The sequence below is a fragment of the Podarcis vaucheri genome, assembly GCF_965113315.1.
Source record: "Podarcis vaucheri genome assembly, chromosome: 7".
NCBI classification, from domain to species: domain Eukaryota; kingdom Metazoa; phylum Chordata; class Lepidosauria; order Squamata; family Lacertidae; genus Podarcis; species Podarcis vaucheri.
In genome coordinates, this window is record NC_138765.1 from 36,676,395 (window position 1) to 36,784,680 (window position 108,286).

At 46.0% G+C, this 108,286-nt stretch overlaps 6 protein-coding genes across 17 annotated transcripts; 3 read left to right on the forward strand and 3 right to left on the reverse strand.

The window, feature by feature from the left end:
* Nucleotides 1-580: 580 nt before the first annotated feature.
* ZBTB8A (zinc finger and BTB domain containing 8A) lies at nucleotides 581-6,063 on the reverse strand (the record flags this gene model as incomplete). The annotated part of the gene is made up of 3 exons (XM_082229520.1): nucleotides 581-1,301; nucleotides 3,381-3,550; nucleotides 5,124-6,063. The coding sequence occupies 3 exons, from the start codon at nucleotides 6,061-6,063 to the stop codon at nucleotides 969-971; spliced, it is 1,443 nt and encodes a 480-aa protein (XP_082085646.1). The 3' UTR covers nucleotides 581-968.
* Nucleotides 5,984-25,394, reverse strand: ZBTB8B (zinc finger and BTB domain containing 8B). 4 transcript variants are annotated; one of them, XM_082229524.1, is made up of 5 exons: nucleotides 25,159-25,353; nucleotides 19,764-20,740; nucleotides 18,372-18,550; nucleotides 16,691-17,012; nucleotides 5,984-6,085 (listed from the first exon to the last, which is right to left on the reverse strand). In XM_082229524.1, the coding sequence occupies exons 2-4, from the start codon at nucleotides 20,707-20,709 to the stop codon at nucleotides 16,704-16,706; spliced, it is 1,434 nt and encodes a 477-aa protein (XP_082085650.1). In that variant the 5' UTR covers nucleotides 20,710-20,740; nucleotides 25,159-25,353; the 3' UTR covers nucleotides 5,984-6,085; nucleotides 16,691-16,703. The 4 variants fall into 4 exon arrangements, with proteins under 4 accessions (XP_082085650.1, XP_082085649.1, XP_082085648.1 ...); XM_082229523.1 differs by lacking the exon at nucleotides 5,984-6,085 and adding an exon at nucleotides 11,347-12,750 and having other exon boundaries at nucleotides 25,159-25,352; XM_082229522.1 differs by lacking the exon at nucleotides 5,984-6,085 and having other exon boundaries at nucleotides 11,347-17,012; nucleotides 25,278-25,394.
* Nucleotides 25,395-27,247: 1,853 nt separating this feature from the next.
* On the forward strand, nucleotides 27,248-49,514 carry BSDC1 (BSD domain containing 1). 7 transcript variants are annotated; one of them, XM_082229514.1, is made up of 12 exons: nucleotides 34,871-34,896; nucleotides 35,406-35,465; nucleotides 36,716-36,776; nucleotides 37,577-37,693; nucleotides 37,937-38,104; nucleotides 38,196-38,250; nucleotides 41,715-41,830; nucleotides 42,353-42,421; nucleotides 43,475-43,556; nucleotides 44,863-45,402; nucleotides 45,679-45,782; nucleotides 46,594-49,514. In XM_082229514.1, exons 1-12 carry the CDS (start codon nucleotides 34,886-34,888, stop codon nucleotides 46,624-46,626), a joined length of 1,416 nt encoding a protein of 471 aa, XP_082085640.1. In that variant the 5' UTR covers nucleotides 34,871-34,885; the 3' UTR covers nucleotides 46,627-49,514. The 7 variants fall into 7 exon arrangements, with proteins under 7 accessions (XP_082085638.1, XP_082085644.1, XP_082085643.1 ...); XM_082229513.1 differs by lacking the exon at nucleotides 34,871-34,896 and adding an exon at nucleotides 35,079-35,208; XM_082229512.1 differs by lacking the exons at nucleotides 34,871-34,896; nucleotides 35,406-35,465 and adding an exon at nucleotides 27,248-27,405.
* Nucleotides 49,515-50,887: 1,373 nt separating this feature from the next.
* Nucleotides 50,888-53,976, reverse strand: TSSK3 (testis specific serine kinase 3). The gene is made up of 2 exons (XM_082232440.1): nucleotides 53,632-53,976; nucleotides 50,888-51,616 (listed from the first exon to the last, which is right to left on the reverse strand). The coding sequence occupies exons 1-2, from the start codon at nucleotides 53,801-53,803 to the stop codon at nucleotides 50,955-50,957; spliced, it is 834 nt and encodes a 277-aa protein (XP_082088566.1). The 5' UTR covers nucleotides 53,804-53,976; the 3' UTR covers nucleotides 50,888-50,954.
* A 3,013-nt stretch (nucleotides 53,977-56,989) lies between these two features.
* Nucleotides 56,990-59,933, forward strand: FAM229A (family with sequence similarity 229 member A). Its single transcript, XM_082232447.1, has 3 exons — nucleotides 56,990-57,168; nucleotides 57,791-57,928; nucleotides 59,696-59,933. Exons 1-3 carry the CDS (start codon nucleotides 57,005-57,007, stop codon nucleotides 59,796-59,798), a joined length of 405 nt encoding a protein of 134 aa, XP_082088573.1. The 5' UTR covers nucleotides 56,990-57,004; the 3' UTR covers nucleotides 59,799-59,933.
* Nucleotides 59,934-61,924: 1,991 nt separating this feature from the next.
* Nucleotides 61,925-107,921, forward strand: KPNA6 (karyopherin subunit alpha 6). 3 transcript variants are annotated; one of them, XM_082232437.1, is made up of 14 exons: nucleotides 61,925-62,123; nucleotides 77,286-77,422; nucleotides 92,987-93,082; nucleotides 93,410-93,509; nucleotides 95,691-95,785; nucleotides 96,873-97,004; nucleotides 97,928-98,016; nucleotides 99,726-99,825; nucleotides 100,444-100,607; nucleotides 101,225-101,303; nucleotides 101,630-101,755; nucleotides 103,324-103,451; nucleotides 105,140-105,318; nucleotides 106,002-107,921. In XM_082232437.1, exons 1-14 carry the CDS (start codon nucleotides 62,120-62,122, stop codon nucleotides 106,187-106,189), a joined length of 1,617 nt encoding a protein of 538 aa, XP_082088563.1. In that variant the 5' UTR covers nucleotides 61,925-62,119; the 3' UTR covers nucleotides 106,190-107,921. The 3 variants fall into 3 exon arrangements, with proteins under 3 accessions (XP_082088563.1, XP_082088564.1, XP_082088565.1); XM_082232438.1 differs by lacking the exon at nucleotides 61,925-62,123 and adding an exon at nucleotides 73,936-74,006; XM_082232439.1 differs by lacking the exon at nucleotides 61,925-62,123 and adding an exon at nucleotides 73,957-73,998.
* The last annotated feature ends 365 nt before the right edge of the window (nucleotides 107,922-108,286 follow it).

Sequence of the window (108,286 nt, forward strand, 5' to 3'; positions counted from 1 at the left end):
TGAGATGAACTGATAGAACATTGGTACCCGTTTCAAATTTAGTGATAGTGCAGGTTTAAAATATCCAGTTTGAAAAATGGGTGGGCAAAGATGGGTACGCACAAAGAACTTCAAAGAAACATTTGAATTGCCACGACATGTTTTGGTTCTGCATTTGAAAATAGTGACTGCTGCTTGCAAGACGTAAAAAAATTGGCTTTTCAAAGATGTTGAAATCAAGAGAGTTGGTTCTGAAAGGCTGAACTACCCTAATGTTTCTCAGTAAATAATCATCTCAAGGAAGTTGTGCATTTTGGGGAAGGATTGAGCATTGTTCTCCACTTAAATTTCCTTTGGAAGAATGGGGGATGGGAGTGATGTGCCAGGTTAGAGCAAGGCAACAACTCAAATAGCTGGGTGATCTAGCAACATTTGCAGTTCTTTGCATTCTGTGTACATTCACCTGGGAAAAGGCTCCATTGAACTTGCTTACTTCTGAGTAGACATGCATAGGATTGCAGTGTGTGTGACTGCGTATATTTAAATATAAATTATCATTGCACCTTTTTATGCTTGCGGTTTTTAAAAAACAAAACCCTCACGCTGTCAAAAGCTTTAATAGAGTAACTTACAATGAAGCTATTAACTTTATTTTGAAGTGCTCCCCAACATTGAAAAAGGTTTGAGAAGAGATCCATTTTATTCTATCAAAAGTTATCACTGTCGCACTTCAGCAGGTAATTGTTCATACATGGTACCATCTCAGGATGGATGCTTGCTTATGGAACAAAATATTGATACCCTTGAGTAACTAAATTCAATATAGACACAATGGCATGTCCATAAATGCATGCAGGTTTAGCCCAAGTCATAGAAAGCCTATATAATAGATTGTATGTTAACCACAGGCTGGTTGGGAGTCAGTGGTCAAAACAAAGGAATGACAACGTAAAGGGGGAACTTTTATTTAACATCCAGTCCATTCATAACTACCTAATGTTTGGTTTTATATCTTTTTCCTCAGCTTCATCATCGCTATCGTCCACTTGCTGGATGACCAAATCGGTAGACCCGTCCTCTACAATTTCCACATCGGATCTGTTGTCTTCACCGTAATTCCAGTTAGAATCCTTGTCCTCTTCTAGTGGGAACTCAGGTGGTGGCTCAGTGTCCAAATCAATGCGGATGCTGTCTATGCCAGCTTCGGAGAGGCACTCATTGCAAAGTCTGTAGCGCCTCGTCCCTTCTTGGACCACTTGCCCCGTCATCTCAGTCACGTGACGCTTGCATTTTCTGCAGATGGGCTTGCAAGCTTGATGGATCTGTGAAAATTGAAAGGGAGAATGCTGATCACTGCTCAAAAGGGAAATAGAAAAATGATTTGTTCCCCTTCCATACAGCAATGCTCTCAGTATCGAGAGGCTGCTGCTAAAATTTAACCCAGGCAGCCTATTGTGGTGAAAAGGAAGAATTCCAGGATATGAAAAATCCTTTCAGTTCAAGATATGGCTATTCAAAATTAATTAATGGTCCCCAAGGCACAGAAACTGTGAGCTAAGGTAACTTCCTGCCTTAACATCCACAGTGTGTAGTGGTAAAATCATTGTATCACTTCACATACTGTGCTCTCTTACAAATTACTCCCTTGTGTACCCATTTTTATTTATTTATTAAATTTGTGTATCGCCCTATACCCGTAAGTGAAGCTGTTCCCATAATTGTATTTCCATACTAGAAAATGTTTAACTTGCCTACCCCACAATTGTTAAAGGCAGAAGAACACTGAATTCTCCCAATGCCCACCCTACACCAAAGCCTAGGCTGCAATACTGTACCCGCTAACCAGTGGGTTTGCTCAGTTAAACACAAAGAGGCTTTCAGGAGACATGAACAGTGCTGTACTGCAAGTTACATTTTATTCTTAGTGAGTTCTTAAGTCTTCAGCTCTGCTGCCTATGCCTCGTTGCAAAGGCTTCACATCTTACATGTCATTTGGGGGCAGTGTTTAACATCCACACACAGTTATTGTATAGTAGTATTTATAGAAAATAACATCTAGGGAGTATCTGATCTCAGACAAGCCCACCACAGGAAATTGCTGGCTGCTAGGGAAAAAAGGAAAGAGCACTGGAATATAGGGGGGAAAACACTATAGCCTGGTGTCCCAACAACTAACTCATCAATTCCAGCTCTGACTTTACTCATTGAAAGTCAGGAGCAGCCAGACTGGAACATCTCACAGATATCACTTATAAGGATACCTGCACATTTTGCTTCAAAACATTTTTTCTAAAAGGGCTAGACACATACTTTTTTAATGAATGCTCTGGGGCTCCTGCTGACTATGGGGTCCAGTGCATTAGTACCCCCTGTGCCACCTATCAGCAGCCCTACATAATTATGTCTATTCACTCAAGTTTTTTTATTTATTATAATTTCAGTAATCCACAATAAGCATCTATTGCAACAGGAAGAAGAAAGGGGGAAGGTACTAAGTGATTAACTGAGCAATAAATTCCGTAGAAAATGTACTTGTGTATTTTGTATTTCTTTAAATCACTGAAAGTGAAAATTCCGGATGGTGGTGGAGAAATGGTTGCTTAGATTAAGGTAGGCAGAAAAGAAATGGTACAATGTTTTATATTGTGCAATTTTACTTATCATATCACATTCATGTTACAAGCACACATTTTTATCATCATGTTAGGATTTTCTGCCTTTAGCTCTCAAGACAGGACACTCTAGAAATTCAGTAGAAACAATATAGGGCATGATCCAGCTGAAGTTGACCACATAAGAAGAGCCTTGCTGCTGAATTAGGCTAGTGGCCCATCTAGTCCAGCATCCTGTTCTCAGTGGCCAACCAAATGCCTATGGGAAACCCATGAGAAGGACCAGAGCCCCAGAGCCCTCTGGCCTCCTATGGCTTCCAGGAATATTGCTGCCTCTGACTGTGGAGGCAGAGCATAAGCATCATGGCTAGTAGCTATCGAGAGCCCTCTCCTCCATGCATTTGTCTAATCCTCTTTTAAAGCCATCCAACTTGGTGGCCACCACTGCCTCCTGTGAGAGTGAGTTCCAGAGTTTAACTATCACTTTGCCATTCTATTGGCTTCAGTGGGAGACACCCAGCATATGGTGAACTCTACCACGGAAATTAAAGGGGATTCGAAGAGATTTACTGTGGCTGAATCACACCAATATTAAGATTTTTGGCCCCATTGGGATTAAGATTTGAGGTATACTGAGAAATAGGTCCTCCTAGGAAATTAGATATGTAGACAAGCCCGGCGTCAGAATAAAGCAAGTTTCCTAAAAACAGACAGATGCAAGTCAATGCATCTCTATATTAAGTAGTTACCGGGGTGTATAATCTCAAAATACAACATGTGCCAACGTACTGTTCGGAAATGGCTGCTCAGGTGATCCAGCCTGCTGAATCTCTTTCCACATGCTTCACACGGATACGGCCGTTCTCCCGTATGGCAGCGAAGGTGGCGCTTCAGGTCTGCTTTCCGCTTTACCACGTGAGTGCAGAAGGGGCATTTGAACCTCATCCTAGGCAGATCATCTGTGAGTACCAAGCAATGCTTTTAAAATGCTGCAAAAATTGTAACACGCCTAGCACAGTGACACTTTTGGTCAAAATAAAGTAACTGACTTCAAGACTGCAAACACTGTATTATTATTATTATTATTATTATTATTATTATTATTATTATTATTATTTTTAAGTTCTGCAATGGGTATAAATTATGCAATTTTACTTAATCTGCCTGTGTTTATTCTACCCAATCTTGCTGCTGCTAGTTATTAGAAGCTGTAGTGAACTCTGTCGGGTCCTGCCCCAACACCATGCAACCACAAGAGACCATGTCCAGCAACACTCTGGATTCTGAGACCCACACACTTTCACCTTTTTAGGATTTTCAGGATGCTGAATTTAGTACAAGAAGCTGCCTTATGTAGAATCAGACCAGTCAATCTAGCTCAGTATTGTCTACAGGCCAGCAGCTCTCCAGGGTTTCAGGTGGAAATCTTTCCCAGCTCTAAAGGGAGACAGCAAGGATCAAACCTGGGGCCTCATGCATGCAGGGCATGTGCTTTAAACCCACTGAGCTACAGCCCTTCTCTTTTGCACCAAATACGGCATTCTGCTCTTGCACATTGCAGTCACCGGAACACACAGAGCCCTCTTGAAGGGGCTTTATGAATCTCCTTGCCAGGGGCAGTTCCCCTGCTCCATCATGGCTGGCCTTACCATACATCAAAGGCTATACAATTTAGGGGAACAGATGGAACTGATATCTGAATGGTCAAGCAAAACTTTTAAAGCACTAGTGGTGGTGTTGGTGGGAGGCATTTGGTCATCTGATTCAGACAGCAATACTCCTTGGGGCTACACCAAGTCCTCTTTTCAGAATGGGAAAAGCCTTCCCCACTCTGCACTCTCTCTGCAAAAGTGGTGTAAGAGATGTATTTTTTTCCACCTCCCATAACAACCCCACTGAAAATTAAGCAAGACCCAGTCTTCCTTGCCACCAGTGCAGAAAGCACAAAGCAAAAGAGCTGAGTTGCAGATATGCTTTATTGAAAGAACACACACAATCCTAGGAAGCACTGCTAAGAAATTGTGATCTTACTGAGGAGGGTGGCACCACAACTGGCCCTGCCAGGCAGTGGGGAGAAGAAGCATCTTGCTACAGGTGGCATTACAATGGGGTAAGAGATGGAGGGAAGAACTGGTGCCTCAGTGGTGCAGCAAGACTTTTTAAAAAGTGCAGGCCCTTGGCTGCAGGGAGAGAGGGGAGGAAATCTGCTTCAGGTACCACAAGCCCAAACACAAAAATGAAGGATTTCAGCGGGTGCAAGAAGCAGTTTTATTTTTCATTTCGTCAAAACCGTATCCCACAAAACTTGACCTCTACCTTGAGTAAGCTGAACAGAAAAAGGAGACTGCTCAACACACAATGAGGTCATTGTTGCAATTATGATAGCTGGATCCATTTGAATCATTCTCCTTGCATGCAAAATTTAGTTCACCTCCAATAAATGACACTCATTTTAAAAAGGTAAAGTTTTAAACTTTTATGCAGCCAAGGGCCAAGAAGGCAATTGACTGTATGCTAAATGAATATCCTTACCATCCGCCCAGTTCCCCATCACACCCAGTACCGAGGGCATGCTAGGGTATGGCTCGTCCCCTTTGGAAGATTTTGACTTGCCAGCAGGGTGTGGAGAATCATGCTCTTGCTGTGACACAGCCGAGCCTCTGGGGACGGTGTCGGATCCCTGGCCGTACTGGTAGCTGGAATGGCCAGAGTCACCTTCTGAATCAATTTGGACGTCCTCTTCAGATGGAGAAGTGTGGCTTATAGGCTCTGAAACTCGCTCTTCAAGTTTACTTGCCTTATAGTGAGGAACATCAGAGGGTTGTGGCAGCCCTATATGTCTACTGGTTTTCTTCATGGGTTCTTGCCTTTGGTCATGCTTGGACAGCTGCTGGGCATTTCTCTGAGTGGCTGGGTAATAATTGAAATTGGTCCAAGAATTTCCACCCACTATACATGTCCCTTGATCTGGGCTTAAGTGCGAATGAGGGGGACTGCTCTCCGTTCTCCACCCAGTCCCATACAGGCATAAACGCTCCACGCCATTCGAGTTCACTTCCTTGTCCGAGAGACTAAAATAGCGATCTTTTTCCTTCTCGCTGATGTCCAAGGAGGATTTAATGAATGTCTTGCAAACACTAATAACGTCAGTCATTTGCAGATAGCTGGCAGCTGACATGACCTCAATCACATTCTGGCCAGTGAGGGAGAGTTTGCCTGAATACACAAAATCCAGGATCACGGAAAATGTTTCGGGAGAAAATGCCTGGAAAGTTGCGGTTGTTGGTTGACTGGTTTCCTTTGAGCACTGTGAAAGGAGCATTTTGAAGTAACCACTACTGGCAAACAGCACATTCCGGTGGGCTTTGAAGACCTTCCCCTCAACCAAAATGCTGCAATCACAAAATAAGTCTTGCCTGCGCTGTTCGTTTAATTGTTGTAGGAGATGAAACTGATGGGAAGAAATCTCCATTCTCAAACAGGGTTGTGTTGCTCTACAAAAAATAAAAAATAAACAAAAAATAAACAGGTCTCTTTGCTACATATAAACCGCAGCTGAAAGATTTTCAGAAATGGCTGCTACTTTCTAAGTCATTCACAGAGACATGGTGAAGCACAAGACGGTCAGTGACAGAATGCAATCTTCAAGGACCAAACTGGATGTGAGCATTGGGAAGGTGCCACTGGGAGGTCAGACCATTAGACAACTTAACTCAAGTCTTGTCTGCAATGAGTAGTGAATGGGAGCCTTTCCCAGCCCAACCTGGAGATGCCAAGGATTGAACCAGGGACTTTCTGTATGCAAAGCACATGCTCCACCACTGACCAGCACACTTCCAAGAACTGTCCACTACTGGCTGGCCTGTTTTTAGTGTCTTTAGTGGGGCGGGCAGGGAGAGCAACAGGCCAAATATGTCTGGGACAGCAGCAATTCCTATGGGCCATTTCCCCCGATCAAAATCTTCCTAACTACTTTTCTCCCTTTGGGGGGAAATATTTGTAGAACCTCTCTCTCTGCCCCACGGGTGGCAAAGCACCCTGGGGTAAAACTTTAATGAGAAAAATGGCCCATTTGGAAAGGGCTAATCTGCCCCAGGCTATGGTCTCAAACATAGTTACCAACATGGTGTACTGGTTGGAGTGCAGGGGTGCAGCTTGGGAGACCCAGGTTCAAAAATCCCCAATTGGTCATGAAGCTGACTGGGAGTTGGAGCTGGTCACTTTCTCTGTCAGCTAACCTCCCTCACAGGGTTGTTATGAGGATAAAATAGGGGTATGCTTGCTTGAGCTTTTTAGAACTAAGGGAGAAGATAAAACATTTAAATGTACAATAATACTGTACTGAGAGGCACTTCCCATCACACCTGGTCTGAACCAGAGTCCCCCTGAAACTCTTAAGTACTTCTGAGTGAGGTGTGGGGGATATGCAGCCCTTCAGATGTTGCTTGACTACAGTTCCCATCATCCCCGATGACTGGGGCTGATGGGATTTGGAGTCCATCAACATCCAGAGGGGCCAGGAAAGGGGTGCTCAGTACACAGCATTTTCTCTCGCACCTGTAGCAGCTTCCTAACTTGTGTATCCAGAGCCCAATAAATAGTTGCACCATAAGGGCACGGTTGTACACCAGCATCTTTGCCTTTGTGGAGCTGAGCATGATGGAAGGAGCCAGTGTCCTTCACCTCAGTTATGATGAGCTGGACATTTTGGCCACATATAAGAGACTGAATCTCTCTGGGTGATGACTGTGAGATGGATACTCCTCAAGCAGGCACATTTCAATTGCTTGTTTGAATTTTCTAGATAAAATACGGCATCAAAATGGCAGTCTGTATTCCTCCCACCCACTTTAATCTGGATTTACCCATTCTGGGGAAAATCCAATAAATTGGGGGGGGGGAGAGAAACCCTGCTGTCAACAACCAGTTTGCAAATTAAGCCACTGTCTGGAAGCCCCCAGACTCACAACATCTGCCTACATGAAACCCCAGAGCAGTAAGGTCAGTTGGTTTAAATGCCAACAGGTTTGCATCCCCTCACACAGCTTGTGAAACCGGAATCACATGCAAGGCCAGTTTGCCTAACATTGCAAGCTGTCATTATTGAGGTCCAGCAAGCTCAACCCACCATTCCTAAGCAATCACTACTTTCTTCCCATCGTCAGACTGTCACATGGAAGTTGTCCCTCACCCCGTTATGCCCTAATTGTATGTCCCGTTTTTGTCGTGGGGGAGGGAGGGGGCCGGCGCTTGCTTCTCAGTCCCGACAGTAGCCAGCTGGATCGCTATTCCCAAGGCAGCCGATCTGGGCTTAACCTGCAACGGGCACGCCAGTTGGGTTGGGCTGCTGCTTTCCAAGCCCGCAGCTAGCAGCGCGACGCCTTGTCACACCACTCAGCGCCCCAGCCCTTCGCACCTTCAGCAACTGGAGACTCCGCTCGCCAAATCTGGGCCCCCCGAGACAACAGGCGTCCTTCCAGCCTGGAGGCGAAAAGTGGGGAAACGGGACTTGCTGGCATGCCGAGTGTGTGGCGTGGAGGGGCCGGCGGGGGATCGAGGAGCCACTGCTCCCGCCGCCTCCCTCTCGTCCCAGCCCCGCACCCACCGGCAGGGCTGCCCCTCCGCTCGCCAGGTGCGCCGCGCTCGCCGCCAGAAAGGGCGCCCAGGCGGCGGCGCGGACGCTGCAATCAGAGGAGCTGCCTCCGAGCAGGCGGCCGAAACCGCGGCAGCGCCGGTCCTCCCCTAGCCCTGCCCGGCAGCACAAGGGGCGCCGGCGCCGCACATTGGCAGAGGGCGCCGTCAGTCTCTCGCCCGCCCACCCCGAACTGGAGGCTCGGCCATCGGGAGCCAGGGACGCCCGACGGCGCTGGAGGCGCGCCCGCCAAGTCACCAGGGACCGATCCCTGGCGTCGCCTCCAGAGGGGGACCGGTCCGCGCGCCCTGCCGAGAGGAGGACCACCACCACCACCCAACCCGCCCGCCCGCCTTTCCTGGGAAGGGCGCCGGGAGGCGATGCGGAATTCCCAGCCGTTGCTGCAGCTGGGCTGCCTAGCGTGGCCTTTCCCGCTGCTGCCGCCGCCGCCACTCGATGCCCGGGCGCGGAAGGTGCCCCTGCCCGGCTCGGAGCTCCGCACGCGCGGCAGGGAGGACTCCGTCGGTCCCTCGCCAGCCCTTTGTTGCGAGCCGAACGCCGCGCCCGGGGCGGCATCGGCAGCAAATGGCGCCCGCCTGACGGGGCTGGCCGGGCGCTGCCCGACTGGGGCGCCGCGCAGGATGAGAGAGAGGCAGCGCGGCCGGACATCCTCCGCTAGCCGGGGAAGCAGAGGCGCGCCCGGCTCACCCTAGAGCCGCCTCAGCCCGGAGGACGCCCTGCTCGGCCTGCTGGCGCTGCCGCGGAGGCGCCGCTGACTTACCGCTCGGCAGAGGCGCGGGCTGGGCGGCGGCGGCGGCGAGGCGGGCGTTCGAGGGGCGGCGGGGCTCTGCAAGCGGAGCTAGCTTGGGGTTCGACGGGTGAGGGCGCGAAACCTCGCCGGGCGCCGCCGCCCCAAAGCGCTGAGCAGCCCGGCCGGGAGAGAAACAAAAGGTAGTTGCTGACGTGGGCGTTGGAGAGAGACGCCCGAGGGCTGGGGACACAATTAAAGGGGCAACGCAGCGAGCGCGGCAGGGGCCAGGCGCGCACGCCGCTCTGCGCCTGCCGACGGCGCGGGCGCCTCCCCCTCCCCTCCGCCGCCGCCTCCTCCTCCGCCGCCTCGCCTTGCCAGCCCCAGCTGGGCGCCCGGCTGCCCCCCGCTTCTCCAGCGGGCGCAAGCGCGCTCGCCTCCCCGGGGTCTCCAGGGCGACTGCAGTAGGGCGAGCCTCTCGAAGCCCAAAGGAGCCGCGCGAAATGGGCACTTACTGGAGGAGCCCCTCGAGACGGGCCTCCCTCGCTGGGCTCTGCTCTGCTCAAAAGGTCAACGACCGCTGCTCTTGCAGCTCCGAACCGCCTTGGTTTTAATGGTGCGGCTCCTTTCTCGCCCTCAGAGCTGGAACGTGAGGGCTTAGCTGGAGAATAGGCAAGCCCCGAGGCGGAGCTGGGCCAAGACACGGTGTGCTGCGTGGATCTGGCTGGAAACCCAGCGAGCCATCCGGGGCTGCTGAACACGAAACACTTGGTCTCTGTGTACTGGAACTCTTGAATGGTTAAACGCCTTTGGTTAACGAATAAACTCTACCGACCTCCTGCCCTTTCACGGTGCTCTTAAATCTGTCCCCTCACTTAGCTGGAAGGGTAGAGGCAGTTCCTCCTGGATCAAGGGAAATGGTTTGGGGACCTAAAACAGACAAACCTCCCAGCAGGAAAAGAAATTGGGCATGCAAATGACTTTGAAAATTGTAACACTTCTTTTTTAAAAAGGGAACACTTTTAGGATTATTCATATCCACCACCTTTTGATCCATTTTGAGCTCAAGATGGGCTTTGAAGCAGCCACCAAGAGCTGACAGCATGTTTCTATGAAGGGATTTCCCCTAGAATAAAATAAATCCAGAAAAAGGGCTTGCACTGGTGACTGCATGGTACCCCTCCCCTTTTGGGTGAGTGTCCCACTGGTTTCTATTTATGGGTCAGGACAGCAGCTCATTAGCAGTGCATCTGCTTTGCATACAGGTCTTCGATTCAATCTCCAGCACCTCCTGGAACGTCACTACCAGACAATACTGAGCTAGATGGGTCAACGGTTTGACATGGTATAAGGCAGCTTCTCATTACAATCTCTCTAATCCAAGTTCTAGTTGTGCATAAAAGAAGCTGGTTTCCTTTTACTCGCCATTAGAAAAGACAACACATCCCTCCGAACTCACTAAAGACCTATTCAACCAATTCACTGAGACTGGATGAGCATCACAGTGCATATGACAGTTCATATCCAGAAGTGCATCCATATTGGCTGTGTGCATAAGAAAGGCTGCTTCAACCAGCAGATCCCCTTTATGTATGCGGTTGGGGTTTTTGCATTTACATCCTGCCAAGGGTAGGGCTGCCATACGACCAGAACTTCCTGGACATAGCTGGTATTTGGCCCTTGTAAACAGCGTCCAGGCGGAAATTGCTTTTTTAAAAAATGTCTGGGAAAATCTGGATGCATGGCAGATCTGAAGGGTGGATTTTGGTGGCAGGGAGAGGGGGAAAGTCAAACAACTTGTGTCCGGATTTTCACTTTTTGAAATATGGCTACCCTAGATGGTATAATTTATACACTTATATCCAAGCAACTCAAGGTAGCATATGAGACTTGCCCATTTTAGCCTACCTTGATGAGGCTAAGAGTTAGTGGTTGGGCTGACTGGCGATTTGAACCCTGGTCTCCCCGTTCCCAGGAAGGTTTGTCTGGCACCTTCATTATACATCTTCAGGTGTCATATGAATAATTTTCTCTTTGGCCTTTGGCTGATTAATATTCTACAGCCTTTAAAATTTGTTTGTGGAAGGGGGGTTATTTAGTTTAGTTCTTGTATAATCAATTAATTTTGTACTTTTATCTTGTACTTTTATCTTGAGAACTGCCCTGAGATCTTCGGGTGAAGGGAGGTATATAAATTTAATAATAATAATAATAATTCCTAGTCTGATACTCCAACCACAGGAGCACCAGGCAAATGCTCAGTTCCAAGTCTACATCTGAAGTGGGTGGGTTGGAAAACCACCCTACTATTTGTGCACCCCAAACCACCTTCTTACACAGCTGAGTACCTTACATACAAATAGAAGGCGGCACCATTATTTCAATGTTATTTTGATATTTATTTTTTCACATTTTCAGCTATAAAAGTACTGGACTACAGTTATATAAACATGTATAGTACATAAACAGTTTAAACATACAAGACTTGATAATGCACCACTGCAGAAACAAAATTACAAAAGCACTTCATATTTGTTTCTCCCGCCTCCCCGGGAAGAAAAAGACAAAATAAAAATAGCTGCTATAGTGGTGGTCTCTGCAGATTCTCAACTTTGGTTTATTTCTGATCTACCCTGACACAAGTCAAACATCAGAAAGGAGACACCAGAAATTAGGCAGGCAGTGATGGCACTTCAGTACTACTCTCCCTTTAGGGACCCACAGATAAACACGCAGTTCTGATTAGTCTCTTGAGCCCTGGTATGTTAAGAAAGCAATCAGATCAGGTCGTTTTCCTGCATACCACCAAGACCACTTTAATTCTTACACCTTTGGCCCCCTTACTATTTATTATTTATATAACCACTTATATGCCAAAATGGCTTCCAAGTCCAAGTTATAATTTACAGGTCAAATGGGCCATATCCCAGTCCAAAGCTCCACAGGCACATAGAACTCAAGTTTGGGGAATATGAGTCACTCCATTTCCTGTAATATCAGTTGCAGCTCCGTGCAGGCAGTGGAAATGTGTACACAGAGCTGTGCTGACTGCGTTAAACAGAAGACCCCCAGCACTTGGTGCACACACACATCAGAACTACATGTGCAAAAAACACCTGCTGCCAATGAAGCGCATATGACTTAAGTTATGTGCAAGCTCTTACCTGACCAACTAAGAATGTGGCATCTTTCTTTGAGATGTTCAGGGAAACTTTTTTAAAGAGCTTTGTACTCGAGCTGTAATTATGGCATTAGTCACTCCCTTATCTCTCCCTACCCTTGCTCTGTTCTATGTAGGATTTTGAAAGCTCGTTGGGAGCACAGAGCAGCTTTTACAAATATTTTCCTTACGAAGCTATATAAAGTAACCTGTAAACTGATGGTGTACTTCTTCCCACAGGACACAGTTAAAACTATAGTAATAGCCACAGGCATGGATGGTTTTAAAAGAGGATTAGACAAACTCATGCAGCCATGAATAGCTGTGTACCACCTTCCAGGACAGCTTGCCTCTGAATACCAATTGCTGGAAAGCACAAGTGGGGAGAGTTGCTCTTGCACTTGGCTCCTCTCTGTGGGATTTCCACAGGCATCTGGTTGACCACTGAGAGAACAGGATGTTGGATGCTGGATGGACTTTTGGCCTGATCCAGCAGGGCTCTTCTATGTTGCTGTGTCAGAACATCCACTTACAACAAATCCAAACTGATATGACTGCACTTTCAGAAATTCACACACAATCCATTGTTGCATTGGTCCAATTGATTTCAATAGGATGCCTGCAGAACAGAATCAAGTTAACACAGATGACAGGAAGAGTCATATCATATGCAGCATGTGAGAACATTGAGCTGTCTGCTTGAAATTCAGCCAATATCTTTTCTGTTTACTTACAGTAATTTGCTTTTTGCTTCCATTTAGCTTGCAGTCCTTGATTAAAACTTCATAAATTAAAGGAAGATTTCCCTAAAGAGTCATAATTTCTAATATATGTTTATATTCTTAGATTGGTCCTAATCACAACTTTCATTTGTAAAAAAAAAAAAAAATGTTTAAAAAGGGCTATGGCTATAAAGTTACCATTCACTGTTAACAAAATCAAGCATATAAATTTCTGAAAGGCAGACACCATAAATGCTTAAAAAGCAACTTCCACTGAAATCAATGGGATTTAATTCCAAGTATGAACATTTAGGACAGGAGTAAGATTGCAAGATGAAGAAGTTTACCTAGCAGTACAATGTGCCATTAATATACCAACTGCATATTTATTTAGGGGGAGGGGGAAACTAGGGAAAATACACTTGGGGGGGGGGAGGAAACTCCCTCTGCAAAATTAGTTATGGCAAGCTCAGGTGGCTTTCAATTTCTTCTTTAAGCACCATGAAATTGTCTCTTAGAACTGCAGTATCTCTTTTGCTTGCACACTTTTAATGGAGGGTTCCAAGGACACGTCATGGAACTGAGCTAGAATCACAGCATGTACTACACTTACAAAACACCTGCCACAGATGAGCAAGTCAAGTGCATCATTTTCAATTAAACACAAGATGACACACGAGATCCACTTGAAAACAATTAGAAATCTTATTTTGGCAGTCTCCTAACAGGAATGATTGGAATCTGTTCCACTCCAACTCCCATAACACAAAAATGTCAACAGATTCATTCTTTACTCACAAGGTACACAAGAAAACTTCTAACGATCAAAAGAAGCAGCCTAAAAGGAATCTGCATCTCTCAAATCTAGAAGAGTGGTCCATTTCCTCCTAGTTCTGCTTATGCACCTCCAGGACGCACTGTGTGAAAAGCCACTCATATCAGTTTTAGCATACAAGCCATTACAAATCTTGGGCATCAAAAGTCTTCAGTGGTTTCTAAAGAACTCAAAACAAAGTGATAAGCCGTCCGAATGAGGACAGAAAGGAGCAAGTATCCCAAATGCTCTGAGCTAATGGGTTAAGAATAGCCTTCACCAACTTGGGGCTCTCCAAGTGTTGCAATACAGCTAGCCTCAGCCAACACACGGTGCTGTACATGCTGAGTTGTAGTTCAACATCTGGAGGGCACCAGGTTGGCAAAGCCTGAGTTAGGAGCACAAATTGTGTCCCTAACCTGCATTCAATGAACAACTCCATTCGTTAGAGGTTCAAGAGCACCTTCAACTGCTTTGTAAACTCCAGGCTCCCTTGTGCTCAGCTTTGGGGAAAGCCATTGCTAATTTTCAGGGCTGAACCTTTCAAAATGTTTCTCAAGACCAATTTTCTGAAAGATCATCCCCCCCCCTCACTGTGTTTTCCAATAACTATGCAAGTCTCACCTATTCAGAAAGACACCTTACAAAAGTGGTCTCAGGACTTTGCACTTCAGAGCCTTGGTTCTTTTAAGGAAAAAGGGAGCCTATTGTAAATATTTTTTTTCTTTTGCTATACAGTTACAACTTTTTTTTAAAAAAAGAAAGATTATTGCTTCTTTCCTTGCCTTGTTTCATCCTGCACAATCTCATGATGATATAAAAATGCTACATTTATGACATCATAACCCCTTCTATAGTAGTGTTTTATGAACAAACAAGAAAATTTACACCTTCATTTCAAGAAGCAGGTGGAAGAAACCTGCATGTTAAAAGTTAATATAATCCATCAAGCATCACAAATTAGACAGAATGCTGTTTGCAAGACAGTCCATATCAGAGCTGCCCAACATAGAACAGGAACACCAGCCTCATTAAGGCAGACCTGTAAGACTGGTGGCCAACCTGAGTGTGCCATTGTCATTCAGGTAAGCAGGTTTAGGTATAATCCCAAATCTTTCAAATGACCAAGATGGCTAGGAACTGCCATGTACAGTTATGCACCTTGATTTTAACTGAATTGTTTTGGTATCTTCATTATCTTATGTCTACAGACATTTCACAGTTTTCCAGCCAGTTTAATAGCCTAGAGAAATTCAGCACTAGAAAAGTAAAACAAGTAACCTCACATCCTTCAAGAAGCCAAATTCCTGCCATTCAACAGGAAAGGGTGGAGCCCAAGATGAAATTTTTAACAAGGAATAGTACTCAAGAGCAATTCATGAGACAGTACAAATGTAGAAACCACAATGATCAACAAATACGACCAACTGACTGTACAAGTAGCAGGAACATATACAGGGGGTGGGTGGGGGGTTTGTAGGACAGCCAGAGCACAGGGGCTACACCAGAGAAGTCGTATAAGCAGAAGAGCGGCCAGCTACCTTGCTTATTCACATTTTTTACAATAATTGAATGAGTATAGTTATTTGAGAAGGGGGCCATTCACGCCATCTACAATGACCAGAACTCTGGTGTTCTTGTAGCCTTGAGTAGTTTGTTGCTTAAATGAGGGGGAGGAAACTGAGGTTCTTGCAATTCCAACAAGCTTCTGTATGGCCAGCTCTCAGGCGTTTCATGAGATCCTCTTCAGGATTTTATATTTATCCCTCTCACATTTCCCCTCATTGTGAGGGACTTCCTGCTGCTGCCATGTCTGCTCTCCTGGTGCTTAAGAGATATAAGCAGGTACGATTTTGCAAATCCATTAAAGGCACGCAGGCATGCTGGTTTTGTTTTGTTTTTTTCTTAAGGAAAAAAATGGGCCTGCGCAATGAGAAGAACATCTTCAGTAATTACCTAAATAAATGTTTAACAGATTGTGTGCTGGACCTGTCTCCAGACAGATCAGAAACAAAAATACTCTAATTCATAGAAGGTATGTCCACCCAGCCCATTATTTTCTATGCTGATTTGTGACAGCAGCAGCAGTTCCTCTCCAGGGTGGGGCCTCAGGCAGTGACTTCTTTTCCTATTGCCTGCTGCTACCTGATCCTTCTAGCTGGTGATGTTGCCAGGATCCTACCTGGGGCTTTCTGTACCACTGAGTTATGGTCCCACTTCAAAACTCGTCAAAAGTATGCGGCTAGTAGTAGATATATGGCCTAACCCTGAAAGGCCTTTTACGGTTCAAGCACTACAAAAAACGGTCAGTGCCTGGTTGAATGGCGCAGACCCTCAAGTAAGATGCCACAGAAATCTGCATACTGTTTATCTGCTGCCTGACTAGATACCTTCCTCACAAGTTTCTTGAGGATGAACAGAAGTGTCAGTATTTAGTTTTTATAAACATACAGTAAAAAATAAAATACTGTATAAAAAGAGCCATTTCTAGATTTATGTATACACAACTGTTCATTCTTGGATATGCTTTAATGGTGGTGGACTTTTAGCCTTGTTTGCATTGATTAAGTCCTCATCTACATTTCTAAGGTAGAATTAAAAGTCCAGGAAAGAGAGCAGAGAGCAGCAGCTCAGAATTAAGTTTGAAACCCAGATCCTGAGAGGAGAGGGAGAGGCAGAAACTGGGGGGGGGGGGGAGAGGCAAGATCACAGGAACATGGAAGATTACTGGCCATAAGGGGACAAAGCCTGGCCTCATATCCAAAGGGTGGAAGAAGGTCTGCAAGGGACATAGCCTCTGCTCAGCCTGGACACACAATTCCTTTCAAAGGTGTAGCGCACAGCACTAACAAGTTAAAAAGACATTTCAGAATTTTAAAAGTCCAGTTGTTCCTACCTGTTCTAGGAAATGGAATTTATTCATATAAAAAAACCCCACAAACTTCACAACTTGGGATAAATATGCAGTTTTCCGGCTGTCAAGATGACAAATCAAATAAGAAAAAGAATTTACATCTCCCCACCCTCTTTCTGCTGCTACATAAGTGCTTCTCGATGGAGATCCTGCTTGTCGTCAGGATCAGGGTCAGGATCATCATCTTCAGGGGGGTCGTTTTCATCACCAGATTCCACATAGATGGGCCAATCGTTGTCTGGGTCGCTCTTTTCTTGGCCTTCAGATGAAGGTTCCATCAGACTGAGGTTAATGGGCATCGAATCCTCGTGCGTAGTCGTGACACAAGTGCAGCTGTCGCACAATCCAAAGCGGCGCAAGCCTTGGGACAGGCTGCTTGTAAACGTTCTCCTGCAGCCCTTGCAGATGATTGGCTTGTTTGACCGATGGACCTGGAGCATCGTGACACAAAGCAGGAAGGGTCAGTGGCTGGCACAAGCATGACAGGCTGAACTAGATCTGGCCTTCTGGCCAGGCTCTGCACTCCCCACAGATCAATTTTGACAGGTCAGCAGCCCCAACCACCTATCAAGGTTCAGAAGGGATCTATTTAACTGCTGATCATGACAAAAGCCCATTTCCAGGGGTGGTTTGAATCCAAACCCCACCTGAAAATGGACAAAGTGGACGTCAAAATGGTCGCCACATACAATGCCAGGTGTGGAGCAGGTGGCTATCAGTTTTGGGAACATCATCTCCTGGACAAAAGTCAGCGCCATGCCAGGCCCAATTATACTGGGGGGTGGGGGCAGAGGTTCCTACAAGTGGTTTGAAGTCTGCTTTTTTAAATTTATTTTTTATTAAAGATTTCTTGGTTTACAAAAGTATGTGCAATGTCTCTATTTTCAAGTTACATTTTCTACAGATCAGTTTCATTTGTTGAGACATTAGTGTTACGTTAGGATGAAAAGGGGGAAAGAGGTGGAGGGGTGAGGGGTGAGTGGGGGTGGAGTCGGGTGACGATGTTTCTATTTTACTTAATGGATGTGTGAGGTTTTGTGTCAGCGTTGCCTGTGCGGGTTCTCTTTACTATTCACTTGTGTTCCTTTGGTAGTGAGAGAGGTTGGGGTTGGCCTAGGGTGTGGTTGTTTGTTTGTGATTGGCTGTGGTGAACTTTGTTTTCATGCGTGAGTTGGATGGGTGGGTGTTTTTGAATCAAGTTAGCCAAATTGATTCGTATGCTGTTGGTGGATTCTTGTCATTGTCTTGTTGGACTGTGTATGTGATAAAGAAGGCTTCTTCTATTTGTCCCCGTGTCAGTTTCAGTTTATTGGTTAGTTTTTCTAATAAGGCTGTTTCCCATACTATTTGGTACCATTGGTCCATGCTTACTCCTGACAGGTCTCTCCAGTGTCTGGCTATGATGTTTCTGGCTGCTCAGATTAGGTGCGTTATGAGCTCTTTATGATGTAGTGGGCATTATTATCTTGGAAGATGTTTAGTAGGGTGACTTCTGGGGTGACTTCTAATACTTGCTTAGTTATTTTGCATATTTCTTGTATGGTTGTTGTCCAGAATAGTTGGATTTTGGAACATTCCCACCACATGTGGAGGTATGTCCCTGTGAGGTGCATCCTCTCCAGCATTTTGGTGAGGTTCCTGGGCGTATTAGCACTAGTTGAAGTCTGCTTTTAAAAATCAACGGGTGTTAAGGATTCTGCTGTCAGAGTCCTGGGAATGACAGCAGCACCAGCCACCCCACAATTTAGCTTCCTCTTTAACTCGCCTCTTGTTGCACATCTCTGACTTACACTCAGAGCATGACTCCGGAGGTGCTCCTGCCGTGTGAAGCGCTTGCCGCATATCTCACATGGGTAGGGCCTCTCGCCCGTGTGCGAACGGATGTGCCGCTTCAGGATCCCTTTCTGTTTGGCCGTGTATGGGCAGAATGGGCACTTGTGCAGCTTGATCGGCACAACCAGCACATCACCTTTGGAAACAGAAGCATTTCAGAGGTGTCAGCTCGCTGTTCTTGAAGTGGGGTCAGAATTTAAAATGCTGGTAACTGAAGAAAAACACATTTTTTTTGGTTTAGAATATATGAAGGAGAAAGAGGTTGTTTTGCTGTGTATCACTAGCCATGTCACACACAAATTCCACACAGAAACATAGCAACTCGTCTTGGGAAAATGCATTTTCATGATTTTTTACTAGCCTGCCCAGCCTCAACATACTACTGCAAACCATTTTTCTGCACATCAACAGCAGAAAATAAATGCTACAAACTTTGCTTTTTATTCATAAGGATGTTTCTGCCTGCTCACCCACGGCTTGATATTTCAAGCTTGTTATAAACACTGTTTATTTCTACCAAAAGTCTGCAGTCCAGTAATTTCCTGCTGCAATTAATTCTATGGGACTTACTTTGGAGTAAACTCGAATAGGATTACTCTATTAACCTTCCAGGAGAGAAATCTTCAAACTGAAAGAAAAAAGGTATTTTACGACCTGAAGCTAGGACATTGGGGAGGGGGGCAGCAGGCTATATATGCCCTCCAACCATGAAGTGATGCCACCTAATTTGGCTTTGAATTACTGTTTAGTGTACCATCTAAAATTATTCTCCATATTTGCTAACAAAAAGACCACAATGGAATTCTTAACCTGCTTACAAAAGACCCCTGCATTCCATTTGGTGCTGGAGACAGACCCAGGGAACTGTTTGAGGCTTTTAAAATATATATAAAGGGACAAATAGTAATTGCTCCTTTTTCCCCAACAGCCCTCAGTACCACCTGAAATCTGTTTTGCACCAAGCAAAGTCTCAGCTAATTCAGTCTGGCTAACAGACTTCTGCTCTCGAGTTTAAGACTGTTACGTGCTGTAGATTTGTAGGCTTGCATATTGTACCCTCCTCCTTTTCTCTCCTGCAGCCCCTTGCCCACCCCACCCCTTTTTGCCCAATAGCCAGCCCGTTCTGAAAAACTTGCTCATGATTTTGTGACATTCTGGTTGGCCCTAATGAAAGTGAACTCTTGGTACTGTGCACTGCCAAGGCAATGTTAGAAGTCATCAAAACAGGGTGTATGTGTATTCTTTGCTGTCTCTCCCCTACTCCCCCTTGCAGGTATCTACAGTTTCATCCAGAAAGCTATCCACTGCAACAGAGGAATCTCATCCAGCCTCATGTGATCTGATCTCACCTGCATCCTCTCCATACCAGTCATTGTGAATGTCCACCATGGAACTCATGGGCACTCCTGCATCCTCTGGCCTACCCTCAAACCCGCGGACAAAATGATGGACCACATCGTCCTTCCTCTGGGCTGCACTGTTGCGCAGCAGAGCTTCTAAAAACTGCTTCATGTGATAGTTGTTGCATGCCAGGTCCATGGCCTGGCCACTATGGAGCCCCTCCTCTATCTGCTCAATCGTCAGCGGTGTTGGGTACTGCTGTAGTCGCTCGCCAACTTCTACTTCCACTTCGTCTGCATCAAACTCTACTTTGGGTTCTACCACTTTGGGCAGTGAAGAATTTGTGTCATCTGGAGAGTCACTGCTTACAGGGTCCCGCACTACAAGCTGAATGGGGTGGCAGCTGCAACATTCCCCGCAGGGAGGGTCTCGCTGGCAATCTGGAACCCTCTCTTTCTCCTGCAGAGATGAAACTGACGCTGAGCACTGGCTCTTTGCCCCATACGACGTGCCCTCTCGAGCAGAACTAGAGCTCCCACTGTCAGCCTGATAAAAGGCAGCTTCTCTCTCTATTTTCCTGCATATGTCCAGTGACGACCTGATGTATGTCTTGCAGAAGTTGACAACATCAGTCATCTGCAGGTAACTGGCTGCAGACATAACTTCAATCACGTTTTCCCCACAAAGATCCAACTTCCCTGAATAAAGGAAGTCCAGGATAATTGAGAAGGCCTCTGATGTAACAATGTCCAGGGAAGCAGTGCTGTGTCGGCCACTGTCTTGGATGTAGTGGATCAGCAAAGCTCTGAAGTAACCACTGTTGGCAAACAGAATGTTTTTGTGGGCTTTGAAAATCCTCCCCTCCACAATGATGCTACAGTCACAAAAGAAGTCCCTCTTCCGCTGCTCATTGAGCTCTCCCAAGAGTTTGGTGTAGTAAGATTGCATCTCCATTGCTCCTACAGCAAAGAACTACCTCTTGACTCTGAAAGAAAATGCAGGAACAGAACATTAGCACAGAAATGCCTTTCCTTTCATGCACAGAGATCAAGTCCCTCCCCATCGTAGCATATCTCCCCACCCCTCCAAGGCACACAGAACTGAATCTGGAAAACTTGAGGACCAGAGAAAAATTCCAGCCAGAACAGCTGATGCATATGCTGGCAATAAACCTTTAAAAACCCAGTAATCTGAATACTCCATCTACATTGACCTATATTGAACACATCACCTCAACCAGAAGCTGAGCACACTAGAACGCTTTCAGACTACTGCTATTTTCAGATGAGATTCAATCAAATATTGGCAAATTCAGGAAGTGCATTTGAAGTTGCTCTGGAGCTCTTGAACAACAAACCCACTTTGAACTTTTTGTGTGAAGTGATGAGGAAATCGTGTGAGATAACATTTGCTTGATGCAACATCGTCTAATCTCCCCACAGACAAATCAGCATGAGATTGTCTGAAAATGGCTTGACTTAGGAGAATTGTATCCACTCAGGGGTTTGCCAGCATTCATTGCCAATTTACACATTATGCTAAAAGTTGCTTTCAATGATCTATCGATGTATGGAACTGCCCAATTACAAGTTGGACAACTGGTTCATCTCTAGCTCACTACTGTCTGGTCCAAAAGATGCTCTCCACAGTTGCAGGCAGAAAAATACATTTCCCAGTCTGGCTATCAACTCCTTCACCATTTAACATATTTTAGGAGCCCTTAAAAAGGTAAAAGTAAAGGGACCCTTGACCATTAGGTCCAGTCGTGGCCGACTCTGGGGTTGCGGCGCTCATCTCGCTTTATTGGCCGAGGGAGCAGGCATACAGCTTCTGGGTCATGTGGCCAGCATGACTAAGCTGCTTCTGGCGAACCAGAGCAGCACACAGAAACGCCGTTTACCTTCCCGCCGGAGCGGTACCTATTTATCTACTTGCACTGTGACGTGCTTTCAAACTGCTAGGTTGGCAGGAGCAGGGACCGAGCAATGGGAGCTCACCCTGTCGCGGGGATTCGAACCGCTGACCTTCTGATCAGCAAGTCCTAGGTTCTGTGGTTTAACCCACAGTGCCTGCCACAAAAGGCAGATAGGCCTGAATCCGAACATCAAATTCATCGGGGGGGGGGGTTAAGCAGCCAGCTGGTGTACCAGGATTATAGGACTTATTTGTCCATATATGAGTTCTTAAAATGCACAAGTGGAATGGAGAAGTAAAGAGAAAAACCTGTGCTTTTTAATGGGATATCTAATCACTGTGCCTGAAGGAGCGGAGAAAGTGGGAACAGGAATGCAGCTTCTCTCGCTACATTCCTCTTGCGAAAGTCCAAAACTATGCAAGGTCACCCTTCTACAGAGAGGGCATTAGGACCCAAGCAGACTCTTCTTCCTCCTCAACCATGTGGCTTGTGTAGCATAACCCTCCAGGGGAAGCCAGTCAGTCCTAGGAACAAAGAATTTTCAGCACAGCCAGCAAGGAAAACACACACTAAAAACTGGAGCATCGGGGAGATCACTCAGCCTTTTCACCCCTGAAATACTTGCATGCTTTTGTCAGTTCTGAGCTACCACATCTCCTTCAGCCGCCCTCACCTCCACTTCTCCAGTCTAACTCTCCTTAATAATCTTCTCCAGAAATCTCACTTTCCACATTTTTTTTGCCATAACTATTCCAAACCTATTTTCCTTCACAAATTGGCTGCAGACAGAAGAAAACGCTCCTCACTACAGAGGTTAAGAATAAATGGCAGGGGGGGGGGAATCACATTTATTGTGTTACTGACACATGGTAGCCTTCTTTCTTTGCTATTACTAGAATAAAAATGAGAGAAACACAGTTGGGATAAGGCACCCATTTTGCAGGCAAGAGAATCAAGGCATGCAACTATAAATTCCTTTTGAGATTATAGATGAGTTTCATCCCTGAAACCACCACATTAGTGTTGCTGCAGTCAGTACAGTGGTACCTTGGTTGTCCAATGGCTTGGCTCCCAAACAAATCGGCTCCCAAACACCACAAACCTGGAAGTAACTGTTCTGGTTTGTGAACATTTTTTGGAAGCCAAACATCCAATGCGGCTTCCGATTGAGCGCAGGAAGCTCCTGCAGACAATCAGAAACCGCACCTTGGTTTTCGAACAGTTCCAGGAGTCCAATGGACTCCCAGAATGGATTAAGTTTGACAACCAAGGTACCACTGTACAGGGGTGTATGGGATATTAGGGGTGGGGCAATACCTCAGCTTGGGGACACATCATGCTTTTCTAGGGTGGTTTGTCCCTACCCTGAACTCAGCTCTCAGCTATGGCTCCTAGAAACTGTCAGCATGTGACAACAGCCACTACCTGGGAACAGCTTCCACTGGCCAACTAAACCAGGTGATGGTAGCTGATGGGCCTCAAACCCTCCATGAGATAGGGACTTCCCTGCATGTGAAGACAGGCTTTGGAGGATTGAGCAAACAAGACCAATACTGGGTCCAACAGTCAAGAAGGTGGTTTCTGCATAAGCTGTAGAGGGAAGCCAGGGAAAGATGGGAGAAGGAAATTCTGATCCTAAACTTCCACTGCCTTGCAGGATATTTTTGGGAGAAGGACTAAACCCTACACAAATCCAGAGATCAGTCCCTAAGTTGGATGGCACCTTATATGCCTCCTTCTGGCAAGTCCTGCAATCAAGCTGGTGCCAATTGTTTTCCTCTGGACATCAGTTAGGCTCAGAGGTGGAGGGGTTATTGTTGTCTGCCCAGGTCCTCCATACACATTGCCCAGGCTTGCGCCCCAGGGAGGTCACTTAAGTACTGCTAAAACAGTGGTTTGACTTCACCCCCAGAGGAGCACTCCTTCGTCCCTTGAGACAAATGGATGCCAACGAAGTCAGTACATAGAATAAGATCTCATTTTCTTCTAAATTTGAGAGCATGCAAGTATAAGTGGGGACTGCAACATGTGTTGGCAAGAAGGTAGCCTTGACAATCCAGGGGACCAAACTTATCACACTATCCCAGGCATAGGCAAACTCGGCCCTAAAGATGTTTTGAGCCTACAATTCCTATAATCCCTGACCACGGGTCCTGTTAGCTAGGGATGGTGGGAGTTGTAGTCCCAAAACATCTGGAGGGCCAAGTTTGCCTATGCCTACACTATCCTCTGTCCCACCCTCACTGTGTGCAAACAGTGAGGGGATGGAATGGGACCCTTTTACGAAAAATGCCAATACAGCCACAGACCAAACCAAAATGATGAATACAGAACACACTTTTGGAAATGCAAGGACTTAAAAGAAGTAAAATAAAGAGCCCCAAAGCATGTACAGTGGTACCTCGGGTTACATACGCTTCAGGTTACAAACTTTGCTTCAGGATGAGAACAGAAATCGTGCTCTGGCAGCGTGGCGGTGGCAGGAGGCCCCATTAACTAAAGTGGTGCTTCAGGTTAAGAACAGTTTCAGGTTAAGAACAGACCTCTGGAACGAATTAAGTACTTAACCTGAGGTACCACTGTACAGAGTGCATTCCCCTTACCATCAGGGTACCCACAAGCTGCCCACACATATTTGTTCCTAGAAATTTAGCACTAGAGAATTCCCTTCATAGGCAACACAAGATCACAGCTCTGTAAAGCTCAGAGACACCAAGACCAGCACTTTGAGGCTGGATCTTTCAACCTGCAAAATAAGTGCCATCCAGCTCCCACTTCAAATGTCTCAAATTGGTCCAGTGCCACTAAGCAATAGGGACAGTGCCTCTGAGCTTGTACAGATTGCCCTTCCCTACTGAGCACCCAGAATCTGCCTACAGTGGAAAATTCCAGGTCACCGCACACATGCTTGCCACAGAGTCTCAGCCCCAGCGGGTCTCCTTTTAAGTAGCAAGTCCCAAAGACACACATGAAAGCACACTCTTCAGCGTCATTCAAGACTCAGCCCTGGCAACTGTTTTCGATATAAGATCTCAACCTTGGAGCATAGGACGTAAGAGCAGTCAGGGTACCGGGTGCTTCCACTACCTCTCCCAGAACTACAAGGACAAGGAGGAAATGTGCAATTCTCATACAAAGCTGGCTCCAACGTCTTTCTAGCACTGCCAACTTTCCCCACCCCTTTTTTGCTCCGTTACCCCAGCAAACAGCACCTTTGCCTGGAGACACACACACACACGCTCACAGGTGACAAAAAGGTTTCTCTCTCTGCTATTACAGCCTTCACCTCCTACTGATTTCTACAGAAGATGAAATATCACAGGTACATGAGAAGCTGAAGATAGGCTTCTTGGGCCAATGCTTCCCCCCCCTCCCCATTAAGTCTGTAATGGGGGGAAATGGGAGGGGGGGAGAAGAGGCGGGTACCACCCAGGTCCAGCAGTCTCCGGAGGAGGGGAAGGGCAGTGGCCCTTTCTGGCAGCGCCCACCTATGCTCACGCACGGCTAGCCAGGAAAGGCTTCCTCCTCTTCCCCCTCAATGCAAAGGCGGAGCAGCGACACCAAAAACCGCAGCAGCAGCCGCTTCCATTCTCTCTGTACCGCTCACCTTCCAGCCGGTCCCTTGCCTTGCACGGCTCTACCTAGCCTGACACACACACACATAGACACACGCTTCGCAGGAGCCGCCCAAACTCCCGGAGCATCGCCAGCCGCCAATCGCAGCTTCAGCCGCGAGCGAAAGAAGGCGGAGCTAGCCCAGCATGTTCAGCTGCGCCTGTGCGGCGGTTTCATCGCCCCCTACCCTTCCTCTCCCAGAGAGCATGCGCCGTGCCCATGGCCTGATGGGGATTGTAGTTCCCTCATCTTGAGGAGCTGTGATAAAGCGAGCGCGGGCTGGGTTAGTGTCAATGGGAAGAAAATATTTCTGTGTATTGCTTGCTTTGGTTATTATATCTCCATAATCGTGAACCTCTAAGCTGCTAGCAAAATCGGGGACAACTGAGGCCACTCCGCTTTTCTTAATGGGGCCAAAGGAGGGTGGGCCAAGGAGGATGGAAGGGCCAAGGAGGATGGAAGTCTACCCAGCAAGCCAGAAGAAATTCCTTTATAGTTCGTTATTAGATACTTTCGTTACATACTAATGCACCTATCATGTTATTTCTATCACGAATTACTTCCTTTGAAGCATCTTGGAGAAATTTCACAATACCATAAAAAAAATCTATAAAACAGTTAAAACAACTGCATGTACAAAAATAGTTAAAATCATTTACATTATAATGAGTAATAAATTAATCGCCTTCTAAACCGCCATCTCGAGGTGAGTTTACACATAAGATATTTAAAAGCACAAGAACAACAAATACATTTAAAACAAGACTCGCAGTACATTTATCCAACTAGGGAAAGCCCATCGGAACAAAAATGCCTTCAGTTGTTTCTGGAAAGTGCAGATAGTGGGTGCCTGGCAGAACTGGACAGGTATGCTCTTCCACAAAACAGTCAGCCACACAAAAGCCCTGTTCCGAGTTACTGTGAAAGGGGCTTTCAAGTTTTTTGGAACGTGCAGTTTAAACTCTCCAGCAGACCATGGTGGCCTGTTGGATGCAAAATAGACAGCCTCTCAAGTAACTTGGTTCTCAGCTATGTGGGGACCTAAATGTTAGCATCCCAGTTTGAACTTTGTTTGGTAACAGACTGGCAGCAAGTGCAAATCCCAGAAGCAGGGTGCTGCTATATGTTGGTGGTAGTTTCCCCGCTACAAGCAACCTAGCCGCCACATTCTGCACCAGTTGCACCCTCTGGACCAATCCCAAGAGTAGTATTAAAAGAATTACAAATATAAAAACAATTTCAAATCCGGTATGGATACTGGCTGAAATAATCATCTCCACTCAGAAGGGTTGTTGAAAGAGACCCTCACTGAAGATAAGAGCAGGGCAACATGACCAATTTCCAATTTTCTGAGTTAATAGATAAAAACTCCCTGTTATTAATGCATAAGAGGTCTCGAATAGCTATTTGTCATAGCGTTTTTGATCAAACAGCAGCTAGGTATTGTACTTCTGTCCAGTGTCCACTCAATCCTCAGAGGTTCAAAGGATGAAGAGGCACTTCTGGAATAAAACTGAAATGTTTATTTAATTACACTCTCTCTAAATTTCGGGCTTGGTAGTTTCACGTTAGGCACAAAACACCAGAGTTCATCAAGTCACCCACACCTCTATTTGCCCCATATGCTTTCCATGGTTTATTGCTGAATCAGAACAAGTGGCAAGGTCAGTGCTTTTTTCTGGGGGGACACGAGTACGCATATCCTTAAACATTTTGTAAATCTAAGTTTGGCCTCATTGAGAGGCAGTATTTCAATATGAGTAGGAAAATGAGAGTACCCCTAAACATTTTTTAGAAGAAAAAAAAGCACTGGGCAAGGTAGGCTTTTCCCATCTGCTCAGCCCATTCTAGGATTTAATATTCCCTGAAGGAATCAAAACTGGGTTGCCCAGTTAACCGAACTCAGATAGTTCAAACCCCAACTGCCCACACTGACAGTCACTGTCTATCCTCACATATAGTCTCTCTCTCATATACATGGAGAGTCCTTACCTGATGGTTAAACTGTCACCTCACTTAAATCCCCCCCCCCCCGTTCAGATTGAGTGGTGGTCCTACCAGTTTACTACGCTAGTCTCTGGGTCTCCTGGAGGCAGACCCAGGGCCTGTCCATCACAGAGGCAAGTCTTCAACAGATTCCAACAAAACAGTAGAGATGGAGCCCATCTGATATGTAATGGGATTAAGTTCCAAAGGGTAGGAGATGCCACCACACTAGAAGCCCAATTCTGACATCACACAAAATGAGCCTTTGTTGAGGTGATATCAGTAGGATGCCCTCTCCCGCAAGTACAATAGTTGGTAAGGTATTCAAGGGAGGTGATAATATTTTAGGTAACCTGGTCCCAGGTTGTAGAGGGCTTTGTATACCACTAGCACCTTGAAAGTTGCCCAGTGGCTAATTGGCAGCCAAGGGGTTGAACATGTGGCCTTCTGAATGAGAAGAATGTACTTACTGCTGAGTTATGACCCTTCCCTATAGCAAGCTTCAAGGCTGATAAAATATTTGAACAAAGCCAAATTAAGAGATAAATATACCTGTTGCTGTTGTTGTTTATTCTTGTCCAACTCTTCATGACCCCATGGACCAGAGCACACCAGGCACTCCTGTCTTCCACTGCCTCCCGCAGCTTGGTCAAACTCATGTTGGTAGCTTCAAAAACACTGTCCAACCATCTCGTCCTCTGTCATCCCCTTCTCCTTGTGCCCTCCATCTTTCCCAACATCAGGGTCTTTTCCAGGGAGTCTTCTCTTCTCATGAGGTGGCCAAAGTATTGGAGTCTCAGCTTCAGGATCTGTCCTTCCAGTGAGCACTCAGGGCTGATTTCCTTAAGAATGGATAGGTTTGATCTTCTTGCAGTCCATGGGACTCTCAAGAGTCTCCTCCAGCACCATAATTCAAAAGCATCAATTCTTTGCCGATCAGCCTTCTTTATGGTCCATATTTATTTGATAAATTTCTATGCCTAAGAAGAGTCCTGCTGGATCAGACCAAAGACCTGTCTAGATACTCAGCCACATCACTGATCCATCTAGCTTAGTTTTGTATTCACTTCTAGGGCAACGACTTGAAGAGTTCCAAAGCAAGGCCCAAGCAAGGCCATCCTCCTCCCCTTGCATGGAGGATCTCTACACACATACCTCAGTGTACATATATATAAACCTCCCTCATACACTGACGGAATGGCACCAGTGTGGAGGGCCACTGGGTGCATCAGCAGCATGGGTGGGGCTTATTCCACTTTTCCAGCTGTCAGGGAACTGCCATCGGAGGGACAGGTGGTGGAAGGGCTCACGGAGGTTGGGAGAGACCCAGCAGCGGAAGCAGGAACCAGCAGGGGGAGAGGTGGGTCTCTGAGGGAAAGCGAGCAAGAGGGAGGGCTCAGGGACACGTCCAGCGAGAACAGTGGGGAGGTTTCTGGACCTCCCATAGGGAGACCCACTCCTCGCCGGAAACTGTCACGCCGTGAGTCCAGAAGACGTGTTTCCGTTAAGGAGCTTTTATGTTGGAAGCGATTCTGAAAGCAGCCACTGTCGGAATCTGCGAGTGACTAGAGGAGCCATGTCTGAGGGGCTCCGTCACAGACAGAGGTTTGTGGACTTGAACAAACTCTGAGGGACTACGATTTTACGCACAAGCAGCTCATCATCCCATCACACCAGCTGATGCACATGGACCACAAGGGGCTCATAATGCAGTTTCTTGAAATAATTTTAAACAACTGTTTAAACAACCCCCTAGGTTGGAAACAAACAGATATTGGGCATAACATGCTAGGAGGACACTTTCAGTTAACATTCCAAAGGATCTTTGCTGAATGGGATTCACTTGTGAGTAAACTTTACAGAAGCATCTTTGCCATAAGAGAGCATTGCATGGGAAACATGTTTTAATTTTGCTTTCTGTTGATTGAGAAAATGTGATGCCTTAACAGTATGAAGGCTCTAGCGCAGTCTTTGCCCTCCTGGTGTCCTGAACCCCTAGCACACCTGCAGCAAGTCTCCACTGGTACATACAGTCCCAAAATGTAGTCCCGTAGAGCTCCTAGAAACTCCAAACCAAGGTCCATCAATGTGGGAAGCTGAGCAGACCTCCTCACCTCCTACTTCATTTTTATACCATGAATGTTGACTGCAGCACCTGGGTTTGGCAAAGCATGTGACCCTACCTTTTCCTGAGCTTACTCCAGCTGAGGACTCACACACCTCCTTCCAGAGCTAACAAGCCCCTACCTGGCCAGCTACCCCCCAGGGCTTCCTATGCCTCCAGGCCTGCTGTGTTCATGGACACAGGGGCCCCTCTGGCTCTGGGGACGAGTCCTGCTCCTCTGGTTCCTGTGTACTGACCTCTCTCCTCATTGTCCTGCCAGTTCATGACACCTGGTGTTCTTCAGATGTTTTGGGCTGCAACTCCCATCAGCCTGTTACTGTACATATGTGAAATGTTTTGACTCCTCTAAACCCCTATCATATATTCTTTATTTAGAGCATCTGTACCCTGCTTTTCAGCCAAAAAGTCTCCCAGAGAGGCTTAGGTAAAGGTAAAGGTACCCCTGCCCGAACGGGCCAGTCTTGACAGACTCTGGGGTTTGTGCGCCCATCTCACATTTATTGGCCGGGGGCCAGCGCTGTCCGGGGACACTTCCGGGTCACGTGGCCAGCGTGACAACGCTGCTCTGGCGAGCCAGAGCCGCACACGGAACGCCGTTTACCTTCCCGCTGGTAAGCGGTACCTATTTATCTACTTGCACCCGGGGGTGCTTTCGAACTGCTAGGTGGGCAGGCGCTGGGACCGAGCAGCGGGAGCGCACCCCACCGCGGGGATTCGAACCGCCGACCTTTCGATCGGCAAGCCCTAGGCGTTGAGGCTTTAGCCCACAGCGCCACCCGCGTCCCTCCCAGAGAGGCTTACATACTACCAAAACAGGCAATCCCTAGCCTACAGGTTTGTAATCTAGAAAAGAAAAACATGTCACACAAGGGGAAAGGGGGGCTTATTTGTGGTTACATTCTGGTGTCAGGTGAAGACTTTTTTAAAATTCCCCTAGGGTTGTTGGTTTTTTTAAAAAAAAAAAAAAAAAACAAAACACCGTGGCTTTGGTTTTGTGCATGTGTGATTTTTCAGACATCTGGTTTTATGCTTTTTGTAGGCAGAAACTTGTTTGATTTTGTTATTTTTATTGTATGTGAACATTTTATGTTGTGAGCTTATACAAGTATGGTTCTGCAAATGTAGTTAAGTAAATAAATAATTTAAGTGAGGGCAGCTGCAAAACAACTGTCAAAGGTAGCAGCTGGAAGAAGGCAGACAGAAAGCCCCTCTGTGTCCTCTACCCCTTGGATCCCACCTGGGCTTGCTGCATTTCTTGGCAGTTGCCCCAGAAAGACTCCAAATGGAGGGAGGGAGAGGAGGAAGGAAGAATTTGTGGCCAGGGAGAGGGGTGCTTTAAACAAAGAGATGTGCTACTACAAATTTATGTTTTGTGATTGGGATCTATAGAGATGTAAAATAACAGAAGGCTACACTCTGGATAAAAGGAATTTTCTCAGGATACAAGCAACAGCATCATAGGCACAACCCCTAGTTTGCAGACTAGGTGGTACTCAGCATTTTCCCAGTCTACAATCTACACCCCCTACAGCTCCAAATCTACTCCCAGCTTAGAGGGAGAATGCTAGTACATATATGTGTGTGTACTGCATTAACCATTCTTTCTGAAATATAGGTATATGGTAGCCTCATGCTAGAATAACTGGACCCACCAACTTGTGTGAAGCCGACTCTCCGAGAGTCACTGATTGAAAGCAGATGGCATGAATTCACTGGCTGCTTTATCAGCCAAGCGTATTTCCTCTGGAAATTCCCTGTGGAGCAAGGGAGTGGAGGAATAGATAGATGAGAAAGAAAGAGAAAAAAAGAGGAATATCCATTCTACTCTATAAATAGCACAAGCTATATAGGAGCACAAGAGTGGCCTTGCTAAGATAGGCATAGGCTAAATTTCAACACTAAAGACTAAAGATACAAGGAAGACTAGATGTTCATGGCTTAAATGTATTTATTTCTTTTCAACAAATTGTGTACTGCCTTTCTCCTACAAATAAGAACAATTTGCCCTTATGTACAATTATTATTATTATTATTATTATTATTATTATTATTATTATTATTATTATTTGTTGCTCACTACTAAAAAATTGTCTCAAAACAAATTAGTCTTTAGTTAGTTGTGCAACTAACAAGAGAAACAAGAACTCCCTAGGGTGGCAGTTAAAAATATTTTTTAAATGATGGTGGTGGTGACCCACAACCAGTAATTAAAAATTACCCACCAAAGACCTGAGTGAATAAGATAGGGTTTATGTGGTATGTAAGATAACAACCAATGTGGCAGGCAAGTCTCCCTGGGGATGGCAAACACTCCTTGGAGGAAGGATAGGATGAAAATGAGACGAACAGTTTAGGCCTAGTTGCCTCCCATTTCACTGCTGTCTCTCTTGTGTAGTTTTCAGGCCAAGGATCTATTCTTTGTAAAGTGTCATGTGCACAGATGGCAATATAAAGGTAATGATTATAGCTGGACAAGAGGGGTTCAGGTGAAATTATCTGGAAACTTGAGTTTCTTAGCTACTATGGCAGCCTTCCCAAAACTGGTGCCCTCCAGGTGCTTTGAACTACAATTCCCAACAGCTCCCATAGCACCAGCACAATACAGCTGTGCTGGCTGGGGCTGATTGAAGCTCAAAGCATATGAGGGGCACCAGCTCTTTTTGTTTATATAGCATATCACAGGAGTGTCCTTCATTAACAAAAGCCCTCCGGTTTTATTTGTATATACCGTAAATAGTGGGGAGAACAAGCAGGAGCCTTGAGGTGCTGGTGCATTTGGTCCTAGATTATTTTTTTTATATGAGCTTGCACTTGTTTCCCTTTAAGATACTCAGGAAAGCGTTTCATCAGCTTCCCACATATCATTTGTGTGCTTGATAGAATGGAAAGGTCACTCCATTACACTGCCTTCGCCACCCTGGTGCCTTCCAGATGTTTTGAACCGCAGCCCATTGAACACAGTGGGATTTACTTCTGAGATGACATGCATAAAATTGTTCTGCTAAGGTTCTCGGACAGAAAAGTTCCCCTACAACCTTGGTCCACCGTATAGTCTATTAAAGTGTGTTGGGCTCTTCTGAAGTTAGTGGTAAAGACTGAAGTTATCCTGTTGATATCAATGATGCAGCGTGTAATGGGAATTGGGGTTGCTCGTGCGTAAAGGATGCTGAAGCTCTAGGCAAAGTTGCCTGACTAAACCTTTCCCTGGCTGGACAGCCCTTTCTCCATGGCTGTGTCAGTCACTGGCAGAATCCGTCAGTGGGCGTTTCCTGAACTTCTTCCAACATAAAAATTCCTTGACGCCCAGTCTCCGCCTAGCCTCCCTGCGCGGAAGTTTCCTGCGCAGAGTAGGCGTAGCCAGCGGAGGTCGTGGACTCTCCCCACTGGTCTCTGTGGAAGAGTCTTGGAGCCCTCTCTCCGAAGTCCTTCCCTGGTCCCCTTCCTCCCCGGTGTCACGCTGATTACCTTCCCCAAAGGGAGTGTTCTCTCTCCCTCTACTGGTCCCTTCTCCTGCATGGTCGGGGGAGCCTTACCTCCACTCTTGGCTCCGATGGCAGTTCCCTGACACAGCATTACCGCCCGTCTCCTCGGCTGGGGCAGTGCCGCGCGAGGATGCTGTTGAGACAGCATTCCTGGGCCCGGCGGGGCTGGGTGCAACAGGCTTCGTCCATGCCCCTGGCACAAAAAATGTTGGATGCCCGCCACTCCATAGGGAATGTTGTGGGGGTTGGAACACCAAGGGTCCCCCGCACCCGGCGCCTATGATACCACTAGAGCTGTGGCTCCCAATTAGCGAAGTACTGCGGTCCCCCTGTTTTCCAAAAGCCTACTTTAGGGAGTACTTTTGTACTTCCTACTTTTCGTATATATATATATATATATATATATATATATATATATGCAGGTTTTGGTGTCTTCGGGGTCGCACAGACACCCCGACTCTTACACGGGAAGACACCCGAAGACACCAAAACCTGCATTCCTGTACCCGTGAAAATCTACGAAAGCAAATATATATATATATATATACGGGAAGACACCCGAAGACACCAAAACCTGCATATATATATATATATATATATATATATATATATATATATATATGTTTTGGTGTCTTCGGGTGTCTTCCCGTGTAAGAGTCGGGGTGTCTGTGCGACGTTTCGACGAGGTCTCACTCGTCATCTTCAGGCTGGTGCTTTCGGCTTCTTGCACAGACACCCCGACTCTTACACGGGAAGACACCCGAAGACACCAAAACCTGCATTCCTGTACCCGTGAAAATCTACGAAAGCATATATATATATATATATATATATATATATATATATATATATATCTGTGTTAGTTTTTGTTGTATACAGTGGTACCTCAGGTTACATACGCTTCAGGCTACATACGCTTCAGGTTACAGACTCCGCTAACCCAAAAATAATGATTCAGGTTAAGAACTTTGCTTCAGGATGAGAACAGAAATCGTGCTCCGGCGGCGCAGCGGCAGCAGGAGGCCCCATTAGCTAAAGTGGTGCTTCAGGTTAAGAACATTTTCAGGTTAAGAACGGACCTCCGGAACGAATTAAGTACTTAACCCGAGGTACCACTGTAAATGGTGCCACGGGCCCCCTGTGTGGGTTACGTGGACCCTCTGGGGTCCACGGACCAACAGTTGGTAACCACTGCACTAGACTTTCCATGCCCGCTGCCCAGGCTTGCGCCCCAGGAGAGTCACTTCCGCGCTGCCTACGCAGCGGTTTGACCTCACCCCCGGAGGAGTGCTCCATGGTCTCTCGGGACAGACGGGATGCCAACAAATATGTTGAGATCGGGTGAGGAGCGATGAGAGTTTTCAAATGGAAATGATATATATATACATACATACATACATACATACATATCTATTAGATTATATTTTAAATGCGTTATTGTGAAATCCCGGTAAGTGTAAGAGCTGCGGGTGATTGCAGAATGCTAACTTCGATGGGGCTACGGAATTTCCTTCGTTAGCTCCAGGGAGGGGAAAGGGAAGGACCTTTCTCCTGGCTCCGCCTCGATGCTGCAGAGAGAAGGGAGGAAAACGCTGAACGTGCTGCGCGCGAGCATTTTTGGCCCTCGGCTGTTGCCGTACCCACAGAGGCCGACCAAACTCAGAAGAAGCATACAGATTAAAAAGAGAGTGAGAGAAGACGCTCCCCACTCCAGCCCTCACTTCCGGGTTCCTTTTGACAGCCGCCCGTGTGAGGAGCATAATGCGAAAACAACGGCATCGCCAAAAGGCTTTTCTACTTCGATGTGTAACCCTAGGGAAGCCACTCTACCCAGAGCTCTCTATCGTGGAAGCCGGAAGTGTTTCTATGGTAACACTGAAGTTGTGACAGCCCGATTGAGAGAAAGTGGGGGATCCCCCGGAAGTAGTGGCGGTTGCTGCGTCAAAAGGGCGGGGCTTCTGCTGGGTGTCAAAGGTCAGTAAATATTGGTGACGTCAGACGGCCAAGATGGCGGAAGGGTGAGCGTAACTGGTATCGCTGGGAGTGGTGCCTTTGCGACTAGGGTGGGGGAGACCTGGGGGCGAATGAGGAGGAGGGGCGGGAGGTTGTGCCAGAGCTCCGCCTCGGGACCCCTGGACTGATTAGGCAGGAAAGAGTACCGCTGGCAATGCATAGAGTGCGTTCCTTTGGCCCTGACTTAGTGTTGTTAGCCCCGCCCCCTCCCTCTTGAGTCTGGGCACTCTTGTTTTGTAGAGGCAGCCCTGGCGGTGGTCGCGAAGCCAGAAGATGAGGTGTGGGTTTTTCAGGGGAACAGGTTGCGGAGGAGAAAGGTAGGATTGTACTGTATGGTATGGGGGGCAGTTTAGGATTGCTTGGGGGTAGGGCAGCGTTGGCTGTATTGGGACGAGATCTAGGAATTCGGGGTTAATAATGCGGTGAGGCCTCGGAAGTAGTGGCGGTTGTCAAAGTCGGCATATCTGGGGACAACTGGAAAAGAGGGTCCTGAAAAACATCTGCTTTGTTACAGCACCTCAAATGATGTGTTTGGATGTGTGGGACTTGGGTTCAGACTCTCTGGCAGCCTTGGGTAAGCCACTGTGTTGCAGTCTGACCCATTTTGTAGGTCTGTTGTTAATATACGAGATTATTCATCACTGACTCGCTTTTCCTTTCTCGCCATGTGCATCTGTTGAGCTACCTTGTAAGGTAGTACCTTAGTGTGACAGATGGTGGGGGCATGCACATTGAAGTGCAGTTGACTGCTATGCAAGGGTTTTAATGAGGAAGGCTTTGAGTCAAAGGTTGCTTGGTCAAGCCCTGCTCCTAGATCACTTGTATAGTCATTTATATACAGAATTCTAAAGTAGCACTAGAATATGATTGTGGTTGTAGTGTGTTCCATGATGATGTATAATTGTGGCAAACTAGAAAGACTGTGTGTGGGAGGAGGGAACCAGTAAATCCACATTCTTTCACTACTCCCCAAACTAAATTGTATGATTTAAACAGGTGTCACAGAAGCCTCTAATTCACTTGTATGTCTTTGAGGCTGTGTGCTGTAAAAGCCTGAGTGATTATTTTGTTCATACCCTTTTTCATAGATTTCTAGTAAATACTGTAGGAGGCTTGAGTTTGTATTACATTTTTTGCATCGTTCACATCATGTTGTAGGAGTTCAATAATATTCCCTTAAACTTAAATAAGTATTTAAATACCTGCTAAGTTGTTAAAGTGCTTTTTATTTTGTAATTGGTTATTTTGTGAGGTAATGTTGAGAAAGGGCAAAAGAGAGAGAAGGAAGGAGGTAATGTGTAACAATTCATGAGAAAAATGGGAGCCTTGGTCTGCAGTAGTGCTTGAAAGTGTAGCACAAGTTTTGAAATTTTTGGAACTTGTGCCTAAGAATTTACCATATTTTTCGCTCTATACCACGCACCCGACCATAACACGCACGTAGTTTTTAGAGGAGGAAAATCCGTAGGCATGCCACCCGTTGGCAATCCCTCCATAACACGCACCGACATTTCCCCTTACTTTTTAGGAGGAAAAAAGTGAGTGTTATGGTGCAAAAAATACGGTAAATTATTCTATTTGTGGCAGGAGGAGGCCAAGCCAAGGACACAAGTGTAGTACCGCACTGATTTTAAGGTGTTTCTGCATTGGCTCTTGAAAGGGAAGGTCCTGAATTGGGGTTGGAAAAAGATTCTGTTAACATTTCATAGAAACAAAGGCTGCCGTTGTAGGATTTGCTGCAGTAGCTGACTGTTCTGCATTCTTTGTCTTGCGTTTATTATGTAAAATTCCCAATTTCAGCTTCATATGTTTGTCCTGTAATAGGGAAGATGGAGGCTGGTGGAGGAGCTGGCTACAGCAAAGCCTTCAGACAGTCAAAGATAAGGTAGGTGGGTCTGCTTTTTATCCACTGGTAAACTAGAGAGAGAGGATGTCAAAAAGACGCAGCTCAAACTCTGATATTTGGCCATACTGCCTGAGGCTGGTGGGAGTCCATCATGGCCTGGGGGCATCAAGTTGGCTACTTCTGAATTAATGACTGATGACTCCCTTTGTAAGAAAAAACCTCTTTGCTTATTATAGTACTTAGTATTAGGTGCCAAGGAAAGGCCATGATCTTTGTGCCCCTGCTTATGAGCCTTCCTCAGGCACCTGCTTGCTAGCTGTTGGAAATGAAATACTGAACTAGTCCTGCCTTCCCCAACCTGGTATTATCCAACTGTATTGGACTACAGCTCAGTCCCACACAGCATGGCTGTAGGATCTTGAGGCTGATGGGAGTTGTAGTTAAAAGCAGCTGGAGGACCCCATGTTGGGGAAGGCTGAACTAGATGGACCCACCTTGGCCTGATCTTCCAGGGTAATACTTTGGTTCATTGGAGTAGCATTCACATCTCACAGTCACATTTCATGTACCTGTTATTGGAATTAAAAATGCTTGTTTTGGGATCAGTTGTGAACATGCTCCTGAAGCCACGTGAGGTGATTGGAACAAGAGCTGTCAGGTTCTTATTGTTTTGGATGTATGAATTCTGTTTTCTCCTCCTGGTGGCCACACTCTTAGATTGATAAACACTTTGTGTTCTTTGATTGTTAACCCCCAACCCATGCTAACTACCACACTCATTGGAAATTCAGCCACAGCGTACCCAACAATAAGTATATTCTCCTCTCACTCTGTTACAGTCCACAGAGGCCTTGGAGTTCATGAAACGTGACCTGACCGAGTTCACGCAAGTGGTCCAGCATGACACAGCCTGCACCATTGCTGCCACTGCCAGTGTGGTCAAGGAGAAGCTGGCTGTGAGTGGGCATTGAAAACAGAAATGGAGGGAGAGGCAGGGGCAGGAATGCATATCATTGGGAAGGGCTGGCGGGTTTTCATTTGTGTTTGCCATTTCCCTCTCCCGACAACTTTTTTCATTATTCTCTTTGTTGATTTGGTGTATCAAGCCCATAGCAATGCTAGGCTTTGTGGGATACTGCCCACTCTGGTTCCTCTGCCTTAGATTAGTTTTCATTATGAATTTCTTTGTTTTTGTGAAGACGGAAAGTTCCTCCGGTGCGACAGAGAAAGTGAGAAAAGGGCTCTCCAACTTCCTGGGTGTTATCTCCGAAACATTTGCACCTTCACCAGATATGACCATTGACTGTGACGTCATAACCCTGATGGCAACCCCTTCTGGAACAACAGAGTTATACGACAGTGCCAAGGTGCCTCTAGCCTCTACCCCCAAAAGGTGGCCTCTGTCCGGGCCATTAATGTCTTGTGCTCATATGCTTCTCCCTGTCTGTCCTCTTCCAGGCTCGGCTGTACAGCCTTCAGTCTGACCCAGCCACCTATTGCAATGAACCTGATGGTAAGTTGGGGGCTGATTTGGACTGAAAAACCGCACAGTCAGGGAAGTGTTTGGGTGAACTATCTACCTGGAGGGTGACGGAAGTCCACAACATGCTGTTTGCTTTCATAAAGCAAAACCTGATGGGATGGCCCAGAATTTGAAATGCAGGCCTTACTAAAAGAAAAAGTAACTTCTAGGTTTGGGGGCTGCAGTAGAAAGGTCTGAAGGAGGTAGGGTGACAGGTTGGGGATTGGTGCATGATGCAGTGGAAGCGTTATGCTTCAACATGGGAGGCTATTCTCAGAATTCCTGCTCAGCCACGGGTGACCTCTGGCAAGTGGGACTTTTTGCAAAATGGAGGAAGGGTTGCAAGGCACCTGCTTCTCATGAAAAGCCAAGTTGCACCTTCCCCTCCCCTCTCCTGCTGCTTTTCCCCACCCTCTGCCACTCCCCCTATCCTCACAGTCTTCTGTGCCAGACTGGCAAGGGTGAAGCTACCCTGTCACCTTCTTGGCCTGGAGAGGATAGTTTTGCACTAGGATAGTTTTGCACTCCACTTTCCAGCCATTAGTGGCTGCACACACATGCTGGTCTTTTAAGGTCAGAAGAGTCAGTTCTGGCAGGCTGAGATCCTACCTGCAATATAGGTACAGTGGCGCCCCGAAAGACGAATGCCTCGCAAGATGAAAAACCCGCTAGACGAAAGGGTTCTCCGTTTTTCGATGCGCTTCGCAAGACGAATTTCCCTATGGGCTTGCTTCGCAAGACGAAAACGTCTTGTGAGTCTTGCGATTTTTTCGCTCCCCCCCCTTTTCTAAGCCGCTAAGCCGCTAATAGCCTTTTAGCCGCTAAGCCGCTAAGCCTTTAATAGCCGCTAATAGCGCTAATCCGCTAATAGGGTTGCTTCGCAAGACGAAAAAACCGCTAGACGAAGAGACTCGCGGAACGGATTATTTTCGTCTTGCGAGGCACCACTGTATGTGGGCAGAAACCATGGAAACTTGAGCCTAAGAACAGTGTAAGGCAGGGGTGTAGAAGCTTTTTAGGCTAGCCAGCCTATATCCTTATCACCCCAGCCCTGGAGGGCCATCTTGAACCCCCTAGCTGGACAAGATTGGCCCACAGTCCAGAGGTTTTACATCCATGGCATAGCCTGAACTCTGCCGTCTGCAGAGTGCCTTAAGAAAGGGCAGGAACTGTAAACAAATGTGTGGGAAGTCTTCTGGTGGATGCCTGCCTGCCAAACCTGCTTTGGGGATGCCAGCTTGGAGCGTTAAACCTACATACAGGTGGAGGGTGGGGAGGCATTTTGTGAAATTAGTTGAATCTATGTATTGTTGTTGTTTCATTTGTTCCTTGTCTTAGCCAAAAAATCTCAAGATGATTAATAATAAAGGATACAATACAAATTCCAAAATTATATAGGAGATTCAAAGCACTGAAAGTGATCATACTTAATAATTTAAGATATAGAGGATTTAAATAATCTTGGAAGACTATAGATATGTTATTTCTACCATATGTTTATGTTTTATACCTATGCTATCTTTTTTCTATTAGTTTATGTATGACTGTAACCTAGTATGTATTGAAGATGAGATATAGCAGAAAAGCATGCATATATATTTATGTGTGTGTGTGTGTGTGTGTGTGTAATATATGTGTGTGTAATATACAGTGGTGCCCCGCAAGACGAATGCCTCGCAAGATGGAAAACCCGCTAGACGAAAGGGTTTTCCGTTTTTGAGCTGCTTCGCAAGGCGAATTTCCCTATGGGCTTGCTTCGCAAGACGAAAATGTCTTGCGAGTGTTCCGATTTTCCCCCGCTTCCCCCCCTTTTTCTAAGCCGCTAATAGCCTTTTAGCCGCTAAGCCTTTAATAGCCGCTAATCCGCTAAACTGCTAATAGCACTAAGCCGCTAATAGGGTTGCTTCGCAAGATGAAAAAACTGCTAGACGAAGAGACTCGCGGAACGGATTATTTTCGTCTTGCGAGGCACCACTGTATATATGTGTGTGTGTGTGTGTGTGTGTGTATGTATATGTGTATAAAAATAAAATGGCCAGAGCAGCAAGAAAAGGAGAGGGGGGAAATAATCATTATATAGTTAGGGAAAGAGGCAAGTCTTTAACTGGTGCCAATATGATGTTGATGTAGGTGCCAGGCAAGTTTCTTTGGGAAGAGAATTCTGCTGAAGAGGCCCCTTTGTGCCTACCATTTCTTTGTTTTTCTTGTATCATTTACACACACGCATACACACACACACACACACACACACACACCCAGCCGAATACTTTCTTGGTGATGCAATGTCATTGTACTGGAGTAATTTCCCTGTGGGGGGTATTAATTTTAATTTAAAAAGAATGACAAAGCAAAGACATGATAATGGTTAGGAAAATCACCCCTCTTCTTTCTATAACACTATAATTTGGGATGACCCAATTTGATTTAGTGGTAGGTTCAGGAAAGGTAAAAGGAATCAGCAGTTTTACACAAGGCATAATTAACATTTGAGATTTATTGTCGCTAAACATGGGGTACCTATATTGTAAAGGGCTTTAAAGAAAAGGATTGAACAAATTCATGGTTGCATGATCTCTCAACAGCATTGAGGCCAAATGAACATAGCTAAAGGAACTTTTTGTGTGCAGAGGCACTGCTTATATTATGGGGATGGGGCCAAAAGGGGGCTGCCCCTTTTACTTTTTGTCATGGCACCCTTGGGTACTGTCTTCCGAAAGCATATTCCACCAAAGCCAGGAAGGTGTGGATGTGTCAATGTCCAAATCTTGAGAATTTCAATGTGTCTAATTTTTCAACCCCCACCCACCATTTGAGCCATCACTGCCTCTTGGGGGAGCGAATTTTATATATGCTTTTTGGAAAAGTACTTTTGTTTGTCCTGAATCTTCTAACATTCAGCTTCATCGAAGGTCCCTGAGTTCTAGCATTATGAGAGAGGGACAAAGACCTTTCTCTGTCCACTTTCTGCGCACCATGCATAATTTTGTTATTTATTTATTAGGTTTGTGTACAGCCCTTCCTCTGAAGGTCACAGGGCAGTTCATAACATGATACAAAGTGAAAACGCAAAATACATAATACAACCAACAAACATATTTAAAAAGTCATAGAATGATAATCAGCCAAATGCCTGGTTGAAGAGAAGTGTTTTTACCTGGCACCTAAAGATAATGTAATGAAGGTGCCAGGCAAGCCTCCTTGGAGATGGCATTCCAGAAACAGGGAGCCATGACAGGCCCATGCTCGTGTTGCCACCTTTCAGATTTCTTTAACAATACTTTCCACCAGTCTTCCTGAGAAAGATGTTAAGCTAACCAGACTGCAATTTTCCAGGATACCCCTTGGATCCCTTTTCAAAAATTGGTGTTACGTTGGTCACTTTCCAGTCCTCAGGTATGGAAGCTAATTGTACCACTTCCGCTGTGATATGGTGGTGTTTCTTCCATCCTCTACAGGACCCTCTCAGCTCTTTGAGGCCTGGCTATTGCACTTCAACCTAGAGGAGAAGAAAGGGGAGATCTCGGAGTTGCTGGTGAACAGCCCTTCCATCCGCGCTCTCTACTCCAAGATGGTAAGGTGGTGCAGTGTGGCTTAGTCCCTTGATCTTCTGGGTCTTGTTTTCAAACAGTTGCTCTAGAAGTTAGCTGCTCACATTTATCTGTGGGGTGGTGCTGTTCTCTATTCTGAAGGAAGAGGCAGGGCTCCAGAACATGTCCATTGCAATTCCTGTGTAATGCTTTTGAATGCAGAAAATTTGGTTCCTAACAGAAGATTCTAGGGAGCAGCAGTGTCTTAAAATCTAGGGCTTTCTTCTCTTACCTCTTACAGACGTAATCTCTCTACCGATAATTCCCTACACACATTCAGCCATGCAGTCTGTCTTATTAGAGTCCCCCCAGTGTGGAGGAGTCTCTGTATATGCATGCAGGGCCTGTCTCACACTTGGTGTTGATGGGGCTATGGAGTGCAACCCCACAACTGCCTTGCTCTCCTGGGTGAACCTATGAGGGGGTTGTGTGTACTCCCCTAATGTGATTCTGGTTCAAGACAATTGTATCCCCTGCATCCCTGTTCATTCTTCTATTGACCTCAGGTGCCAGTGGCTGTGTCCCATTCTGAATTCTGGCAACGCTACTTCTACAAAGTCCATCAGCTGGAGCAGGTGAGTTTGTAGAGGTTATCTCTGGGAGTGACTGAGACAGAGTCAGTTTTTCTCTATTGCAGGATGCAGTAAGGGGCAACACAAGGGTGTCTGAAGGAGGGTGCAACAGTGTCTTTCCAGGACAGTCTTCTAAGTCACATTTCCAGAGAGAGGCTCTAAGTTCAGGGAAAGATGCTTATAGGTCTTTCTCATGTGCACCTGTGGGCACACAGAGTGGCTCCTACCTCATCCCTTAATGCAGCTTGCTTGCCAAGCCCTTCCTGTCTTTTTTCCTGAATCAGACAGTGTGTCACTTAGCATTCAGTTGCACTGTGGAACAGCAGAACCCTTGGAAATGTCCTAGGCTTGTAGAATTCTTTGAGATTCTGGCCTACTCAGTTTGGGGGGTGGGAAGTGGTAAGAGAGTGCCACTGCTTCAGACTACAGGAATCATGGCCTTATGAAGAGACTGGAGCAGTTGGAAGAATCAAGCATGCAAGTGGTAAGGTGGCATATGTGGTCACATTTCAAATGACTTGGAAAGTGCAAGATGCAAAGTGCAGCTTGAACTAAGGAGAAGTGGAAGGAGTGGTTGTTTTGTATGGTGAGGGATTGTTTGTTAGCAGGAAACTCTTTGGTTGTGCCAAGACATTTTAAAGTCAAGCCTTCGTTAGCCCAAGTCTTGTCAGCCTGCCAGAATCATGAGCAATGAACACCAACTGGTAAACCTGCAGATGAGGGTTTACACTCAGGCCTATGGGGTTCCTGTTGATCTGTTCTGATGCTCAGGTGAGGACTTTCCATAGTACCTTCCAGGGGATTGAGGGTTTGCCTTGAGGCCTGACCCCAGAAGCTTCTGTCCTACTCTTGGGTATGTCCCTTTGGTTTAGCTCTATAAGTATTTCCTCTCTTCCCCTTGCTTGCCACCTTCCTTCCCATGTGCAGCTGTCAGAAATCTTTTCTCACCCAGGAGTATGAGCTCTTGAACTCTGCCTGCAGGGGTAGCCTTGTGCCCTCTCCCTGGTCAGCAGGTGAGCAACTTCTGACAGCCATCTGAATTCCTTTCTGTCCCAGGAGGAGGTCCGGAGAGAGGTTTTGAAGCAGCGGGCAGAACAAAGTGTTCATTCAGAGGAGCCAGGCTGGGAAGAGGAAGAAGGTTAGTGAACAGAAATTGCTTCCCAGCTGGGCAAGATGCCTGGAGGGGTCTTCTGACCCTTTTGTTTATAGTTTCCTGCACTTTATGCACAATTTATTTATTGAAATGATGCCTACTGCATCTTTCCACTAATACCTTTTGGGGCAACTTCCATGCCAAATTAAAACCATGCAAGGATAAAATACAAAATAAAACTCAGATCAACATCAGAAGAGCCTCTGCCTTGAGAACAAATACAATGACTAAACCATTCATGCTTTTTATCTCCAGAAATTGGGACAATAGAGAAGAATTCACTTGGTGCCTAAAAGAATAATAAAGGGGAAGGGCCTTCCATCATTTTGGTGCAATGCTAGAAAAGGTCTTGTCTTTGGTAGCCACCTGTCTAACCCCTGAAGGTGTAGTTAATTGAAGCAAGGCCTCAGCTGATGAATTCAGGACATAAGCAGATCTATTTGACAGGTGACAGTTCTTCAGGTAACCAGTTCCCAGGTCATTCAGGCCTCCACATAGTTGAGAGCCAGCATTTTGAAATCTTCTTGGAGACAGATTTGGAGTTGGTGTGTTGTCATTGGGCCGAAAGTTGCAATATTGGCTGCCTCCTTAGCAGCTGGGCTTGTTTTAGCTATTTAAACATGGTGAGGGCCACTATTTGCTCCTTTCCTGATGGAGTCTGCAAACATGTTCTAGCCCCCTAAAGTTTTGCTCTGGGTTGCAGTGCAAGCGTGGGTTTTTCTAGGCAAGTTGCCCATCCTCCTCTGTTTCTGTTTGGGGATTCCCAGGTTAGTCTGCCTTGATGGTTAATGTAGCCCTATTGGTGTACAGAGTAACATAAGCCACACATATATAAAGACGGGGCCCTCACCTGAAGTTTCACTAATGAATCCAGATGAAGTTTTTGCTTGTCTTATTGCACAAAAAAATCTTAGTTGCTGTTTTGCTTAGCAGTGTTACAATTTTTGGACATTTTTAAAGCTTGGGAGAAAAAATTGCAGGCATCCTGGCAGGGGGAAATTAAATGGCTTATTGCATGGTAGTGCCCTCATTGCTAAGAAATAACACGCCAGGAAGTACAAAAGGGCAGGGGAGAGAAACCTTCTCTTTGGAGGGAAACTCCTGGCATTATTAGTATTCAGAAGGCTGTAAGGAAAACTTCCTGATCAGTCTTTCCCTTACCAAGTCAGAGGGAAAAGCAAGAATTTTCCCCTGCTTGTTTCCCCCGTTTCATTTCCCCCTACTTATGAATGTCATCAGTGACACATTTTCTCACCCGTTTTGCCTCGCTCTCTCACCTCTTCTACCGCAGAGGAATTCCTTGGGTCATCCTCCTCCCAGTCTAACGTCTGCTCGCAATCTCCCCAAGAGGTGAAGCCAGCTTCCCCCACCTCTGCAGCAGTGCTCACTCCGACCCTAGAGGCATCGGTGGAAAGCTGGGCTATGCTGAGCACTGCCCCGGCAGAGGTGACTCCATCTGAAAGCAGCGAAAGCATCTCTCTGGTGACTCAGGTTGCAAACCCTGCTGCTGCTGCTGCACCTGCTGCTGCTGCTTCACCTGCTGTGCCCTTACAGACTGAAGCCCAGCTCTCTGGGGCAGGGGACATCTCTCAGAGGCTGCAGGAAGCTACCGCAGAGGAGCAGACCTCACTCGCAAAGCCAGCGAAGCCTGCACATCCTTCCCCAGCTGCTCCAGAGGCAAAGCCTTCCCCAGAGCAACCCAAGGAGCAAGTGGAGGCCAAGCCAGTGAGCAGGACAGAGACTCTGCGAGAGGACGGGCCGATGGATCTGCGACTCTTTGAACTCAACTCCGACAGTGGGAAATCCACTCCCTCCAACAATGGGAAGAAAGGTGGGTAGCCTGGACAGTGCTCAGTGAGCCAAACCTCAGCCCTCTGTAAATGTGCATTAGCATGTGGAAAGTTACCCATTTGCAAGCCCCTCTTGATCCTTGACAGCTGTGGAACAGCACCCATTTCCATGTTGGTGTGGTCTGGCTACAAAGGTGTGGATGCCGCACAGCCTTGAGTGCATTGGTTGTTATTTAGTGATTTACTTCCTGCTGTGGCATTTGTGGTACATCAAAAGCCTTGAGCACGGGATGCCTCTGTTGTTCTTTTCATTTCAGGCTCCAGCACAGATATTAGTGAGGATTGGGAAAAGGACTTTGACCTGGACATGACTGAAGAAGAGGTGCAGTTGGCCCTCTCCAAGGTGGACATCTCTGGAGAGGTGAGTCCTTGCAGGCAGCCAGGTCCAGAAGACCGCCCCTGGGGTTCTTGGGATGGTGGCAGAACATATTACAAAGGCCTTTTGAAAAAAGGCTGCTGTTTGGTCACTGGCTTACTCCCGGGAAAGGGTTGTAGGGTTGCAGGCTTAAGAGGGCTTTCAGAAGAGACAATGAGGACCTTATTTTTCTTTATTTTGTTGCTCACACCTTTGTGACACTAACATGTACATGACTTGTGTTGGACACAGGCATGTCCTTGTGCTTCAGAAAAATGCCACGCCTGCTCTTTTGTAGAAGAGGAGCAGCCAGGCACTGAGGAGGAGGAAGAGGAGGACTATATTAATGCTTTAGTTCTCTCTCTGGCAAGACGGCTGACTGGGATCCAATCACTTGTATCTTCAAGGCCACATCTATTTTAGCTGAATTTGGGGAAACCACTTGAAGTATCCGTTGGGCTGAGTTATTTCAATTGTATTTGTTTGATTTCCTCATTGCCAACAGCTGAAAGTCTGTAAAATTTTGATAATAAACCTGATTTGCAATGGGGGTTGAATAATTTTGATTGCAACTGTATATATGGCTTCTGGTCTCAGGTTTTAATAATGTTTCAGCAGCACATAGACTGGATTGCTTGGTTGGTTCTTTGCAAGGCAAAGGATCAATCAACTTAAAATGCTTTAATTTGCTGGCAGCTCTTGGTGTAATCCTGTGCACAATCATTGTGTGACCTCGGTCAGTGCTGCTCTTTGTCTCTTTGTAACATCCTACTTTAAAACACCTTTCTTCTTGCGCTCCCTCCCTCTCCTACTGCAGATGGAAGATGAAGAATGGGAAGACTGGGAATAACATGGGGCCGTCACTTCTGTGGTGCATCTTGGTATCTTCCCCCACCCCCTTCCCCCCTCCGCACCATCCAATGTGAATTAAACCACAGAGCAACCGGTTCCTTTTTCCTGTGTAAATGTGTTCCGGGCTGGCTGCATCTCATCTCTGCTGAAATCCTGTTGGGGACCTTGGACCATAACCCACACTTGGATCCTGGTGGTGGCTGATATCATGTGGGGCTGCCGAAGAGCCTCGGCAGAGGGAGTGGGGCACAGGGATAGGTGCATCTTCCCAGTAGGTCCTCTGGACTATTGCTTCTCTCAGAGCTGTCTCAGTGTGGATTTATTTTCCTTTGGGGAGGGCACGGTTTGAGGTGGGTGTCAGTTGATGGTGGTTTGGGGTGGGTGTGAGGTGAGTCTGACTGGGCTCTAGAAGATAATTAGGATTATTATGCCTGTTCTTCACTAGGCCGGCCACTTCCTAGCTGTGCCTCCTTCTGTGTGAGTGTTTTCATGAAACCCAATAAGCTTTTAGAGAAGGAGAAGACAACCCCTCTAGCATGGTGTCTGATTGCTCCTACCCATTTCCCTTAGCATCTTGCACTGCCTGATAGGAAGCCAGGACATTGAAAAGCTGGGAGAGTCCTCTCATCCCTACCTATCCCTCCTGAACTGCTCCTTCTCTGCTTTTCTGGGACTTGAAGCACTTTTTAAAAAATAAAAATGAAATCTTAAGCCGAATCCTTGCTTAGCAGCATGTGACACTAGCGGGAGCATCTGCTGCACAAGCTCCCCTGAATTGAACGCAAGTGGAAGGAGATGTTCCTGCTGGGTTGTGCTGCTGAGACCTTCTTTGAAAAGGGCTGGGTGTGAGTTTCTCTGGAGCTGCTGAATGGTGCAAGTGCAGCTCCTCTGCTGGTGGCCTTGCTATTAGGCATCCCTGAGAAGCACTGACGGTCAGTGTTGAAGGACCAGCATTTGCCAAAGCCTCATGCCCCTCTTTCCCGCCCCCACTTGGACTGATGCATTTGTCAATCTCTCTCTATGGCAGCCTTCGCCAACCTAGTGAAGGCTAGTATGTAGCAAGCCTCTGGAAAAACCCCATCCCCGGGGAGAGGTCTCTCCTGCTCCCCAACCTTGCCAAGAGCTACAACTGCCTACAAGGCTGTGTTCCTTCCTTGCCCGCATCCCTCTGACCTTCTCTAGGCATATCTGTTTCCTTTTGGTGCGATCCCCCCTTTTCCTGATATGCTCCTTGCCACAACATAGTTGAGTCGAAAGCGTATGTAACTACTTGAGCATCTCTGACCTCAGAACTGATTAGCTCTGTTCATGCTTTTCTAAAATGGGTCCAAAATGGAAATGGGCTTCCTCTCCATTAGGAAGTTCTCGTGCACAAACTCCGTTGAAACAAATGGGAGTTGTGCAGAGGTTCAGCATCTCTCTGATGCATACAGCTGTGACAGGAAATGTGCTTATGTTCCTCCCCAGTGATGCAATATACCTGGGGGGGGGGTTCTTAGGCTGGTTTCATATCAGAGCCCCTGTGGTTGAGTCTTCAGAAGCATCTGATATTTGTCAGAGCCATCCAAAGGCGACTCCCTTCCAGCCTTCTCACAGTGCTGCTGCTCATTCATTCATCTTCTCAACAGTGCTTGGCTTAAGAGTACCAGACAGGAATAAGAATGTTCCTGCTACTTATTTCTCTTTCCTGCTCCTATTGAAAGCCAAACACTGCCAAAAGGAAAGTAAGCAACTGAGCACGCAGCAGTGCTGTGCGAGAGCTGGAAGGAGGCTCTCCATGGGTCGCTTAGTAGCTGTCAGAATTTATAGCTGATACAGTCACCTCTCCTAGAGGCTTCTGATGGTGTGGAGACATGTTTGGAGGTTCCTGTATAAGCCAGCCCATGTAAATGAACCCCCATTTGGGGGAAACTAGCAACAGAGTCAGCCCTAAAAGCAGATTAATGAGAGTGAAGCACCCAAGTGTCTTGGTTGCTTTGTTCACAGTATTTCTTGTTGTGTTTGTCCTCGGTCCACATGAGCTGTTGCTTCTGAAATGGGGATCAGTGGTAGAGCACATACATTCATGCTGCATCCCTGTCTCAGTCCCTGCCCTCTCCCTTTGGAAAGATCATGTAGCAGCAGGAGGTGGGTTTGACCTTCTGCCTGAGTTGCTGGTATAAGGCCACTTCTGTTCCTGTGATCTAAAACAGGATAGATTTTTGGGGGGCAGGGTAGCATGTGCCCCACTGCCCTTCTCCAGCGTAGTGCAAAAATGAATGTTCCCTGCATTTGCAGGTACGAGCTCCACCACAGTCTTGGGGAGGCTGCTTTTGGATGTGTCTTAATCATCCATATGAGGGCCTGGCTAAGCCACGGGACAAGAAGATAGTTTAGAAAATGAGCTATGTTCTATATCCCCTTGAAGACTGGATCGCATTGAGTTTAGCAGAGCATAGGGGTGCCAGGAATCAGTGGTGTGACATCTGCCTAGAAGAGCCCAAATCCAAGTGTCTGAGAAGGGTGGTGGTTGTCAAGGGACATCTGTGGCTCCTGGGTCAGCTTGCTTTTTTAGATGTGTCTGTGTGATGATGGGGCAAAGCATGGTAGTAGAGAGCCAGATTCTGTTTCAAGGAGGTAGCCTGCCAAGGGGACGAGGCTCATTCCCAATTGGGGTTGGGGAAAAGTACTGAGGCTCTGATTTCATCATAATTCTCCATAGTTCATTTTCTTCTCTCTTGGTTGTGCAATATTCTCTCATTTTTAAATTATACTGCAACTCCCTGGACTGTTTTCTAGCTGGGGTGAAGAAGTGACTCTAACAGCTGTTTAGTTTTGTAATGATGACTTTCTCCTGAACCTTTTACAGACTTGCCGTTAACAGCAATTAAAAGAGTTCTACAGAAATGGCCTGGTGATATTGGTTTCTTGACTCCCCCCCCCCCCTCCAGCCAACCCTGTTGTGCAAGTAGGTATAGCAGCCATAGTCTGGGAAGTGTGTGTTTTTTCAAATTCAGTTCAGATTCAAAGTCTTAGGAAGAACTTTCTGACGCTGATAAATGTTTGACAGTGGAATCAACAACTTCGGAAGGTGGTGGTTTTTCAACCGAGGTTGGCTGCCCACCTGCCAGAGATTTGTTAGCTTTGATTCCTGCATTGTAGGCTTGGACTAGATGACCCTTGGGGTCTCTTCCAACTCTGCCATTCTATGATTCTCTTCCTTTCAGAGATGCCAAATAACACACTGCTGTCTTAGAGGGGATGTGCAACAAGACAGGCTGTATTGCCAGAATAGGGGTTACAACTAGCTGGTATACTCTTGGAAGATATGGTGGGATGGGAGGGTGAAGGATCTGTACCCTCTAGTCTGAAGGGCAAGGTGTTTAGGGGTGGCTGAAGAGGAGAGAGAATGTGGGAGTGGCAGTGGGATCCCTCCCCCCCCCCCGCCCCAGCTCTAGGTCCACCATGACAAAAATAAAAACAGCTGTTTCCTTCAGATTCTGTTTGGAAAGTTCCTTCTTTGGGGCCTTCATGAAAAGGGAGAAAGAGCACTCTTGGGAGCAAGTAATCCACAGCCCCTGCTTGGCCTCTGGCTGCAAGCGCTCTAGTTGCCTTGTTTTGCTCTTTTCCGACTCGTAGCCAAAGAGATTGCAGAAGCTTGTTAGATATATCTATCACCTATGGAAGGATGGGCTGTCACTCAGCAGACCCTGTGCTCTACGTGCCTGAGGCCTCCAGTTAAAATGCTCTTGAGGTACCAGCCTGGGGAAAACCTCCCTGTCAGTTAGAGCAGATCAGCCTTTGCCAACCTGCTGCCCTGCATTTGTTTAGTCTAAAACATTTTCACAGCACCAGGTTGGTGTAGGCTGGAGCTTTTTACCTCTTCTTTTAGGCTGGAGCTGAAAATGCTGAGCTAGATGGATTGATTGGTCAGTATAAGACAGCTTCTTAGGAATATTTTTTGCAAAGTAGCAAGTACTCCTGTGGGATGCCCACTGAAAACAGTGCCTTTGAGAGGCAGCTGGGGTAGAGCCAATCACCCTCCTTCAGAGTCATCACAAATGCCCTTGGCCTGTATTGGAATGCTTCTTAGAGGCAGCTTTGGATGGCAGAGAGAGAGAGAGAGAGAGAGAGAGAGACTGGCAAGGGAAGACACACCTCTCTGCTCTTGTTCATATATCTCTGGAGGCCGGGGCCACTTCAAATTTGCCCAGTGAGAGGGGGAAGTGTGCAAAGAATTGGGCAAGGATAGACCAGAAACTGAGCATAACGTTAAAATATATGTGAGCATTTTGGAAACAGCCTGTCCCCTTTTATTTGGGGAGAGTTTTTGACATGGTCCTTTTCTCAGGAGCTTGCTAACCATGGGTGCCAACTCACTTCTTCGATGGAAGGTCTCAGGATCATGTCCGGTTCCAACAGGCTTTTGAGGAGGTCCTGGCATTCCTCAGAAATCCCCAAGTGGCCAGGAATGGAGACCCCCTTCTGCTGGTGGCACAGCATCTTGGGGATATCCGTGTCGTCGAAGGGCAGGTTTGCACAGAGCATGACGTAGAGAACCACGCCCATGCTCCAAATGTCACCTTTCCGGCTGTCGTGGGGCACGCCTTGCAGCACCTCGGGGGCTGCGTAGGCTGTGCTGCCACAGAATGTCTGGCTCAGCTCCTTCCGGTTTTTGGGGAGCAGCTTGGCAAATCCGAAATCGGTCAGTTTCAGGTTGAAACCCTGCAGGAGCGCATTCTCGCACTTGAGGTCACGGTGCGCCACGCCACAGCTGTGACAGTAGCGGATTGCCTCCACCAGCTGGCGGAAGAGCGATTTGGCCCGGCTCTCAGGCAAGGGCCCCCCTTGCAGGACACAGTCGAACACGTCTCCATCCTCTGCTAGTTCCATCACCAGGTAGATCTTCCCGTCCGTTGACTCCAGCATCTCGTACACTCGGATGATGTTCTTGTGGTCCAAGCGCTTGACGATCTGGAGCTCTCTGGGCAGGAATCTCTCGATAAACTCTGCAGAGGGAAATGACAGAGTAAGCAAAGATGCATCAGGGGCTAACTAGCGACTAAGCTGGCTGGAGAAGAGCTTATTTACACATTCCTAGTAAAATTAAATCGGGAGTCCCTTCAGGGAAATTATGTGTTTCTGTTAATGACCATGATGGTACCGGGAAGTTCTCAAACAAGACGTGATGACAATATACATAGTCCATCACCAATTACAGCTCACTGTCAAACAAAGACATAAAATAAACCATAATAAATAAACCACAGGTATGTGAATGTGTGGAAGGAAGCAACTGGAACTATTTACAGCATAGATGTAATGGTTAAAAAAAAGTTACAAAATATGTGCCCTATTATACAAGGGAAAGTTGTTACATTTGATTCAGAACATTTAAATACTAAGTCATATTAGTTCATAGGCTGAGGGGGAATCCTTGGCCATGTTCCTCCTTGCTTACAAATGAAATAAAGTCAGATCAAACAGGCATGAAACACCTTTTTCTTTGGCCCCTAAGGACTCTTAGCTTATTAGTTTTTCCAGCAGGCAATATCCAAACTTCAGTGTACCAAGTAGTAAGATTGGCCCTGTCCCATTTTTTTGAAAACAGTGCCACGGTCATTCTAGCTACTATAAGGAGGTGTACTAGCAAGTCTTTATTATGCAAATGTTTATCACCCTCGACAAATATAAATAAAAGGGCTAATTGAGAAGTTGGGCTAAAGTGGTAGTTTAAAATCTTATCAATTTCTCTGAATACCATTGCCCAAAATTCTTGCACTCTAGTACAAACCCCACCATAGGTGGAGGTATGGTTCAATTAAAGCTTTTATATGCTGACTTTCAATATGCTAAAACAGTACACTAGAAATGAATGTTAAAAACTATCTAGTTTTTAAAAGCTTGAGAAAATAAATAGGGGTTTGCCCAAAAGACCTCTAAGCAGGTACTGGGCAAGCTTCCCTGGGAAAAGGGGTTACAACCAAAAAAGCCCTCTCCCTAATTGCCACTCAGCACCCCTCAGACAAGAGAATGAGGAAGACCTTCAAAGATTTTGGGGCTTGGACTGGTCAATGTTGGAATGTTCCATCAGGCGTCCAGATCATAAGCCATGGATTGAAAGCTTAGCAGCTAGAATTGCACTTGAAAACACACCAGGAGCTAGTGGAGACCATTATTGGTGAAATGTGTTTCCAACACCTGATCCTAGTGAGGAAGCTTGCAGCTGTGTCTGGAATTAGCTGTCCTTCCCAAGCAATCTTCAAAGCTGGTCCCCACACAACCCATTGTACTAACTAGGAGAATGCCAGACCATGGATAACTATGGCCAGGCTCTATGTGCCAAGAAAAAGCCACAGCTAGTGTACCTGTTTTAGCTGGTTGGAAGCTGCTCTGTGCCACTTGGCCCTCCAGCAAAAAGCTGGAGCTGTGATACACCCCCCTTCTCAACTGTCTACAGCAGGCTGAATAGCAATGCCACCTCCATGGGCAAGGACTAACCTCAGACGTCTTCCCATGGGGAGCTTCCTTTGTTGGTTGCTGCATAATCAGCCCTGCTGTTTTGGTGGTTCCTTTTACCACTTGCATAAAAGCAATTTGGACAAAACTAGAGTAATGTTTAAAGGGGCCCCGTATTTCCAGACAAGATAGAGTAGGCTGTTCCTGCTTGCTCTTAGGGATCTTTAGTTCACCGTCCTTACCTCCTCTTCTCCCCACCCCACCCCAAATATTCTGGTGAAGCACCTGCAGAAAGGACAAATCCTGCAAAGTAGTAAGCAGTTTGCTACATTTTGTAGTAAAACAATCTGGTCAGCCACATCGGCAAAGACAGCCCAGTCTCCGTTCAGAGGAATGGCAATGCTTTTGCAGAGTGTTTCAATGACAATTGCAGGCAATTGTGCCACATGATTCCAACTCCCTGGAGGAAAATGCAACCTACCGGGCCTATTCGTTCCTCAATTTAGGTGTGTGAACTGGCAGAACCTTATCTGTCTTGTGCTTAATGCTTTTTCCTGGCTCTTACCTTCTGGTCCTCCCATTTTGTCTATAATTTTCACGGCCACTTTTCGTTGGTGTTTTTTTGAAAAAGCTTCCTTGACCTTTGAATATGTCCCTTCTCCAATGGTTTTACCCATCTGGTAACCATGGGAGAGAAGAAACTCCTCCATTGTGTCTTGAACGTGCTCATCTGTCATTCTCAGGACATCATGTCATCACAAAGTATATACATCGCCGTCCTTCGCCTCCCAGACCAGGGTCTGCATTGGTTGCAGCCCAGGATGCTAGATCATTTTTCCTGCCCAGACAAGGTCCTTTGATGAGGGGTGAAACTGAGGTTGGACATCTTGAAACTTTGAGCCCCCATTGTGATGCAACCTTGTGTTACCTGAGGACCCCGGGCTGGAGGTAGTAGTTTTGCACCAATGGGAGGAAAGCAGACATGCTTCCTTGGAGAGCCTGCATTGCCCAAGCCCTCAGCTTCCTCCAGTGCCCTCCAGGGGGGTGATGGGTTAACCTGCCAAGAGGCCTACAGCTTTGAGGCCTTGGGTAAGAGATGAATATAGTCCACACTGTAGTGTAGTGAACCTCTTTATTTGTCCAGGGTGAACATGGACAATTAAGTTAGTCTCCTTTCCCCCATCATGGAAGTCTGCTGGCTTGAGGCTACTTGGCAGGATTTGGGTCTAACTACATCAGGCAACTCTTAAGAGTAAGTATTCTAATTCCCTCAACCATTTTCCTATTGAGTGAGATGATTTCCTTAAGATAAGAGTTTGTCATCGGACATATCTGCAAACCAGATAATCTGTTGTGGGTGCCACACACAACACAACTTGTTCATTCAAACCAAATTTCAAGTACGGAGAAGGGAACCTGTGGACACTGCGGGAGGGGGGCTTTGCATGTGCTTCTGTATCTGTAAACACCACATTGGGAATTGCACCTGTGGCTGCTGGAATTGCTGAGTATCAGTCCGTGGTCTACTTCAAATCACTCATCTATGATATATAATGGGACTTATCAGCACAGAGAGAGCCAGTGTGGTACAGTAGCCTTGTGGGTTGGGTCTGGGCACAGGGAGAGATGCCCTAGAGGCATTTGCAGCCAGAAGCCAAGCAGGGGCTTTGCTCCAAATAACTTGCTCTCTCACTCATCAAGACCCCCAAGGAAGAACTATCCAAACAGAAACTGAAGGATGCGGCTGCTTTTATTCCTGTCCTTGAAGGCTTACAGCAGGCTGGTGGGCCTCCACTGCCATCCCCACTGCCTCTCCTATATTCCCTCACTCCTCAATATCCTACCCTTCTGGCCAGATAGCATGCCCTCCAACATTTCTCAGAAAATAGGGACATTCTATTCTACACCAGTAGAATGTTCCTATTTTCTGAGGAATGTTGGAGGGTATGATAGCTCCTTCACCCTCCCACTCACTGTATTCTCCAAGAGGATAGCGGCTAGTGCTAGCCCCTATTTTGGCAATGTATCCAGTCTCATTGCCCATCCCCTCTAAGACAGCAGTATTTCATGTGGAACCTCTGAAAGGAAGAGGACACACACTTCCCAAACTTATGACTTATTTGTGTGCACAACAGAGAGCTTCCAGAATTTGCAAAAAACAGGGCACAATATTCTGTCAAGATGAACCCTGAAACTAATTTTAACCCCAGTAGGCCACCTAGCTCAGCATTATGCCTTCTGAAGGACCAGCCAGGTTTATCAGAGAAATTTAACAGCAGGGTCTGATGGGTTTTTCTTCTTGTTGTTTTTCTCCATCATCTGTTAACTAGAGAACCCCTCACAATTACAGTTTTTATAAGCTAAAAGGTCCCAGCAGTACAAGCAGATCTTTATAAGGAAGATGATCAGTTTCTGAAAGAAAACACAACAGTAATTTTGTTCTTTGGACTTCTGTAATAATGGCTGCCTGATAGCACTTTGGGCTTTGATGTTGGTGCTTTTGGGCAAACTGAAGACCACCATCTTGTATGCTGGTAGCAAGACCTGGAACTATGCAGTTATGATGTTAAATGTATGAATAACTCAAGATCTGAAGGGTTGAGATGACATAACTTGGAGTTTGGAAACAAATATACCCATTGTAAGTGGTTTTTCAAATGAAATCTTCAAGGCCCATGTTGTACACTAGAAAGTTAGAAACCAAAATTAATCCCTCCCTTACCCATTAGGTAAAGACTGGTGTTTCTCTTTCTAAACCAGGGATGGGGAACTTGTGGTCCAACAGACATTGGTAGAGTCCAGCTCCCCTTCCTCCAGCTAGCATGGACAAAGGGAACTTTGTAACGCAAGGACATCTCTAGAGAGCCACAGGTTCCTCATCCCTGCTCTAAACAGACCCGTGATGGTGGAGTCCTAACTTCTGCTTGGCATCTTTAAGGCACTGTGGGCATTTTCATACAGCGCCACATGTTAAGGAAGACAAGAGAGACAGGTTTTCTAGCATCACCTTTGTGCCTCAGGAGGACCTGAAAGCCACATCACTAGAGAGGCTGGAGGAGGAGGAGGGTTTGTTAAAGGGAAAATTGCTAGGAGCTGAGCAACTGCAAACCCTTGGAGGTATCATATAAACCTGTCAGCTGATATGAATAAAGAAGCTCTTACCTGGGGGTAATAGAAGACACTGGTGCTACAATAGGGGCAAAGCATATAGGGTTGGCTGGTTTGCGAATGTAAATGAGATTGTCCTCTCACAAACGTCCCAGATTTGGATGCCATTATGGATGGATATTGTCAGAGAGCAAGAAGTGACTCTTGAGTTCCTTGTCCGCAAGGCTAGGAAGGGAATGGCCCCGCCTGGCTTGGGCTGAGCTTTCAGCCTAGGATTCCCTGCCCTGGAGACCATCAGCAGAGAGAAGGCCAGGATGCATTGTGATGCAAGCGTAGCCCTTCCGAGTCATAATGCCGCTGAGCCGCTGCCTCCCTCTGGGCTCCGTCCCAGCCTGCCCTTTGCAATAGGCGCTTCAACCTGCCCAGTGGACTCTTAGGGAGTACTCCTCCGCCTTTGATAGGTAAGGCTGGGACGGTGGAGCCAAGGGCAAGACAGAAGAATAGGCTGGCCCAGGATGCCAGACTCCAGGCATCCCATGGTGGGGCCAGCCAAACAATACTCAACCAAAGCAGGAGTGGAACCAGTTGGCCCTGTCATGAGGCAGAATGGAGCGACCACCTCAGGTGGTAGATTCTGGGGGGTAGTGGCAATAGCAGTGGTCCCTCAGCTGCTGTTCCTTAACACCCAAGCTGTTCCCCTTGGTTGGACTTGTTCATGCTATGTGATCTGCCCTGCCCCCCCCAAACTAACTTGGGGCCTTGGGTGCAGCAGAGGACACCACCCTGTTGCTTGTGATTCACTTGCAAGCCCAGCAACTTTCCTCTGCAGGATGGGTAGCGGCTGTCCTCTTGCCCTTTGCCTTGGGAGCAGTGAAATGTATTGGGCTGGGCTGGCCTGGAGTCCGCTTAGAGTGCCTGGGGCGAACTTTTCTTCACACCAGGAAAAGGCCTCCCCTGCGCAATTTCTGTGTCAGGTTTCGGTTGAAGGTACAAGGTGAAGTTGTTTTAAATAATGTTGCAGCCATACTGTAGTACGTGGGGGGGACGGGGATGACGACGGACAGGGACAGGAACAGGAAGTCAGACACTTGCCTTCCTAGCAGCTGAAGTATGGGGTTGGCTGGGGCTTCCAGGCAGCTTCTGGCACCCCTCTGAGTTCTTTCATACATGGTCAGAAATGTAGAACTATTGGATGTTTAGCAATGCACAAATACATGGGATCCACTCCCCCTTGTGAACACACTATTGCTGCATTTCCAATCACATAAACCAGATTCTCTCTTGCTCCCCTCCCTTTCTGTGACTCACATATCAATGTATTATCTAAGCAGGCAACATATACAAAAACACTGTAGACATTAAGAGTATTTTTCAAAAGATCACAACCCTAAAACGAACCAATGGAGTAAAGAATTCATTGGTATCGGCAGATATGTCTTCTGAGCACCCACTTGTGAGGCCTGAGAGTGGGGCAAGGGACCCTCAGAAGAACCAGGAGCTTCCTAGGCTGGTGTGTGATGCTCCTTGAGTTGCTTACCCAGCTGGCATTTTGGAGTAGGTGGATGGGCCTGGCGCAGGGGCAGAGGGATGTCCCACTGAACCCTTCTCTTCCATAGACAGGTCTGGGGCTCGGACATGAGCTCCCAAGAGACCCCACAAGCTCGGAGATTTCCAATAGAGGCAGGAGATTCTCCCAGCCTGGCGACTGCCCCCGAAACACAGGAGCCAGTTGCCCCTGAGCGCACTGCAACAAGGTAAGGAAACGTTTCACAGTGCGACAGGCAGGATTCAGCCCTGGCACCACAGCTGAAGGAGAAGGGCTGTAGTAGCTCAGTTGGCAAGAGCATTTCCTTTGCACACAGAAGGTCCCAGATTTAGTCTCTGCTATAGCCAAGCAGGTCTGGAAACTGCCCTTGCCTCAATTCCTGGAGAGCCACTGCCAGTCAGCATAGATGATAATGGGCTAGATGGACTTCAAAAAAGGCAGGTTCCTGTTTCCCTAAACTGCCACTCCTCCTCTTTCTGTGGAGAGCAGGTGCTAAGCTGTCTTCTATTGCATTGAGCAGGCAAGTGTATGAGGGAATCTGCCTCTGAAAATATGGATGGACAGAACTAGTTACAGTGGTACCTCAGGTTACGTACGCTTCAGGTTACAGATGCTTCAGGTTACACACTCCGCTAACCCAGAAACAGTACCTCAGGTTAAGAACTTTGCTTCAGGATGAGAACAGAAATCGTGCTCTGGTGGTATGGCTGCAGTGGGAGACCCCCATTAGCTAAAGTGGTGCTTCAGGTTAAGAACAGTTTCAGGTTAAGAACGGACCTCCGGAACGAATTAAGTACTTAACCTGAGGTACCACTGTACACCCAAACCATCAGGCAGTGCAGAAGAAATAACACTAAATTTGCTCTGGATCGTTCTTTGGTAATTTAGCAGCAAATTACCTCTAGTCATATGCAAACCTCACAGGGCTCAGTCAACAGTTGTCAGTTGCCAGCCTGACTGCAGCTTATGCAGAGACCAGATGAAAGGCTGTTAGAATAAATTAGCTGATGAGGGATAGAAATGGTCAAGAAAACGTGTGGAGTGGATAAAATATATTATTTTCCTGGTGGTAGGGAGACTAACAAGCAATAGATGTCTACAGAAAGTATAAGACTATGACCAGGAAATCCAGGGGTCAAATCCCCTCTCGGCCATAAAGCTCACTAGGTGACCTTGGGCCACTCACTCACTTTCAGCCTAACCTAACTCACAGGGTTGTTGTGAGGATAAAATGGGAGTGGAGAACCATGTAAGCCACCTTGATCTCTTGGGAGGAAATGTGGGATCCAAATATAAATAATGATTAACAACAACAACAACAACAACAACAACTATATTGTGCTTTGTCACTCTCTCTGTGCAGCATTTTGAAGGTAGATGGGAAAATCTGGAATTGACGTTCCCCTGGCCCACAATGTTTTAAAGCCTGAAGTGGCAAATCCAGATCTATATCTCTCCCCACCCTGCCATGTGCTAATTAATATATTTCCTTTAGTCCAGTGGGGCTTGTGCAGGCAAATATCCAGCTGTCCTCAACTTGGTTCCCTCCGGATGTTTTGGACTACAACTCAAATCAGAGGTTGATGGGAGCTGTAGTCCAAAACACCAAGGGAGGGACCGGGGGAGGGGGGAAAGGTTGTGTTAAGCAGCACTTCCCACTCTGCTGCTCCTAGTGGTTTCCTAAATGTGTCCCCAAAGGTAAGACTTGGTGCAACAATGATAACTAGAGGAATCTGTCCTTGTCTTGAGCACCTCCCATCATGGGTCCTGGTGAGTTGCACCCACTTACTAGCTCCACACATGGAAACGATTGCCTGTGTTAGTAAAGCGGAGCACCTAAGTCCTGTTTGAAATTGGAACTTGGATTTGATTTTAAATAGAATGACATTCTGGGACACATTTCATTTTGCATAGTGCATATGAATATGCAGCTCCTAACAAATGCAGGGATCAACTCTCTCTGTCTTTTGGGCAGGCAGCTGCGAAGATGTCCAGGGTGCCATTGCCTGACCCTGCCCAACGTCCCCATTGACGTCTACATTGCCATGGGTGGGAGCCACAGGCCACGAACCACCTGAAGGCTCCCCTAGGTCGGGCTCGAGTGCTGAGGCCACAGCGGCTGTCCCAGGAAACACACTGACAGCCGGACAACAGCAAAGCAAGCCACACAGAACAGTGACGCACATTTTAATAAAAGGACACCTTAAAATGTTTCTGTGGGTGTCCTTCCTGGAGTTCTGCTTCGTTTCTCTCTGTTGCTGCTCCCCTCCCCGTATCAACCCTGCAGTGGGGAGTGGAATCAGCCCCGGGACATGCAGGTAATAAAAGGGTGCAACTGGACCTTTCCCTCCCTGATGCGTAAGCCCAGCCATCTGCCATGACCACCTTGTCCCCAAACCCTTGCTGGGATTTGGAGGGATAGCTTCTCTGTCAGAGAGCTTTATTTGCATGGAAGCTCAAGCACTTATTCTCTCTTAAAAAATTAATTCCACCCATGCTGCTAACACTCAGTTCTGCTATGCCTTGGGGGCTGTGAAAGCACTAAAGCAGCGTCTGGGGTCAGTAATGGATGACGGCTAATAAACAGGCTCCATCCTAAGAGGATGGCAGTGTTGTTGGTGGATGGCTCATCTGAGTGGAAAAGTTTGCATTGGATGAGATTGTGCATACAAACACACCTGAGGCAGGTTCACAGCCTGAGTGGCACAATGGGGCAATGGGTGTGGTTGTTAACCAGAAGGTTGGTGGTTCGAGCCCTCCCAGGGATAGCTGCAAGCAGGATTTTTGCATTGTGGGGCAGAAGGGGGGGATTGAACTGGATGACCCTCAGGGGGTCCCTTCTAAACCTACAATTCTTTAGTTCCTTTAAAAGCTCTTTGTGCATCCAGTATTGCTACTGGATTTTTAATTTACTTGATAAAGTTCTACTTCATTAAAGACAATCCAAGTAGCACATCTGACATAAAATGATCCCCATCTAAGCTGCCCCACTCTGCAACAGAAATAATCTGAGCCATGTATGTCTACACTATTAACCTCCAGGCTAGACTACTGCAGTGCGTTACATAACGGGCTGTCTTTGCAGACTTCTGAGAAACTTCTGCTCAGTTCAAAATACAGTAGTGAGGTTAATAACTTGGCCCAGCTGAAATGAACTTTTAAAACTTGTTCTCAAACAGCTCTACTGGGTGCCAGTTTGTTGTGAGCACTATTTAATTGGTACATAAATGGCCACACAGGAGACTGCCTAAATGCTACAACCATTTGCTGAGACCCCCCTGGTGGGTGGCAGGTGGCTTTGCATTCATAGCCTTTCACATGTGCAACACCCCCCCACCCCATTTTTAAATAGATGCTCTGTTTTGTATTGTTTTTGGGTACCAAAGGTGGGCACAAAATATTCTAATAAAGGAAGGAGCTAGTGCCCAACTGAATACTGCACTCTTTAGCTGTTTTTTACTTCATTTCGAAAGAGGCATTTCAAAAAAGTTGTGGGTTTTTTATTTTTAGATTCTATGTGTGCAGTTTTCACCTTGGAAGAGATGGTCCCTCCTGCACAGGAGGAGCAGGAATGTATCTTTTTAGGTGACAAAGAGTGGTAACTTGAAAGGGTAAATGATTTGTTGCGGCACAAGATTTCATGACCTACGGTCAACTTCATCTGATGCATAATGTTCTGACCTATAATTCAGAGTAACACAAAAGGTTATACCATAATAAATGTGTTAGCCTTTAGGTGCCACAAGACTCTTTGTGCTGCAAGAGGATAACATATTGCTGGAAATAATTTTGTGATGGTGATTAAAGTTCTTGTATTTTTAAAGCACTGATTAACTAGTGGGGGGAGGAGGCCCCTTTCCGAAACCGTCAAAATATCTGAAATCGACTAATTTAACGGACTGACTCTCATCAAATACAAACACACACACCCCGCCTTATCACTTTACGTAGCGGAGGAAGCGGGCTCTCCTCGCCTAAGGAAATTCAGGCCACAACAAAAACTGCCTCCTTCGAAGCGGCCACCAGATGCCCGTCTCCTTTCGCTGCCACGGCCTGCCCGGCCGGGACTTCACCCGCTCCTGCATCCCGCCCGAAGCGCTCTGTCTCTGTCCCGGTCTCAAACCGGCCTCTTCCTCCTCGCCCCGCCCACCTCCCACGCCCCGCCCTCAGCTCCGCCCAACTGTCTCTTTAAAAAAGGGGCGTGCTCAGGGAAGGGGCCGGTCTCGGGCGCTCGGTGCCACCGAGGCTTTCTGTCCCGCTTCGGCCGCCGTCGGCTTCCCTTTCGGCCCCGTCCTCCGCCTCCCGGCGCGTCCGCTTGGCCCACCGCTCCGGCCCCGCCCGCCATATTGCCGCCGCCGCCGCCTTTGGAGGGAAGAGAGAGCGACCGACGCACGCAGGCATGGGTGAGGCTAAGCGCTCGGTGGGGAGGGCCTGCGCCGGGCATGGGGCGCCTCCTCGGGCGCCTCTCTCTCCCCCTCTCTGGGCTCCCGGGGTGGGCGGCGAGGGGGTCTCCTCCCTTCCTTGAGGGCCTCTTCGGCCCTTCTCTCCCGGGTCTCCTCCGCACCGCAGTCCGGCCTCTGGCTTCGCTGCTCCAGCGAGGCCTTCGCGCTCAGTCTCTTGAACGTGGGGCGGGGGCTCCGCTGAGGCCGGGGCTGTATTCTGCTGCCCTTCTGGGCCGCCTCTAAGCAGGAGGAGGAGGGAGTCTCCCCCGTCTCCCTCCGCGGCTGAGTTTGAGGCAGGAGAGAAGTGCCAGCCCTTCACGATACATCTGTGTGTGAGGGGAGATATATAAATAACCCAACAGGAGGGCTGGTCGTCGGGCGATTCTCCCTCCTCGGCTTCTTCCTCCCTTTCCGGCAGCTCTCACTGCTGCTCCCCGGCGCCCACGCCCCTGGCTCCAGGTATTCCGACCGTGCTGGCGTGGCTTCGACCCCAGTTCTAGCCCTTCCTTCCCTTGGGGCGGGTGGGTGGGTGAGGTGTCCCCAGTTCTCCTCCCTACGGGCGAGGTGCTCCATCTCGCGCCAAGAGGCAGCGCTTGTTAGGTGTCCGTCTCTTTCCCTCTCTGTGGGCTAGGAAGGCCCTCCGTCGGTGTCCCTGTCGGCATTCGGGGCTTTGCTTTCTGCCCCCGGGAGTCGTGCGTTCTCCCTCCCCAACCCAAAAGTCCCTGATATCCTGTGGCGTTGACTGGTTTGGTTGAGGTAGTTCTTTCCCGCTTCTCAGGCTTCCAGGTTTATTTATTTATATTTATTGATTGCATTTATATACCACCTTTCCTTCAAAGGAGCTAAAAGTGGCACACATTAGGGTCTCTCCCTACTACTTTAATTCCCACAACAACCCTGTGAGGTAGATAAGGCTGAGAGTAAGTGACTGGCTCAAGTTCAGCCAGTAAACTTCCTTAGTGGGGGATTCAAACCTTGGTATTCCAAGTCATAGTCCAGCACGCTACCACTGTACCAAATTTGTTCTTATGTTAAGTACCGTATTTTTTGCTCTATAAGACTCACTTTTTCCCTCCTAAAAAGGGGAAATGTGTGTGCGTCTTATGGAGTAAATGCAGGCTGCACAGCTATCCCAGAAGCCAGAACAGCAAGAGGGATTGCTGCTTTCACTGTGCAGCGATCCCTCTTGCTGTTCTGCCTTCTGAGATTCAGAATATTTTTTTTTCTTGTTTTCCTCCTCCAAAAACTAGGCGCATCTTGTGGTCTGGTGCGTCTTATAGAGCGAAAAATACGGTACATAAGAAGGTGGATATTGGGAGTATTTTGAGGGCCTGTGTGGCTCTAAATTTACATTCCTGCCCTTGATAAACTTCTACTTGGCTTTTATTGAGGTCTTCTTGGGCGTGCAAACCTCTTTTTGAGTCTGTTCACACAGCATGACAAGTGCACTCCGGGGCTAATTTTGCAGAGTAACAATATGAAACAGTAAAGAAAGTTTCCATGGGCAGTCACTCGGACATATTGGTGGTATCTGAAATTATTTTACTTTCTTCTGAATGTGTAGTAAGATACAAGTTGTTGCCTTATACCAGGGATGGGAAAGGTGGCAGTCACTTGTTGCTGGATTCCCAGTTCCATAATCCCTAATTTTGGGCCATGGGGCTGAGGGTGATGTGACTTGTACTCCCAACATTATCTGGAGGGCCACAGCTTCCCTATCTCTTCTTTATACCAGCTACCTTAGTGGACCTTCTGGCCCTGGGCAGAGGGTTTTCCCAGCCTTGATAACTGAAACCCAATGTGTTGGAATTCTGGGGATTTAACCTGGGATCTTCTGCATGGGAAGATCATCCCTGTTACAGCCTTTCAGAGCTGTGCTGCTTCCTCTAAACCCCAAAACCATCTTTGGCTTTTACTTTGGATTATTTATCCTTATTACCTCTGCAGTGATATCAAAGTGGTATTAATAGCTACTCTTGATAGTCTTCATACATTAGATGAAACTCTGTGTGTTTGCAGAGGAGGACTGAGGTTTTGCATCTCTCTACCCTCCAAAATTACAAAAGTAATTTTGTCCTGCAAAAATTACTTACTCACCTGTTCTCGCACACTGGTGGTCATTGCAGGCACAGTGAGAACATTAAAAAGTGCAACACCACACCAACTGTTCCAGTTAACAATTTCCCTGAGTAGAGGAGATCTGAACTCTCTACAAGTGATTATTACAAGTTGGCAAAATAATTAGAGTAGGCAGCAACATCTGGTTTCTGAGGCCCAGTAGCAGAAGAGGTGAGGAGGTTGCTGTTATGCAAATCCACTGACAGGAGCGCCATATCGGCTCAGCCAGCACATTTGCCCAGCACTGATCTCCCCATTCCTCCTTGTAAGCAGCAGCAGCAGCAGCTCTGCTGCCAGGAGGTCAGATAAGCACTGCTCAGGTTCATCATTCTCTGCTTGGTTTCTGCATCTTACTTAAGTTCTAGGTTAAGCGTTGACTTAAGGAAGTTGGAAAAGTCTGTGCGTGTCAAAATTGGATGGGCACATCCACACAATTTCAGCTCCAGTTTCGGGGGATGCATGTGCAGCTTCAGCACTAATCCTCAGGGTGGGAAATTAAAACCTTCTATCTGAGACGTTGGTGAGCTGCAGCAAGTTGAAGTACAGACAGTGACCATTTTAGGTACCTCTGATATGTGTGCAACTGCACACACATGCATCACATCGAACTCGGAAGTGTCACAAAAGGGACAGGGCAGGGCAGCTGGAACATAACCTCCATGCAAATTGGTTGCTGCCTGTTCAGGGTTAGAGAGCGCAATGGCCCGACTGTATAAGGCAACTTCTTATATTCATATGTTTTCTGTGCATAGGATGGCTTTGTTCTTCCTGCCAGCCCATGTGGAAAAGGGAGTATTGCCAAACCACCTCAAAATCAGGCATTCTGAATAGGTAGTTCCCGCACTTGCAAACTATGAAGGAATCCCTGATTATCCGCTGACTTTTACTTGTATCACGTATGTAGTAAAAAGCAGTAAAGTAGAACAGCAAAATGGGATCATGCATTGCTGCTGTTTAAAGAACTGCACAGGTTGCCTTTTTGATACTGGGGCCAATTGAAGGTGTTGGGACTGGTGTATAAAGCCCTGAACAACTTATGACACAAGTATTTAACGGAGCACCTCTTTCAATAACTATTGATCTGTGTTTTGAGAACTGTGAGGTAGGCCTGGACGATACCCGGCTTTCAGCATTGTGACAGAGTATCAGTAGCTAAACATCACAATATACTGATATACTATGATGGATGGAGCTGTGTAGAGGCATTGGCTGGCTTCATGGTTTTCCCTGCATTGTGATTTTTGTATAGAACACACACATCGTGATTCATGATATATTGCCAAGTCAAAAATTATGAAACTGATATAACAATATGGATTTCACACCAGTTTGGGGTGATATATCAATATATCGCCCAGCCCTATTACGAGGGAACTCCTGTTTGTCCTGTCAGCGCTTGTGTTTTGTTGAGTGGTGACGCGAGATGGGGCCTTCTTGGTTGCAGCACCTCAGTTGTGGAATTACGGTAGCTTCCTGTGGATGTCCCCTTCATTGATAAATTTCCAGTTTTAGTTGAAGCTGCATCTATTCCTTCAGGTCTTCTGGAGATGAATGTTATCTGGAGCTGAGCAGTTCATAATTGGTTTGTGCTGTACTAAAGTATTCATGGTTGTAAAGTATTCATAGTTGTTGCTTTTTTCAAAGTAGTACATTTTATACTGTATTTTATTTTATTGTACAGTGGTGCCCCGCAAGACGAATGCCTTGCAAGACGGAAAACTCGCTAGACGAAAGAGTTTTTCTTTTGGAGGTGCTTCACAAAACGAATCTCCTATGGGCTTCCTTCGCAAGACGAAAATGTTTTGCGAGTTCCTGCGGGTCCCCCCCCTTTTTCTAAGCCGCTAAGCCGCTTATCAGCTGATCCGATAAGCCTAAAAGCCGCTAATAGCTCTAATCCGTCAATGGGCTTGCTTCGCAAGACGAAAAAACCGCTAGACGAAGAGAATCACAGAACGGATTCTTTTCGTCTTGCGAGGCACCACTGTATTTGTATACTTCCTGGGAGCCTATGAACACCTATTCAGAGATGCAATAATGATAAAGCATGATCTTCCTAGCATCCTGATAATTTTATTTTATTTTCTACAGAGAAGGCTTTTTGTCTAATATGATTCCATTTGAGGAGTCTGGGGCCAAGGTTCCTAATCTTTTTAAGAATATGTAAGTTCTTCTTTTGGCCCTAAAACAGCTTACAGTAAAATAAAACAATTAACAAATTAAACATCCCAGATAAGGGGAAATACACCTAAAATCAAGGGCAAGGTGGATTCAAATCAAAACTCATTCAGGCAGCTGAAGGAAAAGAAACGGTGGAAGAGTTGTAGTGTTAAGTAGTTAAATTTGTCTGGAGTACTTTAGGAGTACATTTGGTATACAGTCATACCTCGAGTTGAATGCGCTTCGGGTTTCGCCGCATGCGCATGAACGGTAGCGGCGAAACACGGCATGCGCTGTCGCGTCTTGCGTTCCATTTGGAATGCGAATGGGGCTCCGGAACTGATCCCGTTCGCATCCCGTGGTACCACTGTACTGTACTAGGAATAGTCTATTCCTTGGTTGCTGCAGTATTTCAGTTGGTCTTTGTAACACTGTATCAGTTGCTGGAAGAGCATTTAATGCACATAGCAAGGGTTGAACAGGACTGAGCCAGGGTCCTGCCTGTAGTTGAGAGACTGAGAACATCAAATCAGCACTGAGCCAGGAAGTGACCAGTTCAAAGTTCACCTCATCAGGTTGTCTTAGGCAGGATGTTGTTCTCATAGGCTTCCTGCCTCACCTCATTGTGCTGAGAAAGTTAGCCTACCTTGTGGAGGGCTGTAAGAATTTTTGTGGGTGTGTAAATGCTAAGTTTTTATTGTTGCTTGATAGTTGTTGCTGTTGATTCCCATAAATTTGAAATTGGGGACAGATAATTTATATCACTTCCAAAGCTGTGTTAAGTAAAACCCTAATCTGTTTAAGTGCTGCTAGGAAGGCAGGGCAGATGAATGCCTGGACACTTGCAAAGTAGCAGTTAGTAGCAGTGGATGACACAGCTCCTAAAATGTGGGTTCAGGTGTAGGCTGTTTGGTAGATGCATTGAAGATGCACCTTCAGCTACTTGTCATAGTTAAGGATTCCTTGCTGCTAGCAAGCAAGATACTTTGAGTGTACAAAGCAATTCATACATTATCTCAGTGATCCCTAAGCAGCCCTAAAGCAGCCCTATAGTACCTTAAAAATGGATTTATTGTGGCGTATGTTTTTGTAATGTGACATGAACTACACAATCTTAGTCTTCAGATGTTGCAAAACTTTGCTTCAACACACTAACACAGCTACTTCTCTGGAATTCACAGCAGTCACTGCAGATCAATATTATTCCCATATTGCAGGTGCTTGTACATGTAGGAGTGAGGCTGAGAGAATAGTGGCTTGCACACCTTTTCGCCGCACCAGCTCTGCAATTGGGGCGTGGAAGGGAGTACTCCAGGAACACCCTGAAGGAGCCTGCAATGATGCTTAAAAGGGAAAAAATCTTATACCCTCAACTTTTGTCCAGAACAACTCAAAGTGGCTAACAATAAATCAATTAAACCAACTAAATGTAATAAAAAATTGCCACACACTATGGCTGATGGTCCAGCCATAGTGTAGACTAGTGACATGTGGCCCTGACTTCCTGCTCCTACTTTAGTGAAAAGACCATGAGACAGAGTAGGATGGCTGCACATCCACGAACTAAACCCTGTTGTTTGGTAATTGATCACCACCCACATAACTGCGCTAGTCATTTTGTTTGGTCTGGGTCTCCTTGGATTTAGCTATCTTGGTTGTAACTTCTGCCATTATAATGCAGTTGTCAAAACTCAGATAATGTGTGATCTGATTAGGTGGACTGCATCTGTCTAATCCCCACCGATATTGTGTGACACAGAGCTGGAAACATTTCAGACACCCAGATGTTGACACATTTGGATATTGCCATCTCTAGGTGTGATGATGGTCTCCATCACTGTCTTTTATAGTATATCTACATCAGGAGAGGGGAGCTTCTGGTTTGTGGGCTAATCTTGGCCAGCCAGGGGATCCAATTTGGCCAACAAGGCCATTTCCCCCAAAGCAGGCCCACCCACCTATCAGCTTATGTCACAGATGATGTTAGCTGAATGGGGCAGGAGAAAAGGGTTTAATCCTGTGTTAGCTGGACTATCCTGTTCCCAGCAATGAACAAGATTGTGCAACCAATGTAGCAGGATTCAAGCCTGTTCATTAGCTGAGCAGGGATTTAAACCCTGTGCAAAAGTGCCCCATTGAAGCAGCTCTCGTGTGCAAGCTGGTTCAAAAAAGCTTTTGCAAGGGCTCCTGCACTCCTGTCTGATCCTCTGGAAGCTCAAATTGGAGTGCAAAGTTTTATAGTCTCCCTCCTACCCCTTTAAGTTCCTGATATTGAAAGCTTAAGCCTCTGAGATCAAGAGCTTAAAAGTGGGGAACAGGAAGACATGCAAAGCGCAATTTTGACAGGTGGACAGCCCTGAGAGGCAGATTCTGATAAAGATCTGGCCTGTGGAGCCAAAAAGTCTCCCTACTTCTGATCTACATCTCTTACACAAGTGTGGTGGAGGTGTCCAACTGTTGCCCTCCTTTGGCAGGATTGCTTGGCCATCATTATGTCCTAGATCTCAAAATGCTTTATTTTCCTCCCTCGTGTGGGAGCCAGCTTGGTCAGCAGAGTAGTGCATTCCACAGATGCTCATGTGCTGCTGGCTTTTGTGAGCTCACTGGGTGGGTGGGATTGAGTAAGCCAGCCATGACCACAGCACCAGGCGAGCTGAAATAATTGCTGGGATGAAGATGATGTTGTTGTCAGCACAGAGGACGCTGTGCCCAAAACTCTTGCCTTCGGTAATCAATCTTACCATTGGGATCAGTCCTAGTTTGCAGTGTGTGCATTTCTTTCTTTCTTTTCTTAAATTTGTCAGTCGCTTTATCTTGCCCAGGGCAGTCTAAAGCAAAGTTGCAACCAACCAAACAGCAAATCCCACATAGATACATTAAAACCAAGAGGAAAGAGAAATGCATTAAAAACAACCCACCTACTTCTAAAAGGCCACAGAAATAGTAACAGAAGACTGTGAGACATGGAAGACATGCTTCCCTGGCTTGTAGCCTTTTTTCTACCTGGCCTGGGAGGGGAAGGCCCTGACTGACTCCCGCTATAAAAGCTGAGGTTGCTGAAGATGCCAGGGACCATATTGGTTGTCTCTTAGTGCAGACCCAGATAATCAAGTCTGAGCATCTACAGCTGCCAGCCACCGTGAACCAACATTGCCAGGATTGGCAGCAATAACAGCAGAACATGTTCTATGCTTATGATAATATTTCGTTTTCTTGCTAATTATGCTGTTTTAAATATGTGTTTGATAACTGACTTCCTTTAGCACTGTTTTCTTTTGAAATGTTTTAAGAATTTTTTAAAATTTAACTTTGCTGTGTTAATGTTTTATTTAGGAAAACTTTAACGTAATATTTTAATTTCCAGTTAATTATACTACTTTTAATGTATACTTTATATTTGACTTTCTTCTGTATTGTTTTCTTCTGTATTGTTTTTATTTGATGTTTTAATGTAGGTTGTAAACTACTTTGAGATTTCCCCCCTCCCCCTCCCCCTCCCCTTTGCCCTGCTATCAAGTCTTGCCTACACACTTCCTTATGTGCTCATGGTCGTCCTTCCTTAAGATTGCCTTAAGATACTTGCCTTAAGTATCTGTCTGGATTGCCTTAAGATACTTTGGGCAATCCAGACAGGAAGGCATGTGAGGAGTGGGAATGGGTTTGATTTCAGGGCCATTGCTTGCTGAGCCCTTAAAATGACATTTGCCCTAGATTCTGGCGTATTAGGCGACTGGGCGTATAAGACAACACCCCAAATTGGCAGCACCAATTTGGGGGGTCTTATACGCTTTGGCAGCTTCGCTGGGCAGTGGCAGTGGGTGGCGGGCTCTGCACTGGGAGGAAGCTGCCCCGCGAAGCTGCCCAGCGATGCTAAGCCAGCTTTGCTGGGCGGCTTCCTCCCAGTGCGGAGCCCACAGCCCACTGCTGCTTCAGAAGCTGCTGCCGCCGCCGTGGGCGGCAGGCTCCGCGCCGGGAGGAAGCCAGCCGGCTTAGCATTGCTGGGCGGCTTCCTACTGATGCAGAGCGGAGCGTGCCGCCCACTGCTGCTGCTGCGGCAGCTTCGGAAGCAGCAGTGGGCTCGCTGCCGGGAGGAAGCCATACCCGGCGTATAAGACGACCCCCGACTTTTAAACCCCTTTTCCGGGGTTAAAAAGATGTCTTATACGCTGGAATCGACGGTACTGGCTTTGCCTACACACATGTTCCTAAAGCAGATTGTATGTTGGGTCTGCTAAACTGGTTGCAAATAGCAAGTGGCTCAGGTATTGTTTGAATGTTGAGTTCAGCCTCTTGTGTCCCACTACATTGAAAACAGGTTCCTAGCTGTACAGGAGCCCGGTTGGTCCAGACAGGAGTCAATATTACCAGAGTTCTAATTACTATACATGAGCCCTTTGGAGAGGTGGTAACTTTTAGGGGATGACAATTTAAATGTGTCTGTGGCTGTATGTAGAGAGTGGAGCCTCTTTGTTTCTACTGTATGGACAAAGCAGGGCTCTGCTTTCCCTTCCTGTCCTCCCTTTTCTCTTACTGGCTGTAGGTACACATCTGGTAGTGGTTTTGTGTTTGGCCGTGAAATTCACTATGAGCCCTTTTGGAAAGGGAATCTCTGTAAAGCAGGAGGTTGGCTCTGTTTCTGACTTGGGGGAGCAGACAGAAAGCTTGACAGTTCCAAAACCACATTGGACTGCTGGGCCACACCTTCTAAACTTGGGCAAGCACTTGCACCTTCTCTCTCACCCACCCAGTGAAATTCAGGGCAGATAACTGGTTTATTTAAGTGGTATTTTTATTTTACCATTTAAATTTTGCATTCTGCATTTTTTATTGATGGGTAAAAACCATCCAGAGAATACAGATATATGCATGGCAAACAGATGTAATAAAACAAATAATTGAATGACATGATTCAGATCTTCCCATCACACATTATCTGAATGTATGGAGGATATTCTGAGAGGGGTTTCTGTGCCCTTATTTATTTTAGAAAAGCATTTATCAACAGCTTAGTATTTGAAAACGATCTAAGTGGTAAAAAGAAACAATGCTGTTAAAACAAAATTCAGCCTAAAACCAATTAAACAACAGCATGAAAGCATCTAAAAATAAATAAAACAGGGATTTGTGGGATTCAGACACATGAAACGGGATCTAAACTGGGCATGTGTCTTCTGAAGGTGTGATGGTCTTTGCATATTGAGTATGTCTGGAGAAGGCAGGCTTGAACAGAGCTGAGAGTTTCTCTCAATCCAGAGAAATGAGCAAGGGGGAAATCTAGTTAGTCATTCCCTAGTGACTGCCGCATGCTTGGCACAGAGTGAGACCATCACAAAATACTCCTGCTGAATCCTGGACTTAATTTGCATGGAGGAGCCTGCATTTTAAGCCGATGATGTCTGCAGGTGGTGTCTGCTGCCAAACTGCTCACTGGCTCCTCATACTTCCCTTGGCACCAGGAGCCAAAGATGACAAGCACTCTGTCGCACTCTGCCGTCAGCTTGCCAAATTTAACTTGTGAGCCAGTCTCTTAATGGGTGATGGGAGCTCTGTATTGGATAGTACAGGATTTTGTCAGAGAGGTCCCTTAAAGACACCCGCTGGGTATATAATTAAGAGAACTGGAGATCTGTATGTTTATTCTCCCTTCCTTCGCAGTGCCTTAGCAATTCTCCACTGTCCCCCTCAACAGTAGTACTGTCAGATTCCATATTTACGGGGAGCAGCTGTTTGGAACTTGGAATTTCCACAGAGCCTAGCAGGGCTTAGGATATCACTAGTCAAGATGGAAGCAAAGACTGCAAGCAAGGAGATTGCTGGATGAATTTGGGCCCAGTTTCTAGACTGGTGTGCACATCTGATTCCAAGTTGGGAGGGAATGCCAGTGTAGGAGACATGTGGGGAAGGTAGACAGTGTGTTTTGCCATCAAACTATAATGTATACTCCAGCCCTTGACTAAGTTCTTGAGCTCTAAGTGTGTACTTTGCAACCTCTGAGCTGTAGGCACAGGATGTTACTGTGTCATGAAGGAGCAGAATCTATTCCATGCACTTTTTGCAAGGAATGGATCCTGAGAGTGAACCTACTGCTGCTTTGTTTGCTCTCCGTGACCTCTGCACATAGTCCAGTTGTTTTGCATACTGCCTTGATGCTGGCTGGGCCAGGCTACATAATGGTCAATTGATTAGCATCACCTGTATGACTGATCTAAAGAAAGAGACCCATTTAAAAAACAGTGATTCCATCAAAATACACCTGATATCTGCAGACAGGTGCCAAAAAGGTGAATGTTCTCAGCATTAGGGTGGTTGGGGAAGAAATCCCTCCCCCCAAAAAAACCCAGGTAAACCTCTGATGCAGCCTTGATTCTTTCACATTTGGCATAATAATATTTTTTTAAGTGATGTGGGCTGTTTCTAACATTTCATATAGTTCTGTACAGGTGAATTTCTCTGTCCTGCTGACCCCCAGCACACCAACATTTCTTTTCCCACAAGTCCTGCTGCTTGGGCTTCCCTTTATTGGGATGTGAGTTGGGATAAAAACACTGCTGCATTTGTCTAATCCATATACACATTAGCTCCTGCCCCCTTCTGTCTGCTATTGAGTCTGACTCAGCAATGCAAGACCCAGTTTTAGACATCTGGGTTTCAGCAGTTACTCAGCGAAGATGATTTGTGAGGTAGGAAGCACAAAGCAGCGACATAGTTAACAGGAGACTGGAAAGCCATAGCTGAAGTTTGGACCCAGCTCTGCTGTGCTTCCTGAGTCAATTTTGGTAAAGGCTTGAGCAGCCAAGGCTACTGACCTTCAGTGAGAATGATTAGATAGGTTTATAGCTCTCTGTGTCTTCAAGGACTTAGGGTGGGTGTTGGCCTTTCTAAAAACACCAGTCTTAAGTTTTGATAGGAGACAGAAGCAGGAGGGTGACGAGGGGTGAGAAAATGCAGTTGTACATAGCACTTAGATGGGTGTGGTTGGGAGTGGAGGACTAGCTTGAGCTCAAACAGTTTAGGGAAATCTGGGTTTGGGGGAGTTTTGAAGAAAGAAAGATGAGTGGTACTTCGTAGACAATTCCCAGGCAGAGGCGGCACCAAGGGAGAACAGGAAGAATTCAGGAGCAAATGATCTTAAAGCTGTAGAGAGTAGTGGAATAAGAGGTTCAAGAGCAGGGAAAAGTAACTACCGTAGGAGGACTGAGAGGGAAGTGGATCTGGGCTAGATTGTTAAAGATTTGCAGCCATTCCTTAGACATTATGTAAGTTTGTGGTGGGAACGAGAAGTTGAAATTTTCCAGGAAGAGCTTTGCAGTCATCCTGAGTGAAGCAGAGCTGTCTTAGCTGCTTTACTGGTAGTTCCCCACTATAGCCCATTTGACAAGCTTCTTTTGCTGCCCAGCTTTGCAGTGAAGTTGAAAATCTTCTTTTGTGACACGTGATGTTGCTATGGAAATGGGGTGCCATTATCATGCATACCTCGTTATGACTTCATTGGTGGGGTTGAGGCCTGGGCAAAGCCTGGACCAAAGGCTGGCTGAAAGTGGGATTGGAAGTTGAGAATTGGGTAAACAGGTGCTAGATCCTACTTGTATCATATAAAAATTCCTTTTCAGTTTCATCCTTCCCTCATTTTTCTTCAACTGCTACCTGCAGTAGCATAAGATTGAAGAAACAATCTGGCGCACTCTGCAGGTTCTGTACCTGGCCAAAGGTGGAATGTTTGACCAACTTGGGTTTTGAGAGCATTCCTGTTTGGTGTTGGAGAAGTTCTCCTGGACTTACGGTATACTCTAAGAGCAGAGCTTCTAGGGTGTTCTCTGCAGGGAGGTTGGCTTTGGGACAGAGGTGGACTTTTAGGCAGCTGAGCAGCTAATCATTTTAACCATTTATGTCAGATACCTTATAATCCTTTTAGATTGAAACAAACTGCTACTCAAACTGTTAAAAGAATTGAGTCTAGGCGAAAAATTCCAAAAAGGCATAAATGCAATATATAACCAACAGAAGGCAAAAATTATTTTTAATGGAGAGTTTGGAGAAGAAATTAGTGTATTCAAAGGTACAAGACAAGGATGCCCCCTATCCCCAATGTTGTTTATAATAGTATTAGAGGTTCTATTAAAAAACATAAGACAGGACAACCAAATAAGAGGAATAGCAGTTGGTGAAAAAAAGATATAAGTTAAGAGCTTTCGCAGACGATGTCATGATCACAACAGAAAATCCCCTACAATGCACACCCAGAATATTGGAATGTATAAACTAATATGGCAGACTAGCACGATTCAAATTAAATTATGGGAAAACAAAAATATGGAAGAAAAAGATAAAGTGAAATTACAAGAAATTGGATTGGAAATTAAAAAGAAAATAAGGTATATTGGAATTAATTTAACAACAAATACTATGGATTTGAGAATTATGGGAAAACATGGAAAGAAATAAAAAATGATTTGCAAGTATGGGGAAAACGAAGTGTATCCTTATTAGGGAAAATATCAGTAATAAAAATGAACATATTACCAAGGATGATGTTTTTATTTCAAAGTATCCCAATACTAGGAGGAGAAAAATGCTTTAATAATTAGAAAAGAGATTTGGCCAAATTCGTGTGGTCAGGAAAACCCCCCGAGAATAAAACATAAAATAATGATAGATAAGAAGGAAAGAGGAGGATTTGGCCTCCCTGACTTGGAGTTATACCATGATGCAGTGGGTTTGACCTGGTTAAAAGAATGGATTAAACTAGACGATTCGGATGAATTGGATTTAGAGGGAGTAGAGACGATATTTGGATAGCATGCCTATCTAATAGATGAGAAAGTTAAAGTACATAAAGGCTTCCTAGGGCATATAATCAGAAAGTCTATATATAAAATATGGGAGAAATATAAAAGACTCCTAGAACCAAAAACTCCATGGTGGGCATCGCCGGCAGAAATTGTTGCAGTGAAAAAAATAAATATGAAAGAGAACTGGGCCACTTATAAAACTGTATTAGAGGAAGAAAATGGAGAATTGGAATTAAAGGACTTTACAGAAAATAAAGTTCATATTAGTGATTGGTTCCAATATATTCAAATTAAGTATAGATTAGCGAATGGCAAAAAGATAGGATTTGAAAAAGAAATTTCTAAATTCGATAAATATTTAATACAAGAATTTTTTTTAAAAAAATCTAAATTATACAATTTGAACTTAGAGTGGAACGCCCTTCCAGCAGATGTCAAAGCGATAAACAACTACCTGACATTCAGAAGACATCTTAAGGCAGCCCTGTTCAGGGAAGTTTTTAACGTGTGATATTTTACTGTATTTCTGTTTTCTATGGAAGCCGCCCAGAGTGGCTGGGGAGGCCCAGCCAGATGGGCGGGGTATAAATAATAAATTATTATTATTATTATTATTATTATTATTATTATTATTATTAGTGGGAAACAAAAGATGAGCTGGTTAAAGCATCCATGATTAAATGGGCGCAAGATATTGGGAAAAATATTATGCTTGAACAATGGGGAAAATTGTGGAAAGAAGATAGGAAATTCACTACTTGTTGTATATTGAAAGAAAATTATCTTAAAATACAGCATAGATGGTATTTAACACCTGAAAGAATAGCCAAATGAATAAAAACTGTGGAGATGTCTGCTGGCGATGCAGCACAGAAAAAGGCACTATGATGCATATATGGTGGAATTGTTTAAATATCAAACAATTTTGGAAAACTATATATAACGAAATGAAAAAAATGTTTAGATATTTATTTAGGAAAACATCAGAAGGTTTTCTATTGGGAATAGTGCCAGGAAGTTTAAAGGAAGAGGATAGGACATTATATTTATACGCAACAGTAGCCGCAAGGCTATTGATTGCGAAAAATTGGAAAATTAGTATAATGCCGACAAAAACAGAGTGGCTTACCAAATTATTGGAGTATTACAATATATCCAAAACAATGGGAGAAATTGGAAGGATCTCAAAAGAGAAGTTAGACAAGGACTGGAAGGTGTTTAAAGGATACTTGCAAAATCATATTGAAAAGTCAGAACTCCTATTAGAATAAACAAGTTCCGTTATAAATACTGAAGTACTAAATAAGATGGATAACAATGTGTAACAGAAAAAGAAGTAGAAAGTCAGTTTATAAAATAAAATTAAAAATATATTTTTAAAAAGAAATCTGAATCCTAGCTGATTCAGTTCCATCAACCCCTGCTCCACCATCAAAGAGAAAGAGTCCTTGAAGCTGTATGTCATCTTGACATTATCTGGCACTTAATTAAATGGACAGTAGTGGGGTGGATTACATGCCGAGAACATCACCTAATCTTCATTCACCCACGCATACCATCTGCTGGAAAATAAAATCTGCAGGTTTATATGGCAAAAAAAGGAAAGAAAAATAAAAAGAAATGAACTGCTACTCATTTTCTCTTCTGGGCTCATTGCTCTTAGATATTGTGTGGTGTGTGTGTGTGTGTGTGTACACCTTCCTATAGGAGAAATTTTTAAAAAGCTAGAGTTTTGTGGGTGTTTAAGGCATAGGCAGCTGCCTATCCTGATTCAGTCCATTGCTCCATCTAGCCCAGTATTGTCTACACTGATTGGCAGCAGTGGTCCAGGGTTTCAGTAAGGAGTCTTTCCCAGCCATACTTTGGGATAGAGCATAGGGAGCCTTATCCATGCAATGTCCCGACTCACTTCATGATATATTCCTCATCTGCAAATAGATTGTTGGTACCATTTGGCAAGTGTTGAAAACAGTGCCTACGTTTGAGGACAATGCCTGTTTTCTTTTGGTTGCCCAAAGAAATGGAGTAAAAATGACCTCTTCTTTTCTTCCGCTGTTAGAAACCATGGCGAGCCCAGCAAAAGAGAACAATTACAGAATGAAGAGCTACAAAAACAAGGCACTGAACCCCGAAGAGATGCGTCGGAGGAGAGAAGAAGAAGGGATACAGCTACGCAAACAGAAGCGGGAGCAGCAGGTAACTCCTGTGTGGATGGTGAGCAGGGCATGTAGCTTGACCAGAAATATGGCCCAGGCTGATAGTTTCTACTTCTGGCTGTGCTCTGTGTTTCTAGAGTGTAGGAGACAGATGAGTTTCAACTTCTTGTGTAAATGATTCTTTGGTCATTGCCATCACTGGCTATGTGGTTCCTAGGCAGCTGGCAGAACAACAAAATGGATAATAAAACATTGGGGTCTGAATTGACCTAACCACTTGACGGCTTAAAGTTGCAGGTAGGTGGGTGGGTTCCAGTTTTAAAAAGTGGACACATGCATTACCTGGGGCTATCTTTGATCTGGTATGCTACCATAACAGGTAATAAGAGGAAGTACTAGAGAGCCTTTCCTTTTAATAAACAAAACTACTGTTCTTAATCTCCCACTTGTATCTCAAAAATGCCCTTATATGGAGTTTCAGTAAAATGCCCTTCAGAGTCCCTGTGTAAAGGTCAGAGGGGGCAGGGTTTCTGTTGAGGCAGGGGATTAGCTGTGGGAGGAGCTTATCAGAGTCTGAAGGGCAGCAGTTGAAGAAGGAGCAAAAAGGGTTTTCTTGTGCTGTGTAAAGGTCAGAGGGGGCAGGGTTTCTGTTGAGGCAGGGGATTAGCTGTGGGAGGAGCTTATCAGAGTCTGAAGGGCAGCAGTTGAAGAAGGAGCAAAAAGGGTTTTCTTGTGTGTGTGTGTTTCTTTGTGGCTGGTTAGCTGTTTTCCCTGTGTAAAGGTCAGAGGGGGCAGGGTTTCTGTTGAGGCAGGGGATTAGCTGTGGGAGGAGCTTATCAGAGTCTGAAGGGCAGCAGTTGAAGAAGGAGCAAAAAGGGTTTTCTTGTGTGTGTGTGTTTCTTTGTGGCTGGTTAGCTGTTTTCCCTGTGTAAAGGTCAGAGGGGGCAGGGTTTCTGTTGAGGCAGGGGATTAGCTGTGGGAGGAGCTTATCAGAGTCTGAAGGGCAGCAGTTGAAGAAGGAGCAAAAAGGGTTTTCTTGTGTGTGTGTGTTTCTTTGTGGCTGGTTAGCTGTTTTCCTGTGTAAAGGTCAGAGGGGGCAGGGTTTCTGTTGAGGCAGGGGATTAGCTGTGGGAGGAGCTTATCAGAGTCTGAAGGGCAGCAGTTGAAGAAGGAGCAAAAAGGGTTTTCTTGTGTGTGTGTGTTTCTTTGTGGCTGGTTAGCTGTTTTCCCTGTGTAAAGGTCAGAGGGGGCAGGGTTTCTGTTGAGGCAGGGGATTAGCTGTGGGAGGAGCTTATCAGAGTCTGAAGGGCAGCAGTTGAAGAAGGAGCAAAAAGGGTTTTCTGTGTGTGTGTGTTTCTTTGTGGCTGGTTAGCTGTTTTCCCTGTGTAAAGGTCAGAGGGGGCAGGGTTTCTGTTGAGGCAGGGGATTAGCTGTGGGAGGAGCTTATCAGAGTCTGAAGGGCAGCAGTTGAAGAAGGAGCAAAAAGGGTTTTCTTGTGTGTGTGTGTTTCTTTGTGGCTGGTTAGCTGTTTTCCCTGTGTAAAGGTCAGAGGGGGCAGGGTTTCTGTTGAGGCAGGGGATTAGCTGTGGGAGGAGCTTATCAGAGTCTGAAGGGCAGCAGTTGAAGAAGGAGCAAAAAGGGTTTTCTTGTGTGTGTGTGTTTCTTTGTGGCTGGTTAGCTGTTTTCCCTGTGTAAAGGTCAGAGGGGGCAGGGTTTCTGTTGAGGCAGGGGATTAGCTGTGGGAGGGAGCTTATCAGAGTCTGAAGGGCAGCAGTTGAAGAAGGAGCAAAAAGGGTTTTCTTGTGTGTGTGTGTTTCTTTGTGGCTGGTTAGCTGTTTTCCCTGTGTAAAGGTCAGAGGGGGCAGGGTTTCTGTTGAGGCAGGGGATTAGCTGTGGGAGGAGCTTATCAGAGTCTGAAGGGCAGCAGTTGAAGAAGGAGCAAAAAGGGTTTTCTTGTGTGTGTGTGTTTCTTTGTGGCTGGTTAGCTGTTTTCCCTGTGTAAAGGTCAGAGGGGGCAGGGTTTCTGTTGAGGCAGGGGATTAGCTGTGGGAGGAGCTTATCAGAGTCTGAAGGGCAGCAGTTGAAGAAGGAGCAAAAAGGGTTTTCTTGTGTGTGTGTGTTTCTTTGTGGCTGGTTAGCTGTTTTCCCTGTGTAAAGGTCAGAGGGGGCAGGGTTTCTGTTGAGGCAGGGGATTAGCTGTGGGAGGAGCTTATCAGAGTCTGAAGGGCAGCAGTTGAAGAAGGAGCAAAAAGGGTTTTCTTGTGTGTGTGTGTTTCTTTGTGGCTGGTTAGCTGTTTTCCCTGTGTAAAGGTCAGAGGGGGCAGGGTTTCTGTTGAGGCAGGGGATTAGCTGTGGGAGGAGCTTATCAGAGTCTGAAGGGCAGCAGTTGAAGAAGGAGCAAAAGGGTTTTCTTGTGTGTGTGTGTTTCTTTGTGGCTGGTTAGCTGTTTTCCCTGTGTAAAGGTCAGAGGGGGCAGGGTTTCTGTTGAGGCAGGGGATTAGCTGTGGGAGGAGCTTATCAGAGTCTGAAGGGCAGCAGTTGAAGAAGGAGCAAAAAGGGTTTTCTTGTGTGTGTGTGTTTCTTTGTGGCTGGTTAGCTGTTTTCCCTGTGTAAAGGTCAGAGGGGGCAGGGTTTCTGTTGAGGCAGGGGATTAGCTGTGGGAGGAGCTTATCAGAGTCTGAAGGGCAGCAGTTGAAGAAGGAGCAAAAAGGGTTTTCTTGTGTGTGTGTGTTTCTTTGTGGCTGGTTAGCTGTTTTCCCTGTGTAAAGGTCAGAGGGGGCAGGGTTTCTGTTGAGGCAGGGGATTAGCTGTGGGAGGAGCTTATCAGAGTCTGAAGGGCAGCAGTTGAAGAAGGAGCAAAAAGGGTTTTCTTGTGTGTGTGTGTTTCTTTGTGGCTGGTTAGCTGTTTTCCCTGTGTAAAGGTCAGAGGGGCAGGGTTTCTGTTGAGGCAGGGGATTAGCTGTGGGAGGAGCTTATCAGAGTCTGAAGGGCAGCAGTTGAAGAAGGAGCAAAAAGGGTTTTCTTGTGTGTGTGTGTTTCTTTGTGGCTGGTTAGCTGTTTTCCCTGTGTAAAGGTCAGAGGGGGCAGGGTTTCTGTTGAGGCAGGGGATTAGCTGTGGGAGGAGCTTATCAGAGTCTGAAGGGCAGCAGTTGAAGAAGGAGCAAAAAGGGTTTTCTTGTGTGTGTGTGTTTCTTTGTGGCTGGTTAGCTGTTTTCCCTGTGTAAAGGTCAGAGGGGGCAGGGTTTCTGTTGAGGCAGGGGATTAGCTGTGGGAGGAGCTTATCAGAGTCTGAAGGGCAGCAGTTGAAGAAGGAGCAAAAAGGGTTTTCTTGTGTGTGTGTGTTTCTTTGTGGCTGGTTAGCTGTTTTCCCTGTGTAAAGGTCAGAGGGGGCAGGGTTTCTGTTGAGGCAGGGGATTAGCTGTGGGAGGAGCTTATCAGAGTCTGAAGGGCAGCAGTTGAAGAAGGAGCAAAAAGGGTTTTCTTGTGTGTGTGTGTTTCTTTGTGGCTGGTTAGCTGTTTTCCCTGTGTAAAGGTCAGAGGGGGCAGGGTTTCTGTTGAGGCAGGGGATTAGCTGTGGGAGGAGCTTATCAGAGTCTGAAGGGCAGCAGTTGAAGAAGGAGCAAAAAGGGTTTTCTTGTGTGTGTGTGTTTCTTTGTGGCTGGTTAGCTGTTTTCCCTGTGTAAAGGTCAGAGGGGGCAGGGTTTCTGTTGAGGCAGGGGATTAGCTGTGGGAGGAGCTTATCAGAGTCTGAAGGGCAGCAGTTGAAGAAGGAGCAAAAAGGGTTTTCTTGTGTGTGTGTGTTTCTTTGTGGCTGGTTAGCTGTTTTCCCTGTGTAAAGGTCAGAGGGGGCAGGGTTTCTGTTGAGGCAGGGGATTAGCTGTGGGAGGAGCTTATCAGAGTCTGAAGGGCAGCAGTTGAAGAAGGAGCAAAAAGGGTTTTCTTGTGTGTGTGTGTTTCTTTGTGGCTGGTTAGCTGTTTTCCCTGTGTAAAGGTCAGAGGGGGCAGGGTTTCTGTTGAGGCAGGGGATTAGCTGTGGGAGGAGCTTATCAGAGTCTGAAGGGCAGCAGTTGAAGAAGGAGCAAAAAGGGTTTTCTTGTGTGTGTGTGTTTCTTTGTGGCTGGTTAGCTGTTTTCCCTGTGTAAAGGTCAGAGGGGGCAGGGTTTCTGTTGAGGCAGGGGATTAGCTGTGGGAGGAGCTTATCAGAGTCTGAAGGGCAGCAGTTGAAGAAGGAGCAAAAAGGGTTTTCTTGTGTGTGTGTGTTTCTTTGTGGCTGGTTAGCTGTTTTCCCTGTGTAAAGGTCAGAGGGGGCAGGGTTTCTGTTGAGGCAGGGGATTAGCTGTGGGAGGAGCTTATCAGAGTCTGAAGGGCAGCAGTTGAAGAAGGAGCAAAAAGGGTTTTCTTGTGTGTGTGTGTTTCTTTGTGGCTGGTTAGCTGTTTTCCCTGTGTAAAGGTCAGAGGGGGCAGGGTTTCTGTTGAGGCAGGGGATTAGCTGTGGGAGGAGCTTATCAGAGTCTGAAGGGCAGCAGTTGAAGAAGGAGCAAAAAGGGTTTTCTTGTGTGTGTGTGTTTCTTTGTGGCTGGTTAGCTGTTTTCCCTGTGTAAAGGTCAGAGGGGGCAGGGTTTCTGTTGAGGCAGGGGATTAGCTGTGGGAGGAGCTTATCAGAGTCTGAAGGGCAGCAGTTGAAGAAGGAGCAAAAAGGGTTTTCTTGTGTGTGTGTGTTTCTTTGTGGCTGGTTAGCTGTTTTCCCTGTGTAAAGGTCAGAGGGGGCAGGGTTTCTGTTGAGGCAGGGGATTAGCTGTGGGAGGAGCTTATCAGAGTCTGAAGGGCAGCAGTTGAAGAAGGAGCAAAAAGGGTTTTCTTGTGTGTGTGTGTTTCTTTGTGGCTGGTTAGCTGTTTTCCCTGTGTAAAGGTCAGAGGGGGCAGGGTTTCTGTTGAGGCAGGGGATTAGCTGTGGGAGGAGCTTATCAGAGTCTGAAGGGCAGCAGTTGAAGAAGGAGCAAAAAGGGTTTTCTTGTGTGTGTGTGTTTCTTTGTGGCTGGTTAGCTGTTTTCCCTGTGTAAAGGTCAGAGGGGGCAGGGTTTCTGTTGAGGCAGGGGATTAGCTGTGGGAGGAGCTTATCAGAGTCTGAAGGGCAGCAGTTGAAGAAGGAGCAAAAAGGGTTTTCTTGTGTGTGTGTGTTTCTTTGTGGCTGGTTAGCTGTTTTCCCTGTGTAAAGGTCAGAGGGGGCAGGGTTTCTGTTGAGGCAGGGGATTAGCTGTGGGAGGAGCTTATCAGAGTCTGAAGGGCAGCAGTTGAAGAAGGAGCAAAAAGGGTTTTCTTGTGTGTGTGTGTTTCTTTGTGGCTGGTTAGCTGTTTTCCCTGTGTAAAGGTCAGAGGGGGCAGGGTTTCTGTTGAGGCAGGGGATTAGCTGTGGGAGGAGCTTATCAGAGTCTGAAGGGCAGCAGTTGAAGAAGGAGCAAAAAGGGTTTTCTTGTGTGTGTGTGTTTCTTTGTGGCTGGTTAGCTGTTTTCCCTGTGTAAAGGTCAGAGGGGGCAGGGTTTCTGTTGAGGCAGGGGATTAGCTGTGGGAGGAGCTTATCAGAGTCTGAAGGGCAGCAGTTGAAGAAGGAGCAAAAAGGGTTTTCTTGTGTGTGTGTGTTTCTTTGTGGCTGGTTAGCTGTTTTCCCTGTGTAAAGGTCAGAGGGGGCAGGGTTTCTGTTGAGGCAGGGGATTAGCTGTGGGAGGAGCTTATCAGAGTCTGAAGGGCAGCAGTTGAAGAAGGAGCAAAAAGGGTTTTCTTGTGTGTGTGTGTTTCTTTGTGGCTGGTTAGCTGTTTTCCCTGTGTAAAGGTCAGAGGGGGCAGGGTTTCTGTTGAGGCAGGGGATTAGCTGTGGGAGGAGCTTATCAGAGTCTGAAGGGCAGCAGTTGAAGAAGGAGCAAAAAGGGTTTTCTTGTGTGTGTGTGTTTCTTTGTGGCTGGTTAGCTGTTTTCCCTGTGTAAAGGTCAGAGGGGGCAGGGTTTCTGTTGAGGCAGGGGATTAGCTGTGGGAGGAGCTTATCAGAGTCTGAAGGGCAGCAGTTGAAGAAGGAGCAAAAAGGGTTTTCTTGTGTGTGTGTGTTTCTTTGTGGCTGGTTAGCTGTTTTCCCTGTGTAAAGGTCAGAGGGGGCAGGGTTTCTGTTGAGGCAGGGGATTAGCTGTGGGAGGAGCTTATCAGAGTCTGAAGGGCAGCAGTTGAAGAAGGAGCAAAAAGGGTTTTCTTGTGTGTGTGTGTTTCTTTGTGGCTGGTTAGCTGTTTTCCCTGTGTAAAGGTCAGAGGGGGCAGGGTTTCTGTTGAGGCAGGGGATTAGCTGTGGGAGGAGCTTATCAGAGTCTGAAGGGCAGCAGTTGAAGAAGGAGCAAAAAGGGTTTTCTTGTGTGTGTGTGTTTCTTTGTGGCTGGTTAGCTGTTTTCCCTGTGTAAAGGTCAGAGGGGGCAGGGTTTCTGTTGAGGCAGGGGATTAGCTGTGGGAGGAGCTTATCAGAGTCTGAAGGGCAGCAGTTGAAGAAGGAGCAAAAAGGGTTTTCTTGTGTGTGTGTGTTTCTTTGTGGCTGGTTAGCTGTTTTCCCTGTGTAAAGGTCAGAGGGGGCAGGGTTTCTGTTGAGGCAGGGGATTAGCTGTGGGAGGAGCTTATCAGAGTCTGAAGGGCAGCAGTTGAAGAAGGAGCAAAAAGGGTTTTCTTGTGTGTGTGTGTTTCTTTGTGGCTGGTTAGCTGTTTTCCCTGTGTAAAGGTCAGAGGGGGCAGGGTTTCTGTTGAGGCAGGGGATTAGCTGTGGGAGGAGCTTATCAGAGTCTGAAGGGCAGCAGTTGAAGAAGGAGCAAAAAGGGTTTTCTTGTGTGTGTGTGTTTCTTTGTGGCTGGTTAGCTGTTTTCCCTGTGTAAAGGTCAGAGGGGGCAGGGTTTCTGTTGAGGCAGGGGATTAGCTGTGGGAGGAGCTTATCAGAGTCTGAAGGGCAGCAGTTGAAGAAGGAGCAAAAAGGGTTTTCTTGTGTGTGTGTGTTTCTTTGTGGCTGGTTAGCTGTTTTCCCTGTGTAAAGGTCAGAGGGGGCAGGGTTTCTGTTGAGGCAGGGGATTAGCTGTGGGAGGAGCTTATCAGAGTCTGAAGGGCAGCAGTTGAAGAAGGAGCAAAAAGGGTTTTCTTGTGTGTGTGTGTTTCTTTGTGGCTGGTTAGCTGTTTTCCCTGTGTAAAGGTCAGAGGGGGCAGGGTTTCTGTTGAGGCAGGGGATTAGCTGTGGGAGGAGCTTATCAGAGTCTGAAGGGCAGCAGTTGAAGAAGGAGCAAAAAGGGTTTTCTTGTGTGTGTGTGTTTCTTTGTGGCTGGTTAGCTGTTTTCCCTGTGTAAAGGTCAGAGGGGGCAGGGTTTCTGTTGAGGCAGGGGATTAGCTGTGGGAGGAGCTTATCAGAGTCTGAAGGGCAGCAGTTGAAGAAGGAGCAAAAAGGGTTTTCTTGTGTGTGTGTGTTTCTTTGTGGCTGGTTAGCTGTTTTCCCTGTGTAAAGGTCAGAGGGGGCAGGGTTTCTGTTGAGGCAGGGGATTAGCTGTGGGAGGAGCTTATCAGAGTCTGAAGGGCAGCAGTTGAAGAAGGAGCAAAAAGGGTTTTCTTGTGTGTGTGTGTTTCTTTGTGGCTGGTTAGCTGTTTTCCCTGTGTAAAGGTCAGAGGGGGCAGGGTTTCTGTTGAGGCAGGGGATTAGCTGTGGGAGGAGCTTATCAGAGTCTGAAGGGCAGCAGTTGAAGAAGGAGCAAAAAGGGTTTTCTTGTGTGTGTGTGTTTCTTTGTGGCTGGTTAGCTGTTTTCCCTGTGTAAAGGTCAGAGGGGGCAGGGTTTCTGTTGAGGCAGGGGATTAGCTGTGGGAGGAGCTTATCAGAGTCTGAAGGGCAGCAGTTGAAGAAGGAGCAAAAAGGGTTTTCTTGTGTGTGTGTGTTTCTTTGTGGCTGGTTAGCTGTTTTCCCTGTGTAAAGGTCAGAGGGGGCAGGGTTTCTGTTGAGGCAGGGGATTAGCTGTGGGAGGAGCTTATCAGAGTCTGAAGGGCAGCAGTTGAAGAAGGAGCAAAAAGGGTTTTCTTGTGTGTGTGTGTTTCTTTGTGGCTGGTTAGCTGTTTTCCCTGTGTAAAGGTCAGAGGGGGCAGGGTTTCTGTTGAGGCAGGGGATTAGCTGTGGGAGGAGCTTATCAGAGTCTGAAGGGCAGCAGTTGAAGAAGGAGCAAAAAGGGTTTTCTTGTGTGTGTGTGTTTCTTTGTGGCTGGTTAGCTGTTTTCCCTGTGTAAAGGTCAGAGGGGGCAGGGTTTCTGTTGAGGCAGGGGATTAGCTGTGGGAGGAGCTTATCAGAGTCTGAAGGGCAGCAGTTGAAGAAGGAGCAAAAAGGGTTTTCTTGTGTGTGTGTGTTTCTTTGTGGCTGGTTAGCTGTTTTCCCTGTGTAAAGGTCAGAGGGGGCAGGGTTTCTGTTGAGGCAGGGGATTAGCTGTGGGAGGAGCTTATCAGAGTCTGAAGGGCAGCAGTTGAAGAAGGAGCAAAAAGGGTTTTCTTGTGTGTGTGTGTTTCTTTGTGGCTGGTTAGCTGTTTTCCCTGTGTAAAGGTCAGAGGGGGCAGGGTTTCTGTTGAGGCAGGGGATTAGCTGTGGGAGGAGCTTATCAGAGTCTGAAGGGCAGCAGTTGAAGAAGGAGCAAAAAGGGTTTTCTTGTGTGTGTGTGTTTCTTTGTGGCTGGTTAGCTGTTTTCCCTGTGTAAAGGTCAGAGGGGGCAGGGTTTCTGTTGAGGCAGGGGATTAGCTGTGGGAGGAGCTTATCAGAGTCTGAAGGGCAGCAGTTGAAGAAGGAGCAAAAAGGGTTTTCTTGTGTGTGTGTGTTTCTTTGTGGCTGGTTAGCTGTTTTCCCTGTGTAAAGGTCAGAGGGGGCAGGGTTTCTGTTGAGGCAGGGGATTAGCTGTGGGAGGAGCTTATCAGAGTCTGAAGGGCAGCAGTTGAAGAAGGAGCAAAAAGGGTTTTCTTGTGTGTGTGTGTTTCTTTGTGGCTGGTTAGCTGTTTTCCCTGTGTAAAGGTCAGAGGGGGCAGGGTTTCTGTTGAGGCAGGGGATTAGCTGTGGGAGGAGCTTATCAGAGTCTGAAGGGCAGCAGTTGAAGAAGGAGCAAAAAGGGTTTTCTTGTGTGTGTGTGTTTCTTTGTGGCTGGTTAGCTGTTTTCCCTGTGTAAAGGTCAGAGGGGGCAGGGTTTCTGTTGAGGCAGGGGATTAGCTGTGGGAGGAGCTTATCAGAGTCTGAAGGGCAGCAGTTGAAGAAGGAGCAAAAAGGGTTTTCTTGTGTGTGTGTGTTTCTTTGTGGCTGGTTAGCTGTTTTCCCTGTGTAAAGGTCAGAGGGGGCAGGGTTTCTGTTGAGGCAGGGGATTAGCTGTGGGAGGAGCTTATCAGAGTCTGAAGGGCAGCAGTTGAAGAAGGAGCAAAAAGGGTTTTCTTGTGTGTGTGTGTTTCTTTGTGGCTGGTTAGCTGTTTTCCCTGTGTAAAGGTCAGAGGGGGCAGGGTTTCTGTTGAGGCAGGGGATTAGCTGTGGGAGGAGCTTATCAGAGTCTGAAGGGCAGCAGTTGAAGAAGGAGCAAAAAGGGTTTTCTTGTGTGTGTGTGTTTCTTTGTGGCTGGTTAGCTGTTTTCCCTGTGTAAAGGTCAGAGGGGGCAGGGTTTCTGTTGAGGCAGGGGATTAGCTGTGGGAGGAGCTTATCAGAGTCTGAAGGGCAGCAGTTGAAGAAGGAGCAAAAAGGGTTTTCTTGTGTGTGTGTGTTTCTTTGTGGCTGGTTAGCTGTTTTCCCTGTGTAAAGGTCAGAGGGGGCAGGGTTTCTGTTGAGGCAGGGGATTAGCTGTGGGAGGAGCTTATCAGAGTCTGAAGGGCAGCAGTTGAAGAAGGAGCAAAAAGGGTTTTCTTGTGTGTGTGTGTTTCTTTGTGGCTGGTTAGCTGTTTTCCCTGTGTAAAGGTCAGAGGGGGCAGGGTTTCTGTTGAGGCAGGGGATTAGCTGTGGGAGGAGCTTATCAGAGTCTGAAGGGCAGCAGTTGAAGAAGGAGCAAAAAGGGTTTTCTTGTGTGTGTGTGTTTCTTTGTGGCTGGTTAGCTGTTTTCCCTGTGTAAAGGTCAGAGGGGGCAGGGTTTCTGTTGAGGCAGGGGATTAGCTGTGGGAGGAGCTTATCAGAGTCTGAAGGGCAGCAGTTGAAGAAGGAGCAAAAAGGGTTTTCTTGTGTGTGTGTGTTTCTTTGTGGCTGGTTAGCTGTTTTCCCTGTGTAAAGGTCAGAGGGGGCAGGGTTTCTGTTGAGGCAGGGGATTAGCTGTGGGAGGAGCTTATCAGAGTCTGAAGGGCAGCAGTTGAAGAAGGAGCAAAAAGGGTTTTCTTGTGTGTGTGTGTTTCTTTGTGGCTGGTTAGCTGTTTTCCCTGTGTAAAGGTCAGAGGGGGCAGGGTTTCTGTTGAGGCAGGGGATTAGCTGTGGGAGGAGCTTATCAGAGTCTGAAGGGCAGCAGTTGAAGAAGGAGCAAAAAGGGTTTTCTTGTGTGTGTGTGTTTCTTTGTGGCTGGTTAGCTGTTTTCCCTGTGTAAAGGTCAGAGGGGGCAGGGTTTCTGTTGAGGCAGGGGATTAGCTGTGGGAGGAGCTTATCAGAGTCTGAAGGGCAGCAGTTGAAGAAGGAGCAAAAAGGGTTTTCTTGTGTGTGTGTGTTTCTTTGTGGCTGGTTAGCTGTTTTCCCTGTGTAAAGGTCAGAGGGGGCAGGGTTTCTGTTGAGGCAGGGGATTAGCTGTGGGAGGAGCTTATCAGAGTCTGAAGGGCAGCGGCGCGCGCCTAACGGCGCGCGCAGTTATACCCATCTTTTAGATTTAGGGGAGCTAGTCTCAAACGTTTGTTGGGGGAGACCTAGGTTTTTTTTGTGTGTGGGGGGGGGGAGTTATTTGTCCTGTCCTCAAGCTTTTTATGATGGAGGACCTCTGTAGCCACCCCCAACGACACGATCTCAAGATGGAAGGGGAGGGAACAGCTGCAGTCGCCTGTGATTCCTGCGCAATGTTTGCCATCTTGCCAAAGGTTGCAGGCAGCTTTACCTGCAGCAATTGCATGTTGATTGCCCTTTTAAAAGACAAAGTCCAGCAACTGGAGGAACGTGTAGCTACGCTCCAAAGAATTAGAGAGCTGGAGCTCTTCTTGGAAGCAACAGAGCACACCGTCTCCACCAGGGAGGAGACAGGGGACTCCCCTGAGAAGGAGGCTAGTTCACCAACACAGGAGCCAGATATATGGAGAAACGTGACTCAAAGAAGTAGGAGGCCCAGGGTTCACTCTGATTGTTTAGAAATACACAATCGCTTTGAGGTCCTCCCCCCTAGCATGGAAGACGAAGAGCAGACTCCATTTGAGGATCTCTCCCTCATTACAGTCGATCAGGTATATGAAGACGAGCAGCAAAGTCAGTCCTCAGGGAATGTGCAGGCGACCTTGGAACGGACAGCTCACGGAAGAACCCCGACCAAACCCAAGAGGAGGCGTGTAGTGGTGATAGGGGATTCCCTACTGAGGGGAACAGAAGCAGTGATCTGTGGGCCTGACAAGATGTCTCGGGAAGTGTGCTGTCTCCCCGGGGCTAAGATCCAAGATGTAACTGAACGACTGCAAGGAATCATAAAACCCACTGACGAATACCCCTTCCTCTTGGTTCATGTGGGAACCAATGACACTGCAAGCAATAGCCTCCAGAAGATCAAAAGAGACTACGAGGCTCTCGGCAGGAAATTGAAGCAACTAAATGCACAAATTGTCATCTCGTCTGTCCTCCCAGTTGAACGACGTGGCCCAGGGAGAGAGGGGAAAATAGTGGAAGTGAACAGCTGGCTTCGCAAATGGTGTAAACAGGAACGGTTTGGATTCTCAGATCACGGACTGCAGTTTCTTGAAGATGGACTTCTGGCAAGTGATGGGCTGCACCTCACAACGGTTGGGAGAAATGTTTTTGCCAAAAATCTCAGAAACCTCATCAGGAGGGCTTTAAACTGACTAATGTGGGGGAGGGAGACAGTGCTCCTGAAGGTAGGAGTCTATCAATTAATGAAGATGATCATCCAAATGTCATAGACCAAATGGAGCAAACAGCACGCGGACCTAGTGGAGGGAGGAAAAAATCCTTAAATAAGAGACACGGGGGAATGATTAATGGACTTCAATGTCTGTACACTAATGCGCAAAGCATGGGAAATAAACAAGATGAGCTTGAGCTCTTGGTACAGCAAACTAAATATGACATAATAGGCATCACTGAAACCTGGTGGGATAAGTCCCACGATTGGAATGTAATAATGGAGGGATACAGTCTATTTCAGAGAAACAGACCAGACAAGAAAGGAGGAGGAGTGGCGTTATATGTCAGGGGTGTGTATACCTGTGAAGAGATCCAAGATTTAGAACCTCAAAGCCAAAGTGAGAGCATTTGGGTCAAAATTAAGGGAGAGAAGAATAACAGAGACCTCATTGTGGGAGTTTACTATAGATCCCCAAGCCAAACGGAGGACATAGATGATGCCTTCCTGGAACAGATGACCAAGCATGCAAAAGGAAGGGAGATAGTAGTAATGGGGGACTTCAATTACCCGGATATTTGTTGGACGTCAAACTCAGCCAAGAGCATAAGGTCAAACAGATTCCTCACTGGCCTTGCAGACAACTTCATTGTCCAGAAAGTGGGAGAAGCAACAAGAGGAACAGCCATTTTAGACCTGGTCCTAACCAATGTTGATGACATGGTTAGTGGGGTAGATGTGGAAGGATCATTAGGCGCGAGTGATCATGCTCTTCTGAAGTTTACTATACAGCGGACAGTAGCAGCCAAGCATACTAGGACTCAATTTCTTGACTTTAAGAAAGCCGACTTCATAAAACTTAGGGAAGTGCTGGGTGAGATCCCATGGACAGCAATACTAAAAGGAAAGGGAGTTCATGATGGCTGGGAGTTTGTTAAGACGGAGATAGTAAAAGCACAACGTCAGGCAATACCAATGAGACGAAAACATGGAAGGTGCCTAAAGAAACCAGGGTGGCTATCTAAAGAACTTTTAACTGAATTAAGATTAAAAAAGGATGTGTACAAAAAATGGAAAAGGGGGGAAACCACCAAAGAGGAATTCAAACAAATAGCCAGCACGTGTAGACACAAAGTCAGAAAAGCTAAAGCACAGAATGAACTCAGGCTTGCTAGAGAGGTTAAAAGCAACAAAAAAGGCTTTTATGGGTATGTTCGTAGCAAAAGGAAGAACAAAGAAACAGTGGGGTCACTCAGAGGAGAAGATGGTGAAATGCAAACAGGGGACACAGAAAGGGCTGAACTCCTCAATGCCTTCTTTGCCTCAGTCTTCTCCGATAAAGAAGACAATGCCCGACCTGAAGAATTTGAAGCAAATGATTCAGCAAAGGAAACACAGCCCAGAATAACTAAGGAGATAGTACAAGAATATTTGGCTAGATTAGATGTATTCAAGTCTCCAGGGCCAGATGAACTGCATCCAAGAGTATTAAAAGAACTGGCAGATGTGATCTCAGAACCACTGGCAGTCATCTTTGAGAATTCCTGGAGAACAGGCGAAGTCCCGGCAGACTGGAGGAGGGCAAATGTTGTTCCTATTTTCAAAAAGAGGAAAAGAGAGGACCCAAATAATTACCGCCCAGTCAGTCTGACATCAATAGCAGGGAAGATTCTGGAGCAGATCATTAAGCAAACAGTCTGTGAGCACCTAGAAAGGAATGCTGTGATCACCAATAGTCAGCATGGATTTCTGAAAAATAAGTCATGTCAGACTAACCTGATCTCGTTTTTTGACAGAATTACAAGCCTGGTAGATGAAGGGAACGCAGTGGATGTAGCCTACCTTGATTTCAGCAAAGCATTTGACAAGGTGCCCCATGATATTCTTGTAAAGAAGCTGGTAAAATGCGGTCTTGACTATGCTACCACTCAGTGGATTTGTAACTGGCTGACTGACCGAACCCAAAGGGTGCTCATCAATGGTTCCTCTTCATCCTGGAGAAGAGTGACTAGTGGGGTGCCACAGGGTTCTGTCTTGGGCCCGGTCTTATTCAACATCTTTATCAACGACTTGGATGATGGACTCAAGGGCATCCTGATCAAATTTGCAGATGACACCAAACTGGGAGGGGTGGCTAACACCCCAGAGGACAGGATCACACTTCAAAACGACCTTGACAGATTAGAGAACTGGGCAAAAACAAACAAGATGAATTTTAACAGGGAGAAATGTAAAGTATTGCACTTGGGCAAAAAAAATGAGAGGCACAAATACAAGATGGGTGACACCTGGCTTGAGAGCAGTACATGTGAAAAGGATCTAGGAGTCTTGGTTGACCACAAACTTGACATGAGCCAACAGTGTGACGCGGCAGCTAAAAAAGCCAATGCAATTCTGGGCTGCATCAATAGGAGTATAGCATCTAGATCAAGGGAAGTAATAGTGCCACTGTATTCTGCTCTGGTCAGACCACACCTGGAGTACTGTGTCCAGTTCTGGGCACCACAATTCAAGAAGGACACTGACAAACTGGAACATGTCCAGAAGAGGGCAACCAAAATGGTCAAAGGCCTGGAAACGATGCCTTATGAGGAACGGCTAAGGGAGCTGGGCATGTTTAGCCTGGAGAAGAGGAGGTTAAGGGGTGATATGATAGCCATGTTCAAATATATAAAAGGATGTCACATAGAGGAGGGAGAAAGGTTGTTTTCTACTGCTCCAGAGAAGCGGACACGGAGCAATGGATCCAAACTACAAGAAAGAAGATTCCACCTAAACATTAGGAAGAACTTCCTGACAGTAAGAGCTGTTCGACAGTGGAATTTGCTGCCAAGGAGTGTGGTGGAGTCTCCTACTTTGGAGGTCTTTAAGCAGAGGCTTGACAACCATATGTCAGGAGTGCTCTGATGGTGTTTCCTGCTTGGCAGGGGGTTGGACTCGATGGCCCTTGTGGTCTCTTCCAACTCTACGATTCTATGATTCTATGATTCTAAATTTCTGGACAGTGCCTTTACACAGTGTTCAACAACTTGAACACTGTGTAAGGCACCAGTGTTTCCTGATGAGGAGTTTTGTGGCCCTTGCAATTAGTGTTGTTCTATATCTGTTTCAGAAGATGTGGTTCTGCAAATTGGATTTGGGGAGGGGGCAGCAGGGGAGGGAGGCAAACCACACATTATACCCCTCTGAAATTGTAGATCGTGAGGCTTGAGGAACGAGTAGCAAGCCAGGATGTGCTGTGTCTCTTGCTAAGCTAACTGCAGCTGAAGTAAACAGTGCTTTGGATGATTGAAAAAGGTTGTTTATTGTTGTTTATTGCCAGCAGTGCACACACTCCTCTTCAGTCATACTGCACTATTATAGAATTTGTGTCCTAGAACTCTTTATTTCTTAGAAGTGAAGAATCCTCACAAGAGGATTTCATGACTGATGAATCTTGAATGCTGATGGGAACAAATAGAACCCTGCTTTCAAAGAGTGAAGGGGACTACAGTGACCTGAAAGCATTTGCTTATGCCCAACATTTGGCATTTTTGTTTGCCATTGATTTGATACATATCCATTTTCTATTTCAGCTCTTTAAACGAAGAAATGTGGAGCTAATTAATGAAGATGCTGCTATGTCTGACAGTCCTCATGTAGACTCATTTGTCAGTTCCACCACAGGTGGGGTAAGTATTCTTAGAAGCTGTGTCATATTCCCATCTAATGGCATTTATTGTGCTTTGGCTTATACCACTATAATCTTACTAGTACAGAAATGAAGAACTGTTTTAAGTAACGTAATTTACTCTCTGCTGTTCCTTTTCAGTTTTTTTGCAGAGGTGTAAGATGAGGACCTGGTTTATTAATTAAAAATGAAATAAAAGGACCTTACAGGATCTAAGCCTGCATGTTCTTAGGTCCAGTTTGGCAGTTTCTCATCTGAAGAACTGTTAGATTTAGGCATTGCTTTGAAGAACTAGCCTTAGGACTGTTATACATGGGCTTTTTTTCAGGAAGGTGTAATCACAAGGGAGATGGTGGAAATGCTGTTCTCCGAGGACCCTGATCTTCAGCTACTAACTACCCAGCGCTTCAGGAAACTGCTTTCAAAAGGTAAATATAGCTATTTAGAATTTTCTATTGTAAATAGAAATTGTAGGAATGTTGTGTGTATTTTGTTTGTTTGGTTGACCTCAAGATGCTTTAATTGCTTAGTTTGCCAGAAACTTATGAAAAACTCATGAATGAAAGTGGACTGAATAGGTGAAGTATAATAAGTTAAGAATGGGGATATACAAACATGGGGTTGGAATACTGATAACCTTTCAACCCTGATTGTTCTTGGAATGAGAGATGGTGTTTTTAGATTTTTAAACCATTTCTTGACCCTTTCCAACAGTGCCTATGGATGTATGTGTGCCCTGTTGGCCCTAATTTGAAGAGCTTCTTATGAAGAAAGCAGATGGTTTTAAACAAACCTGAGCATAGGGTTAAATCACATATATACACATAGGGCCTGAACTGGTGCCATAGTGGATCAGTTGATGAAAATGTCAACCTTGTGAGTGGCAGCTGTGAAAAAGTTAAGTTCCATTTTAATGATCCTTAGGAAAGGGATTGAAAATAAAAGTGACAATGTCATAATGCTGTTATACAAATCATATGGTGTGACTGTACTTGGCATACTGTATACAATTCTGGTTGTCTCACCTCAGAAAGGATATTGTAGAGCTAGAAAAGTTTACGAAAAGAGCAACCCTGATTTCCAATGAGGAAAGGTTGCAGCATTTGTGGCTTCTTAATGTAGAGAAAAGATGAGCAAGGAGTGATATGAGAGGTCTGTAGATCTATGCATGGTGTAGAGAAAGTGGGTAGAAAAGTTAGTTTATTGCTGTCTTTCATAACATTAAAACCTTGACCATTCAATGAAGCTGAATGTTGAATGATTAAGGGGTGTGAGTCATTGAGAGAAAGTACCTAGCCACATAGTGCATAATTAAATTGTGGGATCTGTTTCATATCTTGATGGCTTTAAAAGAGGATTAGACAAATTCATGGAGGATAAAACTATGTTCTGTCTCTAGTATGCCTCTGTTTATCAGTTCCTGGGAATAGCAAGTGAGGAGAGAGTGCTATTGCACCAGTGTCTTGCTTGCAAGATTCCCTTAGGTATTCCACTGCCACTTGGATAACATGATGCTGGACTATATGGGCTCTTCTGACGTTCTTATGCTATATTATTAATGCAACGGCCATTTTAATTTAGAATATAAGAGTCTTGAAAATATGGATGGCCTGGTGGTGAGATTTCTGACCTTGAGCTCTATGTTGTCCACCACATGCAGGAGCTAGGCGCTTGTCAATACGCAATCTTTCCTTGCCCCAGGTGTAGCCTTCATTGAATGCTGAGAACCTCAGCTGTCGGAACAAATATCTTGCCTTCATGTCAGTGATGGTAACTGATAAAAAGGGCATCTCTGCTTAGTGATGTTAAATTCTCAAGAATAATCTTTTGGAGAATATTCTCGAGAATATTCTTGATTAATGAGAATATTAGAGAATTTTCATTTAAAATGGAGAATATTCGTTTTAATGCATTGAAAATGATATAATACATATAACTTGCTAAAAATATCTTCCTTCGCATGTTATGCTGCTTGCTCTGCCAAAATATCTTGTGCATTATTTGGTACACTAGCTGATATTTTGAGATCAGTGAACTCGGTACCTTGAATTTGTTCATCTCGTGATAAATGAACGCCATTATACTTTGGATCAAGGATATTTGCAGCAAAGTGAATTGGCTGCAATGCCATTTCTTTTCTTAACTGCCTCTTTTAGCTGTTTCTCTTCTTGCTCAAAGGCATCACTTTTTCAAAGTGATCCTCTAGTTCTTTAAATGACTCAACCACCCTACTTAACCTTGGTCTGTCCGATTCTAATAATGTTATCCATTCCACTATTGGAGCAATAAGGTCACGAAATTTTAGTACTCTTAGCCAACGTACTGCCTCATTTAGTATCAAGGACTTTATACAATTTGATAAAATATCTTCCACTTCTTCTTTTACAGCCAAAGCTTTTAAAGCATACTTTGTGTCCGACAAACTTTTAAGGCAAAACTGAAGAGAGCTGTGGAGAATATTCTCTGGAGAATTTTCTAGCAGAGAATATTCTCACCTCACATCACTATCTGTGCTAACTGCTTACAAACTAAGTGCCTAAGTGCTATTTTAGCATACCACTGTGGAGAAAAAAGTATGTGTTAACAGTAGTCTTTCCCCCTCTGTTTAGAGCCCAATCCTCCAATAGATGAAGTGATCAATACTCAGGGTGTGGTGGACAGGTTTGTGGAGTTCCTCAAAAAAAGTGAAAACTGCACATTGCAGGTAAGTGAGAATGAGATTCCTTTGCATTTGGTTTTCAGTGCTATCGACAATGTTGTCATCTGTTTCTCTGGAAATTAAATTGGCCCTGTTGTCACTCGTAGTGTTTGTGCCTTTGCATGGGGTTGTTTGTGACTGTAGCCATGACTGTGGTCTGACTTTCCTTCCCACCAAATGTTAAGCATCTGCCCACAAACCTATAACATAAAAGCTCACTTACATGTGATGTCTATAGACTTTGGTTCTGTTGTTTGACTACCTTTCATTTCCCCCATGGTCCCAGACACAACATCAATCTTGGGGCATAGTGGGAAAAAGAAAATGGAGACTGTGCTCTCTCAAATTAAAGTTAATTAAAATTTAAAAAGTTAAGAGTGATGCTTTAGCCACTACAGCTAAAATGGGTAAACTTCTTCCATGAGGGTGTCTTTTGTATCTTCAGAGACTCAGTAAAATGGCTCCTGTTTTTTTGGCAGAAGGGGGGAGTAGGGGTTCCAAATTTTGCCTGTACACCCCCAATAGAAAATTTGACTAAGTCTTTTGAACTTTCACCACAGCCCTGGTCACTGCATGTCAACAAAGGGTCCAACCTCTGAAATGCTCTGCTCTGTGAAATGTTTCTCTCAAGGCACAAACTGAACAGTTCTGTGAGAAGTCAGTTTTGACTTGCTTTAGCTAAAATCCAGGAAAACGAATCCTCTGTTGCAGGAATTTCCAAACTGTAGTCCTTCATTCAGGTGGTCCATGGCATGCCTATATAAAATATTAATATTGAATTTTTAATTGTATTTTTATTGCTTTTTTGTTGCTTGTGCTGTATTTTATTGCAGTATGATTTGAATTTTGTGGTGTGCGAATTGTAATACAAAATTAGAAATAACAGAAGCAATAAAAAAGACAATTAAAAATCACTCAGCATCTCGCACAGCTCATTGCAATTTCTCTAACAGGCAGAAAAACCATTAAGTGGTCCACGATGTCCATCAATAATTTTCAAGTGTCTGGGGTGGGGAGTTTGGGGGCCACTGCTCTGTTGTACAGTGTACTTCTGTTGGAGACTTCCTTTAATTGGTTGCTTGTTACTTTTCAGTTTGAAGCTGCATGGGCATTAACAAACATTGCCTCGGGCACTTCACTACAAACCAAAATAGTAATAGAAGCTGGAGCAGTTCCAATCTTCATTGAATTGTTGAGCTCTGATTTTGAAGATGTCCAAGAGCAGGTAAGGCGTTTTCAGGGAGAGCTTTTGGCTTAGCTGTGGGAGAGCAGTTCCAAATAATTTCTTTTCTGCAAAGCTTTTATATGATAGAAAAACTGGGTGTTCCCTGTTGCTTGTGACGCCCCTACCCTGCCTCTTCAGTGTCATTGACAAAGCTGCAGTGATGTCACAGAAAGCTCAAGGACTGTCTTTCCCCGTATGAACTGACCCAGACCCTGCAGTCAATATCTGATACCATTCTTCATGTGCACCCTCCACGGGAGGCCCAGAGAGTGGCAACACGAGAATGGGACTTTTCTGTGGTGGCTCCCCATTTGTAGAATGCTTTTTCCAGGGAGGCTTGCCAGGTGCCTTAGTTACATAACATTAGCATTCCTTTTCAACTAGGCCTTGGGCTGTTAATCAATCTATGGCCTTCTAATGCGGTGTGTGTTTGTGTGTGTGTAAACTGTCTTGTGGTCTCTTGATGATGGGTGGTATATAAATTTAATAAATAGTAATAGCAAAAGCATCCTGACTGCTCAGAGCAGTGGGCAGGGCCTGTGGTGGCATTAGTGCTTTGCAGGCATGCTCAAGAGCAGTTGGCAAGAACGGGAATGGGGCAGCAAGGGAACATAGGAGCTTGAATCGCTGTGGGTCAATGATTCAAAGTAGGGAGAGCAAGATCAGAAAGCTAGGGATGCATTTTACACTGATTTCAACCAAACATTTGCCAGTAGCTCCCTACAGCAATTAACATCTGCCCACATTGGTGTGTGCAGAAACTCTCAGGAAAAAAAGCTTTGCTATGTTTTAATTGCAAAAATGACAAATAGCTGAAAGTTGCCACAAGTTATTGGATTCTTTGAGGGGGGCCCAGGGATTTCTGCTCCACCATTCCCTCTCCATTCAATGACTGAGTGCTGAAGCTCCTGTTCTTCTTCCAGGCTGTTTGGGCACTGGGGAACATTGCTGGAGACAGTTCTGCCTGCCGTGATTACGTCCTCAACTGTGGCATCCTCCCTCCCTTGTTGTTGTGAGTAGCTGTTGCATGAAACTCCGACTTCGGGTGCTCCTTGGCAATGCCTGTGTGCGTGTGTTCCCTTGTTTCCATTCTACAGCCATGGATGTAAAGATTTTGTTAGGTGGCATGAAACTGCCCTGGGAAGACCCAGTGGGATTTTTCTCTTGAGTAGGATCAAATTGATCACCATATTTGGAGTCTGGAGGAGACTTCTCCCCAGACCAGACTGGCTAGAGGTCCAGGATGGAGACTCATTTTTCTTAGTAATACACAGCTTATCACTCCAATAGCTTTAAACAACCCTGTAGGTATTTTTGGTGTGACCCACCTTGTGAAGGCCAGATTGCAAGAAGCCTATGGTGGTTTAGCATGATGCTAGTGATGTGGCTCACCTGAGGAGGGATGCCTGGGAAAGATCTCTGCTCAGGGAAGAACGTGCAAGGCCTTCCTTCCTTCCTTCCTGATAATGGAGGAAGATGGAATGCTGGATGAAGATCAGAACGTGGATGAGAGCCAGTTTTATATTGTGAACCGCCCTGAGCTCTAAGGGTGGTATACAATTTTTAAAAATGATTGAATGAATGAATGAATGAATGAATGAATGAATGAATGAATAGGTTAAGACTAGGACCAGGGAGACAAGGTTTCAAATCCCCACTCATCCCTCAGTGACCTTGGGTCATTCACACTCTTGGCCTAACCTATCTCACAGGGCTGTTATGAGACTAAAATGGGGGAGGAGGAAAACTTTATATGCCACCTTGAGCTCCTTGAAGGAAAAGTGGGATATAAATGTAATAAACAAGCATGTTTAGTTGAGCAACAGAGAGGCTAATAGATTCAGGTTTCCATTTGGTCATTTAAATTTGCTAGGTGACATAAGAGCAGTCCTGCTGGATCAACTCCAGTGTTATGTTCTCACAGATCATCCAGATGCTTATGGGAACCCTCAACCAGAACAGACCATGATCCAGTTCTCTCAGCCTAAGCAATCTCTCCTAAGTCATGGTTGGGGAATCTCCAGCCCATGGGACAAATGTGGCCTGGCACAGTTTGCAGTTTGGCTTGCAAGATGGTCCTCCCTCCCCCCACCCCCAAATCTTGCTTACTTGCCCCCCACCTGATGTCACATATGATGCTGGTGTGGGGCAGATAGAGATGTGGCTGGATCTGCTGTGTGGTAGACTTACCTGTGGGGAACTCAATCACATAGCTGGTCCCTGCAGAAAGCAGCGTTGCCAGCCCTGTGCTCAGCACTTTGCAAAGCCCCTTGCACTGCAGTTCCCAAGTGCTTGACAGCTAGCTGGCTGCACGATAGTTGGGTGGGACTGCCCACCCGGCAATCAAAAATGTTAAAATAGGATACCCCACATAAGCTGCCCTGAGTAGGTGGGAGAAAAGGCAGGATAAAACTTGATGAATGCGAAATAAGACATGTCTTGCAAGTGTTCATTGTGGCATAGTAGGCATTTTGGATTTTGGATTGAGGTAACTCAGCTTTCCTTTAAACAACCCAGAAAGGTCTGGGTGTGTTTCAGATTCTCCTTTTCTACTTTTGCAGTTCAGCTTGAATTCAAGCTGTCGCTGAAAGGAAAAGGACTTAAGGATTAGAAGAGTTTTAACTGATAAAAATGATGACTGTAAGAACAAACAATTGTAATCACTAGATTTATATTTAGCAATGTAATATTTATATAAAATATAATTTGCCTGTTTTCCAGACTCCTCACAAAATCCACCAGGTTGACAATGACACGAAATGCTGTCTGGGCCTTGTCAAACTTGTGCAGAGGGAAAAACCCACCCCCTGAATTTGAGAAGGTGAGATATAAAAGTGCGGCCTCTGCCCTGGCACCTTCCACAGAATGATGTCATAGAACTCTAGACTATACCATTTGAAGTAGATGCCCACAACCACACTCCACCCACATGCTTCATATTTTGTAATGTGTGGGGCCAAAAAGTCTAACCCAGTAGTAGTAAGAAACTACTACATCTGGAAGAAAGTTTCAAGGTTGGCCCTTGGCAAAAATATACACTACTAACCCTGTGTTGTGTGTGAAGTAATGAGCATGCCAGGAATAGGCCACCATGAGCTTCTTCTACACAGACATCCCGTTGTGACACTGGTGTGCTCTCCAGTAAGCAGAGTGATTGTGAGCAACAGCCCCAAGCCAGGGTAAGGGAAATGAAGGGTGGCGGATTTGTAGCTTGGGCCATTGGTTCAAACAATCCCTCCCCGCCTTCCCAAAATGGATTTTTATGTTATGAGTCAAGTTGGACAAGAGTTTGGTCTTGCAATTGACAGGCATTCAGGCATTCTCCTTCATTGCTTGCAACTTGTCCTGGTCCCCAACCCCAATTTGTCATGGGCTTATTTGTCATTCTGCCTCTCTTGGGATCTTACTATCTTTCCCTTACGATTGTGCTTCTTGGTAGGTGTCGTCGTGTTTGCCAGTCTTGTCACGCTTACTCTTCAGCAGTGACTCAGACTTGCTGGCGGATGCATGCTGGGCCCTCTCCTACCTGTCGGATGGCCCCAATGAGAAAATCCAGGCTGTAATAGATTCAGGGGTGTGTCGGCGACTGGTGGAACTGCTGATGTAAGTGTCCAGCCTCTGAAGGATGTGGTGTGTGTGTGTGTGTGTGTGTGTGTGTGTGTAATGGCAGAGTTGCCTTCCCCCTCTAGCTGGGATTCATAGGAGGACATATCTCTTACATGGCAGGGATATGTGTGTCACAATTTTAGCCACATGTTGGCCTGAGGGAAATGTTGGCACCCTTTGGAAGTTTTACAAAAGCAGCATATGGAATTAATATTGACCATTATTATGGCTCATGTGGCTTCCATTCATCAGAAGGGGGATAATGTTAATGTACATTATAGGTACTGAGACCTTCTGACATAGGAAGCATGGAATGGCACCAGCCCCTGCATATGTGTGTGTGCCTACACTGGATTTAAAATGGAATAAATAGGTGGGATAATGTAACAGCACCATAATTTTTCTTTGTGTTTTTTTATACACACAATTAAGTGGCGCATAAATCTTACGAAATAAATAAAATAAAGTAGATGTCTTAAGTAGGGCAGAAGTACCACACTCAAAATGGTAGAGCATAGCTAGTGCCAAGAGGAGTGAAGCATTGAGATAGGGATTGGGGTGTTCTTTCTGCTGGGTAATAAGGTGGGCATCTTTTCCTTTTCTTCTCCTGGCAGGCACAGTGATTACAAGGTGGCCTCCCCAGCTTTGCGAGCTGTTGGCAACATTGTGACGGGGGATGATATCCAGACCCAGGTGATGTTGGGAATAAGAGTTAAATGGGGCCGTCCCAAATTCAGGATAGGGAACCTACAACCACTGCAGAGGGCTGGTTCTGGAAGATGCATTTCTGTTAGGCTTTTGGGAGAAGACGTGAAAGTGTCATCATAGCAAACACTGGCTTCATTTGGGGGGGGGGGGGATTTGCAGTCATACAGGGAAAGCCGGATTGTTTCTTGCCACTGTGAATTGTAACAAAAACAGAGACTTTTCAGGATAGCTAGAGAGCAAGAGCTTGGTGTTCTTCTTTTGGGTAGGAGCAGCTCTCTCTAACAAGCGCCTCTTCAACTTCCCCTTTTCAGGTGATTCTGAATTGCTCAGCTTTGCCTTGTCTCCTTCATCTACTCAGCAGCTCCAAAGAGTCTATCCGGAAAGAAGCTTGTTGGACGATCTCCAATGTCACAGCGGGGAACAGTGCTCAGATACAGGTACAGCTTGCTTTGACTCAAAGGGCAGCAGACCTTTTGGGTCTTTTACTCTGGTAATGTAATGGGAGAGATGGCATGGGAAGGGCATACATCATTGGCTATTTCTCAAGCAGTCTCCCTGTTGGGTACCTGGGTGCTGATGCAATAACAGTGCCAGCACTGCATTTGGGGTCAGCCCTTGGGGCAAGGGGATCCTCTCCTCCTTGTCGCCACTACTGCTTGTTCACCTGCCTGCTTTCAGGGAGAGGGTGTGCAGGTGGCAGTGGCGAGGTGGAACAGGGCCAGAAGGCTGTAGCAGTTGACAGCAGGCCACTGCTGGAGTATTGACCTTAGCAGGTGCCTGAGAAAGCCAGCCCTGGGGTGTGGCAGCCATACTGTTATGGTACTTTACGGTACAAGCCTGGGGATACTGCAGGGAGGGGAAAGCTATTAGGTGGGAGATTTATATTAATCTTGCTCCTACAACTTTTACAAATTGTAAGGATGGAAATAAGTAGGCAGTTTCTTACTGCTAAGGCAAAAATACTTTGGAATGTGAAAGCTTCTTCAAAAGAATGAAATTCTTCTGGACCAAGCAGATGTACAAGCCTGCCTGCCTGCTTTTGGATTGCATCTCCTAAGCAGAAGTGTTCTGAGACTTGTTCTCCTTGAATAATACTGCAGAAATGATAGTAGTCAAAGCAAACAAAATGCTCTTGGCTGCATGGCTCAGACAATGACTGATGTTCATAAGGAATTGTAGCATTTCTTGAAGGTAGCAATTGATTTCTACAGAGATCACCTGCAGCAGGATCTGTTTTTCCCCTCAGAACATATACTCCCCAAATTGCATCTTAAGTCATTTGATATACCCGGGAACCTTCCATCACATGCTTTCCCGATCATTTGACCTGAAACCAAATGCTCCTTTTCAAAAGATGGGTTTGCAAAGCCTGTAGCAGAAATTGAATAGCTACCTTCTGAGTCAAGTGTGGGGAACCTGGTGCTTTCCAGATGTTGGTGAAGTACAATTCCTATCATCCCTAGCCATGGGCCATGTTTGCTGGGGCTGATGGGGGATGTAGTTCAGCAATATCTGGAGGTTCCCCTTCAAAGTATTAAAGACCCCAAAACTTAATGAAATGACATGTGAGGTTCTCCAGAATTTCTTGCTAGAATTTTTGAAAGCCTGAATCTAAAGAGCTGTGGGACTCATTTGTTGAGTGCCAGCGAGAACCTAATTTTCTGAAATGGCAGCAGCTCCCTTTCCATCCTCCCTTCCTTTGCCATGTGGCAAATTGTTGTTGGAAACTTCTCTAACTTTCCAACAGTAGCTAGTGATAACTGCACAAAGGGCAGTGGTTTAAAGAAAGTTATCTGACAATACTGCCAGGCTGCTATAAGGAAAGCTTTGCCTGAGCCTAAGCAAATCTAGGGAAGAGACATCAGCCAGAATCCAGTTTGGGGAGAGTGAGCCCATAGAAAGGGAAGCTGATGGAATGATTGAACTGTCCCATCAATACGGATGGCAGGAGTTTCTTCTTGCAGGAGAAGGACTCACTGTTCTCTTTTTCACATTCCCCCTGCAGGCAGTCATAGATGCCAACATTTTCCCAGTGCTGATCGAGATCTTGCAGAAGGCTGAATTTCGCACAAGAAAAGAAGCTGCTTGGGCAATCACAAATGCAACATCAGGAGGAACCCCAGAGCAGATCAAGTAGGTTGAGGCTGCTCTCATTTTGCAAAGTCTTTCCATTTGGCTCCCCTCCCTCTTTATATCACAGTGTTCTCATTACCCACAGATCCAGAAGAACTTCGCTGTGAAAGGACTTGTGGGATGGGTTAGGATACATCGTGCCTAGTCTTGACCTTGCTTTTATGGTCTTTGGCCAAATAAGTTGGGTAGAAAGAGGAGTTCTGCAGTTAGGTTGGGCTGCCTTTTATTTTATTTTGTGTTGTTTTATTTTTTAAAGAATATGGAGGAACTGGTTAAATTGTGGAGGAAGTCAGAAGTCAGGAATGGGTTGTTGAGAGACTTATGAATTGGTCAGAAAGAGACACTATTTGTGGTAGGAAGAATGAGTGACATGTAACTCCCTCGCCGCACTTCTTGCTCTCATGAGAAAGAATGACCAGGTGCAGGCTAGGAGCATGGACAAGAGGAGAGCTCTCTCTCACTCCACACACCCTATTTCTTTATAGTTAACAGAAACTGGTTATCACAACAATAGACAATTGGTACAAAACAGTTTGGGAAACAGCCCTCCTTGAGAGAGTAACAAATAAACTATAGTTAATATATGGACAGATCAAGAAAGATGTCTTTGCCCCAGTGTGGTTTAATTTCACAACATATGCCTGTATTCCAGTATTCCAGAAAATGAACGACCCTCCCCATCAGCATTTTAGCCCAATCTAGTTGATGAATTATTATCTTCACTCTGAACCCACCTCCCGTGTTCATCAATGACTATTACTCATACTTAATCTAAGCACAACTGCAAGAACTCCCGATTCGGTGTCTAGCTGTGTGATGCTGAATGTTATCTGTTAACTCTGTTCTATTCTGTTTCACCTTTGTTTTTGTTTAAACCAATTCCCGAACCAATAACTTGTACATTGACCACTAATAATGCACCATATGTTGTAGATATTACTACAAATGCCATGAGAAGATGTGGTCTATTTATTTGTATCATTTATGAGCCTTGTTTATAAAACACAATTTAATATTATTCAAAACAGCAACAAACAAACACCAGAAACTAATGTTCATCAGTATTACTGGTGAGACAAGGGCCTATTTCCCACAGTGTATGCAGATTTCATTGCCTCAGACCGTTAAGTTGCTACATTTTTCATTAGAACAAAGGGCTTCTTTAAAAAAGTATTAATTCACAGCAGGTAAGTCTGATGATTAGTGAAGCATCCTTGTTCAGAGCACTGTAACCTTCCAGTTGGTTGGCAAGCACTTCCCTGGGGGTTTGGAGGGAGGTAATAGAATGTAGATCAAAATGTACATGTCTAAAAACAGAGTAGCACAACTTGGCAACCAGGACATACTTTTTCTGTTACTTTCAGCACTTTAACTTTAGCTGAACCTTGCAGGTTTTTAAACCCTGGAATCTTCCAAGACTCCTGCATCTCCAAGCTTACCTAAAGTTTCTCCTGAACGTGGGCAGAGTACCATTCTCACATCTTTTGCCATAACCCAGCCCTTTTGTGTGAGAACATGGTGGGGCAGAAGGGCATGTATTCCAAGCAAGCTTGAGTTACTTACCTCCCTGCCCCCCCACTTGAAACAGTTACATAAATTTGACCTGAACGTCAGCCAGTAACGTCTGCCTGTTTTGGTTTGGTTTTGAACATAGGTGAAGTTCTGAGCATTTGTGTTCCCTTTCTCAGGTATTTAGTCAACCTTGGCTGCATCAAGCCCCTGTGTGACCTTCTGACTGTCATGGACTCCAAGATCGTTCAAGTGGCCTTGAATGGCCTGGAGAACATTTTGCGACTGGGTGAACAGGAGGCCAAGCAGAATGGCTCTGGCATCAACCCCTATTGCAGCCTCATTGAGGAAGCTTATGGTGAGTTGGCCAGCCTGCATCTTGAAACTCTTTTCCCGAGGCAACTTAATAAGTATACCCTCATTTGCAAACACTTCCCAATAAATTGTCAGTGATTCTTCCTTCACGTCCTCCCACATACCTGCATGTGACCTATGCTCCTCCATCTCCACCAGCCTCAGCCACCTGCAAGTCATTCCTCTTCTTTCTTCCTTCCTTCCTTCCTTCCTTCCTTCCTTCCTTCCTTCCTTCCTTCCTTCCTTCTCTCTTAATGGCCAGAACCACCTCCCAGACTCACTGGTGTGATGGAAGCTCTCAACTTCCTCAAAGGTCCACCTTTTCCTTGAACTTTTTGGCACACCTCCTTAGTCCTCCCCAAACCCTGCCACAACCTTTGCCCAACCTTCAGCTGTTTGGGACTACAGCTCCCATCCGACAAACAAGATTTGAGCACAAGACCACTCTCTCCTCCTTCTGTGGTTTCCAGCAGCTAGTATTTAGAAGCATTACTGCCTCTGAGCACGAGGACAGAATATTGACAGCTCTCTCCTCCATAAATTTGTCCTGTCCTCTTTTAAAGCCATCCAGGTTGGTGGCCATCAGTGCCTCCTGTGGGAGTGAGTTCCATAGTTGTAGCTATAGCATAGCACCAGGTGGTGGAGCTGTGTATGCATAGTAACAAGGACAATGTGTTTCTCCTCCAGGCTTGGATAAAATAGAGTTTCTCCAGAGCCATGAAAACCAAGAGATCTACCAGAAAGCCTTTGATCTGATTGAGCACTACTTTGGTATCGATGACGACGACTCCACTTTGGCTCCCCAGGTAGATGAGGCCCAGCAGCAGTTTATATTCCAGCAACCAGAGGCCCCCATGGAAGGCTTCCAGCTATAACATGTGTGCAGAGTGGGGGAAGGGGGGAGAACATCGTAACTTTGTTGGAAAGTTATCTGCAGAGAGCCTTCACACCCCCAGCCGTGTTCTCTTCTCAGCCAAACAAAAGGCTGCAAAGTGCCCACTCCACCTGTTACAAAACAGCTTTCTCCTTCACTGACACATGGCAGCAGTACTTCGCGCTCATGAAGAAGAAGAAGAAGCAGAAGAAGAGAGATTCTTACACACAATACATTTTTTTTCTTTTTGCTGCTGCACATGTGTGTCAAAAAAGCAGGTGCTGAGGTGGATGAAAGTGGAGGTGTAAATCAGTTACACCTTCTAGTGTGTGGTTTTCCTCTGGGGTTTTTTGTGTAGGTTTTTTCTCAAATGTGTATCTTCATTTGGGTACTTGAGAGATGACTTTTTTTCCAGTGGGAGAAGGCAAAATAACGTAGATCACAACCAAGGAATTTAATCCTGGATGCTTGGGTTCAACTATTTAAAAAAATTCTTTTTTGCACATCTTGATTTTTATTAAAGACTCTTGATTGATCTGCCAAAAGCAGCACTTTGGCCCTCATTGTTCTGTGTCCCCCCGCCCCCCCCCCGAAACCCTCTTGCCAAACAGCACCTTTTCAAGGGATTTGGGCCAAGTTGCTGCTGCTCCTGCCCCCTCCTCAAAAATATTCCTGTACCCAGATGCAGGAAAAGTTGGACAGCCCCATCCCACCAGGCATCGGAAAGACTGTCCTTCGTGGAGGGATTCTTTTTGAACTGCTTCAGAATTCAAACAGTGCAGCAGTTCCCACTGTCTCCTGAAGGCCCAGTCTAAGGAAGAGGAAGAGGCCTCGGTTAAAAGGACTCAAAGCACAGCTAACCATGAAGGTGGGCTTCTCTTACATTTGCTACTGACTGAAGTGTTGAACTGGTGGAGGAAACCTCATCCTGCATCTTTACTTGAAGAAAAATTTCAAACCTTATTGAAGCCTTTTGGTTCCATGTCATTTATTTTGAAAGGAATTCTTTCCCTTTTTTGGGGTCTTGGCTGGCTGGGGTGGGGACAAACCTGACATGTTTCCTGGAGCAGGTCTTGTGCCTGCACTTGGTGCACAATCTGCTCTCAGCTCAAAGAGTCAAGTGGCCTGTGTTTTCTCAGAATTACCTCCTGCTCAACTGTGTCGTATACATTCTACTTCAAAATGAAGAAGAGAAAGCTCTGTATTTTTTATATATTATATATACACGTAGATATTTGTCTAATTTGGTCTCCAGAGGGGGGGAACTATAATTCTTCTAAGGTATATATATTAGGATACTGTGTGGCAGGCCTGCCTAGGAACACATGGCCATGAAAACCTCTTTGGTTATCTTGAGTTCTCCTTTTACCTACTGTAGGAAGTGCCAGATTAGTTGAACTCCCTTTACCAGGTATAGATTACTTGGCCAAGGCAAACTATCAGCTTATTTCTGCGATGGGGAATGGCCCCTTCAGATTGCTTAAATGCTTACGGTATGCACATATCCCCTCCCCCTTTTCTTCTTCTCACTCTCCGACATTTGAATTCAGGGTTCCCAAAGCATTCAAGAAGAGAAGTTCAGGCAGGTGTGAAGCTGGATGCGAAACCTTGGGCTGCATTTTGTAATAGAGATTTGCTCTTTGTTGTTTAAAAGGAAGAAAAAAAGTGAAACAAATGCCAAGGAAACTAATAAACTACATCTGTGCATTCAGTGATTGCAATCCAGATAAGAACTGGAGTGAAGACTGTTTTCCTTAACATAACTAGCAGTATCCAGGATCCAATGTGCAAAATGGCATGCATGCTTTTATTTGTGTCTTGCAGTGACCCTGCGAGGTAGGTTAACATCATTTTACTGTTGAAGGGGAATGGAGGCAAAGTACTCCTGGCTGAGGCCACAGTGTTCTCTTGATGCAGCTGAGACTTTGAATCTACTTGGCAGTCATAGGTGGGTCGGCACTCTTAATTGCCGGGCAGCACTGCTTTATGCAGCTGGTGGCATAGTTTTAAAAATAAGTAAATAAAATAAATTACTGATTTTAGAGATGCTTGCATAGAGAGTATTGAAGGTCCCTACTGTACAAGCATAGATCGGGGA

Coding starts and splice junctions, on each gene's coding strand:
- ZBTB8B (XM_082229524.1), bottom strand. CDS start 20,709: ATGGAGATGCAATCTTACTACACCAAACTCTTGGGAGAGCTCAATGAG. Junction 18,551..19,763: donor CTGGTATGGAGAGGATGCAG/GTGAGATCAGAT, acceptor CTGTTTCCAAAG/GTGATGTGCTGGTTGTGCCG. Junction 17,013..18,371: donor TCCGGAGTCATGCTCTGAGT/GTAAGTCAGAGA, acceptor ACGATGCTCCAG/GTCCATCGGTCAAACAAGCC.
- BSDC1 (XM_082229512.1), top strand. CDS start 27,263: ATGGAGAGTCCTTACCTGATGGTTAAACTGTCACCTCACTTAAATCCC. Junction 36,777..37,576: donor TTCAGACAGTCAAAGATAAG/GTAGGTGGGTCT, acceptor ACTCTGTTACAG/TCCACAGAGGCCTTGGAGTT. Junction 42,422..43,474: donor AAGTCCATCAGCTGGAGCAG/GTGAGTTTGTAG, acceptor TTTCTGTCCCAG/GAGGAGGTCCGGAGAGAGGT.
- TSSK3 (XM_082232440.1), bottom strand. CDS start 53,803: ATGACAGATGAGCACGTTCAAGACACAATGGAGGAGTTTCTTCTCTCC. Junction 51,617..53,631: donor CAAAATGGGAGGACCAGAAG/GTAAGAGCCAGG, acceptor TTCCCTCTGCAG/AGTTTATCGAGAGATTCCTG.
- FAM229A (XM_082232447.1), top strand. CDS start 57,005: ATGGGTAGCGGCTGTCCTCTTGCCCTTTGCCTTGGGAGCAGTGAAATG. Junction 57,169..57,790: donor GTTTCGGTTGAAGGTACAAG/GTGAAGTTGTTT, acceptor TCTCTTCCATAG/ACAGGTCTGGGGCTCGGACA. Junction 57,929..59,695: donor CCTGAGCGCACTGCAACAAG/GTAAGGAAACGT, acceptor TCTTTTGGGCAG/GCAGCTGCGAAGATGTCCAG.
- KPNA6 (XM_082232437.1), top strand. Junction 95,786..96,872: donor GTGAAAACTGCACATTGCAG/GTAAGTGAGAAT, acceptor GTTACTTTTCAG/TTTGAAGCTGCATGGGCATT. Junction 105,319..106,001: donor CCTCATTGAGGAAGCTTATG/GTGAGTTGGCCA, acceptor TTTCTCCTCCAG/GCTTGGATAAAATAGAGTTT.